The following is a 137,348-nucleotide window of genomic DNA, read 5'->3' as shown; positions in this document are numbered from 1 at the left end:
CGGAATGAGTGTCTTCGTGTTGGGGATTTAATATCGCTTTCCTGCCCTTGATATCTGTTTTACTTCCATCAAACAACAGGGGTAGCAGTAGTGATGAAATCCGATGGAGTTCGGGGTCGGAAATTTGGGAACATGCTGACAAACCGAATTGCGTCTCGGATTTCGAAGTGCTGTTCGGGTATCCGAATAAACATTATTTATGAATAAAATCCGTATGTTTCAAAGTGTTATTACGGATTTTTGAACGCTCTTTCTTAACAGCGAGAAGCATTTTGAACTAATATTTGTTGATTTAGGACTGGTTCAGGCAAATTAGCACGAATGCTGGGTTTAATTGAATTAACATTGGGTAGCCTCAAAATTGTCACGGTCTGTCAGTGGAACAAAATTTGCATCCTGGTAATGCGTGTTTATATGGAAGTCTGCAGTTCTTAAACAAGCAAAAGTGATCCAATTAGTTTAAAACGTATATTAAAATAGTATCAATGTTTACCTACGTATTATATACCATGAGCAATTCTTTAAAAGTTTTGAATCTTCTGTAATTCACGGCCATCGTAAACGACATCAAAACAGTGTAATTCAAAAACCCTGAGGTCTTAACATCATAACTACCTACAGTCTGTCTTAGGAAGACGAATTACTATTGGCGTGTGCCTTTTAAAAGTAAAGGCAGAGAAAAAGCACACGTCACTTTCTGTCTTCGCACACAGATCGAAACGTGTGATAATCAGTGTCTTCAATTTGCTTTGGATAATGTGTAATACACAGAAAAGGGCACAGTCTTCAAAGATATCAAACTGCTGACGGGAGAGTTGCGGTCAAGTCGTCGCAGTAGTACCTTTTTCTCATGGACAAATGCCAAGTCAAAGACAGGAGTGACTCACGAACCGACGCTCACCCTGCCCAGAAATCGATTAATGCAGCAATCCACGACTCTTTGGAGTTATTTTAGGATAAACAAAATAAAAATGTATTGTAAGCAAACCAAGAATGCATTAAATATTTAGAATACAGATTGTATACAGTACATGATAGAATTAACGCAACAAGCAAATTAAGTTCTCTTCATTAATTTATTTTATCCTAATCTACTGCATAATTTTATGCCGCTGGCAGAGAAAGATGAACAAAATACTATTAACTCGTATAGTTTAATGTTTTAGATGAAACCCCTAAAGCGTACAGCAGGAGCAAAGCGTTGACACTTCAGTATAAAAGCCTACTTGCTCTTGCAAGAAGATGTTAATCCTGACCACGTTTTAAGGGGACCCCAGTCTGAGAAGTCAGAGAATTAGAACAAATTCCATTCATCATACTTTTTTGAAAATACAGGATAATTTCCATGAAGATCTTCAGCTGCACACAAATCCTCTTTTTCTCCAATGCTAAGTCCGTGTTTCGGCGCAAGATGTCAGCACTACCGCATCAAATCTGCCGATCTTCAAATGAAGGCAATGTATGTGGTTTCATTAATAATTCATTGATTGCAATTTATTAAGTTGGTTTAATGTATACGTCTTCTAACTGGTAACATCTCACTCTTCCCGTCGCCATTTTAAAGGTAATCTTTCTTCAAAAAACATGTTTTTCTTCCTCTGGTTTCTTTCTTCTCTTCCGGTGTCTGTAATTCTTTGGCTCTCTCGAGCACTGTTGAATGAACTCTGTTTAGTGATTCCTCTGTTAAAACTGAGTGTGTTTCAGCAAGATAAAATCTGAGTATTATTTCACAATATCGAGTGCTTTTGGACCTTCTGTGTGGCACCAAGGGGGACGTTACATCAGATCGAGCTCTGGGGGCGATCTGGGGTCACAGTCTTACAACCACCACAAACTTAGCACACCAGTTTATCCATTTCAAAGTTGTTGTGTTATTTCACAGGATCTATGCGCCACTTTCATATTCAAGATTTCATATTAGCACATCAGCTCTGCACTTGCGGGGTAACTAACAGAGTTTGTAACGAAAGTCCGGGAGGGATGACAACACCCAAGCTCAATCAGCCTCAGCCGTCAGTAATTAGCGATCGCTCCCGACGTCATTTCCTCTCCTGAAACACTATAAATACCTACGTGATCCCCATCTCTCCTTTGCATGGGCCGTACTACGACGTCTGCCAGCCTCATCTACAGAAGGCTCCACGGCCGAAACGTTGTGTTCTCTTTCTTCTTTTTCTCAGTATGGAATAAACCTATTACTTGTTCCTTTGCAGCCTACGCATGCTGACGCAGCTCCCCACCTCATCTACAGGTCTTTGCCTCCATCTCGCCTTCTCATTGGTGCACGAATGGAGTGGAGGAGTCTCCAGTTTCCCTTTCCAGTTTCAGTTGGAAACAATGGGCCCTTATCCATTCAGGTGATGTCTCCATCTATAATCAATTCAGTGATATTGGTGATTTCTCTTTCCCGTTTCCGAAGTTCAAGATCCTAGCCCTGGGTGCTAGTAGCATCCCGGTCCAGTTTCTCATCATTCAGAACTTGTTCCCCTGAATCCCCCTTTCCGTCAGTGCCTCCAACGGGCTTTAAATACTGCTCCAGCTGGAGTCGCGCCTCGCCCCCTCTGTTTTCAGCCCTTCCACCTTTCCTCTAGGTTCGGTGTAAGTGAAGAGCATTTACTGGAGCGGTTTGAGTGAGGCTTAAAAACAAACGGAAAGCTTAAAGCTCCTCCCCAGTATGGTACTATAGCCAACCGCACACTAGAGGTCACTGGTGTGCACCAAACCAAATAACACTTCCTTACACTTTTATATAGCACTTTTCTGGACACTCCACTCAAATTGCTTTACAGGTAATGGGGATCCCCTCGACCACCACCAGTGTGCAGCCCAACTGGGGTGATGCGACAGCAGCCATAGTGCACCAGTACTCTCCCTACACACCAGCTCTCAGTGGGGAGGAGAGCAGAGTGATGAAGCCAGTTCAGAGATGGGGATTATCAGGAGGCCATGACTGGTAAAGGCCAGGGGGAAATTTAGCCAGGACACCGGGGTAACACCCCTACTCTTTTTGAGAAATGACCTGGGATTTTTAATAAACAGAGAGACAGGACCTTGGTTTTACATCTCATCAGAAGGATGGTGTCTTTTAACAGTATAGTGTCCCCGTCAGTATACTAGGGCATTAGGACCCACACAGATTGCAGGGTGAGCAACCCCCAGCAGCAACCTTAGCTCATACCTGCTGAGCTTCTGTGGGCTGCCAGCAGTGAGCCGCAGGCTGTTAATAAAGAGTCCCCTTCAGCTGGTGTCACCTACTGCAGCCTTTGAGGTCAAGAAACTAACAAATCAATCTCTAACTGGATCAGTTCAACCCTCATCAATAGGCGACGAAAACCTGCTTTCTGGGCTGGACTGTTGCCCTGTGAGGTCTCAATAACATGAAAACCAATTTAGTGCCGTTACTGTGAACTTCTGACCACAGCTGGTAAAGTGAAACAGCCTGGATTCCACCATAAGCTTCATTCCAACATCAAGACAAAAGCTCTTTAATGAACTCAAGCGTCCAGGCAAAGCAGTGCACCCGGGGGTCCTGTCCAGGCTAACTGCCTTAAGGCAGCAGGGTTTGGGCCAGAAAGAGACTCTTACCTCTGGACCAGAATTTCCAATCCAATGCCCTAGTATGGTGACCAGGAACACTAATCTGTAGGAGGTGTTGCTCTTTCTGAAAAGTCCTGATTGTGTGGTCATTAAAGATCCAATTGTGTTGGTCATTAGAGGCTAAATTCTACTTTAGGCTTTGCAGAATCCAACCTTTTTAAATTCCCCCCTTAATGCAAGTCAGTGTCTTACTTTTCCACCTGATCTGCTGTGCAGATGGGCTGATACACAATGGCTGCTGTGCATCACACAGGTGAGGTCTGTACTTCAGTACTGAATGCAGTGGGTTTCCTCTTCTGTGAAATGTTTGAGGTCCTTTGGGAGAAAAAAACACTCTACAAAAGCAAGAATAATAATTATGCTTCCAACAATCCTTATTTAATTTCAGTAGCTGTTATTGCTGTCTAATCCCCAGAAGTGAGAGTTATGAGAGGTTTAGACTTTGAAATTATGACTAATGAGTGATTCAATTAATAATTGCATAAATTAAATTTAACACAAATAACCTCCACCAGAGTTTCCGATTAGCACTTGTCAATTTAATGCTGGAAATTGTCAAGGAAATGTCATTGTGAGCTGGGAGAAGTGGGTCATAGTTTTGTCATACTAGGGATTCTCATGAAAACTGAGGCAGCTGCAGTACAGATGCGATGAATATCGATAGCCTGATCTCTCCAGAGCATTGCAAGCAATTTCACCCACTATATTAAACTGACATTCTATTTACTTGCAATTAATTCCAGTGATCATTCCCACTTGTAAGCCCATCCTGAGAACAGGCTGTTTTGTTGTTTTTTCTTTATGAGGTGGAAAATCGTATAGACAAGCTCACATTCTGGTGAGACAGCAGAAGAAAAGGTTTCATTCAAAAAGGTGATATCATTTAAAATCCCATCTGGCGTTGTGATTCACAAATGAACCTGCATTAACTAAACAAAGTATCATGTAACAGAAATTGGGCTTACATGTATAAAACAAGAGAGGCAGTCTAGGTGTTTCCAACTGAATTTTCTTGGATACATTATTGTAAAAGCAGAAATCAAAATGTTTATCACATTCTGGCTTCTTTTTTAGTTTTTTTTTCTAGTTTTCCAATCAAACACTTATCAGCAAATATTCTTTGGGGAAAAACTAGTAACAGTTAAGAGTGAGGGTAGCAAATTGGCAGGAAGTATAGCTCACTCAGCTGAACCCCTGACTCTTATACATCTCCACTCCAGAGCCCTGGGTTTGAGTCTCGTCTGTTATTTTTTGGGGGCGGGGTGGTGGCTCTGTGGCTCAGGATCTGCACCTGTGGCTGGAAGGTTGCCTTCTCGTATCCTGCAGCCGGCAGAGGAATCCTACTCCGTTGGGCCCCTGAGCAAGGCCCTTAACCCCACCTGCTCCAGGGGCGCCGTATAAATGGCTGACCCTGTGCTCTGACCCCCAGCTTCTCTCCCTGTCTGTGTGTCTCATGGAGAGCAAGCTGGGGTCTGCGAAAAGACAATTCCTAATAGAAGAAATTGTATATGCCCAATAAAGTGATCTTATCTTATTCAAATTCTAAATCCTTTATAACAACACAGATTAATAGCGTTAATCTGAGTAATAAAAGCCTGGAAGTAACTGATTCCAGAACTAATTAATAAAATGCTTAGTAACAAACTTCACATTGTTCTCATATATACTGTTAATATTTTATTGACAATCCAGTCTGAGTGGTTTCTTAATATGCCTTAATAAAGTGTTGCAAACATTGAAGCATAATCAAAGAACCTACAGTATTTTGATCAGGTTCATAACATTTGTAAAAGAGAAGCAATGCACATAAGGAGAAGCTGAGATCTTACGTTTGTGCTGTGTTTCCATATCAGTGGTCAATTTCCGCTATAGGCACTGTTTCTTTTTTTCCAGTTGTCAGTGGGATCACATATCTTCAGGCACATTAGCCCAGCTTTCTCCTAGACCACTTGAAGGACAGTTTCAATGAGCAAGAAACTTGCTTTGTTTCTCCTTGACCGACAGAACTATGGAGGCCTCTGGGGCTCTGACCAACATATTTCCACAGCTTATCCCTTCCCTGGTTCACCTTGAAGAACCGACGCCATGTCTTCCATAGATTCAGATGTACTCCTAATGCTCACATTAACGGGCATGCAGTATGGTAATTCCAATCACGATATACCAACCTAAAGAAACCTCCTTCAAAATAAAACCAGCAAGGTTAAAAAAAACAATATTTTACAGATGTTCACTTTAACACTAACCTAATACATTTTAACCCCTAATACATTTGGAGTCATTGGAATGAAGCAACATCTGAGCATTTCAATAAGGGGGCAGCTGTTGATCTTTAACTATAGCATATAAATCAGATGGCAGAGGCCAGATAAGATTAGGGGGTACAGCCAAACAGGTTCTGCTTCAGATATCATTGTTTGATGATTACGTAAGAGAAATTTTGTAAATAGTCTATTGAGCTTTTGAAACAATAGCTGTATTTTTTACAAATGATCTCCAGCTACCTGTTTTCATTATGCTGTTTGGCGTCATTGGTAGGACTGCCATCAAGTACCCAGAATGTTGTGGCAGTTTGGATGGTCCATTTTCTTCTAATTTACGCCCAGAAAAAAATATTGAATTCTTTATTTTCAACATGTATAGTCTTCTTCATAAACCAGATTAACTTCAGTGGCACAGAACAGGGAGCTGCCTGGTGAAATTCAAGTTTCATGCATTAAAAGCTGTATTTGGTTAAAAAAATGATCTAATGGAAAAACTGGCAGAATTTCTCTACACATCACGGGTCTCACACTGTTCCTGGAGAGCGGCAGACTCTTAGAACGTCTCTCCCCACCCCGAGCTCTGGGTGAACGTATTCAGTTTTAATGTGGGATTAATTGGATGTATGAAATACTTCCCCCAGGCCTGCAAGGGCTTCAAGTCATGTTCCTGGGATGAACAGCGTGTTAGAGGTGATCAGCAAAGGGCAAAAGTCTTGAATTATATGAAGCAGGAGGTCGACTCTTCTGCCACAAAGCTCTGTGGTTCTGGGAGCCAGGGAAGCTCTGGAGTGCTGAGACACATCACCAGGACAAACAGCTTTCCGATAGCAGATGGACAGATATGAAATGAATAAACGCATTTGCTCAATGAGGAATTCAATTAGATGTATTCAAATAATTGAGAACCCTAACCTAGAACACCAGAAGGCACTGTGGCCCTCCAAGACCAAAGCTTGTGGCCCCTGTCCTACTGTACAGTGCAGTGATTTTTTCATTTCGCAAGTGTAATGTTGTTTTTGTAAAATAAACAGAATATATGATAATTACCACTAGTTGTTCACAGTTTTCTGATCAGACTAGCAATGTCTGTCTGCAAGCTGTGCTCCTGACTGAAAGACAGAAGCGGTGCTTATTCTGCCTGTCGTGACGGAGAAGTAAAAAAAAAATGCAGAGAAACCAGCAGATTTAACAAGTGAACGCTTTTTTCACAAGGCTAATTAAATGACACATGGAGGGGAAGGTGGAACATGTAAATGGTAATACAAATTCAATTAATTAATAAGGAGCAAGTCTAGTCACTGGCATAGTCACTTCATTTCTAGAATTATGGTTAAAATTTCACACAGCTGCTCTGTATCTCAAAACTGCAAGACTCTACTGCCCTAAGCCCTCCTTCAGATACAGCTGCAGAGCAGGGTTTCCTAGGGGTGGCGCAGTGGGTTCCGTTCCCTGGGTGCTGCTGTATCTGTGTGGGCTTGTATGTTCTCTCTGTGCTCATGCTGATTGACTCCAGGTGCTCTGGTTTGCTCTCACCACCCACAGCCATACTGGGAGGCTGAATGGCTTCTGGGAATGTCAGCCCTGCTGTGTGTGTGCCCCACGGTGGACTGATGTCCCCTCCATTGCAGGGCACACGCTTTGCGCCCATGATTTGCTGGGATAGGCTCTGTCCTGCGACAGAGCTGAGCTGATCTTGGTGTTGCCAGGGCCCTCCGGATACATTCCAAACTAGCACTTGAACTAGTTTAGGTGAATAAAGTCAACTAAGTGTTTCATGCGCCTAAGGAATAAATCCAACTTAGAATAAAAGCCAGAAAAGATCACAGTTTAAGAATCCCAGTTTAAAATGGAAATTAAAATAGTTTTTTTTGTAGTTTAGATTAAATGAAAATAAGATTAAAATGGTCATTTTTTAAATTGTTGCAAAATTAAACAGTTTTCCTATGCATTTTATAAATCCCTGAACTTTGTTGTTGGCTTAACTTGTTTTGGAAATTTATGGAACAGGTCTAACTTACTAGATATACAGCAGCTTACAAAAGCAGCTACCTGTACATGTGTTTCAGTTTATCATGATCAGGCAAAGAACCCTGGTGTCTGGCGTATGTGAATCCCACTGAACAGGACACTATTCCATGCTGTTTTACCCACAGCGATGATACCTTTACCAGAATCTACTGCTGGGACTCAAAATCACAATCTTTATCACCATTTATACAGTATGATGATTAGCTTCACTTATATTGAGAGGATACTCTACAGTCACTCCCTGAATTGTGAATGTGAATTGTGAATGAATCTATCCAACTACATGAAAGATCTCAGATGGTGAAGCTGTTGTCTTGGCACTGCAGGTTTATGTGACTTAGCAGAAAATAAAGATACGATTTACAACACAGGAAAGGTGATTTGCCAGCATTATACCAGCTGAACAGCTGTAGATGTAACTCATACCCTCCTTTTTGAGTGACTTGTTGGCACAATACACATTAATGCTTCTGCGTAAATTCCATTTCATTTTGGCAATGGATCCGGACATGAAATGAGACATTACCCTGACTTTCTCATTAAATTTCGTGAGAGTTTATGTAAGCAAAGTGGCACTGGAGCACACGTCTGGCCCTGGTCAGGTCCGGTCCCTCAGGAACAAACGCAGCGTAGTCTACTTCAGAAGCCAGCATTGAAACCAGCACTCAGCATGCGAAAGGAAGACATTGTTTATTCACCCCACCCCACCCCCATAAGAACATTTGAAGATGAGATTAAAAACAACAAGTTCTGTTTTGATCAAGTGAAAACACTCAATTGCAGAGGAGGATAAAATAATGTCAAAACCGACGAAAGTAAACTTCTTGACAGTTAAATCCCGCAGAAAATGCTGTCTGATATCACTCAGTGTTTTTTTGAAATCTTTCTAGGAAAAAGAGTTTAGAGCACCTTGGGTATAGAGTCCATATTTATAAACAAACTGACATATAATCAAATGCATTCTTAGAGGTCTTCTTCGGAAAGACTAGCTCTGGTCCTGTTATGTCCAGTTATGTTCATTAAGAGTTTTATCTAGAACAAAAATTCAAAAACCAATGCAGCCCTTTCTGCCCACTTTTGCCCACCACACATCTGTTGCATTTTTACAGATCTTAAAAATAATTGAGTATCCATCAAGCATGACTCCTAACTGGTTGATTAACAACATATTCACTGAGAAGTCTAATAACTCGACAAGATAGTGATTATTCTGTATCCACAAAGTAGCCTGAACACAGCTGTTTGATAGGAAATGTATAAATGACAACAACCTTACACAAAGAGAACAGGAGACACTGTTTCCCAGTCTGATAGTACCCTCAATTGCTAGGAGACAGGCATGCAACATCCAGGAAACACACCACAATGGCAGAATCCTCAGGAACATCAACACTACAGAACAGTCAACGGCGCATGCCAACGTCTTTTAACCTCAGCCACTTTTAACAATTATTATTTTCATGTTGGATAAATATGTAAGGAAAAAATACTAATTACGAGATAAGTTACAGCTATGAAATGAAAACCACAAATAACCCTCTGCTTTCAAAACTCAGACCGCTACCTGGGACAGGGGACGTGTCTCTTTCTTTACATTTACAGAAGGTGGTGTGGTGATGCACACCAAGACTTCCTGCTCCCTTCCTGTGAAGGTGCATAGGAGGGGCGAGTGCTACTTACCTTCAGCTTTTCCCCCGCAAACCACTGTATTGTTCCCTAATTCTTGAAGTTTCATGGGTGTTGGAGGCTGTTGTTTTGTCCCCTAGTGTCAGTCTAGTGGGAGAATCTAAGATGGCCGCCGCAACCCTGTCCGAGTGTGAGGCTGACTGAAACGACCAGCTCAGAGGAGAGGAAAAGGCTTCTGACCTTGAAGGGAAATGTTACTAGTACTGTAGGTCATATACCACTGTATATAATTTACCTATTACAGTATATCCTACTTTACCTGTTTGGCTTATTACATTTGGATAAATAAATCCCTTGTTTTATTTTCCAACATTAAAGACCTCCATTGAGACCCACTTCTGATCACGCCTGAGCCCAGTCCCTTAGCTGGGGGGAACAGGAATACCGGACACTGCAGTAATAGCACACACAGAGGATGTTTTGGGGTACATAACCACATTACTTTACAGAAGCGTAAAGAAAGAGACAGGCTGCCCTCTCACAACAAGTACCCCATTACCCCTCCAGTTCCCCTCGTGGAAGGGGGATCAGGAAGGCACTGATCCCACACCCCTGTCAGGACGGTTAAGGGCCGCTCACAGAGCAATAGAGGCCTCCGCTACCTGAACTCCAGCTCATGTGGCCGGATACCTGGGTACAGAGGTGAATCTGGCACTGGGTGCTCTTTCTCAAATGACTGAGAGTGTGAATGCAAACGTTTCCTTTCCCTCGGCCACTCAGTCACAATCAGTGATGTAGCGGAACGGACAGCAGATATTTCAGGACACAGCTGATATACCCAGGGCTTCAACCTCCCCCGTGCAAGCAGGTGGTATTGCATGCTGTCCTCTGCCTTCTGGCTCTGACGTCCCCACAAAGTCGCCCCTTCACCTGACGCGACCCTAGAAAACATCTAAATAAAGAGGAAGCTCTCTGGCACTGAAGAGATGAAGCAGATGAATTCAGTAAAAAGGGGAGCAGCGGGCCGTCAGTTTAAACCATGGGGGCTTGTCGCACGGGGTGAGGTCTCTGCTGGCTTCGTAAAAACGGGTCTCTCGAGCTGGCAGCCGCCCCCCCCCCGGAGCTCGCACCCTGTCGCCGTGGTTACATGACGCTGCAGCGGTTGCGGTGCAGCGCCCCCTGCAGGCGGATGGAGCTGTGGTTGTGCCGGAGGCCGCGGGCCACCGCGCTGCCCAGCAGCTCCTTGAACAGCAGCGTGATGTGCCAGTTGTACTTGGCCGAGCACTCCACGTAGCCACACTTCCAGCTCTTCTTGACCAGGACGGAGACGGCCCGGCGGGGCGTGAAGCGCTGCCTCTGGAGGTCCCTCTTGCTGCCCACCACGAGGATGGGCGCCTCGCTGCTGCTGCCCACCCTGCAACGACACGCAGGCACACGGGTTACACAGCTGCCCCCAGCAGACACGGCTCCCAGGGGTTCAGCTCAAGCTTTACGTCCCTCTGGGGGCAGTCTGTACGGCTGCACAGGCCGACACAGCGAGGAAGACGAACACTGCCAACGCAGAAGATGGCACCATGGCAGTGCAGCAGAGAAGAGAGTCACTTTATGCTGCTGGAGAGAGAAATTGCAGTGGGGGTGAAAGTCTTCCTACGTCTGTTGCTTTTACACCTGGGGATGCAGAGGCATCTTCCAGATGGGTAAATGTAGAAAATAATATCGGGGACCCAAGTTGTTGTGTCTTCTCAGGGCTCCACCGCTACTGGAGATCCCCCCAAAAAACACTCTTTTCAAGGGCAGACAAAGGTCTGACTTCATGTTTTTTAGCCTCCAGGCTCTTACATGAGCTAATGGCAGTTGCTGGATCTTTCCAGCTTTCTGCCTTAGCTGAGAAATGTCTGTACAGACCGATATAAGATGTTATCACTGTGTTCTGCTGATTTGTGCAAGAGCCCGCAGTGTGAAATGTCTCACTCAGCCAAGCAGTCGGTTTCCCTGCGCTCTCCAAATGTCTACATAAACAATCAGAGGTCAACGCTGCACACTGCCAAAGCCCCTCCTCAGGAAAAATTCAATCCCCTGCTGATAATAAAGTGTACGGCAGGTATCTCCATCTTATTCAGCCATGGGTTTACACATCTCAAAGGGCCGCAGTGAAGGGAATGAAAGTATCGCTCAGATGCTGCACCAATAAGCAATGAATTCACATTAACATTTTTTTTACTTGCAACAAAACATCAACTGTGCATGTCTTTCTTAAAGAGATGATTGTAACACTGACCAGTGTCAGCAGGAGAATTTAAACAATTGTTCAGAAAATCCTCTTGAATAGCTGTAGCACGGTGCTGCGTGTATTCTGAGCCACCCTGTGCTTCGGCTGTAATCTCACAACCTCACTTTTCCTTCTCAGATTGCTTCTGCTACTTCTCCTATTGCTACACAGCCCAGACAAGCGGGGAAGGCAACCAGTGTTGCAGAGGGCACTTACATGTGAACCAACCCCCAGCATCATGTTTAACTGCTCCCCTGACGTAAGGTATATTAACAGTGAATGAATTGTAAATCATTAAATGCAAAAATGTAATATAATGCAATAATCTTACAACACTAGGATGGATCATAAATGTTTCTAAGAATAAGTGAAATACAGGTGATGTGATACAAGACCCAGGAATTGCAAAGATCAGCAATGTGATCTAATGGCAAAGGAGGGGCTGGAAGACAGTCCTGTTGTTTCTGGTGCAGTATGTGGGTCTGCATCACAAGAGCAGGGAGGTGACTCCAGGGGGAGCCAGTCAGTGAGCAGCAGCAGTGTGCAGGAGTGTCTGGGAGTTCTGGTTTCCAGCATTAGGAAAGTCACTGCTTTGGTCAGATCCATCCATTTCCTAACTGTTTCATCCAGTACAGGTTCGCTGGTGAGACAGAGCATATCCTGGACAGGACAGGGCACACCCAGACCAGCAGACATGACTACAGAATCCAATTAACCCACCAGTGTGTCTTTGGACTATGGCAGGAAACTGGAGCACCTGGAGGAAACCCATGTGAACACAAGAAGAACATACAGGCTCCACACAGACACCATCTCAGGAACTGAACCTCACTGCTTCAAGGTAGCAATGCTAACCACTGCAAAATGCCCTGCTGTGTGAATGCATGAATAAACCTGTTTAATAGTTAATTATTACTATTTATATTATTATTCACTATTACTAATTATTAAGTTTCGCATTATATTTTTCTTAATAGTTACTTAATGTTGTCAGAGGCTGTTTCAAGAACCATTTTCAGTGCACCTAACCAAATATGCAAATGACAGGCTAAACAATCACAACAGTTTTATCGGCTCAATGAAAATATCAGCTTGTCCTTTAAGAAATACCAAAGGAAACAATCCTTCGAAAGACAGTTTATTGAAAAACTAATTTTGTGTAGCTCCAATAAATGGATTGGTTAGATATTACATTATTGCATTATATATAGTCTCAGAACAGCACACTTTGTTTTTCAGATAATTGTATTTTTCCTAACAAATTTATGTAGCAATTTCTTTTTTGTAGCATGGGAGTCTGATACAGGTCCTATGGTCAATTACTTTTGCAATTACTCCATTAAAACAACTCGCATAGTTCAACATGCCTCTGTGGAAGGTCCTGACAGATGTAAATGACACTGTCTTTGCCTCTCAAATGATTTTAGGAAGAATGAAGCACTTGTGCTGAATAAAGGATTTAATATAATCACTTTAGAATGTATTTCTGAGGTAATACTTTATTAAATCAGCTGCTGATTTATCATCATACCAGTCTGTGGAGAAAGAGAGAACATTAACAATATTGATTTTGTTTCCCATAGTGGTGGAAGTCATTGTGTTAGCAAGAGAGCAGGCAAGGGAGAGACAACTGCTTCAGGAGAGCTCTGGCCTCAGAAAGGGTTCTTAAAATCACTTTTAAAAAAGTACATATTTTGGCATCTGAAATAATGACTGTGGTTGGCACAGCAGCGTGGGGATCCCGAGTTCAATGCCGGAATGGATCATTTCCTGGTGTTTGCATGGGTCTCTGAAGGCTCTGATTTCCTCCCACTTTCCAAAACCATGCTGGTGCGGCTCATCGGTGTCTCTACAGTGTCTCCCGCAGTCGTGTGCATGTGCGCCTCGTGATGGACCGGTCTACGGTCCAGAGTGTTGTCTGTCTCACCTTGCACCCTGTGTGGGTCATCACAGCCCTCGCCACAAATAAGCTGCTTTGTGATGAGTCACGGAGACACTGCTTTAAAAATATACAGTACAGTGCCTGGCAGAAGCATTCGCCTCCTCCCAGTGATGTTCCAGTTTGTTGAATCAAAAAACATCATCACCATTTCAATAGCCACTAATCCAATTCAGGGTCGTGGTGGCCCGGAGCCTAGCCCAGGAAGAACCGGGCGCAAGGTGTGACACACCCTGGATGGGTCGCCAGTCCAACACAGGGCATACAGACACAAGCACACTCACACCAGGGCTAATTTTCCCAGAAGCCCATTAACCTACCAGCATGTCTTTGGCCTGTGGGAAGAAACCAGAGCAGTCAGAGGAAACCCACATGAACACAGGGGGAACATGCAAACTCCACACAGATAGCTCCCCAGGTCCTGAATTGAACACAGGGCCCCAGCGTTGCAAGGTAGCAATGCCAACCACCCACTGGCTGCCCATTGAAAAGGATATATAAACATTTTGTGAACATTATTAAGGAAAACTTGAAAGCTCAAATGGAATATATCAAAAGGGTGAAATAAGTTAATTAAAAAATACGGGAAAAACTACAGAAACTAGAGCAGCTTTAATGACAGAGTACTACATGCAGAGCAGTGTAAGGGTGACCATGTACACTGTTCCAACACTGTGTTCCATTTAGTGAAGTGAAAACAAGAAGGAAAACCTTAGGAGTGAAGTTCAAGAGCCTTCGAGTGTAAATCAGCAGTGGGTTTCAGGCTAACAAATATATCAAACAGGATGTTAATGTGTGCTCTAAGTGTTAGCATGTCTTATAATGTTGTTTGTCACTTTAATTTCCATGCGCTGTACTGCTACAGTATATTTCCACTTACAGAAGTGTACTTGTAGAACCTGCAGTGCATGCAGGGATTGCATTAGTTTCTGTTTCACGCTCTGTTTTGGTCATTGTGCTTTACGTCACAATTGCAATAACTTATTTCCTGTGCACACTCCAATTAATGTTTAATATTACAGCACTGTAAACATTCTGACAGTTTATTGGTCGCGCTGTGTGAACTGGGTAAAGGCATCAGCTGATGCCAACAGTGATCATGACAGTTCTGAGCTATTCTTGATAAAGCATGTAACAGACTACAACCCCATTGTTTTTTTTTACCGAAATCCACAGCTAATAATTTACCTGCACGGGAGTGAAGTCCTGCCAGAACGAGCATCGAGCATCGGGATGAGGCAGGCATTTGTCTGAATAAATAAAAAGCTTCCTGTGTTGCAGGGCTGCGATGGGGGCTGTGGCAACAATAAAACTGAGTACACTGAGTGACGTGTAATTTCACCAGAGACACAGCTGTTCACAGCACAGGGAACGGCTCTCTTCCCCTGATCTCAGAGAACCACAGCAGTCCCGAAGAGCAAAGACAAGCTATTTGCATCATTCAGACAGCCATTCAGCTTCTGTAACTACATAAATTGAAATAAGAAATAGCTGTCTCTTGTCTTACATTGTTCGCATTGTGCAGTTTTTTTCTTTTTATTGATTTAAATCGTAAAATAGCATTTCCTAAATTCCAGAGGTACAAATGTTGTACATCAAGAAATGATCATTCTGTCATAAAAAATCAGCTGCCTATAATTGAGAAAATTAATACTGATTCTACCACAGGACCCCAGAGGGCAAAACAATTATTCTAAGCATATTCCCCACCAAAAAAATAAAACCACAGCACCACCAAAACAGATGTTTCTTTTCTCTTATTACCAAATCCACTAAAGGGATATATTTAATTTTACACATTTACTGTTCATGAAAGGAGAGCCAAGGAGAAAGTAGAAACTCCAAACCAATATTATCTTCTGAAAACTTGTACTACTGTATATAGCAACGTGACTGGAACTTTTAATCTGCTAAGCAATGCTGTGTTGTTGTGCTACTAAATGTCATCTAATATAGTCTCAATAGCCATATAATTTTTAATTATCAACCTCTAAAAACTCCATCCAACTATCTATATATGAATCACAAGTACAATTCAGGGTCTGGGTTGTATATGTTATGCCAAAACCAGAATAGCAAAGCAATGTGCTGTCGTGCGTTTAAAACCTGCAACGGCTCCTGTTTGACCTACACCCGTTTCTTAGAAAGGAGGGTGGATATTTCTACCATGACTACTGATCTTCTCAGAGCTGTCTTTGAAAACATCCCATTGTAAGGATCTCATTAAAATGTTTATGCCCCTTCTTCTTCTAACTGCAAAGCTTCCGAAAAATGATCAATGCAGAGCTCAGTGCACCCATGCAATTAAAAAAGCGCAGGCCATTTCTCCCACTGAGAAGACAGCCTTCATCACATACTCATTCCCATACAATCATTCTCTAAATAACCCAAGTAACCCGCAGTGCTGGTTTCAGGTGCCAGCTCCACGGGGCCTCTTGTCCTGGCTCTGCACGACTGCTCATGAGCGGAGTGCCCCGCCCCAACGTAAGCAGATGCAGACCAGATCAAAAAAAGGGCAGGTATCCCATCTTAATAATATTTACTGGAAGCAGGTAGACCGATTGCTGATGGGAGAGCAGATTTCAGAACACCATTCATCATCATGCTGTACTGTACACCTCTCAAACAGCGGAGCACCAATGTCGTCCCAGCAATAACCATTTTCTCTATTTAAAAAGCACAAGATTTTGTCACCACCCATCCGTTGTCTAGGTTTACATAGCTGTAATATTAGATCCAATCCTGTGTCCATCAGGAGGCACACCAGCATGGCCACAGACGAGAAGGGGTTAATTAAGTGGCTAGCTTGATTCTGTTTCTGTAGAATCTCATAGCCAGTAGTCCTTGGAATGGCAACATCTCCTCCCCCGGCAGATAAGGAATCAAACTGAAAAACACACTTGTACTGTATATAACTTCACTGTCCACGTAAATGGGTGGACATGCGTCATTGGCACCACTGTACAAAACTACAACAAATAACACTCAACATAAAATAGCATACATACACTTTAAAAACAAGCAATAGTCCTAGCCATATAACAGTACACATATACTAGTATATACTAGTATATACTATACTAGCTTTAATATATATATAGTATACAGTCATGCTCTGCCCATATTACACTAATCCCATAGCTTCATATACAGTACGAAAGCGTCAGTTAGCTGCATTTATTATACCAATTGCACAGGGAACAAAAGATTTATTGAACTGCAGACATTTTTCTTGGCCATAGGCATTCTAAACCCATTCTAAACCACCTCCCTGAAAGCAGCAGTTTAAAATGGGAATGAAGAGGGTGGAGGGGATCATCAATGATAAACTGAGCTTTCCTTTGAACTGCAGTGTGATTTGGCACTTTAAGCTGTGTCTGTGGTTGGCCAATTATTTTACTAGCAGTATTAAGAGTTCCGACCCAACTTCCCCTGAGTCTCAACACTCAGGCTACCACACCACACTGAGATAGGAGAAGTAAAGATGCTTTCCACCAGCATCCAGGAAACGATACAAGTCCTTGCATGGGATACTGCAACACAGTATAAGCTATATTATACTAGTGACGCTTATCCAGGCACTCTGGTTGCAGCAAGCGCCTGAAAGAGGGGGAGGGACTTTGTCTCGGGAATGCCAGTCAATGGCAGGAGCCAGACAGCTGCAAGCCATTTTACACTGATCCTGGAAAGATACTTTCATCCTCTGGAAGAGAGCTTCACGCTGTGCAAAAACCACACATGAACATTGAACCTTGAAGCTGATAAGGTTGGAATGACATTCAGATCTTCCTAGAAAGCATCTCTAAGGCCATTTGGATATGTCTGTCCTCTGTACAGTGCACATCCAGTCAGAATCCTTTCAGAATCTCCTCAGACATACAAAGAAGTCTGTAGTCAAAATGTCAGGATCCTAAATTGAAGGCACTGTTCTGAACTGCTAGATCTTCAGTTGCCAGGCACACATCAGCTGCCACACTGACGAATGTGGAATGTTCAGGCTCTCAGAGAGGTGACTTGGGATGGAAAGAGGACCTTGGGTAATCAGGATTTCCTACTGATCCACATCAAGAGCAGTACAAGAATATAAGTCATGGCATAGGATGTCTCTTCCAATACACGTGACACTTGGCAGAGGTCTTCAGCTGATGGTGATTTAAAGAAGCTTAGAAAGATTCTGGCTCTGAGGATTACTGTATACAACTGTATACTCCAACCCGAAGTAACGAACTGTATTTCTCCCATATAATTACGAAGGGGCATACATATATACATAATGCATTATATGTATTATGTATATATGCCTTCGGGATTTTTTAAATTTATTTTTTAACAATCACAATCAGCACAGTCAAAGAAAATTGTTCCTTTCCCTTTTTGTCATAAATATACATATATAAAATGTGATATTATTTGTGATTTTTTTTTTATTTGATCTGTGCATACAACTCCAGTCCTGAGTCCTTCCATTTTTTTCCAGGTCTTTTTTTGACGGAAGGATAAAGAGCTATAGAAATTGGCTGACTTAACCGGTACTCCAAATAGTGCAACACACCAATGAAGAAGTTAGATAATGAAGTCAGATAAAAACTGGGCTACTCTGTGGCCTTCGGGGACCAGAGTTCCCCATTGTCAGAAACAGGGATGAAGTAAATCGTGGTATTTAGCAGGAAATATGGCAAAAGTCAAGTAGCCTGGTAAAAAAACTGCACATTCAAACTCCTGGATAGCTTAGTGTGATGAACATGTATAAGGCTGCACATCCCACTCCACTAAGATGAGGGGCTGTGGTGGGCATTTTGAGCCAACAGTGGCCGGGCTGTGGATGGGAAGAAGGCAGGGGATAGGTGTGCCGGGGTACCTGTGCTCCACAATCTGCTGCCGGATCATTTTCACGTACTCAAAGCTCTCCACGCAGCAGATGTCGTAGACCAGGATGTAGGCATTGGCGTTCCGCACCCCTCTGCACCGCAGGTCCATCCACTCCTGAAGACGTGCGACAACAGAATTGCATTGGGAAAGGTTAGCGTTGAGGCATACTGGTTATTGAGAGTTTTTACTCTTTTAAAGGTAGACGACTCCTGACTTCAAAACCCACAAAAATCCCCATATTTGCTGGTCCAGCCTGTGGTGATTCCAGCCCCCTGGGACCCAGCCAGGGGTCCTGCTGCTGTCTGCAGTGCACGTCACACGCTTGATACTGCGTGACTGAGAGCCAGCAGGACAGTACGTGAGAGTCAGAAATGCCCCCCCCCCCAAAAAAAAAACACCACAGAAAGAAATGTCATCAATCGATTCTATCATTCTGCTTGAGACATAACTTTCTAGCAATGTTCGCTTTTCTTCTGCAAAAATTCACAACTGCAATCTTGAACTTTTGCTTAACCAACTCATCCTGCTGCTACAACCCTCGGGCCACGGGCCTCTTTATCACACTGTAAGTCTGCATCACCAATACAACAGCAACGTACTGTAGTACAGAGGCAGTGGCAAACTTTCTATTTGTATTGATGAGTGGCAAAGAGAGATAAGTTGTACATAACAAGCAATCTATATGTTTAAGGCAGTGGGGCAGGAGGGCAGCATGGTGGTGCGGTGGTTATCAGTGCAGCTTTGCAGTGCTGGAGCCCTGGGATCAATTCCAGTCCTGGGGTTCATGTGTGTTTCCTCCAGCTGCTCCAGTTTTCTTCCACATTCCAAAGACTTACTGTACTGGGAGGGTAATTGGCTTCTGGGAAAACTGACCCTGGTGTGAGTGTGTGTGTCTCTGCCCCGTGACGGGCAAGGGTCCTTCCCAGGGGTACCCCACCTTACATCAGCTGCTTGTCCGGATAGGCTCCTGCGCCCCCATAACCCTCAATAGGATGAAGAGGGTAAAAATGTATGGAAGGATAGGATATAATGGTCATGTCCCAATAGCGACGAACTTATCTATAATGACGTAAATAATATCACTATAAAAAGGGCTGGAGAAACAGTAGTCCAAAAATGCTTAAAAAATTCCAATTGGAATTCAACCTCTCCAGGGGGTTATACATTGATCATCGTGAATATTGTATTTTCCTGACCACCTTCAGAGAGTGATGGCATGGATTACTGATCCAGAGAGAATTAATTCAGCTTCAAAATAATCTAAGCACATACACAAGGCATATAGTGTCCAAGATCACATACATGAAATATATGAGACCTTTTTCTTACAGTTATTGTGCTAGTATAATGTCCTATACTGTAGGAGAGTGATACTCTGCAGAGCAGAACATATTTCCACAACAACTTGAAGCAATCTGAGCAAGACTAAAAACTATCCAGCTTTTATAATAAAGACGATTAACCCAACAAACATTCTTGATCACTGGTTTTCAGAAAAGGGCATGCACCTCACAAAGATCCGCAAGAGCCCCCCCACCCACAAACAGTAGCCATAAAATTTGAAAACCTCTGTTCTAGACTACAAATCATCAGTAAACTGGTAGTAAAATCTGTGCTGCAGTATAAAGTATATTGGCTTGAAGTCAGCAAGACTGCATCCAAATGACAGCTGTTCTCTTTTTTTCCAGGAAGGACCATATGTTCCAGTGCAGATATATTTAAAGAGACCCTGCAGCTTCTGAAGTGCTTTGCAGGTAAAGTACCCTGCAGTGTACAAGCTCTGGCAAATTAACTGGACAGGTGCAGACATATGTTACCCAAGGAACTGAACAAGCGTACAGCCTGTTCAGGAGCATTAAAGGGGTTTCTCTGCAAATCTGTTTCGAGACTATGTTACTACGCTTTATAAAAGTTTTACTGAAGCACTTTTAGACGTAAACGAGTTAACAAATGTGTATTTAATACTTTGCTGTCAACCCACCTAGCTGAGTACACAACCTGCCAAAAGGATCCCCAGAACACAGGCGTCTATCTGGATTTGTATCATGAGAGGTGAGAGCGAGGCGGCTTGGCTGTAATGTTTTCCACGGAGGATCTGAGGCGGAGCAGGAGGGGAGAAAGCGACTCCACAGACAAACGCGATCGAGGTGAGGACTTATCACGGCCGAGTGTGAGAGATTCTCCGTCTCTATGGTGCAAGGACAGATAAAAGACTGATCTGCTACCCCCCACTCTGCCTCTCTCCCCTGTCCCTTGAGAGGAGCCTCAAGGGACTGCTGTGAGAGAGGGGAAGATGAGGGGGTGGAGGGCAGCTGAACACAGGGAAGGGAAGTCCGGTTCATGCAGGGTAGTGGACCGGCTATTCGGAGAATCGGGCGGCTCTGTGTTCCTGTGCTTTCACTCTGGGATCCACCCATCATTTGTGAAGAGCTCTTTCCCCTCTTGGGCCTGATAAGTCTGCTCTCCTAAGAAAAAACCCAGCCAGAAAATGGTCTTGCAGTACCTCCAGAGCCCAGCAGTATGTAAAACAAGGACTCGTTCTTTCTGCACGATCATCGTAAGCCCTAATATGCCAGTAATACTGCTAGCCAATTCCTCCTGCTCCTCCACAGGCACTCCAAACACTCTCACTCTTAAGGCGAAACTGCAGCCACCTGACATCTCTATCTCAGCAGAGAAAAACAAGCGTGCGTTTTTAATAGTGCTCGCATTACGGGAGCCTTCATGAGCGCCTGTTCATCAGGGTGCTATGAACTCAAGTGCGAAGGGGGCTAATTGCAAGGAGGACGCTGATAAAAATAGTGCCCTGCTCTGGCGTTTCACTCAGTGCTGCAGAACTGCAGCCAGCAGCACTAAAACAGAAGTTGATTTCTCTTCCTATTGCTCATCCTAGTGCATTTAGAAGGCAGTGGTCAGGGGTCTGGACTTGCACCTGGAAGGCTGTGGTTTCAGATCATTACAAGGTACATTAATAATAGTTAACAAGGTCACGGGCTGTAGCTTTGATGTGTTTCCTTTTTTAATTTAAGTCAAAAAGATCCTTTAATTTGCAACACTTAGTCTTAAGGCTTAAGATGAAATAATAAAATGTCATAATTTTGGGCTCAGGTTCATAGTTTATTTTCGCACACTGTGGTGTCTGATCACATTCTATAGCATTTAGTGGTATCTAAAATGTGTCTTCAGTGACACAGTGTCTAGGCTAGGGTAGGCTAGGGTGTCTGGGGTATTGGATCAGCTACTGTATGTGTAATGAAAGTTTGTTGAAGGTTCATTTGTTCTCTGATAGTGCACAAACAATATGATTTTCATTCTGCATTCACAAGAAGAAAGGGGATTGATCTGACAGCAGGTCTCAGGGGACGAGTATGTGTGTGACTGTCCAATTTCAACAGCATTACATGGACTCAATTACAGCTGCCAAATCCATAAGGGAATATGAATAGAGAAATAATTGATAAACATAAATACACTTTTTGTAAACAGAAAAGGACATACTGATATGTGGTACTTAATGACAAAATGTACCAGACTAAAGCATGATGGGTTGCTTGCTACATACAGTATGTGGTGTTACAGAGCAGATCTCCAGAACTCATTACAAAGCTGTCCACAGAGATGAAATGTGGTTATTTTGCTAAAAGTGCTTTGACCAGAGCACTGACACGATGCATTTCACCAGAAGAACGAGAAAAAAAAATGGAGCTAGTCTTATGGGATCTAGAGATACAAAATGCTTTTTGTTCGGCTAATCAGGTTGTCTTATAATTCCTTATACATATGGGGTCCCAAACGAAAATTAAGAGATGCATTTGGTTCTGCACACAAGAGAGCCACGTCTTTCCAGAGTCTGGAACAAACTACCCACAGTAAGCTGTTAATGTGACTCTGGGGTCCTTCAGAAAACATCATGGGATCAATTAGCTACTAGCAATTTAACAAGCAATAAAGGCCGAAAAAGCTTACCTTGAAACAACATCTCACTGACAGGGTCCCTGTGGAACAAAGGTGGATTTTAGTCCTGACGGACATCACTCATGGTTTAAAAAGGCTGTATTCTCTGTGAGTCCCTCCGCTTTTTAATTATTATTCTAACAAATCTGAGCACTTCTGAAATTATTTACTTCATAGAAATGGATGTGCCATTCATGTTACAAATTGTTTAGAGATGTTTTTAAAATTCACTATAAAAGAGCTGTTATTTTAAAACGGAGAAACATGGCTCATGTTCTTCTAGAACAGTAAATCTCCCGCCTGTAGTCTCTTGCCAAACATGGGTGTAAATACTGGGATTGTTTTTATTGCCCTGTACAGTAATGTGCCTTGACTGATTTTCAAAAGTGCAGTTGTTTATAAAGCACAGAACGTGACAGGGGAAACTGCTTATGGCTGGGATTTATTGTGGAGGTTAGGAAGACACAAAATCTATTAAAGGAGTAGAATCAGGGAAAATACTTGCTGGTTAGAAAAGATGTCAAATAAAATACATTCTCTTCTTTAAAGGCTTTGCTCCTGGTTTTGTTCTTTTTTTGATTGGCGTAATGTGTCCTGATTCAACACTATTCCACTTGCTGAAATCTTCAAAAAGATTGTTTAAAAAGGTCAGTTGTTACAGGATTTTTCTTTTGGCACTTCTCTTCCTCTGATGATTACCTTTTCCCAAAAGTCTGCTTCAGAGCAGCCCCAGATGGAAAAGCTTTCATCTGCCCTCTTCAGCACTTGAGGACCGTGTTGCCGTGACAACTCAGGCCTCCTGCCTCACCTTCAAGACCTCAAGGAAACTGCTCACGGTTCACAGTGATGCGAAAAAAGGCGGTGGCCAGCGGGGGTGGGGGCTTGCTTGGGATTCTTGAGAGGCAAAGAGGTTGGGAGAAGGAAAAAATAAACATTTTCCTTTTTTTTTTTACGCCTCTCCCAGAAATCTACTGAGTTGCCAAATCAGAAGAATTTAATGGTGAGACGGAAACCAAAAGTATCTTCAAGTTACCTGCATTGCAAAATCAAACATCTGACTACTGCACACTGAGGCGGGGTCTCTGATCTTAATTAAACAGTTCTCAGAGACTGCTCTACAGAGGAGGTCTCTGCCCTCCGCCCACTTGCGTACCTGCCCTGTGAAAACAGACCTCTGGCTACAATGAGTCCAAGCAATGATTCGGAAAATCCCGGCAGCTGTATTCCATGCCAGAGAGTGGGGATTCAGTGTCCAATAAGTCGAACCTTGTTTCTGACTTGAAACCTGAGTTCCCTGAACACCTTAGCACTGCGCTGCCACTCCTCTGACAGTCCAGTTTTCTGACCTACTGTACGCCTGTCAAGACTAGTTGAAAGGATCTGCGATGTGGATGAGCACAGCTACTTCTTCCTTATACCACGGCCCCCAGCCCAGCCCCGGTCCCCCATAAGGGTTCAGTTTCAGCTAGGGCTAGGGCTTCACCGTAACAGAGTCCTAACCACAGCATTACTGCACTGCGGAAACACAAAAGAAGGTCGCTTTCCTTTCATTTTCGAACCACTTACACTAGTCCAGGGTTGCGGCGGACCCAGAGCCTATCCTGGCAAACAGCGGGCACAAGGCAGGGTGCACCCCGGACGGGTCGCCAGTCCATAGCAGGGCAGACGGACACAAGCACAGACACACACCAGGGCCAGCTCTGCCAGAAAGCAATCAACCCACAGCCTTTGGACTGTGAACATGCAGACTCCACACAGACAGCTCCGCAGGGATTAAACCCAGGGCCCCAGAGCTGTGAGGCAGCAGTGCTAAAGACTGCCCCACCACGCCGCCCCTAATTCTTTTATGACATTTCTAATAATTCTCTCAGAGGTTTGCTGGATTTATGTTATGTGCTATGTGATCCTTCAGGCTTAAAAGTGTTCTGTAAATTCAAGCTATTATTATAAGTGAGGAAACACTTCTCACAGAATATGACATCCATTGAGGAAACTCCACATAAAGCTCAAATATTTTTTCCCGTACATTCTCACGAATGCAATGTACATTTTCAAAATGTAATGAAGACAGATTGTCCCCTTAAACCTATATCAACACCAATCTAAAACAACAACAGAAATATCACATCATACATATCATTGAACAGGGACAAAAACACCTTACCAGTGCACTGGTATTTCTGATGTGCTGCAGAAACAGACGAATTTAATAACAGGCTTGTTGGTTTGAGCTATTTTTTATAATATTATTATACTAATCTATATGACAATTACTAAAGCATCCTCCCCAACTTGGTCAATAGATTATGACAGCTTAAAAGAAAAATACCAATAATACAAATAATGACGATGTTTAAAATGGAGAAATGGAGATAATTCATCTGATCCATTATTAGATGATTTATTTAGATTAAACTCTCAGGCGAGAGTCTGCAGCTCTTTCAAGACGCTGAGATGGTGAATTATGGATGCAGCCTGAGGGGCGATCTGAAACGAGGGAGATAAATGAAAGGGTATTGGAATGAACCCACAAGACAGCCCAGCCAGCACCTGCTGTGAGCGCGTTCTGACCCTGACCCAGGCACTCCCTTCAGAACCAGCACCAAGCCTCCACCTCTAGTCTGATGAGGGATTATAGGCAACAACCACTGTCTGCACAACCAGTAACCCAGTCTGAGCTTTGGATCACTGTGCAACAGAGGAACATAAAAAGTTCTTTACCTTGTACAAATAAGAACCACGCCAAAGGCTCTTGCAGCTGCTTGTAGTCCTAGTCGCTGGTGAGGGGACTCAAACAGACAGGCCATGGCATTGGCACAGGGCGCTTCCAAAGCTATTTAGCCTATTCAAGCTACTGTATAGTGAAACATACAGAGCAGAGCAAAGCAATGTAATCTGGTGCACACATCCAAACGGGACCATATCGAACACCTACTGTACCGGCACACTCTAAGAGGGTGACATGTTGGCTCAGTCTGACCACCATTTGTTCCCACAATGGCTCAGATCCATGAAGCAAAGTGATTAGGCAATGCTAACCACTGCACCACCGTGTTGACATACAGTACTGGTCCCATACAGTATATATAATAAATTTCACTGTTCTACAAGGCACCATTTTCATAAAACACTTCTTTGAATAGGCTACCTTAATTTATGTACCTATACATTATACTATCAGGCTTTGGACTCTATTTATCTCTATTTGTGACACAAGATATGGAACAGAGCTTTTCACACACATGTGCTTCCTGTTAAGCACAGATAAAACATGGAATGTTTTGTTGTTGCTGTCGATTTTCCCAGATGAGCTCTTTATCCTCAAAGGGCCCCCCATCAGAATCAACACATCCAACACCCTGTCTCTTAATTTTCCACTTCAATTTTCCGATTGTTTTACAGCACATCTCATAACGACACCCTGAAGGAGGCTGAAACACCATTTAGCTGTCGAAGCCTGAGTGCTTTGATCCGATAACATCTGCAACCTTCCTCTGAGGAATAATAAAGACATGAGACAAGGAATTTTGTCATCAGCACAATGCATCTCACGGAGAGTTTTAACAGTTGACACTAACAGCTTACAAACTCATTTCCTTGAACTTTTTTTCCTGTGTTTTTCTCTGTATGTTATGCAGGCCCTGTTTACATCACTGTAGCTTTGGAATTATTTGCTCTGTTTGCTATAGTAACAGATTGCTACAGAACAAAGTACATTTATTGGTAGACTTGAAAGTCAGTGGCCAAAATCAAAGAGGTCACTACAACTTCCTGATTGCGATTAAGATGTATTGTGACTATTATCATGGAAGCATGGAATTGCTGCATTATTTATTGCCTCGTCTCTGAACTACATACATTTTTAAATTTGTCAAAACTGGCAGGGATAGTTTGGCTCCTGCCTGATTTATCAGTCACTGCCCTGCGAGCCATTAATTTCCGTAGCATTTTGACTTAAGAAGGAAAACAAGATTAATACAAATTCCTCCATTCTGTCTATTGTGATTCATTTCTAACACTTTCTCCTTCAGAGTATTTGAAGACACAGCGTGTTCCTCTTCAGTGAACCTCAGCGTAGCTTGAGATTGTGCTCAAGCGAATGTGTAACATTTATGCATTCACTTGAATACTGGCTAAGACATCAGAAACCTCCGTTCACATTAATGGACGCTTTTGGTGGCTGACACTGCCTAGTAGGGGAGCAGGAGACAGATATTTCCATTAGTTTTCCTGGCCAGAACAATCCCCAGATCTCTATCCTATTGATAACTGGTGGAACCCACAACTGACCTCATCACAGCTTCAACTGAAGGCAAAACTGTCAGGATAGTGGAACGTGCTTGGACTACAGATATTTAAAAAACTTGTGGAATACAATACCTATTTAAGCTGCTCTTACTGGTGATTAACATGTATAGTGGAAGGTTTTGTCTAGTTTGAAGAGCAAGTGTATACAGTTCCGTTAATTACAGTCCCAGAGCAATACCAATTAAAACCAACAGTTGAACCAGCAAAAAAGCAATCAGGTGTAGCCATCATAGAAGCAGGGCACTGAGGGCATTTTGTGCTAGTACGGCAGATACCAAACAGTCTGAAATGTAAAAAAAAGACTCGCAGTCTTGGCCTCCTGATTGGCTCTCCTCAACACAGGTCAAGCTCTCTGGTCATGAGTACCAGTTTGAGTCAGGTCATTGGCTGACTGTGACTGAGAGTCACAGTGGGCGGAGCGGGATGAGTCAGCAGGCGGTGCTGTCAAGGAGGAACAAGCCTCTCCTCCAATCAGCACCGAACCTCCCAGGACCTGTTAAAAGATGATTGGCTCAAAGGTGCGAGGGCGGGTTCAGAAGAGTTTGCCTGCACTTCCTCCTTCTCACCAGTGGGAGGTCCCGGGGTTTGTAGCTGTGAGTCGAGACGTGAAAAACACACATTTGTCTATTCCTCATCAAGTGGGTATAACAAATTACGTGCTACGAGCTGGCAATTCGAAATTTTAAAAAAAGATGAAGCCCTATTTCAACCATAACATACTGCAAAGACTGCAAAACTGAAACAGGTAGGATATGAAAGCTCAGACACCTGTGAGATTTGAGCAGTCTTTGGCCTTTACATAAACATATAGAGATCAGCTTCCCAGTGCAGGCTCTTGTGGTCACACTGACTGCTGATTTTTCATCCAGCTGAGATCTTGACTATTTAATTTAAGTCCAGATTTAAGTAAGTATTTTCTAATTAGTCATTTCCGAATTGTTTTAAACTCGGCAACTGTATGATTTTAAATTTACCAGGTAACGCTCATTGGCACTGGAGAAACTGCAACATGTTACACAAGAACGTAAGTAAGTTTACAAATAAAGAAGATTTCCCATCACGTCTGTCTGGTAACTGGTAGCTAATCGATCCGAGGACCTCATCCAGCCCTTTACTGGGAGAAGCGGGACGTCTGCCAAAGCAGAAAACAACAGAAGAGGTCTCATCAAGACAGATTACTAGTTCAGTAATGGCCCAGTAAAGCAACCAGGAGATCAGCCGAAATGAAACCAGCAGACACTGGGGGCCTGTTAAACTCTGTAAAAAAAACAACTTGCTATGAAAGAATCTGCATTTTGTAAGAACAAAATCCTGGGAGGAGCTTCCTTGCATGTTCCTGTGCAGATCAGATGTCAACAACATTCCCAGTGAAGCTGAGTGCTCATGTTCCTGAGGTCTGAAATGGAAGGAAATGCATTCAGCTAGAGAGTTCTCCTATTGGGTAACTGAGACAGATCTTATGGGCTAACAGTTGGTAGTCTGGAGCTACAGGAATCTTAAACAGTGTCTGTGTTTCCCGTGTTTACTAAACTTTACATGATCATTTCAGCTATACAATATGTTCATTGGATAAGAATTGGGTGAAATATGTTGTTGACTACCTCTTACAGCCCATGAAGCTCTACTGGGGCTCTGAGTGCAGATCTTGAGATAGTTTGGGTTTCCTGCCACTGCTTTTGGGACTGGGAGAATAAGATATTGATCATTAGATACAAAGAAATCAAAAATGAGAAATATAGACCAGCATGTGTCAGGACCTTGTGCCATAATGTGTTCTTGCCAAATTAGGATTTTATTTTTAATAGTCCTTTAGCCCAAGAGTAAAGTAGCATATAACAATCTAAGAAGAAACATTAAGAGACAAATTAAAGAAATGCATGAGCACAGAACCGTGAAAAGACTGGTTCTCCAAGGATGTAATTATACAGACAGTCAAAATAACAACCTGGATTCCTTTATAAGCAGCAACCTTTATTATGTGGTGGTATGATTTTTTAATATTTTAAAAATTATTAAAAAAAATTCTATTTTTAGAAATCAATCTAAAAAGACCATCTAAAAATTAAACTAATTAAATCTTTAAAGCCTTAAATCTATCTGGTTTAAAGCATTGTAATACCAGAAAGTGAAACTTCATCCTGGTTCTGTTAGGTCTACTGATGTAGCTCTGTTACTGATGAGCTTAGATAGTTTGTTTGATACAGTCAGAGAAAATAGAGGGAGCTTCTTGAAAAAGGCATGGGAAATAAAACTTAAAGAGAGGCTGAGGAGCTTCTGCAATCAAAAAATGGCAAATGACTTTTTGACTGCACGGTCTTATACAAATTAGCTTCAAAACAGCCACCCGTATGAGTGTTGCATGACAGAGAGCGAGGTATCATCTCGATGCCACTGTGTGCTGTAAATTTCCATCTTCCTGACCTCCACGCTTCATTAGACATTCCTGATCACACTTCGCTAAAAAATTTCAATTTCATCTTCTTTCTGTCCGTGTCATTGCAGTCCCTGTCTCTTCGGCAGTGCGTGGGAGAGGGGGCTGGGGTCTGATACAATCCTTCAGGACACTTGTGCAAAAGAGAGGGGGGGTTCAATTGGCGGGTGTGCTGCTGAAATACCAGTGTGTTGTCAAGGGCTGGCTTTCCACTATCTGCTGAGCACATGGCCCTCCTTACCCAAGGGAACATTACGAAGAGATTGCGGCTTTCTCCAGCTGTGTAAGCGCGCGTCATCACCGTGTAACCAGCAGTACGGAGAGGCTGCAGTCTAGGACCTCGAAGAGCTTCTCAGCCCTGTGCAAAATTTATGGAGGAGACAGTCCATAAACTGCATATCTAATACAACAAATGCTTGTCCAAGTCATAAAGTTAAAGCCAGAAATCTGTCATTAAGGTGCCTGAAACTACTGTGCCACACTCATATATGCCAGTTCATACGAAGCCCAAAAGAAAGCATTGCTGGTGTTCCTTACAGCTTCATAGCCCGTAGTGAATAGTACAGCATGTGTTGGGATATCTGAGTGAGACAGAATAGAATAGAAGAGGTTTTGACTTTAAGGCAAGAAGACAATTGTCAGGAACGTGGTCCTAAGCACTTGTACACAAATTCTGGATATTGCAACCAGAAGCCTATTTGCATGTTTTACCTTTCATGTCACTGAATGCACTTTGATCAGACCTTGATCCTAAACGTCTAAGGAAGAGAATTCAGGGACAGATATTAACGGTAAAACCTGGGCTACGAAGTAAGGCGGCGAGTCTGCAGGCGGCTCCGGTCTCAGCTCAATGGGACTTAGAGGTGCAGGGAAGGAAAGATGGCCGCCATCAAAGTGAACGGACCGGGAGCGTTTTTAGATCAAGAGAACTGAGCAGATTGAGAAACCGCCCCGGAGAGGCTGGGTTCTGCACAGCCTCGCTGTCCACCACGGGCATCTGAGGCACAGCCTCCCAGAGGCCATCAGCAACAAAACCCAGCCCCTACCTCAAGAACGTGCCGGCCTCAGTCTGAGCCCCAGATCAAAGCCAGCACAGGTCTCCCAGAGGACGATGCTTCGCCATAGCAAGGCAATTCCTTCCTCTGATCCCTTCGCTTCCGCAGCAGCTTCACAAAAAGACATTTCGGACGTCTGCAGGCTTGACAGCTGCTCGTATAAGAGTGCCTGACTGCGAGCATTTAGCAGTGCGTGCCCTACAACGGGCCAGCCATCCATTCTCATTCTCACTCAGGGCTCAGGAGCCACGACAGCTCAGCACAATTAGGAGTGCCTACGTGGACGACATTTCAAAGGGCTTTTGGTCAAAAACAGTTCACTCTTAAAACGGTGCAAGTGACAAATCAGCGGTTTCAACAGCTCAGAATTCAAAGCTCCATGTGGCATTTCTCCATTCATCCAGCTCTTAACCACTTCATCCAGTACAGGGTAGCAGGGCACAAGGCCAACAGCAACGGGCACAAGGCAGGGTACACCCTGGACGGGACGCCAGTCCATCGCAGGCCAGACTGACACAGACACGCTCACACACCAGGGCCAAGTTTCCCTCTTTCCCCAATATGTAATAATTATTCCTACAATAATCCTATTATATACTCCTATTAGAAGACTACTTCCTCATGAAAATAAATCCCCAGATTACAGCAGGCTTTAACAGAAGGATTGCTGAAGGAGTCCTGGTCCCTGGTAAATTAGTCCTTAGTTGGGTGTGAGATGACCAAACTGGAATACCTCAGCATTTCTGAGATGCATTGTCCATTAAATATAAATTAGGTCACTATCTATTGTGAGAATAAAAGCACAGCCTTACTGGTACAATTCTTCTTGCACAATGTTTTTAAGAATAGGCTGTGCAACGCTAGTTCTGATCCACAGTGTTTTTGTCTTATTGGTAACTTACAGTAAACATGTAATTAGTAGAGATCAAGAAAGCATTTTAACTAGTTCAGCAGTTACTAGCTCCTAGTTAGTCACTCAGAGTTTGGCAGGAACCTGTGGTTATTCATGACCGGGGCTGCCAGCCATGTTTCTAGAAGGAAATAAAGCTTGCAGTCATATCTGGAAAATCATTTGGCTACAAATGCACAGTATGTGAACAGTATTCAATGTGAAAGCAGCAACTTTGTTAATGCCTGGAAACACATTTGAAATGGCTGGGACTAAAGCAGTCCTGATAACGAGAACCTGATGCCAATTTTCTTTAGCACTGTAATTGACTGAATAAAGAGAAGTGAAATATCAACTTCAGCCACACAATAAATATTTTCTTTTTGGGGGCACAAGAGTAAATAATTGTAGTCAATGGAAACTTAGATTTGCATGCACCTGCTAAAAAGATATTTGGTATTTATGTTTATATATAAACTAGCAAATAATCCAATGAAAGTGAGTTTTAGTTCTTCTGCACAGAGCATGACAATTTATTGCAACACAGAAAGAAAACGTGATGATGATGAAACGGATTGCCCTTGTTTTCTGCAGTCTCTGAAGTTGCAATTCAAAATACAACCTGTAAAAAGATTCGACTTCAGTCATACTCATCATCACAAATCCATAGCTTAGATAATATTTCTGACACCTCGCATAATTTTAAACAGCCATAATCTGTTCCATCCTGATAATCAAATTCAGTACACGGCACTCTTCCGGGGCTAGAAGTGAAGTTTTACTTGTTCTATCTAAAAAAGGGAAAATATTATCTTTTATGATTCATAAAAAATATTTTTTTTGATTTATGGCATTTTAATAGAGTCTTACAAACACACTGTGGAGAGGAAACACAAATACGTTTACTCTGCCCAAGTCAGTCGCCATAGCAACAGCTCAGAAAGCCCACATCTTAAAGGCACTTTGATGTGTCCCTGTTGTCCCAGATTTACAACTCATCACCAGGGACATTTTAATTTAATTATTGGAATCTAATCACGAGCAAGTTCTTACAATAAAAGCAGGATTAATGCCACTCCGATGTTTTATGCCAGTCTATTTAAAAGTGAACATCTGAGAGTTCTTGCAAGATTAAGATAATAAAATTGAGACTCTTAATAATATATTTAGTTAGCCTTTTTTAACAAATATATACAGAACAGAAACCTGTCTTCTGTGATTTATTGTAAATATACCTTGGAGAATTACTATGCTAAAAGCAACATTTTTTTCCAGGTCAAATAGACCTGGGCTGAAAACTAAAATCTCTTTACCAAAAATAGACACACAAACAAAATTACTTCATTTTTAAATTCCACTCATAATCTACACTTACAGTATTGGAAATAATTAAAGATACAGAAGATACTGGATACATATTGCAAATGGCACTAAACAGATATGTACAAACATAAACACAATTGATTAATACTGAATATGTTGTTCAGAACAACGTCCTGTAACACTCTCCAGCATTTGTCCAAGCTGTTGAACCTTCTCAGCCTGCTCATGAACAAATATGGCTTGAAGGTGTTAGTATTGGAGCTTCGTTAGGCCACACATCATTGTGCGGGTCCCATCAGCCTCTCTCCATCCCAGGAAGGGTTTTTCTGTATTTGCTGAGTGCTTGGGGTCATTTGTCATGTAGAAAGCTGCGTCCCTGCCAGTGGGAACAGATCCAGAGTCTGGGTACCGTCAATAATGCGCAAGTTCCTGACTCCCGTGACTGGTCCACCCCCATGCTCTACTGTAGCAGCTGTACCCTGACTGGGATACTGTTCTCCAGTCCGCCTTCGAACAAACTGCCATTGATTCCTGCCAGATAGCTCAAACCTGGACTTGCCTGTAAAGAGAACTTTTTTCTAGGTTTGATCATCCCACTGTTTTTTATTCGTTGCCCATTTCTGTCATCGTACTGTATTTTACTGCTTTTCCAAAAACAATGGTTTCTGAGCAGCTTCACGCCCACTGAGGCTGTTCTGAGCTAATATGTGTCTTAGTCAACTAGCTAAATTTAAATGGCTCTCAGCTAGATGTTCCCTCCCGTACTTGCAGCAGGGTCATGTACAAGATCTCTGCTGGATCACAGCCAGTCATGTGAAGAATTTGCCTGGAGAGCTTTTATACTGTTTTTCAATCGTTTGGATTTTCTTCTTGTCAAGTTTCACAAATCTTCTTCAGGGTCACTTGCTGACAGCCCAACATACTGTAGCACATCACTCCATCAACACCATCCCTACTGTCAGGCATGTTGGTGGCAGCTCTGGAGTGATAGTTCTGCTGCCTATTAGCAGGGACTACAGGTTCGTCACGACTGAGAGGAACACAGTCGGAGCACAATACTGGAAAATCCCAGAGGAAACCTGCTTCGGATAAAAGAAAAATCATCTTTCCGCGGGACAGTGATCCAAAGCACAAGGCCAGAGCTTCTCTGGAGTGGCTAACGAATGAGCAAATGTTTCCTTTGGTGGCCCAGTCAAAGACTATAGAGAATCAGTGGAAACACATGACCCCCTCACCCCCAGACCTGAGCCTGGGACGTCTGCCAGGACGAACGGGCAATGGTTGCTGCAAGCCCGAATGCAAAGCTGGTAGAGACCCACAGACATCGGCAACCGAGACTGCAGGTGAAAATGCTCCCACCACACATTCAGTTCGCAGGTCTGCACACTTACAGTACGCAATTAACACGTTTCCGCTGTTTTACTGAAATTTACTGTAAATTATCTAACCCCCTGAAGTCTTCATTTCATGTTGTTAATATCGATTTTTTTTCCTCTAGTGACGGTAAATGACGTCGACCCAACTGACCTTCAACCCTATAGTACTCCTAACACCTAGAAATCCGCTCACGGGATCATCCGTCCGTACAGGAGGCTTTAAATTTCACAACTGTAGACATTTCAGAGATCAACTAAAAAATGATAACGAAGTAAAAATAAACAGACCGAATTTTAGAGCAACTGTTTCTACCGTGCAACAGAACTGCAGCGCTTCAATCACATTACAGCCTGTTCACCGAGCTCGCATGCCATCCCTTCAACTGTCGCTTCTGCTCGAGTAGCTGCTGGACTACTATACCACGCGAGTTTAACACTTAACATTTATCATTACCATGATCATCATCATTAGCTATCACTTCTCATTTTAACACCTTTTTAATTTTTATTTTAGGGATCACGCGATATTAATGTGAGGACTGGGCATTTCCGAAGTAAGAAAGTTCCAAAATTCAGGATCACCTGTGCACACGGGAATTCACACTGACGCATTCATTTTCAAAACGTTTGACTGTGGATTGCATGGTCAGGTTTTGCTCTAACGCGTCGTGACTCGCCCTGCCGGGGGAGACCGCGGTGCGCTCGCTCGCTAGGCTGGCGGACTGGAGCGCGTCTCCACACGCAGGTTAACGAGCCGGCCGGAGAAACCGCTCGCAGGCTAACTGGGCAGACTCGACAGTCACTCGAGTCAGTTTAATAAGACATCTCTCAGATCTCGGATTTCGTTACCCTGATAAACTCTGTCGGATATGAGAGCCTCTCTGTAACAAATACGTAACATGTAAACCACCCGCATTCCTTTACCGCTTGCTACAACAGAATTAATCCAACAAACCACCCAACTACTGAGAAGTTAGGGGGAGGGACGTTAAATTAGTTACAGGTTGAATATTTTTTCTTTACCCTAATTTCTTTGCGAATGAATTTGAAAACAACTGCTGTCTGCGATACTGTATAGCGATTTGTAAGGTTGTAAAGGAAAAACAAATACAACCTGAACAAACAATTTAAAAAATGGTAAGTGCACTGGTTTTTCGGGGTCTTTAATGTTGTGTTACCTTCAGGCAAATCGCTTACATGTAAAAATAAAAAAAACATACCCCAAACGTTAATCAAATATACTGATTTATACACATAAAGCATATTAGTTTACTCATGTCCCGCGACTGAAATATACGGATACACACACACACAAACACACAGAAGGCAACAACTTTTTGAAGAAAAAAGTAAAACCCACTCAAGTCAGACTTTCAAAGGACCCTACCTGGCTTGTGCTGGCGGGGAAAGACGACAGAGGCGGGACATCCATAATCTTCAAATCGTACATGTTACCATTCAAAATCACTGAAGGTCTGTACACATACCTTGAGTTGGTTGGAGTGTAAACCTCAGTGAAGTCATTGTACAGAAATTGACGGATAATGGAAGTTTTCCCCACTCCAGGGCCTCCAATGACCGCAATACTTAGCGTCTCAACCATGCCGGGGACAGCGGTACCGTGGACAGCGGCACGCAAAAAACTTCCGTTCAATCCGGGGCGCACTGATCCCAGATCGGATTGATACTGTACCCCCTCTGCCAGCCTTTATGAAAGTAAGCGAAACCCCTTTCCCGTCTATTTTCCAACGGCTCCACTTTTATGTTTTATTCATAACCAGCGAAAACAACAAAAATGACGCCGATTCACTTATGTGCGATCCAGAGCTGGATAATTTTAAATTGTTTCTTTATCAGTCATGATTTCTTATCATGCAAAAAGGTTTATTGCTTTCTCTCTCTCACACACACACATATATATATATATATTCCGCTTAAACGGACATCATTCAAGCATCCAGCTTGGAAAAGCGATCAATTTCGCAGCGTCTGCAAATTCCTTCGCGGATAAGCTCCTGGCGCTCATCTCAAAACAAAACGCTTTCTGATCGCCTGTTTCTGGACGGCACAAAGTGTCTCTCTCCCTGCCTTCAGTCCTGTGACGGATGGAGGTTTTGCCTTCATCGGATTTTGGCGAACCCGTCATCTAGTCCTCGGCACTTTGTGCACAGCTCCGGATACACCAAGGACACTTGACACGGAGCCCCCGCGATCGCCGAAGCCGCCAGCACCAACCAGCACGTGATGCCGATACAATCCTCCGAGCCCCCAAACGATCATTATAATCCCCTCACCCACTACAAGCTGTGTCTTGTCATTTCATCTGACAGACTAAAAGGCTCCGAACACGCTCGGCTCGCAGTTCTCAGCCCTCGGGAGACGGTCAGCGCATCCGCGCCTTGAGATCGCTTGAACTCTGCCGTGCGAGTGTGTGCCGGTGCGTGTGTCTGTGTTGGCAATCTCATCGCCGCGGTCCGCTGGTCTCCTGAGCGATCAGCTCCCCCCTTCGCTCTTTTCTTATTCTCAACAGTTTTTTTCCTTCCCTTGTGAGCTCTAGATGAAGCACAAAAGACGCACAAGATTCAGGAAAGTGACCCCCCCCTAAAAAAGACCAAACTGTTCTGTTCTGACAAAACGCCTCCAAAATATTCGGCCATCGCCTGGAGAAAATACAGTATAAAGGGACACGTGTGTACAGGATTCCTGTCATTTATTTTTAGTCTGTTTTTATCGGGCCGATGATTTGGTTTGTTACATCAAGCTCTCCAGTCTCCTCCACACAGGACTACAAATCCAACAACATAAAGCTTTAGAGGGCGAAGCTTTGTTTTAGATTTCTCCGCGCATGAAAGAACTACGGCGTGTGATATAAAGCGCAGCGCCAGAAACAATGCGCAGAGATGGATTGGGGCCGAGCCACCGAAAAGGACCGCGGCTTCGAGTTAAAGATTAGCTCCTTTAAAAGCTTTATCATTCTCCGACAGACACAAATTTCGTGTTTATATTCGTTCTGGTGAATAAAGCCCTGTGTCATCACCAAGAAGCTTTCTCCCGACCCGAGCTGCAGTGAGTTATGTTGCCCTGGATAACATTAGTCTCATTGTTACACTTTTAATTTGCCCACACGCAAACAGGCTTTAGTTTAAAAATATTAAAAATAACAATAAAAAGGTTGGCAGGAAAAAAAAAGAGATACCCTGACGCTGTCGTGACGGCAGTTCTCATTCTGGCTGGGCTCTCAGTTGCTTAATCAAGCTCCTAACTGAACCAGTAATTTGATCGATTAATGACTTGTTCTCCATTATCTTTGAGCCCTAAAATGTTGCAGTTTTCACATTATTTATTAACTCCGTTTTTAAGGATCTATTTAAATGTTAGTTCCAGAACTGAAGAACTGAAAGCAGGTTTAATTAGTGAACTCCAAATTAATTGATCTAGGCAATCAGTTACCAATCGGCATAATAATAAGAAGTAGGGAGCTGCGTCAGCATGCGTAGGCTGCAAAGGAACAAGTAATAGGTTTATTCCCTGCTGAAAAGAAAAGCAAAGAAACAACGTTTCAGGGGTTCAGCCTTCTTCAAGTGTGTGGTATAGTAATAACATTGTTTTATGCAATTTCCTGCAATTTCCCTCACGGGATCAATAAAGTATCTATCTATCTTATATAGCACCTTTAAAAGTAGCGTCTACAAGTGTTTTACACTGGGTGTAAAAACAATTAAGACAAAAGATGCAGTACAGGGTCATTAGGAAATGGAACAGATACAGACTCTTATGTAAATAAACGCCTTTCTGGAAAGAAAAGAAGGTGACTGTCTGACATCCTTATGGATGGAGCACCAGAGATCTAAGGCGAAGCAGCAGAAGGGCCTGTCGCCCACAGTACAGCAGTCCACAAGCTTGGGGGACAGAGAGATCAGTCAGACAAACAAAGGTTGCAAGGTGGGGAGTAGGAAAATAGTCACAAAAGGCATTGAGGTGCCAAGCCATGTAGCCTTATAGGTGAACATGAGGATTTTGACATTGACTCAAACCCTGATAGGAAGCCAGTGCAAGGAATCCAGGACAGGAGTAATGTGATCACTCAAATGCGACCTGGTGAGGATTCTGGTTCCTCTAATATTCCTGAATTCATTCCAGATTAGTTCAGATTCATTCAGCTCTACACTTGCTCCCACATCTGCGCCCAGTTCTGCTAAGTGAAACATGCTAAATGGTCTCATATTTATAGAATTCAGCTTGAAGGTACTTACCCATAATGATGCTTTTTGCTAGGATGAACGCTACTCATTGTGTAATGAAAGGATTAGCAAATTCCTCACCCCAAAAGATCTGTGTGTGTCCCTTTAACATAAGGTGGAATAATTACAGATTTGCTGAAATATGTGCAGCTGATTTTAAATATTTATATTTTGAACATCTCTCTGAGAATATGTGACATAATAAACAGTAACATGCTATCAGTGTAAAATGAGCTTTGCAGCAGGGCATAATGGAAAACCAACCAACAACCAGATCCCATTCCATATCCATTTCTGCTTCACTTATCCCAGTCCCAGGATCCACACAGACTAATAGACAGAATGATGAGGCACCAGCGACTCCCTTGAATGACAGTGAACAAGCCCACTACACCTGAAGGAGCACCCAGAAATGATACATCTCATTTTACACGTATTTACTGGACCATCTCAAAAGAAGGCATGTCAAGAGGGAATAAGGATTGAAGCTGATTCCATTGAAAGCAAAACAAATAAATTAAACCACCATAAAAACATTGAGATTGATTTGACTCGCCGTATAGTAAATCAAGACTATTATTCTTATACTATTGCATTAGAAATATCTTCATTTCTCATTTAAGTCTTTCGCTTGCCTAGGCAATATGATAATTGCTCCCGTAGCAATAACTGCATTGCTAACCAACCATGATTAACAGAGCGGGCTCGTCTGGGGGATGCAGAGAGATGTGTTTTAAATATAGCAGGCGAGTGGAAACAACTGCAATCTCACATGATTTAAAAATAGGTAATGGAATAGGAGGATTTTTCTGCAGAGCATGTAATAGGTTTGGATTGTCAAATAATCATGAGAGCTGTCTTTGTTACGCAATATTATTGTCTGGGATTATTTGTTACATTTGGCTCATTTTCAGATTACTTTGACATGCAGTTGTGCTTCGAGCATTAGAACATTTTCCCTGTTTGCTACACATTCGATTGTGTAAGAATTGCCCATTTTCGCTCTTGAGTTATGAAATGGTAAGCTAATTAGGATATAGAATGGAACCCAGTCCTAGGCTCAATGCCAGGAAGTGAATTAGCCTGGCTATCTTTCTGTCATGGAACAAGTAATAGGTTTATTCCATGCTGAAAAAAAGAAGAAAGAGAACACAACGTTTCGGCCGTGGAGCCTTCTTCAGGTGAAGAAGACTCCACAGCCGAAACGTTGTGTTCTCTTTCTTCTTTTTTTCAGCATGGAATAAACCTATTACTTGTTCCTTTGCAGCCTACGCATGCTGACGCAGCTACCCACCTGAACTATCTTTCTGTCACTCCGTGAAGTGAGGGATAGTGTGACTTTGAAAGTTGATCTCGATGGGGATTTATGTGCATCGATCCCAGAGACACTATAGTTTGGATATGTATGTCTTTATGGACGGGCATGTCATTTGCTTCTGATTAATGAATGTATTGACCCGATGTGACACTACATCTGACAGTAGAGTCTTTGACAGACATCAAAATGTCTTATAAGAATAATACATCCTAAAGATTTACAGAAAGATCAGTTATGCTAAGTTCAGGTAATATTTGTCACTAGCTGTTCTGTTCAGCTGAGGGGGAAATTAAGAGTAGCACAAGCACGATTTATAGACTGGAAGCTAAACTGAGTAATTAGGGGAATGAAATGAAAATGAAGAGAATCTAGACTGGTTTTGTAATTGACAGCTTTTGTGGCTTTTTTTTTAGCAAACCCACAACTCAAACTGTGTTTTCAGAGATGATGTGATCACATCTAAATGTTAAACCCTGCTATAATTAGAAACACTAATTACAATGCAATAAACTGGGAAGATATGAGCACAGTAGTGACATGTGATAACACATTCTTTTTTATGTACACTTGCTGTAATTATTTGTACTGTACAAACATTAAAAACTGAACTTTGGAGAATGTGGGACATTGTCCATTCATGTAGAAGCATATTGATATGGGCCTACCTACTGTATGTCAGGGTGGCCTGACTCTGGTTTGTTACCATAATGTATATGGTAAAGCAATGGGTTATAGCACACTTTACTGTGCCTCACTAAGTTTCTATGCTAGTAGTCTATTAAAAACTAACAAGTCACTATCATCCAGTGAATTTTCAATTGCAAATATTCTTGGACTCTGGTTTAAGAAAGTTTACAAACGAGAGGATGCTGTTCGGCACGTCTAGCCTGTTTGGTAGTTAGCAGTTACCTGACCCAAGGATCTCATCCGTCCGTTTCTTGAAAGAAGCTGGAGTATTGACTTGCACAATATGACTGGATGGCTTGGCTGGTCCCTTCGTAATCATCGCACTTCAAGACTAAAAAGGACCAAATCTTTCAGCCTATCAGTGTAGGTGCAGTTTGAACATCAGTCTAAAGAAAGGGGACCCTAGGATTCTCAGCTGCAAATTGAAGGGGTGCTGTGATTTCTATTGTCAAAATCAGCTTAAAGTTCTGCGCTGCATAAGAATCTCGGCTTCGGAGCTGGAGACAGAATTGGGCTTCTTATACTCTCTTTGTAAAAGCAGGCTTCAGAGAACACGGTGGCACTAGCAGGGGTCGTGGTGACCCCAGAAACAGTGAAACCAGGATATGGAAGTAAAGGAGATCAGACCGGAGGATGAGAGTCTGCGGCAGGCCATCGTAGTCTTACCTGGGTCACACTGAGCTCTGGCAGGGCCGCTGCAGAGAGGAGCTGCCGGAGAATCTGCAGCACGATGGCAGTGATCTCTGTGGGCTGCCAGTGTTCTGGGCGAGAGCTGTCTGTCCTCTCCTCACGCTGCAGACATGGCACTGGTGCTGCAGGCTGCGGATGCACAGCAGAAGCTGTCGTCCTGTGCCTTCCTGAAGGTGCTGCTGTTAGGGCAATGCAGGCTGATTGCATGAGTATGAGGGCTGCACCATGACCTGAGCTTACCAAGAGTCTGTGAAAACAAACACAGCCACAGTGGTGGCGTCATATTTTCAGTGCCCTGCTGAAATAAGTCTTACTATTGCAAATGTATCACTTGGCATTTTCTCCTCTTCATGCTGGGCTGAATTATTGTTTGGTCAGCTTATTGAGTGATTGACTATGGTAGAAGCAAGAAGCTTTTGCTTGTCGTTATCTACTGTATGTTTAGACCGGGCACTAAGGGCACAGAAAAGTGATTTAGAAGAAACTATTTTTATTAATGTGATGAGTTCTTAGAAGCGGATAAATACAACGTCAAAACCATTTTGTTGTTTCTTTGAACCTTTATAAAAGCATGAAGACAAAAGTAAATATACCCAAGGTATCAAAATGAATATATATCTGGACATGGTGCAGCATTCCTCTTCACAAACCCAGAAAATTTCAGGAAAGCAGGAGACAATAGTTACGTGAATCAATTACTGCACTGGGGGTGTCACTAACCCAGGTCCTGCTGCAGTTAGTTCTGTATCACCCAGAATCACCTGTATTTTTATCCTTTAAGCAGGTTATTTGTTCAATAAAGGGAACTCTGGTTCTTGAGAGCCGGAGACTTCATTCAGCTTAACTGAGTGGAACTAAATTGTTCCAGGAATTTAGAAATTGATAATGTAATGACCACCTATAAAACCTGGACTGGAGACCTCTGTAGCAGGGAAACTCAATTTCCCACGACAGGAAGCAATGTATGCAATATAATGGGCAAATACAGCAATCCTTATAGGTAGTCAACATTTCAACATGAGTATTTCTGCAGGCTGAGATTTTTTTACAAATGCTTGAACATCTTTGAAGGTAAAATGCGCATTGAATCAATTGGCTAAAATGCCTTGTTAGTTCATTGTTGCTTTCCCAGGGGAACGTCGTAGGAACAGATGTCCACATGTCATTTAATAATCACAGGAAAATGTTTCCTTCTAGGGGCCAATAAACAGAATGCAACCTCTCAAGTATTCACTGTAAATAAGAAATAAAATGCATGTTTTATCTCTTTTAATTCTGGCACAGAAGACGTAGCAGAAAGCCACACTTTTGACTCTTTCAGGTTTCTTTTGTGAATACACATACTTAAGACGACTGACCCAGCATGTAACTGAACATTAATTGCTTCCGGAAATTAAATGGATTGGCTTCTTTATGTTTTTGAGATGGTAAAAGATAATTCGATACGTTAATCCATAACTATGTCACAAGAAGTCTTGGCGGAGAAAATGGCTTTTGGACTGCATTAATCAGTAGGTAAAGTGTGATTTAGTATGACAAGATTAATAAGGATCATTGTCATTAATGATTCGCATTTTGTCACCTGGTATTACTGTTCAAGATTTCCGACTTTCATATCGCTCCCCAATTACACAAGACAAGGCCACAAAACAGACATTCATGAAAAACAACACTGCTTTTGCAGATTTCTTTTTGTTAGGATAATAAATGCACGGATTCCTAAAGCTCCTGAATTATCTCCGTCAATTTGGCTTAAGTGAAATTGTAAGCATTTAAATTATGTACAACTCCAAAGGGATCTTTCTCAGACCTAGCTCCACTTGCTTCTTTCAAATCCTAGCAGTCACCAGGAAGATATATAAATGCAATTAAACTTGAATTAGTTAAATAAAAAGGTCCCACTTTTTCTTCCATTTATTATCTGGAGGTGGAAGATGGAACGTAAAATAACAGAAGTAGAACTCATTAAAACATATGCTGTGTATTACAGTATCGAGATATTTTGCCTGCCTCTGAAAACTATGGTGCTACTGCAGAAAGCATTATATATGCAAAGGTTCAAAGTCTTTTTTTATTTGCCAGATCAGCAGTAGAATCTTATCTCATAGATCTGTAACTTTCAGAAAATCAGCTGGTAATAAATGGAAAGGGAGGATTTTGTCTTCTTTTGTTTTTGAAACACAAAACCTGCACAATGCTTATGACGATCTCAAAAAGCACAATCCAGGTAACGATTTCTAGATCATTTCTGAAGAAAAGAAATGACTGAAGAGAGGACAATAAAAATAAGATCAATGCAAAGGGTGGTGACTTAATTAGTGCTTTTAATTTAATCAACTACTCCAAGTCCAGGGCAAATCGTGCATTACAGTTTCTTGGTAGTGTGGCAAGTAATGTATAATCCAGCAAATCGGACTTGTAAGTGAGGTATAGATCAGGCAATCCAATAAGGAACAACACTGTACTTGTACTTATTCTTCATGGGCGCCTTTATAAAAAAGGATGCACTTTATGCGACCGATTTCAGGCTTCTTATAGGATTTTATGAGGTGCTGTTATTTGAAAGAACAACTGAGTTTGTGCAATGCAAAGTAGACAGTTCTCATTGAATCAGCCTTTAACAGATCAGTCTTTCCTTTTTAAATGGAAATACATACATCTTTGCGTAATAGCACATTTGCTAAATTCATTGTCAGTTTTCAGCTTTACTGCAAAATAAAACCTTCTTCTGAACATCTCACCTGCTTTCTCCTTTTCCTTCCAGGCTGAAGGTGTTCAAATGTACATTTGATCCAAGTCACATGAGAAAGCAGTCTGAATACTTAAATACGTCAGGGCAGGCCTCCAGTTTGTCTTATTAAACTAATTAACTCAAAGTGTTTCAGCTTTCATTAACACTCCCTAGTCTGTGGTTGAGTCATCTCTCATTCCAATAAATGGACCAAACTTAAAAGTACAAAGATAACAGTTCTCTCAAGTAGAGCAGCAGCATTGCTGAAAGTCAACAATACTAGCAGACACTAGGGAGCTCACACAGAATGCCTTCTACTTGTTCAGTTTAAGGATGTCACACAAAGCATCAGAACACATCCCAGTAAATATCCCAATTGTGAGGGGACAGAATGCATATTCAGTGCATATTAAATGTTATGCTGAGATGACACTCTGTATATCAGTGAAAATGAATTGCAATAAGTTAAAGCAGCAAAACTAAAAGCCTCACCTCCTACTTGTGATCAGCTGATGTCTCGAGAAGGGTCCTTCTTCCTGCCTGAAGGGCTTGGCTGTCCGGACCTCTAGGTGCCTCCCGAGCACCACACAGCTGGAGCTGAGCAATCACAGGGGATCTCTCATTGCAGAGTTCTCCAGGCAACAAATATGCAGTTCTTTTTGATATTAATATTAATGAAAACAATATCATGATGGTGCTGAAATATGTTCCTTAACAACATTTGCTTATGTGCTTGAGAATCATTTTACCATTAAACTACCCAGGTGGAGTTTAAGAATATTCAAACTTAGACACTCAGAGTAAACAAAGTACACTCACATCACTTCACAGTGAAATTCTACCTACAAGAAGTTTCTCTGATCTACCTGAAAGTCACCCCCTCTCCAGTGATCAAAACTAATCAATCTCAACTGGAATTAGAGGGCCAGCTGAAGCTGGGATTCCAATACAGAGCCAAGTGAATTCAGCACAAAGTGTGATACTCGACAAAAGAGCGACACTCCCATATTTAGGGCTGGAAATAGAGGGAAGGAAGATAGCTCATTTCGCTATCAAGGCAGATTGTTCTTGTACTCAAGAGGCAAAGAGAGTCTTCACTCTTATCACATAACACAGAATATAAAAAATATTAAAAGACTAATCGAAATTGGACTCCAATTTCACACTGCATCCAAGAATAATTAGTGGAGTCATCCTTCAAGGTCAGGCTATGTCTGAATTTATGGCAGTTTAAATATCAGTAGCTATCAAGCTGCAACCGAGGTTTGTTCAGATGCACCAGTTTCATTGCTATTTTGTAAAATAAAATGCTTGCAGGATGCACTATAGCTGCATGCATCAGTGTTTTATTACAGTGCTCAGTCTGAGCCACACCATTAAGTTACAAATAGCATCCTATCTATACTAATTCAGGTAGCACTATATTTCTACATGTGATTTGGACTGGTCTTGAAACATTCAGAGAAAGACTTTCTCATATCTAAATTTAACCCCTATTCAGACAGCATATAACAAAGCTCAAAATGCCTTTTTACCCACACTAAATTATTCATAATCAGATGCTAGATGGACTAAAAGCATGTTTTTTTCAAATCTTGTACAATATTAAGGGGTAAATCCTGAGTGGTTGAGACCGCTTTCTCACCTTCCAGCTCTTTCTTCCTAAATCTGCTTCCTTTCCTCTTGGGTGAAACCTTTAGGTTCTTGGTCATTTTTAATTTAATATAAATAAGTACAAAGACAAAGGTGTTGGGAGACTAGGACACAGAGACAAGGACTATCACCAATCTGGCAACAGGCCAGTGAGACTGAAAACCATGCAAAACGCCCTCTTTCAACAATACCAACAACCCCGACTGCATGACTTTAAATGGCCTATTGTTACAATTAGCCAAACATTACACTGCTAGTCTGCCCCATCTGCATATATTTAACTTGCATCATTACAGCCAATATCTAATTTAATATAATGAAAACATGCATAATAATAAACATTATTCTGGTTATTATTCAAGTGAAATTGAGTTAAAAGCTGCTATAATGAAAACACCCCATATGCGCGTGTGTGTGTGTGCGCACAATATGTATTTAAAGAGACACAAAAGATGTTCTTGTGAATATACTTTATTTATTCACAGTAACCAGCCATCCATAGCAAAGTATAATATATATAGTTTCACTGCAGAAGGAGCCGCACTCAAACGAGAACAAGCACAGCAGGACTCCTATGGGCGGGGTGGGGGGGTTGTTGACAGAGAGGGGTCAAGGCCAGGGCCAAACAGTGGGAGTGGGGTGGAATAAACCCACCCACAGCAAACAGCTGACTTCAGCCCCATCAAGACCTATTAAAACAGCTGCAATGGACAAAGAAATGGCGACACTGTTTTTATTCTTTCTCCAACGCAAAACGCTGGCATCATGAAATTTCAAAATCATTTACAACCAAGGCAAAAAAACAACAACTCTTTTCTAAGCCTGGATTCAGTGAGCACACGTTAGATGAGCTGCACAAAAACTCGAACCCGTGTTAGCGGAGGACAGCCTGCATCACCGGCACTGCTGTGCTCGGAGCTGGTGCTCGATTTACTTCACATAACCCCCATGCCCCCGAACACCTTCCCTAGACGTGACACGCAGCGCTATGCTTGCACACGTTAAAACATTTCTGAAAAACAAAATCACTGATTCATTCTGCCGGAGAAGAGGCTAAAGGCTGCAGAGCTCTCAACAACGTGCACTGTGTATTAGTTCTTCCACCTAAATCTTGGAAGAACTGAGTCCAACACAAGCAAGGTGGCTTGCCCAATTTGTCCCACCTTTTCAATGCAGCACATGGATGAAATTATTGGAAAGGACGCACTCCGTTTTATTCCACGTCATATTCCATTTAAAGGGAGGGGCACCCAACAGCCTTTGGTCTCTGCCCTGCTCATAAAGAGACTACACTTGCACAGACTGTAGAGAAGTGTGACTGGAATGCTTTAATGAGGCAGGCAGGGGGTGGGGTGATGGAAATTTAACAGCCCACCGCACTCGCACAAATATGCACACCTCACACGACAGACACACATGCAGGCAAGCTCGGTTTTAGTTTCATCTTATCCCATCAACCCATAACTCCTACACAAAGTACAAAAAGTGAAGAAAGAAAAATCTAACATTTCAGGGCCAGTAAGACGGCAAAACCTGGCAGCAACCAAAGTTTAGTGTTAACGAGGAAGCCGCAGTATTTCCTTTTAAAGACGATAAAAATATTATTTTGCTTGATGCTGGAATGTAGATGAGACTGCACCCTTATTGGCACAGCCCAGTGGCAGTGTGCCTTGTTTCGAGATGGTAGTGCCTTGCAGTGTGTTGGGGTATAACAATTCAAGTTAACCTGAGACACTGCACATACAGGTACATAGTGTTTAACAGCCTCCGAACAGCTCTCCCCACTGTAAACCTGGAACAATGCCCTGCTCCTTCTCTGAATGAGAGATGAATGAAGCTCTTTTGTATCAAGGACCTGGGACTACCTACCTAGAGAGTTCATTCCCCTTCACACTGAGAGGGAAAAATCAATGGCAAACACAAAAATAAACTTTGCTTATTTACTTATTTGGGATTTTCAATTTGTTTCTTTCAGGTGCCACATCAGTACTGAACTAGTACTGCGATCTTGTACTGAAGTAGGTGTTAGTGTAACAGTCCATTAGACAGAAGTGTCACACACCAATTAAGAGACAAAAGAGCACCTACTGAGAACTAAGAAAGTTCATATGCTTGAGAAAAAAGGGCAAAATCTGAAATCTTATAAATCACGGTGCTTCCCAGCATTAGGAGTTAAAGATATGAAACTGCAGAGCAACAGTTGCCACAAGAGGGGCATGACGATCAACACACTTGCAACTGAAGGGCCTTCAGTCTACATGCTTTCCAGCTGCTCTCATCTGCGAAAAAGGCTCACAGAAGAGCACTCCATCTAAGGGACAAAATGTGGGGGACTGTTTACCCAGACAAAACATCCTTTAAATAGAGAATAAAGCCAACTATTAAGACACATGGGGCTCAGAAACATACACCAGTCAACTCCTTCACCCTTAACAGGCTAAGATATCTTCTAGCAAGGGAACAGGAAAAAGGACACCTCTTTCTGAGGTTAGAAACGCACTTAATTCCCTTTACAGATAAACATGCTCCATATTATCAACATTCAGGCCTCAAAAAGAGTTAAAAGATGGCTACAAAGTAAGACAGGTCACAGGACACCAAGCAGGCCATGTTTACATTGCTTGCTGGGAGCCTCAAACAGCTGAATTTAATTGTGTCTCAGTGTCTGCAGTGACAAAGTTGATTTTTTCAATTTTGCTGTGGACTTTCACAAAAATGGAATATCGTACCTAGCCCTCAGTGTTTCAGAGCAGAGTAAAAGAGTTAAGCAGCTCAGAAACAGAGACGGGTGAATGGTGCAAAATGCAGAGCCACACCTGTCCTGTTTCTTGGGAGTTTCGAGAAATAACTTCAATGCAGCACTCCTTGGGGATCTCACAACAGCACAGACTCTTCAGTCAGGAAACCACAATGGACAGTGCATTTGCACGACCGATGTTTTCTTTTTTTTACTGGAACAGCTCTGAATTCCAACGGGGCAAAAAAAACGAGCTGATGGTTTGTGGGAATAAAAAATATATATGCCATAGTCTTTAGATGGAGAAGACCACTGTGGGCATTTGAGAGTGTTTTTAACAAAACTGTTACAGTTCTTGGAAACAAGTAAATGAGAAAAGGAAGGAGGCAACTAAACGAGAAAAAAATCCTTAGAAACCAAGAGAGGTGGAATTTAGAAATCTGTTACAGCGCAAAGACATCATCTGTATGTGATCGGACTGTACAGCAGAGTAAGGATGTCACCAAATAAAGGGCAAACAGTGGATCTTAGGGCTTCATTGGAGGACTCCAGAAACCCACTCCCCCACCCATCCGCTGCGTCGCACTAAATCAGTTTTTCAGCATCGCTTCGTAGGACTGGAACACGAACTGGGAGACTTCTGGAGCTCTGCACTTGAGGGACAGCTGTGGGAGAGAAAGAGAGTTACTGTTAGAGGGATGAACGGAGTCATGCAATACAGCAAACGCATCACAGACCCTCAGTCCAGCCTGGCTCCATTACCCAGCGTCTTGAGATTTTTGATTTTCTTATTACTCGGAAGGAGATGGAAAGCATCTGCAGTGGAATGGTTTCTACCTAGCAATTTTTTAAATCAAATATTAGAGAGCCTGTCCAAAAACGGAGTCTAAAATCCTGTGTATCTGAAATAAAAAGCCTTTGTATTTCTTAAAGTACAAGAGAAGGCAGTGATCCCTCCCCCCCCCCTCCGATAACCACTTTAATGTCAATACATAAACACTGGCAGCTCTGAATTCATTTCAATTTTAAATTGATGCTTCACTGGCAATAAACAGGATCTGAAATGCAAAAGAATATTCTTCCATAGTTCCCACACTTCAAATCTGAAACATTATTTCAATAAAGCATCGCATCACAACTCCCACATCAAAGGAGATTTTTGTAATCAAGACCTAACCATCAAAGACACAAACGTCCGTTACGTGACTCCACACAAACAGCCCTATTACTAATCTCACTGCTCCACAGACTCCTCTCGCTTCGTCGGTTTCCACAGCCCACTCTGTGCGCTTGCTTGACTGCTCGTTTGATATTTAGCCGACGGTGCCAGCTCGTTGTTCTTGCGCTTGCTAACAATAATGACTTCTGTCATTTGCTCCGTGTTAAAGAGACAATTTTAAGGCTGCTTACTTCAGGTCTAACCAACTCAGCCAATCACTGCTGCTCTCTCCCAGCGCAAGTTCAAACCAGCCCGTGTCACTACTCAACACAGAGCAGGATTCCCCCCAACGTGGCGCACTACTTGCCAACGTCCATCCAAGTGGGGGTGGGATAAGCTGGTGCCAGGTGCCCACACACTTTGCAGTGACATCACTGTAAGGAACGCAATTCCTCCAATTGGCACTAACTCTCCTGTAAGGGTCTTTGGAGCCTGCAGTGCAAGAAAAGACTCGGATGGGAACATAGGTTGTCTGTCCATCCTCATTGACCCCATGCAGTACAGGAGTTATTGCCGAGAGCCAAAACGTGAATCTGATAGAGATGAGCTTAAATCAGGCAAGCTCATAATGACAAATACAAAAAAAAAACCTCAAAGATAAAGAACCAATTGAAAAACACACTGGGTAAGCAAGCAAGATCTCAGCTGGAAAAACTGAATTCAGAAACGGGCTACGCAGTGCAGGGTTCACCCTAGCTCACTGTCCAGAGGCCCTGCTGTTAACACAACAGCGTCTTTTCAAAGCTGAAGAAACAGCACTTATTAGATGCAATTTCCCTCAGAGACAACAGGAGGCATGAATTTTTATACAGGCGTGCCACAAACTTCCACTGTGTGGATGCTCTCTCACTAGGGACGGTCAACAGAATCAATAAGCAAGATGAAGAACTAATTAGCTATTGCAAGACAGACCAAATGGCTGATCATTTGAAACATTTGTGCCTTTAGGTGCTGAGACAAAATAAATGTAACTGAACACAAATGCAAAGGGAACTCGCTTGTTCTCAGCACATCAAAGAAAAAGAGATTCCTGAGTCACTTATATATTCACTTCCCTCCCTAAGCACTTGGAGAAAGTGTCTGCAGTGGAAAAAAAACTTGGCTTTTTCCGAACAAATAAAATATTCAAGAATTCTAACACAACATTCTGAAATGCACTAGTCAGCAGTGACAAGCCGGACTGCAGCAGGAGTACATGTCCCAAATATACCACCTTGATTTAGTAACGCAGGGCTTGTGGTGGGAGACAAATTACAGGCAACACTGCTCCCAATGCATACAAGCCCGCTGAACCCCCCCAACATGTTAAAAACATGCTAAACCTTCTCATGCGGGCCGTACCTGCCTCAGAGCAAGCACTGAGAACTGCAGCTTTCGACACGAGCGAGAGGTCATCCTGTTCCGAGGCTCACTCGGACTCCTCTAATCCAATGGTTAGGAGGGAAACCCCTATGGAGGATTTGGGATGTGGAGGTGGGATGTGAGGGGGATTCTCAGCAGCGTTAGCTGTCCTCTAGGAGACAGAAAACAGTGCAGCTGAACTCCTGAGTGGGGGCTGAGAAGCGAGTGGGAAGCAAGAAAGAGTGTGCACGAGGGGGGGAAGGTAGGAGGACTACGGTTTGCAATGCAGCGGTTGAGTCCCTTCTGATCGGCGACTGCGGAGCAGCGGGGTGATTAAATCACAATGCCTGAGCTGACATTTACAAGCAAAGTTAATCAAGCGCTCCAGGTGGGAGGGAAGCCACGTGATAGGCCGGCCCGTTGCCATGGGGATGGGGATGGGGGGGAGCAGCTGCTGCTGCTGCAAACAGTTTTCGGAAATCAGACCGCAGCCGTGCAGCATCACGGGAGGGTTGGAGCAAAGCCCAACCCACTGTTGCCACAACCCGATTTACAGGATGTCCCACAGCCAGAGCTCCAGCAGGTGCACTTCCACCCAGAACTCGAGGCTAAATCACAATGCCCGAGCTGACATTTACGAGCAAAGCTAATCAAGAGCAAAGAAGTGGTGGTACATGAGAGTCCAGGGTCCAAGGATTCAAAAAGCCCAATGATAAAGTTAGCCCAACGGACGCCTTCAGAACCCACAGTGAAACGTACTAGAGGACACGCACAAAAGTGGGAAGCTGGATCTGGACTCCCACACTCCCCTGCGATGGAAAAACTGCCAGGCATCTTTCCAGACTAGTGAATAGAATCAGCAGCAAGAGACGTCTCACCCCACACACTATCGGCATCTTCAGCTCAACTTCAAACGAAGTCAGGGATTGGGTGGAAAATATTGCCGAGGCTTGTGGAGTACATTCCAAGTTCCATTCAAGCTGTTCGCACTGCTCAGGGACAAGACTTAGCAAGACAAAATCCCTAATATTTTGGCAAGAAGGCATAACATGAAGTGGTCTCGCAAGGCAAACCACATGTGCTCTGCTTGGAAATACAAATTTGTTGTTGCCAAGGATGGAAAAAAAAAATATTTACCCTATAATGGTTAAGGAGCAGCATCCTTCTTTGAGCAAAGTAGTACAAAGTTACAGATCGACAATATTCCATATTCTGTTTTATTGCAACTCCACGGTTTCTTATGTCAAGCTGATCTAGAATTCATCCTTTAAGAAAATCAATACTTGACAAAAAAAAGGGCAATTTAATCTTAACCTTTACAAAAGAGACAAAAACAGAAAACAGAATTCAAATGGTAAAGCGTTCCTTTTCTCAATTTCTGCCAGCTCAGACTCGCCTCCCGAAATGAAGAGCTGCATGGAGTGAGGATGAACTGGTGTCTGTTATTAGAGACTGGTGCTTCGATGCCTGATAAACCGCATAGCTCACTGGTGCCGAGACAGTAAAAAGTTCTTCCACTAAACCTTTTAGCTGTTTAGTCTCAAACCTACCATGGCTCGGTATTGCTACTGGCTTTGTTCAAAATGAAAACCTCCAAATTCTGCCAGGATGCAAACCCACACACTTCAAGGCAGGAGGGAAGAGGAAGAGGAAAGGGTCAAATGCAACAGAGTGGAAAAAACTGTGTGAAGAGGAAGAGGGCAATTCACACCGAGACAGTAAAAAACACAGAAATAACATCAAGACGGCTAACCTCCAAATCCTGCAAGGTTACAGAATGAGCATCAGTGGGGGCATGCAATAAAACAGGAACACAGATCAACAAAACAATATTCATTAATGGGAGTGCCTGCTTGAGGCAGCGGTTTGTCAGCATTGATCGCCACACAAGAGTTGGGAGAAAGGCCTGTGTGCGCTACAGACTCCCTGGGATAGGCTTCATAGTGCAAGCACAGAGATCTAGACCCACACAGTCACACCATGTTTCTTAAATAACGTATCTCATGGCGAAATCAGATCAGCTTTTCCAGTCGTCATACATTCCTCAATAAAGACCACTGGGTCCCTATGGTAAAGATAATTCATATTGTAAGGAAACTGTACAGAAATAAAGTATTTAGTACATTTGGGTTAAAAAGGGCCGGTCCTTTAGAGTACAATCAGGTCATGCAAAGCGAAAAAATCTGTACAGTGTCTGAAAGCAATCTCACTGTGAATCTGTCAGCACAAATGGGAGGTTTGTGCCTTGGTAGCAATAACTGGAAATTTAGGCTGCCCCAAGCTATGTTTCACACATTGGGCAATGTCCTGACTATGATTCCACGATAGCCAGGGCTGCCTAACCTGCAACATGCTAAAGAGACTTAGCAGACTCGGTCAGCCTGCCAGAGGTGTCTGCTAACGCTCCGTCATTCTGTCTGGGCAGTTTTCATAGGTGTGAGTCAAGATACAATAGACCTACAACTGCCGATTTCAAAATATGGTACTTTTCCCAAGTTTCAAATTCTATTTGATTGAAAAAATAAACAAAGCAGTAGGAAGCTGACCAACACAGATAATAAATTAAAATAGGTTTAAGAAAATAAGTAAAAGCTATCTCGAAACTCTGTAATCAGTTCTGTCCTGCTGTTCTGGGACCACTACTATACTAAAGAAAACACAAGGGAAAGCGTGAATATTTATGAATACTGAAAGCGCTGCTCTAGCTACTGTGATTCACTGGACCGATCAGTGTCTCCCCAGATGAAACAGTTGCCGGATTAATAAGTAAAACAAAAGAAAAGGTCTTAGGGGGAAAAAACGTAGCAGTATTTTTTCTAAATAAGTGTGCTTCTAGGTGATGGACAGGAACATCAAGTTAAGGCAAGTGTGCTGGGGAGAACATGTGCTGTTTTTATTACAAAGCAGCCACCTGTACAATCACAGCTCAATGAATCTGTGATTCTCTATGAAACATCTCTCTATAAATCAGAAATCCCATGTCTAAGGCTTGTTATTGCCAGGAACAAAGATATTTTACATTCACAGAGATGTACATGGTAAGATAAGGAACAAGAAAGATTGACAACTTGCACTGCAAAACAGAATTTAATCAAAGATCAATGTCCAGTTTCCAGAAAGAAACAGCAGTTATTAAATCATACAAATAAATTAAGCTTGACATCCACAAGCCTTACAATTCAGCCTTGGAAGAAAATTATTTTGCTTTAAAATCTCCGAAAAGGAAATGCAGTCAAAACAGCATAATTTAAAGACCTTACCTGGTATTCCTCTAGTTAGAACTGCAAAGCAGTTTGTACCATATAAACAACTTCACCTTAAAGCTAACTGCTTTTGGCTTAGATGCAAAACATACAAAAATATCTAAAATTAATCCATCCATTTATTAAATTTTCTTCTTCCAATTCTGGGATCAGGGGCATAGAGGAACCGGAGTCTGTCCAAGCAAGCAACAGGCACAAGGCGGGGTACACCCTGGGCAGGACACCAGTCCATTGCCGGGCAGATAAAAGAAAATCAGTCGAGAAATTCCAGACAACATTATCCCAGGAGGATCACAAAAGCCACCCGGGTTCGACGCACAAGCTGTACAGGGGAGAAGAGACTCACCGTGTAGCTGGAGTTCCCAGGCTGGACGCGCAGCTCAGCCAGTACCCAGATCCCATTGGTGAGCTTCATGGACTGATAGAGCATGTCCTGTCCTTCCACGTTCCTCTTGGCGATGGTGAAGACATTGTTACTCTGCAGCTTGTTAGTTGCTGCTTCTGAAAGGAAGGGAAAAAACAGCCCTTAGTTTTCTTTTTTAAAATTTAAACTCGGAAAACCCCAGTATTCATTTTTTTAGTATCCTACCAATCATCTAACTCAGTGGTTCTCAAACTTTTTGGACCAAGTACCACCCCTAATCCAACCAAAGCATCCAAGTACCACCTACAAGTCATCATCTCATAGGAACCCCAGAAATTCTCAATGACCAACATGAGCGCGCGTGCACACACACTCATACATACATATAATAAATATTATAATAATAAACTTTATTTCATATAGCGCCTTTAAAGGTGGCTTTTCAAAGTGTTTTACAGAAAAAAAACAGTAACAACAACTAATAAAAATTCAGTGAGAGGGGTGAGCCTGTTTAGTCGAGCAAAGCAGATGTGAATTAATTTTTCGAGCCTTGATACAATTCACAACAGAGTCTAACAGATTTTAAATCGTCAGGCATTTTCTTGACGGCAAAGGTCTCGCGGTGGATGTTGCAATGCGTCCATTAATTTCTGGAGCAACCTCTCTAATTCGTGCAACTACACCGCTGTGTCGGCTTGTCATTGCTCTAGCACCGTCTGTACAAACTCAGACGCATTTTATCCAGTCGAGGCCATTCTCTTCGATAAATTCATTCAGAAGCTGAAATATGTGCTCTCCTGTAGTTCCTGTTGGTAGCGGCTTACAGAACAGAAAGTCCTCATGGGACGTACCCTCAAACTCGTATCTAACGTAAACGAGCAAATTGGCCAAATCGACTACAGACTCATCTAATTGCAGTGAAAAACATCTGCTCATCTTAACGCGCTCTATTCTGCTCATCTTAACGCGCTCTATCAGTGTACTTTTGATATAATCCTTCATTTCGATAATTCTATGAGTGACTGTCTTTCAGGGGGAGGGGGGCAGCAGGTCGAGCTGTTTAGCAGCTTTTTCTCCACACATAATACGTGTCAGCTCTTTTGCCAACGGTAAATAAGGTTCTTCAAAAATAGTGTGGCTTACCTGCTTTAGCAATCCGCAAGCTTACATTTTTCCACGTTTCCGTTTTTATTTCCGTATTTAGTTTTGAAGTTTTTATTTCATGCGCATGGGAGCGAAACAGAGACGCTCGGTGTATTTTTCTCAAATTAACTTAGAACAGTTCTTAAATATTTTTCTGTTATCTATCACGCTTTCGTGTGCTCACAAGATTACCAGCGTTCGTAGCACGTATTTCTATGCATTCCTGTGTTTACAACTTGGCATTGTTCCAAAATCACGCACATTCTCCTTCCTCCCTATTTGCTGAAGATACAGTAGCTTTTTTAAAATACAATTGGTCACTTGCATCTGTAGCACGCATTCCTATAGAGTAGTATAGAATTACAGAGTATCTCTTGTGCCAACTGAAGTATTAGCGCGCACTGTATCGCAGTACGTAGGCTGCGTATTCGACACGTTTAAAATACAAAATACAAAATATGAAAACCCGTCCCGATTTTTCAGCGCACACGACACAGTTCCAGGGTAATTTGGCATACCACCTGGCGGCACTCCGCGTACCACTGCCGGTAAGCGTACCACAGTTTGAGAACCACTGATCTAACTCATCAGACATCTCATGGTGTATGGCTGAGGAAATGTGTGCCCTTATTCTAATGTGCTCACATCAGCATTTCAGCTTGGCCTTTATAACATATACCATTATGAAATGTACGCTAGCCTATAGAGTACATACTCATAAAGTACCGTGAGTCAAGAACACGTCCAGGACACTTGAAACCAATTTATCAGCAATCAGCATGAAGATGCTGCATGCCAGGTACCAAAACACTTCCTGTGCATGCAATAGACTACATATCAAAATCTTAAAATTAAATTTAAAAAACTGGGAAGCTGAACTGGAAGAAAAACCCCAAAACTGTTAGCTTTATGGACTGGAGTTGCGTAACATTTAGGTCTGAATTTAAGAGACGCAGAAAAAACACCACGGACTTTTCACATCTCACCGCAACAAAAGAAACAGAACAAACAAAAGAAAACACAGCTTCTGAAATGTTTAAGTTTAATACACCGGATGATGTTTTGCTTCAATAAACACTATTCCCTTGCTCAAAGCTGTATTTGCTTTTCTCACAAGATAGACTGGGAGGACACAGAAACCTAAATGTCAGCATACGTCACAAAAAGGTGTTTGAATGTGACAAAAGCAGGAAGAAATTGTATTTTAATGCAAAAAACAATACATACATTTAGCATTTAAAAATGGCACAGTTGGATCAAGCCATTAAACAGTGAACATGTTCATAAGAAACATAAGGCCCCATTTATTTGGTTCTTTGGCTCAATATACAGAAGATTTAAAACAAATATACTAGTAATTTAAACAGATTTCATTGAAATCCTGCCCCTTCAAAACAGAAGCTATCATTCTAGCTTGGGGCTGCACTCATCTTAAGCATCAGCTGAGAAACAGGCAGCAAACCTGCTGCCTCCAGGAACTGCGGCTGTAAGCAGGTTTAATAAGAGGCAGAGGAAAGCTGATTACTCCTTGTGCACACAGCCGGCGAGCAATACTCTCCAGTACCAGCGGGGAGGCTGACAGATCGGCTTGGGCAGGGGCTGAGCAACCCCACACTCCTCTGCTGTCAGAGGAGCTCAAGGGCCTGGCAGGAGTGGCACACGCGCTGACAGTTTTATCAGCTCCTGGCAGACGCCTGCAAGGAGAGGCGCCTTGTCCTCTGGTCAGGGACAGGAAGGCTTCAATCGACAGAACTGGCGAGCCCTTCAGTTTCTCCTGCCTTTCAATGAAAGGAGGGTGGGCGCGTCCGTGGTGGCCACTGCCGTCACTTCCAGCGCTGTCTGCAGTGGCTGGGCTTCTCGGGGGACGCTGCCTACGACGTTCCCCAGCAATGCTTCTAAACAAGCCAGTGGGGGCTGACCGTAAATAGCACGCTTTCAAGAGGGACTCGATAGGCCTGGGTACTGAACCCGCTCCACTCAATAATTCCTAATGACAGCTTTCACAAAAGGCTTCCAGTTAAATAGGCCATACGTTCCCAAGGACTTTTAATTCTTAATGGAATAATTATATTGGTTCCTTTCATTCACATCCGAGTATTCTCCCCCAAGAGCTTTGCAGAACATTAAATAAATTAAACTAAATTAGCATGGGGAAAAAAAAACCTACTGATCGATGCCAGCCAGGAAAGGGCATTTACAACAAGCACTGAAACTGTATCCAAGCTGAATGAAAATGAAACAAAATTCTAATAGTTTAAAAGTGACTTTTCCTAGGAAGGTGTTTCCAGGGTCCAACAGTAAAAGCTACCCAACTGCGCTCAGTCCTCTGGGGTTTCAGCAGCAGATTAAAATTTGAATGCTGGATATGAATGTTTCATTTTTTTGGCTGGGCTACAGGACAGAGAAGGAATGAACTGACTTTTTTCTCTTTCATTTTTAATTGAGTATTTCACTGTCTTGTCTCCAGGGAGAGAGATCTTGTGCTTACTGCCTAAAAGCTGGGCTGCCCAACAGACCTGCTTAAAAAGAAAGCTCATAGTGTGAGCTCTAATTAGAATGATTCACACAGTGTGTAAGACGACCAAGAATTCAGTTATTCACCTTCCTTCCACAGATCATGCCTTTACTCTTCGACAATCTCTTACCCAGAAGAGATGGGCTCTGCACTTTTACTCTGAAGTACTGGAGTTACTGTGCTCGTGAGATTTCTAACTAATTGACCACACCTCTGTGAGGCTTTGCAGTCTTAGAGTGTGGATGTGCCTTACCAGAGTTAAGATGGCAGTCCTTGACTTGGAATTGTGCTTCATTGTCATTGGGAATGTCTTTCCACGTGGCCAGGAACACCTGCCGATCTGCAGAGAACAGGAAACCAAAGTGAGCTCTTTAGCAGGAGATGAACACACACCAAAGGGTTTTTCTCACCATGTCAAGCTGCACAACAGAACCTTATTACAAATATCATATGCCAGCTAAGGTGATGAATAAAGGTTCAAAGCACAAGCAGAAAAACAGCAGCACCTCCTCTTGGCAATAGGACTTCCTATTTTTCACAGTGGGCTTGACACCAGATCTGTAGCTGCATTGACACGAGGTACTTGAACGGGATCTTGACATTACAGAGAATCTCCCCGTGGGCTCGTCTTCAACAGACAGACACGCTGGTAGCAACGGGACGCTCACCCATCTTGCCATCCTCAGCAAACAGGATGTTGATGGGGTAGAGACAGCTGAAGTAGAAGACGTCAATGTTGTTCTTCACGGCGACCTGTCAGGCACACACGAGAAGAAAGGAGGCCTTACAAACAGGTGGGCCCTGTGAGCTGTGCGTTCAGGGGGCACAGCGAGGCACATCACAGCCACACTGGCTCTAGCACTTGCCTCCTCGGTTATCTTAGGCTTTTGCACCCGGCAAATTGCAAAGACCTGCCGGGGTGCGCACGAGTCACACGGAGTGGGCAAGTGTGACGTGACGCGTTGGGAGAATCCCTGAGAGAACAGATTTATCAGGGCCCCCGTACCCGCCAAATCACAAAATGCCAAAGGCGATCAAAAATGTTCTTCTGCAAGCCCTAGATTGGCTTCTGAAGCAAGGCTGAGTTTTTCTGACAGGTTAGGAAGCTGGTGGGGGGTGCAGTTCAGAGCACAGAATTGGAGTGCAGAAGAACATGAAGTCAAATCTTACTTAGCACTCCATTTTATAAAAGACCAGGCTGATTTAGGCTGATCAAGCAAAACAGATGGATCTACTGCTCTCTGCTAGGGAGAGAATGAAAGTTCCCTTTGTTCACACCACAATAAGACAAGGGCTAAGGGTGAGGGTCTTTCTCTTAAAATTGGTGCTCTGTAACCTGATGCCTATGAAACCTATGAAAGATACGCCTCTCGCCTAAAAATTGTATCTGGCAAATCGGCTTACTGGAGTACAGATTTAGAATCAAAACGGAGGCAACAACAGCGAATCGATAAGATAATGGATGCCGAAACAAGTAAAACATGAAATAAGGCTAAAAGCGATGCAAATTATTCATTCTACCATCTTGGCTGCATTTCAAGGCAGCATTATTTTCTTTGTACACCTAGTTTGTCAGGAGTGACCTTCAATTGTGGTTTGCCGTAGAAATCCGCAGAGCAGACTCCAGAGATGGCTTGATTAGACTGCCGTCACATGCCTTTTATATGCATTTATCTTTTATACTACAGGCACCCAGCCTCTTTTATGCTCGTCCTGATGCTCATTCACAATGTACATTATAATAACCTGTAAATCTTACAATTATTTCAAAACCTTGCGGCATATAAGCCCCAGAGTTTGAACTTGCTTGCAGAAGCCCAGCACCATACATGCTTTGGCTTTGTAGTGGATTAACCATCTGCTTTAAAATCTATTAAGACTACACTAATTAATGCAAGAAAACCACAAAGAAGGGAATTTTATTCACGAATCAGAAAACACTCTTAAAAGGACACTGAGAAATCTTTCATGAGTGTCCTCATGCCTTCTGCTCGGGAAATCTTTTTCTGCACTATACGACAGCCCCGCACCACACGCTATGCAAAACTTACATTTTAACTTAAGAAGAGACCACAGAGACAAAAAAACATTATGTTTTCGTAGAAAGGCAGCAGCACAGAGCTATTCATTTTAAATATTATTGCCGTGAAGGGAGATTAAGACTGCAATTTTCCAGATTTTCCTGGTTGCATGGAAAACCCTGCACTGTTCTAAAGGCAGGAGAGTTCCACGGTTTTCATGGTGCTCAGAGATCTAAAGCCACAGGTAAGAGGAGGATATGGCAAGGAGCTTAAAAAGAGGATGGCATCCCCACCCCTCCAGCGCAGAGCCCCAGCTGCCCGTCACCATCAGAAGCATCTTTCTTTTCTGGGGATCCTGTATATTACCACACACTTCCGTCTTTGATGCTTTAGCCAGAGGGACTTATTACCCATCTTATTGCCACAGAAGCTAATCCATCATCCACAGGCCGACAACACCATATCACATCCTCTGACAGTGCCTTATTGCCTTCGCAGTTCAGTTACAGTGGAGAAAGAAAGGTAATTGCATTATACACTTCCAACTCTGCTCCGCTGTCTCCTTTCATGCATATCAGAACCCAAGGCTCGACTCCAACAGTAACTGCAAAGAGCCCAGTTTCTGTAAACACCACCTCCCCCTCACTCAAATTCCATGTTATCAGGCCGCCAGTTTGTTTTCCCAATCCCATCCTCACTATAATTAACTTGGCAATTGCCATTCAGGCCACTTATCCAACCTGCTGCTTGCACAAACTTCAGTGGGCTGCATGTGCACACAACTGACAAGGACAAAAAAAAACCTGAGAAGGCCATCAGGAAAATCCTGCGCTTTTAGCGCCTCTTTCAAAAGCAGAATGCTTCCTCCAAAGGAGTTAGGAATTGGGAGTTACTGCGCACGTGCCTTCTCCGTTTCAAATGGATTTTTAAAAAATGGACTAATAACCAAAGAGCTAAAAGGATTAAAAGCCATGGAGGATCTATTGTGGCTGTGCTTAACAGACAGCACTGACTTCAAAGTCCTTATTTCTTTGGGATGGCAGAGAGAAAAAAAAGAGCAAATAAAAAAAAGTTTGCTACAGAGCCACAAAATACAAAAGACTATTTGCACTATAAAAAGGCACTCCAAGGATTTCTGATTGATCTTGAAGAGATCAGCTGATGTTAATCTGTAAATCCAACACCCCTGTAACACAAGCTTACCTGCAGGTTGTTCAGAGGGTCCATCTTCATTACCGGCCCCACCGTGCTGAGAGGAAGGGTCACCTCGATGGTCTGGTTGGGGCTCAGAGGGGTGTGCACCTGGAGGGCAGCTGCAGGAGACAGCCCAAAGCTGACAAGGGGAAACACGAAAACATCAAATCATGAATATGGGTTCTGACCACCTAAATCCAAGGTCAAACTTCCTTGCCAAGTGTTATCATGCTGATGACCCTGAAAAAAGAAACCACAGGTTATGGTTTTATCAATATATAATTTACAATGGTTTTATCAACATATAACTCAGAATTGTACAGGCAGAGCTCTGTCTTGCAAAACCAGGATTCGCCCGATTCGTATTATGATGTTGGGAACATATCTCCATAGCAGCTGTTATAATAATCCTGGTTAAAGCTCTAGCCTCTGGAACCCATTAACAGCGCTAATCGAGATGCAATTTAAAACCACACAAACCAGATAAACAATTGCAGCAAAGGCACAAAAAAGCTAGTTTAACTGGCGATATACAGCTGTTACAATGGGCAATGTTTTAATGCAAAGTTAGTAAAGAGTAGACAAAGATCATTCTGCTTCCACAAGCTCATGTTTCCCTCAGTACAGCTCACAATAAATACCAAAACATACTGCTTTATTTCTGACCGTTGATGAAGCTTTCAATTGTAACCGATAAACACCCCTGATGACAGATTTTTGAGGTGTAGTTTTTACACAGATAAAAATGTGGGCAATGCATTTTATATCAGTTTAAAACAGTGGCATATTCTTTAAGAAAGCAGCTTTCAAAATGCAGACACTGAAGAAAAACCGCTGATCAATAATATCCGATTTTGGAACTAAGCAACAGAAAAGTGTGCATTGTTTTAACTGCTCCTTCCCAACATAGTCAAGAGGATTAATCAAACTATCATTTTCAGATGCAATACTCATATTTACTTAACAGCACTGCTTAATTTGTAAAGACAGGCTCTGGGGCTCAAGCAAATATTTGAATTTTAAACTTCTGACTTTGAAAATGCCAAAATTAGCTCTGATTTTAGCTGAATTGCAGTAAGAGAGCTCAGACAGCACCTAATAAGATGTCGAAAGGTTTATATATTGTCCAAAAACAAGTTTCTCACTCAAATGTATGGATTAAAAACAAGATCGGGTAACAGGAAAAGGACAGACATTAATAAAAAGGAGTCTGAGGGCATAACCAGCAACTCAGCAAACACAGAGAAGAGACTACTTCTTTTATTATAAAAAGTGCATAGAAGGAAGATCCTCTGGACCTGGCTGCATATTGACATGATTAATAAGTATATGGGTAATAATACATGGGCATTGATGAACAAATGGCCATCAAAGATTTAATACCATAGATTGTAAAGGAATTTTACTACTTATAGCAGAAAGGGGACTGCACACAAATCACACTTCCAGGAGTAATGCAGTTAATTAAGCATCTAGTTCAATAAGCAGCACACAGCCTCCCCTGTCGTTTTCTCCCTTGTTTCAAAGGGGACCTGGCTCAGCGCTGTTTCCTGATGCAGCACTTCTCATGAGCACCATCAGCACCTTCAGCCAGCATTATTTCAAAGTTCCTTCCAGCTTCCCAGTTTCATCCAACATAAGAAATCTCAATACACAATTCTGCTCGTCCACCTGCTACAAATACAAAGGGTCTTAAAAATCATTCAATAAGAGTGTTGTTGATTTCGGGGACCAGCTGTGGAAAAGGGGGCTACATCATCAATAACCTGGAACAGGAAAGGGCATCCATTCACAAGACAAGGCTACTACTACTAACCCGGCCCTGTGTACTGGACTGTCACAAGACCGCCTGTATCATTAATGTGATCTGGTAAGCTTTCCTGTTTCCATGTTAGCATAGGCATATATAAACATGTCTTTAAGGCCACATCTTGGGAATGTTTCGAATAAAGTCTGCACACTTTCTACAAATCAGAAACCAGGAGATTCCCAAAGCTGATAAAAAACATTAATATCACCAATCCTATTACTGATAATGACAAATGAATACTACTGGGCTTGCCAATCTCCCAGTGACAGGAGGAACATGCAGTTGTCTTGAGGTATGAGACAGACTTTCCTCACTTTGCCTGGCCAGAACAATCCCAAGATCAGATTTCCCAGCAAATATTTTAAAGTCCTGAGAAAAGCATGTAATGTCATACTCAAACAGCTCACAGAGACCTACAAAACACTGGATTAAAAAACCCATCTTGATTTCAATAGGTTCCCCTAAGGATTATCCTTAACTATAAAGCACCAACAAACTAGAAAACCACATTAAAATGTGTGAAGAAGTGATCGCAGATCAAAGAAAACTTTTCCAAAAACTTGCTAACCCTGAAATAAGATACAGCAAACTGAAAGAAGTGCTACAATAATGCCACATCATTTCAGTCCGAGCAAGACTTAAAGGAAACACTCAAGGGCATCTTCCCTAAAGATGCAGTTGAAAATGTGGGCCTTTAAATGTGTTGATGTATTATAGCGCTATTTGCTAGGTCTCTTCAGCCAACTTCTTAGAGGGAAAGTTATTTGCATCAAATGCAATCAGACAGAAGAAGTGTCATCAGCAGAGACAGCCCTATGAGTAGGACAATAACTTATTGGGTTGTGCCTGGAAAAGTATTTTGGCTACTTATTATTTTTTCAAATTAAGCAATGTAAAACTGATCAGCTTGCACGCCACCACTTAATGAAGACAAACTGCTTTGCTGTAATAGCTGGGGATCAATAATGCGTGACAGTTTCTTTCAAACTACAGCAGGGTGAGTTTTCACCCTGCTGCACAGGATTTTCAAATAAGATTATCTCCATGTTCTTGTTCAGAGTACACTTAGTCTTCTGGTGTGACAACAATGGCAGGGCTTGTCAACAGTTACATATAAATAGCTGTGTGCGTATATTATCTGCATCTGCATTATGTAGATAACTAAAAAAAACATCTTATAATTTTGGGGAAACTAAATTCCGTTCAACTACAATATAAATCATTTGGCAAGTTAATGCAGCTTATACTGCGTCCATCAAAAATCCTGTAGTACTTATATGTGAAGTAAGAGACGATGTAAAAAAGGTAAACTTAAGTCAGTTCTGCCTGAAAATTAGACTTCTAAGCAACAGGGGTTTATGGCAGGAAAGGGGGTTAACTGATAAGGATTCCAGATGCGAGCTAGGAACCCCCTGGGGGCATAATCTTAAACTGACCATTTGGCCAGGGTCTCTTAACTGGCCAAATACCATGACCCCCCCCTTACCATAACACCGAATGATGTCCGAAGCAGCAAGGAAGGACTATATAACCTAAAAGTTTGTACCGGCACATCGAACAATACTTCGGTTTTGTTGTTTCTTGCGGGAAACAAGACTTCGGCTTTATTGTTCCTTGCATGCAATAAACTCATCTGTTTAACTTCATCTCGGGATCCAGAACCTTATTCTTTCTGTTACAACATATGTAAACACGCTTTCAAAAGACTTTCGGCTGTGTGTTCCTAGTGATTAATTTGTTTCTACAGCTTTGTTATTTACCCATTTTAATGAGTTACTCATGAAAGGGCTTCCTCAAGACTCAGTGCGATGAACCGACACATATAGCATTCAATAGTTTACACCTCTGGGACCGAAAGCATTGTGCAGCTCTGGATAGTTTGCTTTCCATGCTGTGCCCCGCCGAGCTCAGGTCACCCTGGCTGTCTTACTGAATAAGAAACAGAACAGGCTGACCAAGAGCTCCAACAGAGGAGACGCTGGTTTAAAATGCAGGCTGATGGGGCCACAGGCAACCAGAGAAAACCCTCAGCTTGCCAAGTACTGAGCTTATAAGGTTGCCTTGGCCTCCATGAGCACACATGGCCCAACAGGGCAGAGTTCAGAGACTGCGTTTCCTCTTTCTACTGCTAACAAGAGACTATTGAGCTGGGAACCAGCAACTGAATCGGAGACAGTAAAGAATAAAGCTGCAATAATGATTTTTAAAAAAAGGAACATAAAAACCCCGTGAGACGTGGACCTGAACAAAACCACTCCCCCCCCAGTCTCTACAATACAAACCCAAGGCCTGCCACTCACCTGTTCCTGTTGAACTGGATGGCGAAGTCTGTCATGACCTGCATTGCTTTGTTGGTGAGGGACAGTTCCATCTGAATGGTGCCCATCCGCCGGGCAAACGTGCCAGAGATCTCCAGCCCTTTGGCTTTCATAGCAGGTAGCCACACCTGGAAAAGAATTACAGGGCCACTGTGAGAGGCCATTCATACATACCGCACAGTCAGCAGCTAACACCATGTACGATATAATTTAATTAGTTCCAAACAATCCTTTAAATTTATAGCCACCACATATATCACCCTGCAACTGACAACTGGCAGCCCACAGAAGCTCAGCAGGTGTGAGCCTGGTCAGTACCTGGATGGGAGACCACCTTGGAAACCTAAGGTTGCTGCTGGAAGAGGTGTTAGTGGGACCAGTAGGGGGCGCTCACCCTGCCATCTGTGTGGGTCCTAATGTCCCAGTATAGTGGTGAGGACACTATATTGTAAAAAAGGTGACGTTCCTCAGAAGAAACGCACAACTGAGGTCCTGACGCTCCATCTCACCAGAGTAGGGGTGCTACTCCGCTGTCCTGGCCAAGTTTTCCCCTGGCCAGTATCAATCATGATCTCTGAATAATCCCCATCTCTCAATTGGCTTCATCACTCTGTTCTCCTACTCACTGATTGCTGATGGTGCGAATACTGGCGCACTTAGTCTGCTGTCAAATCATTCCGGTGGGCCCAGAAACGTGCCCAAGAAGATGATGCATTATTGCTCTTGATTACAGTTTAAATATATAGTGTTCATGAAATGGTTATCAAGTATGTTGCTGAAAAAATGGTCTGCACCTTGCGACAGAATTCTAGTGGATTTTTATTATAAAATATAATGAAACATAATAGCATGGTTAACCGGAGTACTTAATTTTGATTGTGTTAAGGATGAAAATCCTCCAGACTCCATCCGATTCACAACAGAATTGCAGTTTCCACTTGAGATTACAAGATGTCAAGACGTCACGATCCTGCTGCATATCAGATGTTAACACAGTCGAGTGACAGAGAGCGGACAGCTCACTTACGGAGGACTGTGCCTTAAAACCAGCCATCAAAGATGGACTCCCACCCTCCTTAGGCTGAAATAATAACATCCCAGAACACGTAAAGCATGAAAACAAAAACTACAAATGAAACACCCAAAGCAGAAAACAGAATCCTTCAACACATGGCAACATTCAGATCACTTCAAGTATTTTACCTGGTAGTTATTGTTTAACTGTCATAGCCAGAAGATAAAAATTAAAACGAACAATATATTGCTTAAAAAAATCTTAACCAATAGCCTTAAGCCCAGAGCTTTAATCTGCACTGCATCTGTTATTCTGTTTGTTGTTAATTGGGGTTTGCTAATCTGTTCAGAGCAAAATGATGCTTCTTTCTTCATGGTGGAAAGCAGGTTTTTAATTCTTTTGGTGAAATCTTTGCTGTATGAAATGTTAGGTCTGTCAGGATCTCCTCTGCTGACAAAATCACATTAAAGACCCACTGCTGGCAGCTCAGGGAGTGGAGTGAACATCTAACGAGGGAAAACTAATGCAGAACCCTTATTCCTGCACATAATCAGCTGCCTACGACTCGGTACAGCTCGAAGATATAATACCGCTACACATCACCCTCTGCAAATCTCAATTCTACTGAAGAACTTCAGTAGGAGCGTCTCAAAATATGAAAAGAAGAAAAATACAAAGGATTAACAGTATCGGCAAAGTGACAACATGACTAACATTCTGCAATATCTGGTCACATTGCCTAAGTCATCTGTATGGAAATTAAAATGACAAGAAACATTAAAAAAAATTCAATTATATGGTGTAACAGCACATCGCTGCAACCCCTACACAATCCATTATCTGGTTTGTGTCAGTTTCAAACAGCTCAGAAGAGATTATATATTCATACGAACTATACTGGACCTCAAAATGAGACGGGAATAATCCAATATATATATTAATCTAACTACCGGTAGTTTGATATCACTGATGTTTGATAAACATTTTCAGTGGTAAATGTGGCACAGAACAGGACACCGTCCCCAAAGGAAAAAGTTCCAGGGGTTGAAGTGCACTCATTACCAGAATCTACATGTTGAAAAGGAGCAATTAAAAAGATGCAGAGAATTTAGCTCATGTAAGAAACAGAATGCAAAACGCAGTACTTGGTCCACGTTTGAAATATGGCATTCCTATTCTCTTCTGGGTCCCACAGCACGAACAAGTACAGAGGTCTTGGAAAAGGGCAAGCCAGGACTGCTCACTTGGGCTTCATCCACGACTGGAGGTCACGAGTTAATGAGGACAGACTGAAAGAACTGATTATTTACCCTGAGCATAAAGCTGAGGACAGCTGAGTGGAGACTTAATCGTGGACTAAAAAAAGGACAGGTATTAATGAAGTTGACTCTGTTGGTTATTTTAATCCTGGTCCATGCAGCAAAATTCAAGGGCATTCTTGAATTTAATGCATGTAATTCTGATGCATGGATACAAGAAACGAGATTTTAAATTAGATCATAAAACTCCGAGCAGACATTTTGCAAATCTAATTTAGGTGCACTAAAAACCACATGGATGCCAAATCAGGATTACCTGGATTGCAGAAAGAAAGCAAAGGAATAAGAGACCTGGCCTTGAACTAAACTGTTCACATTCATGGTCAAATCTAGTTGGACTATCAACTCAATTTAACGTAGATACTCACAGACTTGGGGACGACGTATGCGCCAGCTGGTATTCCCACTCCCCCTCCAAGGTCAAAGAGGTCACCGAGGCCCCCTGCAACAGGCGCATTCAAAGAGGAGGGCATGACAGTAGGTACGTTGAACCCGGTGCCCATCTGTGGAAAAAAGAGCGAACCTGCAGTTATGACAAGTATCCTGCTTGATGTACATTAGACCTATGGAGAGAATGAACTTCCACGGAGAGGGCAGAATGGGGTTACAGAGCCAAGCTGGAAACAGCGAGCAGCCTACACCAGCTGTAGGCAGCCAGAGCTTTGCATGGTTGCTTAACTGACACTTAAGGACCAGCTAGAACGATGGCTTGCACTGGATCGGAAAGAAAGATCAAGACCAGACAATGCATCATGGGACCAAGCACTAACACAGCGGTATACAGCAGCTTGGCCTTCTGCATCACACAGTGCCTGGGGGTGATGTTTATATCATGGGCACACAAGTGCCAATGTTGCTTCACTCAATTCTGATATGGCAGTGTTCTGCAGCATTGTGAACTCCTGTTACCAGCAAGAGAGAGCTATATTCACAGATGTCCCCTGATTCAATGCCGATTCAAGCTGCAGGGCCAAGAAGAATGGAGAAAGATAAAAGAGGCAGAGAAAGGGTTACTACAACAGAGCCCTTTTCTACACAGTAAGAAAAAAAGCACATGGAACATTTTGATCCTTAGGCATCAACTGGCTTGCAGATGACAGGAAACTGCAGCACCCCAGACCAGCGATATTAATATGCTGAAGTTGTAAGCTGTCTGCTTGCAGGTGCAGCTGAGTCACTGAAAGTCTGCACCGCTGCCCTTCTTAATCCATGGCGATCCCTTCCATCGCCGTGCCCTCCGGTGCAGGAGGAACCCCTTCCGACAAATCAAATGGGCTTTTAGAACGATTTTAATCATTTTGTCTCGAAACGAATCGTGATCTGTAACCAGAGTGCGCCATGTCCTGCAGTGACAGAACACGAATGGAAATCACAAACTGGAAAGCTACATCTTGGTCCTTTTAAGTCGGCACACTGTTACAGGCTCTCCACATTTACAGCTCTCTTTGCTCGTAGCCGGGTTCTTCTGAGAAATAACCAACTGCGGTCCCGGCCATCTCTGCTTTAAAATAAACCTGCCGTCCTGTCCGCGTGTTCACACATCCCTGAGCTTGGAAGACTGAAACTGTGCAGCAGGAGCAGCAGCAGTGCGAACTTTCCCCACCCCTTGCTCTGACACCCCTGTTATTCACACGCTTATTCTGTTTGATCTCCGTCTGCAGCTTCCAGCACTTTAACTTATTAACTTTCTTCACGCCGGTCCAAAGAAGATGAAGAGAAGCGCCGAAATTGAACGTGCACCCCAGTTCCAGAAACCAAGAGCACCCTTGCAACTGCTAATATAAAAATATTCTTACAAGTCCCCACTGATTTCACCTCACAGCTGTTCATTACTGCTCACCACATCTTCCAAGAGTGGAGCAAATGTGTTTCATCACGCTAGACTCGATATTGATCAACTAAAGGGCAAGAGACTGAAGGCAAAATTGGATTTTAAACACAGCAATGGAGATTTAGATTTTAAATCCATCAGATAACCGATACTCTTACAGAGACCCATCTTAAATGAGTAAACTCACGAGAACACTGTTAACATGGTCTATCTTTATTACAATGCTAAATTCACCATCTGAGTGAACTGCTTCAAATTCTGGGGGGCTACTCAGCATTGCCCACCCGGCAGCCAGGAAACAAAGTGCTGATCAAACCCAGACCTACTTCTTATGAAACAGAAAAACAGCAGGCTCAAACTTAGATTTAAATAGTAATGAATGCAATCATATCTGTAAAAATAGCCCTAACAAAATGCACCGCAGATCTTTAAACATGGAATTTAAACCATAAGCAGATCTAAACTAGAGGTTCAAATGTTTACTCACCGCTGGACTTCCACCCAGGTCCCCACCAAGCTGTAGGAAACAAAAATAATTTGTTTAGGAAAAGAAAAAATCATTTTTAAAACAATATATTTATGTATAGCTTTTTAAGGTGTTTCTTTTACAAAAGATGACCAGTTAATACAGAAAAGGTAGCTATGTCTTGCAGCGGCCTAAATTGTAAAAGAACAGTAAACAGCAGCAGCTAAGAGAGAAAACCGGGTCGCCAGGCATACATGCTGAGAAGTCATGCCAACGAATGCTCATGCAACAGGAGAAAAAGTCCAGCAAGTCAAAGAAGAGAGCGGCAGCCATTTAGTCTTGCGTTCGGAGAGGATGTGGGATTAATGCAGAACAGCTGGATGTGTCAAATGTGCAGAAGAACAACACTACAAGAGTGGAGCACAGGTCCTGCTCGTTCCTGTTAATCTTCAGCCCCATCTGCACGAAGAGGTGATGTGAAAACCATCGCTTTGAAATTCCTATCACCACTGGTACATTTTAGTCCCATATGAATTGTCTCTTTTCTCCATCCAAGACGAGGAAATTTGGGATTGTTTTACAGGGCATCAGGACCTTTCAGTACTGTCGCCTAATTGAAGTGAACCCTGAACAAATCAATATCTGCCATGCCTGAAAGTGAAGTCGTTATGTACTTGTTTGCCTGAAAGCCACAGGTGAGAAAAGGGTTACACAAGGCACAGAACTTTAATAAGTACACAGAAATGTGTACAGTCTTGCCAATGTGTAGGTTTTCCTTCAGAGAAAAGTGTAATTAAAAAGTTCTCTCAGTCTCAACTAGTGAAGTGCCATAATCCTCACTGGAACTAGGTTTTGCAAGCATTTTAACATTAATGTAAGGTCTTTTGTATTATTAGTTTAAATTTTGTTTCACGTTATGTGAATAAGGAAGACTTTTCTATTAGTGCTGGGGCATATGAACAATGGAGAACATAAGGTTTTGTCAAACAGACGCCTTAATGTCCCCCTGTATTCACGTGAGAAAAAAAGTGCTAGAATATCACACTGAAGACAAATGACAACAAAAGAAGAAGTAGCTGAGTATCCTCGAAATGGTTTTCAACAGGATATGAGATGAGTAACAAATGTAAGAACAGGAAAAGGCAGATTTGATATGCTCTTTTGAGTTAATCTGACCCACATCTGCAGGGAATTTCATATGCAGACTTAGTGCATGAAGGTTTTCAGATAACAGTGATTACAACCTAAGGAATAGAAATGAGGAACAGAGATAAATAATGAATCAGATCGTGAAATCTGAATGGATGTTAATGACAGTGCGCAGAGAAGAAGTATCATGTGCTTTCAACCTATGTGACTGACTCCATTTTAGATCACCCCCTGCCCCCTTCTCAATTACCGCTTCTGCGTCATCCCCCATCTGTAGAGTTGAAGACAGAGACGGAAAGAAAACCGGAGCATGAAAAAGAACAAAAACCAGGAGTTAGAGGCATAACAGGCTAGGAAAGCACACCACACCGTTGCAGTCAGCCAAGCCCCTGCAGGCATCCCAACACGCACATCACAGCAGTTCTGAGACCTCCACAGGCAAAGAGGAAGCAAACTCCCACCAGGATATTCCCGTGCAGGCCGCATGAGGCTTCCTTGTGAAGGACTTGCAGAGGACAGGCAGTACTGGTGAGAAACCTGACTCACTTGATTCAGTGGGACTAAACCTCTGAACTCTTTCAACCCAAGCAGTACGAGCACATCTTTACAAGCCCCCTCCCTCGGTCTAATGACAAACTACCTCAGCAAGAGCTGCTGGGAATTGAGGCCAATAAGTAAAAGCTGTGTGACTCACTTCTATTCCTCTTGGATTAAAAAAATATTTTTAAAAAACATGCTTCTGCTTCTCGTTTAACAATGCACAGCTTTCACACTGTAAATGGCCAAGATAGAGACATTTAAATATAAACTAAAAAAATGGAAATTCTCATCACCATCAGAAAACTTTTAATCTTTCAATAAGACTGCTTCATGCTAGCCACGCGTTGTGAAATAATGCTCTACAGTATAATAGAAGTTACAATAAACTTGTGCTTAACCGTGCTTAAGCAACCAGTTACCAAAAGGTCAGAAATAAAACCTGTGTGCTTGTTCTGAGTATTTGGGCCAAGGCACCACACTGACTTGTCCTAAGGCAGTGGTCTCCACATTTGGTCCAGGACAGCCTCAATTCCTCAAGTTTTACAGACACCTTTAAATCAGTGGTTAAAAGCACTGTTAATTCTGGCTACATGAGCAAAAATGTGGTTCAGTTAAGTAATTGAGCTCAATGGGAATGTTAACCTAAAAGATACCTAGGAACAGTGGGAGATACTTCCCTAGTTCGTATAGCTTACACCACTGCAAAACACAGCAGAAAGAAGTTAAAAAAAATAATTTCAAGACCCCAAAACTTAATTCCAAGTGAACATGAGTGCAGGATGTTACCAGGCTGTCCAGCCCTCCACCCAGTAGGTCCATGGCACCCATCTGCATAGAGGAAGTGGGGGCAGGGGTCCCTCCTGTGGTGGGGGGGCCCAGGTCCAGGTTGAGCAGGTCTCCCAGCAGGTCACCCTGGGAGGGGATGACAGAAGCAGGCTGCTCCACGGGCTGCCCTGCTACCTGGGCTGCTTCTGGGCTCTCGGTGCTCTCGTTCCTGCAAAGGGCAGAGACGGGGGAGGTCAGGGCAGGTCGGGAGAGAAAGTCACTATAACATAATGAAACAGCTGCTGCGCAAGGTTTACTTCCAGGTCAGGTCAAAGTGCACTTCCTGCACATAGCAAGCCAGTATGCACAGGGATTTCTAGTCCTTTATCCCCCCCCCACCCCCACCCCTATACAAGAAAATCACCTTGATAAGATTTGGGACCGATCAGCTATAAACTGCCTGCCTACTTAAAACCCTCAGATTCAACCACTAACCCCTCTTCTCCTTTCTTGACCTGGTTATCACACGAGAGAGAACTACAGGAAGTGGAACTACACTTTCCAAGTGCCAGATCTAGTGCCGAGCTTTGGTACAGCCAACGGCTGGTTCACAACGTCGGTCAAATGAACCGGTGACCTGACCTCTAACTCGGGCCCTGTGTGAAAGTGACAGGTCTTCTGGCCCTTCTCGTCTCTTAACTCCACTTTTTTTCCCCGCCGTGCACTTCGCTAAATGTGCTAAAATCCCCAGGCGGGACACGGCAGAGGGTTTGTTGCCAAACCACCTCGGTCTTAAGCAGCTGATGAGTTTCGAGATGCTGCTGGACTCCGCCCCTGGAGCGGACGCCAGACGCCAGAGCGAAGGGCGAACGAGCAGGCACTCACGAGCCCGTCCGGGGCGGCAGGCGCTTGTGCTGCACCCCGCGGCTGCCCTCCACAAAGGCGCTGGGGGGCTTGTGGTAGACGGAAGCCAGGGTGCCGATGTGGCAGATGAGCTCGTCCAGCAGGGTGGGCTCGATCAGGTCCGTCTCCTCCGAGATCAGGGGCTTCTCGGCCAAGACGACCTCCTTAGCGGCCACGGGGTCTGTGGAGAGAAGGCGCCAGTAGATGTAGCCGCGGTCTCTCAGGTCCGGGTTGTCGGAGTCCTGCCCAGAGTGGGGGAGAGAGGGCATCAGGAACAAGCGGAGCAGTGAGACAGGCTGGAGCTCGGGGAGGAGGTGGGAAGAGGGGGCAGAAACCTCACGGCCGAGAGGGGTTAATACCGTACAGAGTGCCTTGCGAAAGTGCTCAGACCCTCGCACACTTTTCACCTGACGTTGCTTTAAAGCTTTAAATGACACTTTGAATTAAGAGATTCATTTATACGATATACACAACCCACCACATACATTCAGAGCATAAAACACAGTAAATGTGAAAGAAAAATGTAAAAGTTGTGATTGCATAAGCAATCCATAATGATGAATTAATGATCCATAAACGTACTTTAATGAGGAACACATTTTGGTAGATTGGCTTCTGTCTGTGTACAGCGATGGTGGTTCACGGGATTTCAGAACACATCTGTTTCTACAAGGTACTTTAGTCACTGAATGTGAAGAAAACATTCAACCGTAAAGACCATGGAGCTTTCAAAACAAATCAGGGGTCAAGTAGAATAATGTGCAGAATAGTCGCTTTGAGCATGCTGAAGTCAAAACCTGCTTCAGTCTACATAAAGACCTAAAACTGAGATGTAAAATCACCTTTTAGCAGGTTAAATCAAGAGCACAAGCCAAGCCACGTTGGAGTGCTTGAGGACTAACGAAGGGAACATTGCGTGAGTGGCAAAGCCAAAGTCTTGCCTTCAATCCTATTGAGAACTTGGAAGACTTCTGTCTATAAGTGATCTCCAAGCAGTACAAATTTGTAAAGAATAGGCAAAAACTGCACCACGTTGGTGTGCCAAGTTGGCAGAGACCCAAAATGTTTTCCAGCTGTAACTGCTGCAAAGCCAAAGGGGTTTATTATACAGATATTGGGTTCACAGGTCCCAATTCTTATTCAATCAACATGCTTTTTTTTGTGTTTGCCAACATTATACCAGCTTACCATGCCTTGGGAAGTCTTCATGTTCATGTGAGCATACATGTTTTGAATAAAATATTACATTTAAAAAAGTGTATGCATCATTTTGTAATTTCACAAAATGAGACACCATAGTAAGGGCCTGAATTGTTTTGTATTGCACTATTTCTCAGAACTGTGCTTGTACTTGGGAAGAAAGAAATAACTCCAACAGCTTAAAATGCCATATGTAACCATTCTGCTAGATCTTATTGTGTTAATGTTTTGCCTAATACTTGGCAGTAAGATGTTTACAACGGTTTAGCATACAGCTGTCTCCACAGTACACAGCACCTCATAATTATTCTGGTCACATCCAATCAACGATCTACTCCGTCACAGGGCGTGATTCTCCCCAGTCGGTTTAAGGGATGCATGTGCAAACAGACAAAGAAGAAATTGCTTTATGTGTCCTCTGTTATGGCAGCTATACACCGGAGCATTCGTCCCTACTGCACTGACTGACGTATGGTCACTCGCAGCTGAGAGAGCCATACTAGTTCGAAAGAACCTGTACATCAGGATACTTGAAGATGACAAAAGCAAATAAACAGGTTGAGGTAAAAAGGCATGAAGTACTTCAAATGGAAATGAGAGAGTGTTCAGGCTGCAGGTGATAACCTGCAGTAAGGTAAGCTAGGAATAGAAGACGTCCCGATTTCAATCCTGAGCCGGCAGTGCTGGTTTCTAAAGACACTCGCCCTGCCCCCTGAATCCATGACTACAGGGCAATTCGAGGATATCCTACCCCACCTCCCTCCAGCTCGTCAGAACACAAAGCACGTGCGTCTCAAAGTCACCCCTGCAATCGCACAAACTGAATTAAAAGGTCAGCCAGGCAGGCTCCAAAGTAAGATGTCTGAAGCAGTGCAGGAAGCACAAGCCTTCATGAAACATTCATGCCCATCAACACCGAAAGGGTTACTTCGTCTGTGCAATAAATTCCATGACATTGCCTCTCTGTGGGGATATTTCAGGCCGTCTCTAAGAAATTACTGAACTGATGGCTTAAGGATTGTAAAAACTGGTGATTTTTGAGAGTCCAGTTAGAATAAAAGCTGTCAGGGTAGTGGAAGTAGCTGGATTAGCACTGACGCAGTCAGGGCAGTGGAAGACTATTGCATTTGACTTTCTAATATCTCCATATATGTAGAGATAATATCTGTATTTTAAGAAATAAAACAAGTCAGAAGGTTGTCACAATAACACTGGAAACAGATTTTTCTCCCTTTCCGTGTCAATGTATTCATAACTGTAAAAAAAATAATGCTCTATTAAAATTTAAATTGTGACACTCAGTACATTAACCTACTCTAGGAGATGCAATGAGAAAAAAACAATTTTCCAACTAAAATCATTGCTCTCAATCGGTTTCCATGCACTTGTTTTTCTTCCTTCTAAAACATTTACACAACCACACAATAACAAATTACCGATCCCCCCAAAAAATCCAGCTACATGACCTATAACCAGTATAACACTCATCTGTCCTAATTCTCAAAGCTTTAATGATTTTTAAATTGCTTACATCTAATCACTGTCTAATACAGACTACCGCATGATCATCTCACTACCACTAGAGATGAAGATGGCAACCTGCAAGACAGTAACACCCCATCCTGGCCCTTCTGGTTTGTATTCCAGCTGGGGAACAAGGTTATTAAATTCAATCAATTGACATGTTTAGTCTAAATAATCTTCTTTTCCTCTTCTTTAAATCCAGAAGAACTTGCTGGCAAATAATACTACAGACTTACAGCTCTGAAACGACAGTTATCCAGCTAAATAAAGCAACTAAAGTTTCCGCTTTTAAAAGTTGACTCAAAATAAGAAATTGCCTTGTTTACAGCCATTTTGTCCTTCATGGTTTATTCAAATCACACTATGCTCAAGCTCAAGTTCTTTGGCAATGTGCAAAAATTCAGAAAAAGGAGGGGGCAAATACTTTTTTCACAGAACTGTATGCTAAACATTAAAACTACACTTCCCACTAGCATCAGCCTTAAGAAAATGAAAATGTCTGTATTAGATCAATAAGAACATAATGAATGCAATGCAAAGCAGATAAGATTTTCTAATCCTTTTTGGGTCCCTGAATCAAGCCTGCAGCAAATTTCCTACAAATGAAGTTCTCCATTATCCCTGACAGCGACCTATTAAAACATAAAACGCCATTTTCAAACTCAGAAATTTGATGAATAACAAATAAATGCACAGTGGGCCCGCTTCAATCAAAGGGAATCCTGCTAATGTCATTAAGGCACTAACGTCTGCAAATGTGTGCTCTCTGCAGACAAGAACAGTTTACAATTAACACTGAACACCAGCCAGGAGATTTGTTGCTGCCAATTGGCTCATACTCCACAACACACAATACCCAGTCATATGTACACTGCATAGGTTAGACCATTATTAGGAAACCAACGAGATCTTGGTTCACATGAAATGCGATCACACAATTGACTAGTCAAAGAAATTTTGTGAACTGAGTTTGTGCCTGCAGAACGAAGCAGACACAAATGTCACTGTTTGTGTAGAAGTATAACACACAGCCCAAGTCAAACCATGCCTTCCTCAACTTTGGAGTGTAGCAATTGCAAAAAATACTTGCAAAGTACAGGGTCACAATTAGGGTAGTCCAGGACATGTTTGCTAAAAGGTCCAGGTATGTTCACACTTAAAGAAGGCTCAACAGCCAAAACACTGCCTTTTATTTCTAGTTTACTGTGATATTAAGCATTATTAAATAATGCTTATTATATCTTAAATGCGCTTCATGACAAATAAGTCTTTGTGTCCAACAGTTCAGTGTGCCTTCCAACACTGCAGAAAACGCCTGAAACTTGTGGATTTCCTTCACTTAGAATGAGGGCTGGATGTTCTGGCTCATCAGCAGGTGACGAGTGAACGATCTGATCCTAAAATATGAACTAAAAATAAAAGTGTTGACCAGAAGCATGCAATTACTTAACAACCGAGAAGACCCATGTTGAGCCAGGCTGCGATCCCTGTACGTCATACCATTAAAACTCATCTCTGCCCCCATCAATCGCTACAGTTGGAAAAACAGGGGGTGTTCAGTACGTGGGCAGGTGCTAAATTAGGTTTGGCAGTTACTGCTGGCATACCATTCCTGGTCCTGCCTAGAACAAGTGTCCTGGTGGGATAAAGACCTCAGGTGGCAAGTTGTTTTAAGGGACTACCCAGCTCTAGTCCTCAAGGGCTACAGTCACCACAGTTTAAATCAAATTAAAATGCCTACGGTTAAGTACAGAAACACTGAGTGTCGGACGGCAATTTGGAAAAAGGTAAAGAAACTTTCTAATAAAGACACTGGTAAGCAGAATAGCTGCTGGTCTTGTGTTCAGCAAGGAATTTGAGAGTTCAGTAAGGACTCTGAAGGAGCAAGGTTTTTTATTTGCTATTCTGAGAATTTCCTGCACTGTAGATAAAGTCATTGTTTCACCCTATCTCTGGTCTCTGTGTCCATTTCCCAGAATGCTATCTCCTGAGGAAAGGCATTATCTCAAATTCCCCGAGTGTCACAGTAATTAAAGTTAGGAGGCAGAACGGATACCGGATGATGCCGTGACCCCTGAAGGCTGGAGCTGCTTCCTTTAAACCACGGTTAGATATCTGTGTCCTAAAGCAAAACTGGTTGGTGGCATTAAAATTCTAAATGTTACACTTTTAATTTGAAACCCACTTGTTCTACAGAATTTGTGAGCACATCTCGGTGTCAAAATGCTAAAATAATGAACACACTTTAAAAAAAAAACATAAGTGGGAGAATGAAGTGTGAGCTGAACAACCAGCTATCAAATCTCTCCTCATGTTCCAGTTTAGTTTTGTTGCACCATGCTGCCTAAGCAAACCAGTTTGCTGCATTGCTGAATGATTTCTGCACAACTGCTCGTGTTTGTGTCAAGTAGTACTTGTCAAGCAGTGTCACCGCTGTATTTGAGCTCTAGAGCAGTGATGCTAAGTGCACTCCAGTTCGCCTCTCTGAAGTGACACAGAGCGACAACAGCTTCAGACATTTATATTTACAGGGGCAATGCTAATAAAGAATTGCAGATGTTTTTTCTGTTGAAAAATGTTCTAAACAAGGTAGTTCACAACAAGCCTAGACATTCTGGTTTAATATGGAATATCTAGTACAAGTGCCTTAGACCCAATTCCAGATGTGCGCAATACACACTTATATTGATGCTTTTCAAATGATCTAACCTCTCTTCCATCAGGATTCCCAGTTTTTTTGCTTCCATTTAAAAGCACTGTATCCAATAAGGAAAATGCTGCATTAAAACATTGAGACCTAGTTAAACCTCAAGACTTGAGCCTTGTACACCAGCATTTGCGTCAGGCCCTACAGCGATATTGAAAACTGCATCTCACACAACCTTTCAATTCTGTGCCATGGCATCCAGGCATTATTCACAAGCCACGGCTGCTCATTTTCATTTAGCAAGTGTGTGTGTGTGTGTGTGTGTGTGTAAGGAACCTTCAATTCAATTACATCTTCAAGTGGGCTGGAATGTTGGCAAAGTACAATCTTTGGCACATGAAAAGATACTTCCTCTCAGCACATCATCACATTAAATCAATTCCTTTGCAGTGTGTTTCGCACCTAGATCAAACGTGTACGTCTGCGAATGCAGCTCAGATATGTGAGCAAAGAACACGGTTAATGTTCTGAGCTAAACAAATAATCACGGTAGACAGCACAGCAGACAATGACAAACAGTATACTTACACCCTGCCCTATTGTCCTGGGAAGGTCTTCAGGCTGGTTTATCATATTCAGCTGTACAATACACATTTCTCCCAACTCTCGCAGGAAGAAACTCATTAAATAAGCCTCCTCCCAAACAAGCTTCCGCCAACAGCTAATGGACAATTTAAAACATCGGATTCAGAGGGCCGTATACCCTGATATAATTAACGTCATCCCCGATCCTTTCACCTAGCTAACCCAGAAATCTTCACTTCTCATGAAAGCAAAGTCCTGCCTGAGACACACGAAGGGGCACTGAAGAGCGCGTTTAAGAGCACACATCACAACATGTCAAACGCAACACACAAAGCGACGCAAATCCAGCTTTTCAGTCTCAAATGTTATCAGTCATGCTTGAAACAGGATGACAGGTGAGAGGCTGAAATCCGTCAGCTCACTTGCACTAGATTTTGACAAGAAAACATGGAGCTAGAAATTCCTCTTGGCTCGCTAGCAAAACTAAACAAGCATTTGAAATCTGTGACAAGGACACACTACACCTCACCAACAGCAGTGCAGAAATGAATGCATATAGGTCATAACTACCTCTGCAGAAATACTTTTTGCTTCTCCTTGGATTAGTACATCAGTTCTGTTGTATCATAAATTACAAACAAATTGAAAACTCTTGACTTTAGGGTCAATTTATGGTCACAGCTTAAAATGTTGCCATCGCACAAAGTAAAAATATGCATCAGAGCTTTTTAGTACTAATTCTTGGTTATGTGTATGTTCAGTGTAAATGTTTTGAATTGTTTCCCACCATTCTGTTACAGGCCGAGGAAGAGCCCTGCAAGATACAACAGCTGTCAGCTGCATTTGGCCCGTGGGTCCGCAGTAAGGAACAAGGCTACCAAACAATGTGGCCTTTCCACACGTCGTACCTGGGTGGCCAAGCTGAGGACCTGCTGTACCAGCTCCTGGGTCTCGGTAGGCTTCTTCAGGAAGAGCTTCACAATGGCAGTCAGCAGCTGGAGCTGCACCTGGAAATCACAGACATCAGGGACATGGCGTTGCTAACTCGAGAGAAACCCACTATCGAAAATACAGGAGACAGGGACACTCCCTACATAGAAAGTAAGTATAAAAAAACTAAAGTTTCTGTGCTGGGCCAGACCCAACTTACTAGATCAATATAAGAACATTCAAAAACCATGAAAAGTTGGTCTAGTTTTTATAATTATTTAAGCCTAGAACCCCAGATCTATAAACTAACGGTCACCCATACTGAAGAATATTTCCGGATGAAGGGGTCTTACAGGGCCTTAGGTGACTGACTGACATTGTACATAGTGGAAACGTGGTGGCTGTGATTAACATTTTATTTTGATGCATTTAGGATGCCAACTTCCACATTAGAGTTCAAGTGGGTTAAAAACGTTAGTCAGAAGGAACTGAATCACTTAAGTCCGAGGACAGGAAATGACGAAAGAACAAAGCTTTCAAAGTCCTGAACATTCACTGGACAATGCCGACATTTACACTTTGAATTTAACAATAAAACGAGCACTTTAAGGTAAGACAAAATGGGAGCCACTTTTTTTTTTTACAAAGAGATGAGCATCTAGAACAAACTGAGGAATGTCTGGATTTAGATACCTGGATCAGTCAGCCTGTAAAAAGCAAGACAGCAATGGCCTAGAGCTGGCAGCATTCCTTCTCCCTTCTTGAATGCAGCATCACCCATCATGGAAAACTCCAGCAGCAGATTGCCAGGGCTGTTAGGAATGCCTACCTGCGTGCTCTCATCATGGAACCCCTCCAGGAAGCTCTCCAGCAGCTCATCCGCATTGTCGATCCTCTCCGCATACTCTCCTACGATCCAGATCATAGCAGCACGCGCCTCGGGCTCGTCCAGGGAGTCCAGATTCTCGCACAGCGTGGCAATGACGCTCTCGTACCTGGGACCGGCAGGAGGGAGCAGGAGAGGGTTACCAGAGTGGCAGGAAGATTCCTTTCGCATGAGGGACGAGCCTACCCAGTCTAGAATCGGGGAGACTTGGAGGGAGCATGATACCAGTAGTTAAAATCTAGAAAGTGATCCCACTGCTACTTTGAGACAAGAATCCGTGGATGCAAGTGAACATTTGACATTAGATCCACTGTGAAAAAGAACTCAAACCAGGGATGTTATGAAGTAAAAACATGTTTCAACTGAATAGGGAATGCCTGGCTTGAATACTTTTACCACCAGAGTGATAACAAAAGTTACTGAATCCCTTATACTTATTTTGGGACTGAACAACTTGCATATACTCCCCAATATTGAGAACACCACTACCTGCCTCCTGAAGAGTTTCAGAGACTTCGCCTTCCCTGGCCATAACAAACCCCAGATCTCAATCCCTGTGGAAACCCTACGGCAGTGGAATGAGCAGTTCAAACCCACACACACCCCCAGAAGGAGATCCTGTTCTGTCCTATTGGCAGAGGATTGGGTTGCGAATATTTAAAAACGTAGTGGACCACAGGTCACAAGATCAAGCTGTTCTTGCTGCCTGCAGGAGTCCAGCATGTTAGTTCAAGAAAAGTCTGCTCCTTGTGGATTAACAAAACAGATTTCAGTAGAGCGGAAAAAAAGAAAGACCGGAATACTAATACATGTTAATGATGGCAGCTAAGTCAGGCCGTGTTCGCCACATTAGAGTCGTCTGACAGCACTCCTAAGAGGGGTTCACGTAGTGCTGGAATATGAATCTTTAATGAACAAACACATCTAAAGGCATGCAAAAAAACACATTAACATGCCTTTCACAGGATCCTGAGTGCAACACCCAGCTTTAAAGAATGCAACAGTTGATCACAGTTGTGAAACCAAGAAAACCAGTTTCTGCTTATTTCAGTAACACATTCATAAATGAGAAGAGGGCAACCAAATGTACGTGCTGGTTGAGAAGGCAGTGTCCACTTTGCTCCTGATCACTTGCATCATTGCGGCACATGCAGAGAGAGATCGAGCGCCTTCATAACACTTTTAACATGCTCAACTCCCTTTGATTTTGTGAAGAGAAAGGAACAGTCTAAGCACACAAGTTTCTGCAAATTAAAGTTGCAACAGAACAATCATTGCAGAGTGAGATGCAGGTGCATTTGACTTCTTGCTCATTAGATGGCAGAGACCCCAAAAAATCAAACAAATTAAGAATTAAAGAATGAAACAAAATACTGCTAGTTAAGTTTTAAGTTACTAAATTAATAATAAACCAAGAAACCAATGAAAATAAAAACCCTGGGCTCTACACGAGAGGAAAGGCAGCGGGAGAGGAACATACTTGTTGGGATATTTGCGGAAGATGTCCTTAATCACCACGATGGCTTCCTGAACAACGTAGTTGACCTTGGTCTGGATAAGGTCCAGGAGTGTGCTGACACACCTTTCTGCAGATTGCTGAAAAAAAGATTTCAAAACAGCACTTGTGAACTGCACTCCCTGGGATTCAGAAGGTAATACTAAAGGCCTCCAATGCACCAGACTGAGAATAAAGACAGGGATCGACCCGGACTTCACCAGCTTTTGAAGATGAGTTAGATCAAAATTCAGCTTGTTCACATACAACCTGGGAGTGCTGTATGTCTATTGTTTCCAATCTCTCAGCGTTTAATGGTGTTCAAAACACTTCCAGTCATTTTTGCCGAAAATATAAAAAGAAAAGCAAAACCTGCTACTTCTCTTTTTTACACCAGCCGATTCAGAGGCACGCAATCGATATGGAATATCACACCAGTGCACTAGCTGGTATACTGGCATCTGCTAACACACAAGGACACTTAGAACAGAGAGTGCCGATTTCCTGGCTAAAAATCCCACGTGTAAGAACACACAACACTCAGTGTGCTCAGTGCAGATGAACGGCTTAATGAAGAACAGACTAAATCCATGTTGGAAAGAAAGTACTGACGCGCACAGTGTGCCCATTGATAAAGTCAACTAGAGCATTCCTGCAAACTGGCGCATTCATGTTGTTAACCTGTAAAACAACGTGTTTTGCAAACAACAATTTCTTGTATTTGCAAGTGTTTGCAGATGGTCCAGGAAACAGAAAAGTCACACATTTTCTGAATCCAGAGACTAAACGGGCTTAGAAAGCAGTGCCATCTAATGAGGGAGAAGGCAAGTGCACCTGCGTGTCTCACTCTGCGGTGATCGCCAGCCTGTTCTTGATGTAATTAGGAGCTGTGAATTTCAAAAGCTTCTTCTACAAAGCACTTTCTTCTCCACTCCCTCATCAGTCATTCACTGCTCAGATTTATTTTTAGCAGTAAAACCTCCAGAGAGGAAACTGATGCTACATTCTCTACAGAAGAGTAAACAAATAAGAAGGCAATCTTATTTCATCTGTGTAGCTTGCAACCCCTGTTTGCTAATTAAAGTTACATAAACTGAAGGAGGCAAAAACAGCACCATGGACAGACTGGGAAAACAAATCCCCAGAGTAGCCCTGTGAAGCTGATGAAGACACAGCCATCTTTACATCTTCAAACTCAGTACCAAACCCAAGTTTTCAAGCATCTCGTGTCCACCACAAGTAACACAGGTCAAAAATATGTAAAAAGGGGCATGGTTAATACACTGAAACAATGGGATTTTCATCAATGCCTCATGCTCAAGTAAAGTGTATTTGGCATGTTGGAAAAAATGCTGCTGAATTTCTCTGGGAGACGAGCGCAAAACTGTCAAGTGGCTGAACATTTCATAAAAGCAGCTGACAGATCCTGCATTATGGTTACAGGTTTGGGTTATTAAATAAAGGAATGCTGTCAGTCCTAATGCAACAGCAATTTCTTGCCTCTGGGATGACTTTGAAGACCCGCTGGATAAAATACAACCTGCTTTGCGTTTCCTCAGCTTATGGTTTAGCCACAGGTATCTTTAAATGACAGTGAAATGTGCAAAAGCGCAGCCCACAAGAACGCTTGTTAAAGAAATTCTGGAGTGAAAGCCATATCTACGATAAGGGTGCATTTCATCCTTTAAAGCGCACAAAGCCACCTTCCCATCACAAATACTGCAGTAATAGCGTCTCCAATGAGCTGTGTCAATGCCCAGCCAAGTGCCGTTCCCTGTAAATTTACAGGAACAGCATGAAACATGGTGCTGTTGCTTCAGCAGACGAACGCCTGCAGCTTTAATAACCTCCGACTGCTCGGGTGCCAGGGCCACCCTCTCCACGCCCCAGCTTGGGCGCCGAACGCGGGCGACGAAGTGGAGCCCTCACCTCCACCTTAATGGCGCAACGGCCGATGGCTCGCACCGCCTTCCGCACGAAATCCACATCCACCTCCGTGGCGTATTCCTTCAACTCGGCCAAAACCTAGGAGAGATAATAATGATATTAGGGATAATACAGACACAGGCTCCACACACCTTCAGGTTTCCGTGAGTGTCAGGACACAGCCCACACGTTTCACTCCTGACGGACGTTCTAGCAAAGAGCAATGAGCAGGTGACATTTAGTCCATCCGGCCATGTCCTCGGCAACATATGAATTGCAAATTGTCTCTGGATTACTCTTGAAAGAGAAGATTTCTCTATAAAATGGCCATTCTAGACAACTCCAAACTCAGTGCGGAAAGAAAAATCTCCACTTTACAGTCCTAAACGCACTTCCTTTTAATTCCCCACGTCTGCCCTCGGATCCTTGCGTTCCCTGCAGAGGTTGATTTATGCAGTCATTACCTTTCCCCTTTAGGTGCACAATATGTGGTCGAGCCCACAAACGACTCTGGGGACTTTTAAGATCTTTCAACATGTTTCGAGATAAAGAACTGCGGATAAGTTTGTTGGAAGGGAACAAAGCAGGACAACCGCGTGTGAAAGGAAAGGGCTCATAAATGAATGACATGGTTGCAAAGGCTGGGTACAGACCATACTTCTGCTCTCTGGTGGCTTAAAAAGTCAAGAGCTGTTACAAATTCACACAGAATGCTTTAGTAAGAGCACACAAGTTTGAAATGAAATAATGCAACACCAGTAAGCTTATAACGATTTTAAACTAGGATTTTGAAGTATTTGCACGTTGGATCCTTATCTCTATGAGTCACATAAAACCTGCAATGAATGACACTGAAGAAAGTATCAACCTGCCTATTTTAATTGACTGCTGTAACTGACTTGCATTTAACACGTCTAAAATCACAAGGATTTTATAATAGTTGTACGTTGGAAACACAGTTTCATATTAAATGAGGACTGTGAAAAGGACACCCCACTGCAAATCTACTAAAGATCATGAGGACTTGGCTTGAGCTGCTATGCTGTTATTTACAGTGGAAAAGTAATAAAAACCTTGCTCTCCTTTGATTTTGCAGTTCTTCCCTGAAGGCATGGCGTGCAACTGTCACTTTCAGAAATAACTCAGAGCAATCTCCATGACACCAAAAAAAAAGTTTTATCCCCTTCACAGCAATTGGAAAGATCATGCCCAAAGCGTTTCCAATAAAGCACTAAGTCTGGACTTTAACAGATTTCTGTCTGGAGCGCATTGCAGACATGGAACACATACAGAATAAGAAAACCCCTGTACTGCACGTCTTTCTAAATTTTGCCTTAAGGTTTAAATCTAGATTAAAGACAAGCATATAAACACTGCAATAAATGATTGCTGAGGATTGAGCATAAATATCTTGAATGCTTCTGTAAAGACAACATGCAGTAACAATAAGGTTTTACAGATGTCCTAGATGTACTTTGATTATATGATAATAACAAGACTGCGATTCTCCTACCACCTACAGATTCATATCCAAACATTTGGGAATGCTTTTTGATCCTTAAAAAAACATACCTGATCTAAAGTTTGTGTTAAACCTTTTTTAATAATTTATGTGCTATTGTCCTGTTGGAAGCATAAACTGTCAAGGAAAATTTAAAAAGATGTATCTTATGCATTCTGATGTGGAACGCAAAGCTCATTCAGGCTTTCAGATGAACCCTTCCAGAACAATTCCAGCCGAGACGCCCCACAGCAGCACTGCAAATGAGGCGTTAAGATCTCAGCCCAGTAAACCCTGTAAATTGTGTAAAAGCCTTCAGCAAGCCTGATCCACACACACCTGACCCCTTCACTCACACACCGCACTCAATCTAGTTTCTCTGGCTTATTCTTCCCATCATGATGAACTGGCTTGTCACTTACACGGACGCTACAAATATGAGAAAAACAAAAATCTCACTCACCCTGAAATTCAATTTCTGTTCTGCTACAACAAATATACAAGGAAGGAGTAAGCGAATTTCAGTGTTCCTTTATATCACGATTTTCCGATTTTTCACATTTTTAGGTATAAAAAAATACACTTGGGATTTTTTACAGAACAAAGGCTTTGGTTACTGCTGCCGTGATAAAAAGTAAATCAGGAATCACTATTAAACATTATTAAACCCTGATGGTTTCAGAACAACCTATTCATTTCCAGTCTTTTTGTTGCTGATCTGATGCGGTTTATGAAATTTATTTTGGCCAATCACAAAATTTAGCATCTGAACGCGCACTGTAACACTAGGAAGAGCTGCACGTTTGTCACAGAATGAGCTCCACGCTCCAGATGCCACAAGTTGACAGCTGACATTGACCATTATTCCTAAACAGGGGAACACAACCGGGTCAGAGTTCCAGGATGCAGGGACTGGGATGATCAGTAACTGCTGTGGCCTTCTAAACACCTGCAAGTCATGAGGAGCTGCTTGACTTCCAATTAGCACTGAACCTCCTCTGCAGTGTGGAGTGTCACAAAGACAAATAGCTCAGTGGCTCGGCAGGTCAGAGGGCTAGTCTCCTTGTGAGGGTACAGGGGCTGTGCTGTGAGCAGAGATGTCAAGACATTCTCCAATTCCAAAAGGGGCTAGTATGTAATAAACTAGAAGGCTGATGGCCTGTTTGTTCACCTGCACTAGTGCGCAAGTACTAAGCAGCAATCAGATGGACCGATTGGTGTATGTTGTCATTCCATACACCTGCTACACAGAGTGAAGCACATTGCAGATGAGGGCTAAAATGTTTTAAGCATTATGTACACTGACCAAACACCTTGATCAATTAGAAATGCAGATGTGAGAAATGTCAAAATCCTTAGCCACTCAAATATTGGAGCTGTACAGAGATCACTTTTACAATCCAGCACAGCTGAATGCTCCATTATATCACATTCAGCAATAGTCCCGTCTCCCCACATACCTGAGCAATGTTGGCTTGTGAAGCCAAGCGGATCATGATGTCCAGCTTCTCCAGCTTGACATAGATGGGGTCATTGTACTTCACAAAAAACACCTTCATCTCGTGCTTAAGGATCTCTGGCCTGGGAGACAGAAGAAGAGACGGAGTGTGAGCACTTAAAAGTTTCAGTGGCTCAACTCTTCCACCAAAACCAAGACTGTGCTCCTGTTCAATCCCACTATGCAATTCTTTACCGTTTCTGTACAATGAGATTGATGTTGCGCAGGGCCACATATTGAAGCTCGGGCTCCGCAGACAAGAGAGTAACCAGAGGGGGTGCCAGTTTCTTTAGGAGCGTGCCATAATAATCCAGGTCCTTGGGAAGCATTTCCATGAACTTCATCAGCACCTTGACTGCTGAGAGCACAACAGCCGAGTTGGCGTGAGACAGGCGTGGAGTCACGCGTTCACAGATGCTGGGGAAAGAGAAACGGTACAGTCAAGATGGGGTATAAACTGGTCCATTCAATGTCAGCCTCAAAACTTTTTAAAAGACTCACAAAAGGCCCAACCTAACTTGCACACGGCTGCACGTGCTGTATCTGTACCCCTCAAGCAGGCTCTTAAAATAATTTACAAAAATCACCAACTTCCTTCATATTTTAAAGATATTTACGAGCAAATTATAATGCAAATGTCTTTAGCATTAGTAAAATAAACTTGATATTTTGAGAAAACCCTGGGGGCTACAATGTAGTTCCTCACATGCCCCACTGGGGTGAGTCTGGTGTGGGTCTGTGTCTGCCCTGGGATGGACTGATGTCCTGCTTAGGGTGTACCCTACCATGTGCCCGTCACTGACCAAGTTAGGCTCCAGCTCCCCCGCGACCCAGAATTGGAAGAATCGGTTAGAAAATGGATGGATCAGTAGTGTTTACATAGCCAAAGTTCCTACTCTTCAGCAGAGCTCTAGACTAGATTTGTTATTACCCAGACATTGGCTGCTTGCTAGGAAGTGTTAAATGACTGCTGTCAGGCTAATTTAAAACTGAAGCTGAAAACCAGCTGCGTCTACTTGTCAGAATCAGACAGGCGTTGACACAGCTGCAGAAAATGGAATACATCCAATATTGACAATGACAACAGGTACACAAACACTTAGAAAGAGGCCACTTATCTCAAACAATCTCCCTCAGTTTGAAAAAAATAGCTTCCACAGATCCCTTGCTTTGTTTTTTTGTATGATCTCTGCATTTCTGCATCTTTGCATCCTATTATTTCAGGCTTCTCTACAGCAGCTCGTTACAGCTGTGGCTTCATGCTTCAAGGCTGGCACACTATTCAGCTCAAGTGTCTAAATTGTGTTTGCAAATGAAAATCATTTCATCATCATCATCATCATCCCATGCGTTCCAGGTGAGGATTACGCCAGTGTACAAATCCGCCACAGCCCTGGAAAACGAATGCCCTGGTGTGTCAGTGTGCGGCACGAGGACTGGTCCAGCGAGCCGGACTCAGACGGCGCTCCAGGCTGACCTCTGGGACTCGCGGTCGTCGCGCGGCGTGTAGTTGGCCAGGCAGTCCAGGATGAAGATCTGGCCCCACTCCGTGCACTCGTTGAGGGCCGTCAGCAGCTTGTTGATGGACTGGGGGTTGAGGTCCAGCAGGTTGCTGTTGGGGTGAGACTCTGCAATCTCGGACAGTGCAGCCACCGCATTGGCCACCACCTATGGGATAAGCGAGAGCAAGCAGGCCCACAGTCAGCCACTCCTTCACAGAGCGCATCACCGAGGTCCACACCCGCCTGGGTCATCCTGCATCACATCAGAGCACAGCGTGGCACACTGAAGAGCACAGCGGCAATCCAGATTAAGCAAAAATTGTATTAATATAGGATTTATTGAATCTGTGGTGAGAAAACACCTTCAGATGCTGCTTTGAACTACATTTTAGGGCAATTTAAAACTGACATGAAGACCTGAAGAAAGCTGTAACTTCCACCGAAACCGGGCTGCAGGTGCAGCGCATACCAGCAGAGCCCCCTGGGCCTGTGCTCTCACCATGGGGTTGGAGTCCGAGATGAGATCCTTCAGCGTGTCCAGAAAGCCCTGGTCCTCCACCAGCTGGGCGTTGATGTCATGCAGCTTGGCCACACAGACTGCTGCTGTCTTGCGCACATAGGGGTCCTCGTCCTTCAGGCACTTGCGCAGGGGCTCACACAGGTACTCCGTGATCTTATCCACACGGATACAGCCCATAGTGCGCACCGCCAGGGCCCGGATCAGGGGGTTGGGATCCTCACAATCCTAGAGTGGGAACAATGTTGTATTAAACACGTTCATTCCCCTGCTTCTACCGGATGCATGCAGCTAAGCGTAACAACCATCTGAGACGATGCTGCTTCCAGTTGACAGGTCCCTGCCGACCCGGCCTGCAGCAAGTGAGATAAAGACACATGCCACACAGAAGACATCGCAGCTGTTTGTCTATAGACCAAATGTGCAGAGAAAAAACTCTTTCCACAGAACTCAAACAGGACTATTGCTTTGCTTAAATCACTGCAACAAGCACTGTTGTTCACAAGCAATCATAAGTTTCCCTGGTGAATTATATGTGCAGTTAAGCACAAACAGATATGACTGTTCATTACTATAACTAATACTATTGGTATTAAAACATATTAATGTTCCAGCTCCCCTGCCACCTTAAACTGGATGAAGCCGTGAGAAAATGGAGGGATGGAACATGCTAGATTTAGTACTGGTAAAAAGTTAACACTGTCCTCCCCCAGCACTGGACCTACTGGTCCATTAAGTGGAAAAATCCCAGTTCTTACTTATCCTGGCAGGAGAAAACAACGGCAGTGAACACTGATCCTCAAGAACAAGTTCACCTTCTGCCCTGGGCCCACACGCCCACAATTTCTGAAGAACACTGAAAACCTATTGAAAATTAACCTGCTGAACTCTACCTACCCTACTAAATCAAGTCCATCCATTTTTTAACCGCTTTCTTGTGGGGATAACAGGCCCTGCAGGGCAGGCTAAGTTAACACTCCCTCCTCCCCCAGTATTGAACAATAGTTTGGTACACTTGTCATGTTTGTGATTAACCCCATACATAAACATTTTACATTAAAACAAGACATTAAAGCATCCCCTTAGAAGTCTTCATTAAGAATCACGCTAAGGTTAAGATACCAAGTAAATACAGTATGAATTAAGATAACCACTTAAATGGTCCAAATAAGTGCTCCATTTTTTTCTCACTTACAAGCACTTTGATGTGTACAGGCCCTGACGCCCACATCTGGTTTTATACCCGTGTGTGGTGTGATTAAAGGGTGAGAATTAAACGCACAAGAATGAAAGTGCTACACAAATAAGTCACTTGGATGACGGCTATCCCATTACCTTGACAAAGGTATTGACAGCCATGATGGCCATGTCTGGCTGACTCTTGGCGTAATTCATCAGATACAGATAAACCAGCTTCTTCAGCTCCAGGTTGTCCGTCTGCATGCAGTTCACAACATCAGGGAAAAGAGCACTGGGAAAGAAAGAAATATGTACAGTAAAGAAGATTGTTTGGTGGAGAAAAACCAGTAAACATGCACAGAGTGGTGAAACACTGCTGTACGAACCCACCCGTTCTGTTGAAAGTACGCCTTCTCAAGAACAGGAAAAGCACTACGACACCCTTATTAAAAAGTAATTTTCTTTACTGCAGCTTTCCAACACTTCAAGTATAAATTTCCATGTTTAAATATTACCATGAGAATTGACACCAAAAGCAAGACCATAACAATGTTACACCTACACAAAATGCTTAATAACATTCTGTTTAGTAAGAAGAGCTTATTCTTTCATTTGTGCGTTACTTGTGGAACTAAGCGCCTGTTCAGCCAGTTTTCAACAGGATTAAAAGCTGAACTGTTCTGCCCATGGAAGATGACAGCCTTCTGCCCTACGCTCCTCAATTCAGCCCTTTCCACTGTCTCTTCATTTGACTGCACCCTCCTCATATTTCGTCCCTCATACTGTGGTGCTTATTACAACTGAAAGCCACAACAGATTCTCCTCAGGCCGGTTAGCAGCTTTCTCTGGGGACAGCCTGGTGAAGGCCAGCCGCCCTCGCCTGTGCGAACTCTCACTCACCTGACATCTTTGCCCACCGTCATGGAGGCGATCACCTTCTTCACAGCCTCCTTCTTCTTCTCCTTCTTATCGCTGTTGAGCTCCGCCTTGAGCTCGAAGATCTCCCCTGCCGGGGCAGAAATACCGTGAGCAGGCCTGAGTGTGGACATGAACGACCTGCCATCTGCAGGCCCGCTGTCCAGGAAAGCAATCAAGACCATCTGAAATGACTGACTTACACCAGCCAGGAAAAGGCACTCATGACCATTCACCAGCATTTACCAGCTCAAAAACTCTACCTCAACCGTTTAGGTGAAAAACAAAAACTACTGCACGTATCAGAAAGGACATTTCAACTAGAACTTTAAACAGGAGGGCCTGTGCAATTAGCTTCATGAAAGCTGCGACACTCCATATCCACATATGTGCTGTACATTCAATAGGAAAAAAAATCTCAGTGAAAATACCTTAATACAGACAACAATATAACTCAAACACATTCGAAACAAAGGGGCAGTTTGCTTTGTTCAAGCTGACTTGTGAGGAAAGAAAAAAACAATCAATAGGGTTTATATCTGAACAGGTGCACAAATTGTTTTCACCCAGTTGACAGAGTGAGTATAGCAGAAATAAAGCAGACTAGTACAGACATGAATTTGGAGCGACAAGTAAAACAACTTTCTCCTTTGTGTGTTTCAAGGAAAAGAGACAAAAAGATTACAAAAACAGAGCAGAAATACAAGGTGACAGGCATTTACTTTTAGGAGGTCTCATACTTTGCACTGTTTATGCCCCAAGAATAACTGATAGAAGGTAAATGTCTCTTTAAAGTCAGGACACAAGCTTAGAAGAGCTGTTTGTTTCATACATTTGCGATGCTGAAGCAGAAGAACCGTCAGCTATTGACCATCTACAGTATTTCCTTATAAGGGGGTTTTTAAAAAAATACCCTGTGGTGCACTGATTATCTGGGCTATACTTCAGATGTGAATCATTACCGCATCATTATGGACACTTTTAGGCATTGACACAAAAACACACATATTTAAACCACACATTTACATAAAATAAGACCTTAAATGATCACCTGACATCTACATCAACCTTGGATTTTAAGAAGCAAATAAATCTCCACAGGAACAAATACTAAACAATGGAATTTTACTGCTGGCTACTGAAAACACAAAAGCAGACACAAGGTCACAAAAGCAGCAAGACAGGACACAACCAAGTAGCAACAATCTTAATGCTCCCTAATCTTATTAACTAACTTTAAGCTGTACTATTTTTAAGAATCCAGACACTGAGAAATGCTGGAAAAGGAACACATTGTTGGTTTCATAATTTGCTTTATAAGTTGGCCCAATGTGTCCCAAAGCTACCCAGATTGGAAAAGAAAGCTTTTTAGAGTTTTCATAATAAACCAAAGAAAGCACACTTCCATTAAGAAGCAGAGCTTTTGGGTAAAGAAAACCTAGTCGTGACTATATTCCTCCATTTCTAACCATAAGGCTTTCCCCACACTACTAAGAAAAGATAATTAACAATATATACCACAGCCTCATTCAACGAGTGCGCTGTGGACAGAGGTTAGCGAAAGGGAAACAGACTCTCCCATGTTATTATCTAGCTCCCCCAGCTGCAGCAGCTTGTGAAGAAGGCTTGTTGAGAACTGGCGAGAGAAACAGAAGCAGCACATCATTCTTGAGCACTTTTAAGAGCACAGTGATCTATTTATCATGTGACAATGTCACACAATGCTGGTTCTCTTCCCTGTGACAGCTTTGAGAACAGTACTTTTGTAACTAGAGTTCCATTTGTCTGGCAAACAAAATACAAGCAGAACCTGGGAATCGGAAACAACAATACACACAACAGCGTAGTAAAAAATCAGCATCACCATGAAAGACATCATCCCATATAAATTATTGTAGCATGTAATTTGATTATGTCTAATTCATGATTTGTAAGATATACAAAACCAATGACTGGTTCAGTATTCTAACATTAAGAAGAAACTCTACGCTATGCAAAAATACCATTAGAAACCGAACCAGACTGGGCCAGTGCTTTAGATGAAGAAGGAACACAAAGCAGGTCCTCGCAGTCTTTGTGAGGGTTATCATCAGATTTCAAAATTATATGTCAAAACACCCAGAGTGAAAAGGTTTTCACTCTACAAAAGAGTAATACATAACACGACACATTTTTGTGTAATATATTTTGTGCAATAACAGAATAAGAGATTCTGCCCAGTTTAAAAAAAGGGGTTATGTTAGGTTTAAAAGCTGGACGATATTTATTGTTCCCTCCTCACTGCAAAATGGGAGTGGAAAGTGGGTGTATCAATTTCAATCCCTGTGATAAGACCCTCTCTGAGTAACACTGTTACCTTATCATATCAGAACAGCACAGCCAGGACACGTTCTGGGCCTCTGTCCCTTAGTGCACAGTATTTCCACCCCATCTTTGAACCGGCAACCTTCCAGCCACAGGAGCAGATCCTTAGCCACAGAGCCACCGCTTTCAGTAACAGCACAAGAGCTGGGAGAGTCTCTTTAATCAAACCAAATACGAGTTGATTCATGTCATTCTGAGCTCAGCTGGACTGAAAAGCAACCAGGACCGGGGAACCTTGGTTTAGAGAGTCTGTTATCAAATAAAGAAATAACAAGCAATATGCAGTGGATCTTATGCATCAAAACCTGACCCTGTATCACGGAGGATGACCAGACCCACAGGTAACATTGAACAACCGCAGTCACTTAAGTTTTCCCTTTTTCAGATATTTCAGACCTACTATCTGAGAATTAGAGTTCAGCACTGAGTCTATAGTTGCAAAGGCATTCGAGCCGTGTTGGGTAGCATCAAAACATCAAAAATGCTCTATGCCAAACACAGAACAGCAATACATTCAGACGAGAACTCTACAAGAAAAGTAAGATGGAACATAAAAAAAACTCTAATCTTCTCAAATGCCTACTTCAGAAAAGAAGCAACAGCATTAAATGCTGGAATTTGGATGATCCTGATGTAAAAAAGCAACAATGCCAATTTAACATTTAACATAAGGAAAATCAGGGCACATCACAAATATCAAAACTGTTGAAAATACCTGGGAGAATAAAACTACAAAATGAGATTTAATTCCACTAGGCCCTGGGAAAAACATGTTTTTCTCCTCAGCAAACCAAGAGCCCAGAATGAACATGGCAAAATTAATCAGCAATTAAGTTTTATATATTATGAACCAGCCAGAAACAGCTCCTGCCAGCCTTTTAATCCCTTGTTAACCAACACACACGAAACAAAGACGAGGCCCGGCATGCCTGCCAAGCATTAAACACACTGCACACACTCAACAGACTGAGCTGCTTGAGTAACACGGACAAAGCGAATTACAAAGATGTTGCGATGGCCGTACCTTTCTTGGTGGTGGTGAAGTACTTGGAGTCTGTCATCTTGGCCAGGAGGCGTCACTTCTTCTGAAAGAGAAGATTCGGACAGAGTGTGAGAAAGGAGGGCTGGCACAGCACCCAGCTCCAGGAAAGAGATGCTGAATTCTGCCGAAGAGGCTGGAATTCAGGCAGCTGAGCTAAAGGGGAAAAAAGAGGTTAGGTGCCCACCGCCCAAACACCCCTCCCACAAACACACAGGGCTGATGTTAGCACAAAAGGAGAAAAACAAAACAAAAATCCTTAGCAAGCAGAAGTGCTAGCCAAGAGGACAGAACATAACTCCCCTGTGGTATCGGATTGTCGTTGATCATCACATGGGGGCTTTCCTGTTATTTAACCTCATGCTCCATTCATTTCCTCCTCCACATTCTTGTACATTGTCTGCTTTGGCATTAGGCTGGCTGATCTGCTGTTCCATCTTCCAAAATCAATGAGAAACTATACAGCATATTGCGCATTTGGGTTTAACTGTAGGGTGCTTAATAACAAAAGACTGAACTGAATTGTGGCATGGAGGCAGAGCAGCTGGCATCGCTGCCTTGCAGCACTAGAGCCCTGGGTTCAATTACAGACTTGGAGTGCTGTCTGTGTGGAGATTTTATGTCCTCTCCATGTTCATGTGGGTTTCCTCCCACAGTCCAAAGACATGCTGGTAGGGAAAACTGGCCCTCACGTGAGTGCGCGTGTCTGCATTTGTGTCCATATGTGCCCCAGAATGGACTGGCGTCCTGTCCAGGGTGTAGTCTGCCTTAAACCCACTGCTTGCTGGGATAGGCTCCAACCCCCCCCGAACCCTGAACTGGATGACACAGTAGAAAATGGATGGATGAAGTGAATTGGCTTCAGTGGCTTCAGAATTGGCTTCAGTGGCTTCAGTGTGCTGTGCCTTAACCACCCTTCCTTACCAATAAATATTCAGCACCAACGATGATAAACACTTCAGCCCATTTTTATCCGTCCACAAGTACTGTTAATATGGCAGAGAAAGGTACACAGGTATTAGAAGACTGTAAGAAGGCTTTACATGGCTTGGCACCTCAATACCTGTCTGAACTTTTATTGCCCTACTCCCCACCCCGCAACCTCTGCGCTTCAAATTCTGCTCTCCTTACTGTCCCCCAAGCCCGTCTACATTGTATGGGCGACAGGGCCTTCTCCTGCTATGCCCCCAAGCTCTGGAACTCTTTGCCCAAGGATATCAGAGAGTCACCTTCTCTAAACTCCTTCAAATCTAGACTCAAAACCCTCTTCTTCAGAAAAGCCTTTACTTAACTGGTTCCATTCTTCACCCCTCTGCTCTTCTTAATACCACCTTCCACGGTCTCCTCTATTGTTATTGTTGTATTGTTGTAATTATAATTGTGTCCTATCTTGTGAAATCTTCTTATTTATTGTTGTAGTCTTCTTATTTATTGTTATTGTCACCCTGTAAAGCGCTTTGAGAAGACACCTTTAAAGGCGCTATATAAAATAAAGTTTATTATTATTATAAGAAACAAATGGGTTTGGGGAGAGCATATAGTTCAAGTGCGATCTGACGTTTGTTTCTGCAATTGATTACACCAAAAGTGTTGCTTCTTAGATAAAGCAACATTCAAATGTTCAGTTCAACCCCTGCTGGGTTTCTAAATGCATTCTGAGGTTCATCACAAATCCCCTCTGCATCCATTCCATACTGCAACATCACATGACAGGAGGAGGAAAACAGCCCCTTGCTCAGACATTCTACCTGAACTGGGCTAAATCACAGGGACATCAGGTCTCACTTTCTAACACCAGGAAGGGATTTAAAAAAAGAGGTGGTCAAAAGTTCTGGGCCTCTGCGAGCACCCAGGAAATCTAAAAAAAAGTATGTGCCACATATGTGAAGCCTAGACTTATCCCATGTTTTGAGCAGGATTGCTTTTAGTTGAAATAAGGATTGTGAATTAGAATAAGGATTAGAATTTATGGTGTGTGGAACTGATGCATAGGTTTTTGATAACATGGACTTACAGAGTGGTAAGTGGTTTTCATGAACCATGAGGCAGGTTTCATCAACCACAAACTGTTTGCCGCTAAGATTTTTTCTCATCATTTCCTAACCACTTCATCCAGTTCAGGGCCATGTGGGAGCCAGAGCCTATCCCAGCAAGCATCAGGTGCAAGTCAGGGTACACCCTGGATGGGACGCCTGTCCATCGCGGAGCAAAACTGCACGCCCGCACACCAGGGCCAACGTTAGCCAATTCACCTGCCACATTCACACTGTGGGGGGAACCTGGAGCACCTGGGGGAAACCCATGTGAACACGGGGAGAACATGCAAGCTCCACGCAGACAGCAGCCCAGGTCCAGAATCGAGCCCTGCACTGCGAGGCAGCAATGCTGACAACTGCACCCCCCCCAGACTCCAGTTCGTTTCCCTGCCATTGCATACGAAGACTGGAAATAAGTACATTTTAAAAGCTTGCAAAATACTACAAAACACTAAAGATATTGGAAGATTCACTGAATAAGTACTGAGAAATATGCCAAGTCACACTGACATTCAAGTACACGTAACAACAATTATGATGTAGCAGAAAATCAAGAACTCAAAAGTTCTGTTCACACGTACTTATCTTCAGGTAGAACTGGAGAATCTAGAAATAAGAAACCAACTGGACACGAACCCACTACCCTGAGCTAGTCGCAGCTCAGTCTTAGTGCAGATAGTTTTTATTTGAACACAACTGCACTATCAACGTGCCTTGACAGTGTTATTCACTGAACTGCATTACGGTTAGTTGCTCCATTTTCCCAATGGTGTTTAAGTTTAAGCAAACCCCAAGATTCGGAAATGCTGTTTTTTTTCCCCCTCAAATTAAACTAAGATCTTTAGTTGTTAGGTGTGCTGGGGGGCTTCACAAACTTTCATTTATAGATGCCAACAGTGTATAAAAAATACCTTAACATTTTTAACTATTCTCTTGGAAATAGCAAAGGTCAGAGGATAAAGTTCTCGAGCACTGCTGAATCAGGAGCGTGATCACCAAGGGGACATCAGTTCATTAAGCACAGAACAGGTTTAGTTTATGATTAACCATGCATTACTGCTTGAATTTTGTGTATAGTTCAAATAGCTTTAAAACATACAAAAGGGTGTATCAAATACCTAGGTGGTTTTAACAACTGTTAAATGTCTACATCTCCAGTTTCAGCTAATCCACCCTAAAGATTAGCCACCCTGTGCAATCAGGAAAAAAATACCTTCAGCAAAATAGACATTGCTTAACAGCAACGCCTTTAAGCACGTTTAGAAGGGACCAAATGTTTCTCACTCCGACAATACATTGCTTGTGTGGTATGTATAAATAATCCCCGTTTGTGTTCATAAAACATTAATAAGAAAAACTCGGGTATTTTAGTCAAATTACAAGAAGAACATGCATGCAGTGCAACATGATCGTATCTCCTGCTGTAAAGAGGGACACGACTGACTCTTAGCTCACGACAGGTCCCTTCACAATAACGTCATTCTGGGGTGAAACAGGTTTCTGTTCCGTCCAGGCTCAGGAAACACACGCAGGTTTCCATTACAACTGGTTTTCCACCGTGCTCACATTTCAGGTATCAAGCGCACTGTAGCTCACCTCATACAGCAGTTTTTGAAGTAACCAGAAAAGACGTGCCCATTGAAACTTTAAAATAATAAAAAGGCCAACTAAGACAACGATTTGAAAAACACGCTCGTTCACTCCACAACATTCCTACACCAGCCGGACTTGTTAAATTCGTGTAGTAATGCAGCGCAATGAATGAACCTGCACTACACTTGACCTTATAGATTCAAGTAAAATCAAGAAAAAAAATAATGCGACTAAGCTCAACAACCTTGTCTCTTAATACCCGGCCTCTGCTACAACCGTCGCCTGCACTCACTTCATTAAAACCGAAGGAAAAGCCAATAAATAAAAACTTGCAATACTACAAACAGCTGTGTGTACAAATCGGCCTTCCCTCCCACTTTCCCCGGGTAACATAATCATCTGATGCACACTTCCGGCCCGTCTCTTCCGCAATCTTTAAACTCGCATCTCCGGGGGACCAGGCGCTGGATCGCGGCGATGAGGGGACTTTTACAAGGCTCTACCTCTCTCGGTGGCTCCGCAGCGGCCCTAGTGCGGTGTGTGCTTGCGGGTCTCGGATGGATGGCGATGAAGTGCGGGAGGCCCTGTCGCCCAGTGGAGCTCGGCTCTCCAAGATGTCTGACTGCGCTGCGCCGTCACCTGCCCGGCCGGAAGAGACGGCGAACAGCACTTCCGCCTGACACCTGCTGGCTCCTTACGGTCCGGTAATAACCAACGCGGGTTCTTCAACCCTTATTGCGTTTCTGCGTTGAAATTATTATTGAATAATAATAATAATATTGTTCTTCTCATTATATAATAATAAAAACAGTTCACTTAACATTTTAACAACATAAAAAGGGACTCTGCACTCATAAAACAGTAAAGCACATGAACCCATTCGTGCAGGGTAAGTATTGTTACAAGCAGGTGGAAACCAAACGATTAATAGTATCGTTTCGGTCTTCAAATATTTTTCCACATCCTTTAAGGAGGAACATGTGATGTTATTATGATCATCTGAAGCCATAGAAAACCCTGTCTGACTACTTCTGATAACAGAACCAGTACAATGCTGTACACAGTGCAACTCTGGCTTATTTTTAGAGAATGCAAATAATACATAGGGTAGTTTGTTATATAAACACACACGTATTGGCACCCTTCATCTCCAAAATGTTCTTCTCTTTTGCTATTCTCCAAAATAAAGTAAAATACTCTAACCTAAGCAAACATTTTTGTTGTTTGCAACATTATTGTTGTGTGTATCCAAAGTTCAAAAACAATCTGCTTTGATACAAACTTATTTATTTCTTGATGGAATTTACAGTTTATTCTACGGTAGAAGCACACAAGCTTAGCCTAAGAGAATGTTTTTCTCCTCTTTAGACATTCTCATTATGTGTTAAACAGGAGGAAAACATTGATGATGGAGGAGAAAACAAGTTCATTATGTTTTTTACAGAATGTTTTTTTTCCTCTTTAACAAGTTCGGTTACACTGCCAGAAGCCTCAGGCTCAAACTCATGTTAATTGTTCTAAATAACCTGCCCAATTATTTGTTTAAACCAATATTTCACGAAGTAGTAATGGAAAAAAAGCACACACTCGGGTTTTTGGAATTAGCCTATTAGGCTTTTTAATAATTTGCTTTGAATTGAAAAATGAAACAATTAGACAAGTGCTGTTTGTTATGCAGGTAGCCTGGAGGAGTTATGAAAAGTAATGTAGTGTTACCCATAATCCTTGGGTCTGGGTTCAGTTGTGATCTGGGACATACTGTCTGTTTTCTGGGATTCCTCCAGGTGCGCAGATTTCTTCCCACAGTCCACAAATTGTTGTTTATGGTAACTGGCATCTTTACATGTCCTCCCACCTGTGCCATTAGATGGACTGGTATCCTGTCCAAGGTATGTCCCATTTTGTGCCCATTGTTTGCTGGGTTAAGTTCTAGCTCATGAGAACCTTGTACTGAATTAAGTAATTATTGCTTCACACACTGCAGAGAATGTTTAATTTGGAACAACACAATTGGAAAGTGATGAAACCAGTCACAGACATTGAGTAATAGTCAAGTTTTGAAATTGCTCCAAGTTCCAAGTTCACTCTGAATACCAAAAAGCGTTTCTTTAAAAACAGAAACCAATTCAGTCAGTCAGAATGTGTGTTAATGGACACCCATTGAATTGAATGCAATGGAGAAAAAAAAATCCCATTTTAAATAAAAATGTCAGCGTAGTTCCCACAGATTAGACAAAGCTGTCTCCTTTGAGGAAGATAACTAATGCAATGGAGAAAGGTCATGAAGAATTGTTTAGGTCTTTTTGAGCATAAAAGCTCTTGTTCAGAATTCTTCTGTGAAACTTCTCATTCTACATTTAGATCTGCGTTTATGTGTGTATATTACAAATGACAGGGAGCTTTAGATGTTAGTGGTCTGTTTCTATAACAGCTGAAACCTGAGCAAAGGGCACTCCTGTCCATGAGACCATGGGAAACACAGCACACTCTGTAGGACACCTGATCACCTCTTGTTCCCAATGGCTCCATAAGCCAGGAGTGCTTTCTGTTCATTTGGAGGGTAGAACTAACCCTTGGCCAAATAAAGAGGATAAGTTGTGACAACAAATAATGAGTCTTATTAAAACAAAAATAGGCTTTGAACTAAAGTTACATCTAAAATTCCTGATTTACTCTAACTTGTCATTCAAAAAGTGACAAGTAATAAAAAGTTACAAGTAATAAGTGACAAGTCTGCTAAATAAAATGTCTAGTTTAATATTGACAGCCCGAGCTCATGCCTATCACCCACATCTCTGTGACTTGCAATGATCTCATCGATCACTTATGAATAAGGCACATTAGAAATAGCAGTGCAGGAAGATTGCAGTGTTTTGATTCAGTTCTTATTAATAGAGGCATCAGTGAAATGATGGGTTTAATGCAGATGCCACACAAACTGTCCCTGTAGTCTCATTTAGTCCCAGAAAAAAAAAAACTTTCCATGATGCTTACTCACCACATGAAGCACTCAGCAGAGGGGAAAATAAAGAACTGACGTTTCTTTTTGAGAAAGCAATTGGGAAAACAGATAAGTTAATTTGACCACACCTCTCTTCCCCACAAATGTCCTTTAAAACTGTGCTCCCCTTCTCCCCCAGAGTTCCTGCACAGGAAACCTCTCCAGGCTCACTAATGAAGTGGATCTCCATGAAAATGAAAGAGGTCCAGAAAGCATGAAAGGCCTTTTTGCTCCTTAGTAAAAATGCAGGTGATCTCTGCCCTTCTGAGGTTAAGACCACTCTATTGATGTAAAAGTTAGTTGTGCATGTCCACAGTTCCCTCGGGCAGCACTGGGTGAAAGATAAAACCATAGTTCATGAAATGCACAGATAAATCATGAAAGTGAAGCTACAGACTTGATACTGAAAGACCTAGTCATGTTTAAGGCACCACAGCGCCCTCACGTGGCCAGTGTTTATTCTGTTACAGTTTTGGATGAACTGTAACCAACGTCTCACAAATTATTATACAACAACCTGATCTAATTTTTTAAATATTAGGAAATATAATAAAATTGACCAAAAATAGAATACTCAAAACTTTTTTGTTGGAAGCATGAAAATGGTGGTTTTAGAATTATGTTTTATTTTCATTCATTTGTCCTGCATTGTCTACTCCTGAAAACAGCTACCCCTATTGAACTTTGACTTTTTGAATCCTTCTGAAAATAAACCTCACTGTGCAAAAAATCCCAATAAGATAGGGGTTTTTGACTAAGTGGGTATCATTTCCAAATAACTCTGGAAATATTTTAATCTCCCATTTATAAATCAGGGCAGCACAGTGGTGCAGTGGTTAGCATTGCTACCTCACAGCGCTGGGGCCCTGGGTTCAAGACTGGACCTTCGGGTGTTAACTGTGTGGAGTCTGTAAGTCCCCCTTATGATTGTGTGAGTTTCCTCCCACAGTCCAAAGACATACTAGTAGGTTAATTGGCGTCTGGGAAAACTGTCTCTGGTGTGAGTGTTTCTGCGTCTACATGCGCACAGCGGTGGTCTGGTGTCCTGTCCAGCGTGTAGCTTGCCTTGCGCCCACTGCTTGCTGGGATAGACTCTGGCTTCCCTGTGACCCATGCAGAACTGGATAGAGTGGTTATAAGATAGATGGATGCATAACTCAGTAATTATCTCACTAATCAGTTTTGATTGCTCTGCTACAGAACTGTCACCAGTTTTATTACTGGCTTTATGTTTGTTATGGTATGATTTAAAACTGCTTCAAACTGGTATGTTCCTATCAAAAGATTTCAGAAAAGTGCCAACAAGAATGTGAAGAAAATGCATTCAAAACTGATGAGACATGAAACAAAGACCACAAAAATACCTATGATTTTTAATAACTAAGAAACATTTAATACAGTTGCAATGTAACTTTAGGTGCTTTAGACTTGTGTTCAGGTATCCAGCGGCCTAAAACAATTCAGCAAACAACTGAACTTAGAAAAGACTTACAGGTAATTTCCAGGCTTACACATCTACAGAAACTTCACACAATGTCAAGACTCCATTCCTTTAATCCTTCTGGAAGTATGATCAATAACACACTCAGACACAGAAACTGCTGATGCCAGTCATATTGCCATTTTAACTCACAGTGCAAACTCATTCACCTGTCATGACCTGCTTCAAATCCAACACTTGAAAATAAATAGAAGCAACAAATCTTTAACACCGATTTCATTCGTTACAAAATAAAATAAACTAAATCTCACCCACTCTGCTAACATGCAAAACTGCCACAACTGCAGTTTAGTGTCTCCGATCATGAGCCCTGCAGTATGATAGATACAGCTCCATTTGAGAGGCCTGGACTGACTTACGGAATATGCCTTGTATAAAAGTTTTACAGGAGCATTACAAGGGAAAACTGCTATCATTAAAGTGCTTAAGATGATGGATGTTTTAGTACTGGGAAGCTGCAAAGATGCAATTCTTAAAGAGAGCTCAGGAATTTCCTGAAGGTCTTCAGAGACTGGCCCAAGTGTCGCACAGAAATAAAGACGAACCTGCTTTCCTGACGTGTAATGTCACCTTTCTTACACTCTGGTGCTCTCAGACTGCTTACAGTGCAGTTCTGCTTTTAATATTACAGCCATGACGAGTAGCATTGCTTATCATCATTATTGTTAATTTAGTCTGGAGTCATAAAGTTACTCCCACCACCAGAAACAACCAAGCTAGCAAACCTGCAGCCCCTAAGGAAGATTTCATTCTAAAACAATGCATGAAACAGCTGCGGAATAAACACAAGAAAGACATTACCGTTGGTATACGCATAAGGTAAAACTGCATCTCATTGTGTCTGAAGTATTTAATTATTTAATGTGATTATGACTGTAAATACGATCCTTTGAGGTGCTTTCATTAGTTATTCATGTACCTTTGAAAACAAATTGATACCATATTAGTGGTTTGCACTAACATCAAATCTCTGTTTGAAATCAAATTTCAAATTACTGAAATAAAATTCAAATTAAAACCACATAGAACACATACTAAAAGGGTATCGGGCAAAATATCATTAATATCATGTTACATACAGGGCACATACAACTTAAATAGATAATAGGTTAGAGCTGGCAGGTCTGTCATTGTGGGAACTGTGGAGCCAGCAGAGATTAATTCCATGCTGAAAATTAGTTTCTACTTCTTAGTGTGGGATTAACCTCTACTTGGTCAAACAGAGAAGCATTAAAAATCACAATGGCCTTTGACCACATAGTATTTAGCATATTGACACTATATTATAGGGTTCTTATTTAAATATTATTGTGCCCTGAAAATACAACCACATCAGATACCAGCTTTAACCAAGGTAATGAAATAGTCTCTAGCAACCCCCTTTAAACCATTCGCACAGTGCAAGTTCTGAGAAGGAGAAATTGTATTTACAGAAGAGTATGCTATGTTGCATTCATTTCATTGTCTTGACAATATAGCATTACCCTTTCTCACAGAAGACCCATATACTGAAGGTAGACATTGAGCTGGGCTGTGTTCCCTGGGCATCTACCTCTTTTAGTTCTAACACACTTCCGATGAAAACATGATTACACAGACAACAGCATCCCCGGCTCACAACGAAAGCAACTTTAGAACACAGAAGAGCTGAGCTCGGTCTTTTATCCTGGTACTTCCTCAAGGAAAGGTTAGAGGTCAGAGGTGGTAAGATGGCAGGCGTCATGTATTTTTGTCACCATGTTATAGCATGAGCTCTTTGTCCATGTAGCTTCAAAGCTGCAAAATGTCCTCTACTTGCAGTAGTACTGTAAGTCACTGTGTTTTTCACTAGTGGCAAAAAATGCATTTTTAAAGGGTTTGCTTCACCCTGCAAGCTCCAGGGGCCAGTACAGACTCAAGACAAGAGGATTTGTATGTACACTGGAGTAGATGTCCTGGAGAGGTGGGTCAATCAAACGATTAGGCACAAACACTAAAGAGCAGCCACAGCTGACAATGACTGGATCCTATCGATGATTCGCATGACAGTGGTATCACATCAGAGGCCAACCTGTTATTGCATTTTACAATGATTTTATTAACCTTCATTGTACAGAACACTGTTAAAAATACTATAATGGCATCCACTGTTAAGGAACCATAAACTCATCAGATCAGGCGTGAGTTTGAAAATCTGTCACAAATTGTGTCAAAAATGTGGTGAAAAATAAAATTGAAGTTTCTTGGTTCGATTTGTGATGAGGCTGGAGCACACTCTATAAGGCCAAGAGGGAATAAAGGCAACATTGCTAACAGCTGTATTGCATAGCTGAGGCAGCAGAACAGACAAAACATTACAAAGTATATACATCCCTTATACACAACATACATTTACATTTTTTTGCAGATTATAAAGAGCAGCAGTTAACTATTAGAAAAAAGTATAAAACAGTTATTAATATATTAATTGGAAGAACTTCTTAATTTCTAAAATACTACCTAGGCTTCAGGATTAAAGATGCAATATTCCCTTTTCCCAAGATATCTGAATTTCAATAAGCTGAAATTGGAGAAAATATCAACTATATATACACCTCTTAGAAGTATATATAGTTTAACCAGTTTAATGGCATTTAAGACCCATTAAAAAAACAATATCTTGATAGAAGTCAAAAAGCATGGGCCAATGGCTTTCAACAAGATATCACCTGCTCAGCTCCCTCAGAGACACTAAAAAAAGTCATAGCTGAGTAATTCTCTAATTCATGGTCCAGGTAGCAAATGTGTGACACGTATTTTCCAGCATAACTTGGGTGCTGCAGAAAAAGAGGTGAAAAGTCTTGCTGCCTCTCAAAGCATTTTCTAATGTGCTGCCGTTTCTGAGGCTGTGTAGACTGATGAGTTATGTCCCTGTTAGCTGCTACTGCAGAAGCAGCTAGCCTCCAGCATGCTGGTTACACTAGAAAGCGAAGTCTTCTGAGATAAATCCTGTCCGATACAGAGGTCTCCACCAGAACAACATACCCTTTCAATGCATCACAAAGTAGAAGACGCATTTCCTTTTTCATCTTAATGCAGCATTCAGAATATCTACATAGCATATATATTTTTATATATTTTTAAATTAATGCTCAGTAATGTATTGTGGATAGAATTACGATTCCATTTCTGACTGTAATTAAATGCCAGTATTTCTGAAATTCTGCGTATAAAGCCAAGCCTTTATATTTAAAAGGCTATGTTTCCAGGTTGTTTCTGGCTTGTATAATTATAGAACTGTATAATTGTTTTGTCTACATTTCTGGAAAAGGCTATCAATTTAGGAATTTAGGAACAAGAAGCCAAGCAAAGTGCACCAGTCCAATTTTGCCTGCTATTGTAACCAAAATATATCTTAGACTAGAAACGCAGAGTTTCAACAAATCTATAAGACGGTGGTGATGGGAACTACAGGTAAGCGGCCAGCTACTCTGTCTGCACTTCCTACTGCAATCCAGTCCTCAGCAATGGCCTACCGAGCAATCAGCCCCTCTTCAGGCTCTCTCCACTTCCTCTCTGTGGAGTCCATTACCGAAGCAGAGAGATTGCAACTTGATGATCCTGAAAATGCAGCAAATGTATGCCAGATAATTCCAGCCTGTGACTGTGCTGTTAATAAGAACACGAGCTGTTCACCGTGAACGCGCATGAGTTGCAGGTCCCAGGTCTGTAAACTCTGAGCAAGCTGTAGAAGTACAGGCCGTCTCCGCCCCCACACAAAATCAAGATTGTGCAGAACACAACAAATTAAAAGAACTGCACAAACATGCAAATGGAATGGAATCTAGTACTGATAAACACACACGAGGAGAATTTAAAAAAAATAAAATCCCTAGGTAAAAATCAAAATAATAAAATAAGTAAAAAATCTTAAATTCTATATCATTATAAAATAAGGTGGTCATTTTACAGAAATGTGTACTGACCAGGAAATTATGCTTTTACTTTAAAAGTCTCCTTTTATTAAAACTGATGCAGTATATCAGAAGGGAATATTAAATTAATTTTTTTTTCTGACAAGAGCTTGGGGAACCAATCAACATGCCACTCCAACAGATACTGACAACTTCTAAATTTGAAAAACAATGTTTGTCACTTAACTGACAGGTTAACAGGAGAGTCACAAACTCTGAAGATCACAATCTGTGAGTAAACTGTGAAAATGCTGCCGTTTTCATAGTAAAAAGTTTTTTTCATCCACTGAGAAAATAAAGATCTTAAAATCCTGAACTCTATATGAACAAGAGCAAGGTCTTTCTGGCAGTGTTATACACACTGTGGTGTATACGTACCTAAAATATAAGTACAATGTTCACGGAAGTTGGTTTTTTTACAAAATCCAATACTGCCATTTTAGTCAACAGAAGTGGAGTTATTTCCAAGACTGGATAGTCTTTCTAACTATTGATCACAGAACAGAAAGGGAATATTGCATTTTCTTTGCACAGAGAGCTTTTAGCAGACCTACTTTATACAACAAGTTGTACAGAAATGTTGAAAAGTTTTTTCATAACGGCTGTGCTACCCCTTCTACAATACAAGGTGCAAGGGCTCCTAAATCAGCATTGACATATTTGGACATTTAAGCTGGGATAAAGGTAGGACTAGGAGAGAGGTAAGATGATAGCTGAAGGCCTACCAGCTCTGTGTTGGAGGAGGTCCCTCAGCAATGAGGCTCAGACTATGCACTGTGTATTCCACCCACCCTTCATTAGGCTCGGCAAGGTGTTTCAGTATCAAGGTGCAGAGGTCTGCGGATCAGGGTGACGAACGCAGCGTATTATATCATGTGGGCTTCTTATTAGGATGAATAGCATCACATTGCAATATAATACTGATTGATATGCAGAGATGTGCAGGCCTTTTCTGGCTTATTTGTGTGGAAGGTCCATACATCATGAAAGAGAATGTGTGCTACTTTTTATTATTTGAATGGCTATGCTCTCCCTCCTGTCTATCGTCATCCTAAGAGCTACATATTTTGTATCTCATCCCATTTTGCATAATAAAATAGGGCAAATGTATACAGAAAGCGTACTGTGTGCAATGTAGGAGTATAGCACAGCAACATTCATAGGACAGCTCTAGGCTGTAGTGTCATCACATCCCTGATTAAAATGGAAGTGAAGCTAAAGTGTTGATAGTGCTGGAACAGTAGAGGTGGTCTACTGGTCAAGGAGAGCCACGCATCCAGAAGGTTTTACAGGACATTGTCAAGTCTTAGTTTTTAAAGCCTTTAGTACTTGAGGAGCTATGTAGTTTTCAGATCTACCCGATTCCTAAATTTCTGAACTTATTAATGTTTTAGTGGTCAAGTTCAAAATCTGAAGGTGTGGATGCTATAGTGATTTATAAAACCTACTGAACAGTAGTTCTCAGGGACAAAGTAATTCAGTGTCCTGGATTATAAGAAGAACATCCCTGAAGACTCAACCGCCTGGGACTGACAAACCTGATTATTGACGCTCATCACCTAGCTCAATGAGATGTCAGTCTAATTGGTGCTCCTAAAAAGCTCTGCCACAGGTCCAGTAAGGCTGTTGTCACATCCTACCATAAAGTTGCTATGACAGTTATAAGATTTTTATCAGATGTCTTGGAGTGTGCACAGAACTTTGGGCAGAGTTTAAGACATTTCAGTCAAGCTTCTTCCAGATACAGGTCTTGCTTTAAACCACAGCACCCTGCAAAAACATATTAAAGAATATATACACCGGACTACAGTACTTTGGTGTCAAATAAATTAAGCTTTTGAGTGCAAAGAGAAGAAGCTACATGTTTGTGCCTACATTACAGGAAGGTCAGGCCAGAGGAATCTAATTAGGGTTGTAGTAGGTTAATAAAGCCACCCAAAACCAGCATAAATTACTCCTTACTTCAGACAGTAAGTGAATGGGTAGTAATGGCATACAACTGGACACATTCCTTAATTTGACTCTCATTAAGCTCCTCTAAACTCAATAAGCTCATGGAATGTTTTGCTCTGCACAGCCCCTCTGCCTCCTAACCTGTTATGCAAAATGGGTTAAAGTTCTGAAGTTGTTGGTAGTTGTTCGCCCACAGCATTCATCCGCCTAAACCTCAAGTTTCCATGGACTCCAGTGCAGTCGATCCTGGTGCACAAATCCTCTTCGTCTGCATATCCGTCATCATCGGGACATCCTCCCATTGCCTGGTCAGGAAAGGGGAGTGTTGATCACACCTCAGAGTTAACAAATGCAACAGCGAAGAGGAAGGCACACGAACAAAATCCTGATCGCCTTGTCAGCTACATCCAGGCTTCGTCGTCCAGACTGCCCGACTCCACGGACGACCCATCTCGCTGGTCCTCGGAAGGATTGATCAGATCTGTAAGGGCCTGATGGAGAGCCCTCCTAGACCTGTGATCCGCTACCCACCCGGGGTGACCATTCACCCTGGGGCTCGGGGGGGGCTGGGGCACCTGCGCTCCCTGCTTATAGCTGACAGGGGTGGGAATTCGCGAGGGGCTCTTCTCAGGCCGGTTGTCAGTGCGAGGACGGAGTTTTGGCCGGAGCTTGAGTTTGTAGATGGAGGGCACTCTCTCTGGCTTCTTCAAGCCCTTCTTGGGCCGCAGAACCACACACGGGTCCGCCGTCTGAAGAGGGGGGGTGGGCGAGCCCACTGAGCAGGGCTCGTTCTGGATCACGCACTGCGAGCAAGACCCTTCACTGGAGGAGTCCAGGAAAGAGCAGTCCTCCGAAGGGGCGAGGTGGTGCGCATCTGGAGGCAGAAGAGTGATGTCATCGTCGTCTTCAAAATCGGAAGCACCTTCCTGGTTCTGCAAGCTCTCCAGATCTCCATCCAGGTCATCTGAATCCAGGCGAACTCTTGAATTCCCTTTTCTTGAGTTTATCACGCCTTTCGTTCCAGAACCCAAGTCTAATGATCGGTTGCTTTGGGAAACTACTTTGTGACCACTGATCACGTCTCCAGGGTCCAGTCGCCAGACGGCAGCGCTCGGAGGTGCAGTCTTTTTGTCTTTTAGATTGTTCACAGAGGAGAGAAACTCTCTCTCTTCTAGAGAACTGGACAGAACAGGCAGCATCTTTGGGCCCTGAAGCTCCGAGTGGGCTGCCCAGCGATCGACATCCACGTGACTTTGGCCGCAGCCTCCAGCTTGCGGCACGGTGGCCCGTGTAGAGTCGCGCAGATCTGGTAGAACCCCCAGCTTATTCCCAACGTTGAGGGAGGATGTAGAGGAGTTGGATGAGGAGTAAGCAGAGTCGGTGACGTTGGGATCGCCCAGAGGAGGCTGCTGCAAGGCCTGCTGCTGCAAAGGCTGAGCGAGGAGATCACCATAATCATCCCCTCCTTCGGCGAAGCTGCTCATTTGCGTGTTTGCCAAGAACTCAGCCTCGAAGCTCCGATACAGCTCCTTCTCCCGGCTGGGGTCTAAGCAAGGCAAGGCCTGAAAAGTCACTGCCAGGTCCCCATCCTCCGTATCCAGCCATTCACTCGAGCCCCCCCTGCTGAGGTTCCCATATGAGCTCCTGGGATTGCTCCGGTGGGACCGTGGGACCGGAGGGAGCAGTCTGCTCCGGCCGACAGCTGGGGACTTGGGCCCGGTCGTCCGGGGGGCTGGAACCTTCTTGCTTGGGCTACTCTGGCTTCCTTTTCCTAACGAGGAGATATTCTGCTTCCTAGGGAAAGCTCCAACCCCGATTTTTGGAGAGGATGGAGTGCTGCTCTTGGCTCGAGGATCTCCTCCAGCACGGGGCGGTTGAAAGACTCTTCCTCTTGGCTGCGCTAGGTTAGCCTCACTGTCTCTGCCCCGACTGAATGGCTTCCCCTGGCTCTGAGACCTGGAAGTCTGCAGCTTCCTCGGGCTTTCGGGCCCCAGCGAGCGTCCTCTGTCGGGCCTGGCCTTGATGCTGTCCGGTTTGGGGATATCCAGAGGCGGATTGGGCCTGAGGATGACGCTGCGGTCGCGAGACTGGCTACGAGCTCTGGGCTGTGGAGGACGCAGGGCTGGGACATGAGTGGCTCCGGGTCTCTCAATGACATGCTTGCCCTCCCTCCTGCTCACCAGCAGGACCACCTCTTCACCAGGTTTCTTGCCCCCTGGCAGGGAAGGTCGGCCCCCCACACCCTTGGAAGACGCAGTGGAGGAGTCACTGTCCCCAGAGAGTTTCCGAGTCACCACGGGCAATGCCTCCTTGGACCTGCGTTCCACAAAAGAAAGTATCAGTAAGAAAACAGCCAGACAGAATAAACTCAAACTTGACTTCATGCAAAGGAACACAATCTCACACTGAGAAACATACAGAAGGTTGTGGGAGTCTGGAACAAGCGTCCTCCTTGTATTCGGATAGAGGAAAGTTTACACACCAGAGGAGTCAACGCGGCCCATCTACCTCAGTGAGTTTCTAGTAGCTAAGAGAGCCAGCAGCAGGGGATCTTTGCTTAAGAGAAGCCAGCGTGTCTCCTTCATCAACGTGGCTGGGTAGCTTGTTCCAGGCTCCCACAGCCCCCTGAGTAATAGAGGATCTCTTGTTCTCAGTTCTAAATGAATATAAGAATATAACAAAGGTTACAAATGAGGAGGTCATTAGGTTCGGCTGGCCAGTTTGATTGCAGTCTATTTCCAAGGTCATCCCTTCCTCCTCATCTGCAGTGTCTTCATCTGTGGGGTCAGGCCAAGCCTGGTACCTAGAACATTTTTGTGAGGGGCCTGAAGCTTCTCTGACTTCCCAAAGGCTCAAATCTGCATTACCCATCACATCTTTCCAATTCAATCACATCTTCCTGAGGATTCCTGAAGGCACTCAATAACTGTGAACTATATGGTCTGTGCTTCACACTAATTTTTAGAATATTAGTTTTTATAACAGACAGCTGTGCAGTACTAAACACAGTCCGCTTGAAGAGAGAGAGCCATCTTTTAAAAAAGCATCAAACTTTTTAGCTGCAACAGCCAGTTGACAACAGAAACCCAGACTAGTATCTTACACTTTACATCACACTGCTTTCATGTTTGGTACCTTTAAGAAGTAAACCAGATGTCTTCACTAGTATATTCATTCTTGGCACAAAAATGTTTGTGAGCTGAAATTCCGACATTAAATGCCTTTCTACTAAGAACGTTATTTCCTGTGCAACCTGTCTAAATTGGATAAAAGTGAGGGTATCAAGGAGATTTTAGGGGTCCTGATACCCCAAAATGTTGTCCTGTGTTTTTGTTTGTTACAATAGCTAAAAAAGCAATGCAACAGAAGAAATGGGCGATCAGGAACAGCACAAAACTGGAAAAACAGAAAATGCAGGTATAAAGGAATCCTTTTAAGGGTTAAATTTTACATCTGCCCTTTTGAGTTTCAGTCTAAACCCATTACCGTTTCCGCATGCTAAGTGACTTTCTGGTGGCAAGCCAGGTTGAAAGACTGCTGAACTTAATGGCTTCAAACAATGGTAGCTCTGCGGACTCCATAATCACTAAGGAACATACTGTATAATGACAATGTAATTTTAGCTGTGAAGAACAAAACAAAGTACTCTTCATCTAAGTGGGTAAAAATACATTTTTTTTTAGAAGCCGTAGCAAAGTTTAACATCTTGTAGCAGAAGATTATCATACTGGTGTCCAGTACCGCAGCTATACAACGACCTTAATGTCCACAATTGACATTTTGAACCCGCTGAGGAATGACAGATTAAAATGATTTGTCCGAGTGGGTTCTCTGTTAATTTGATGAATTGCTACATTTCTCCCTCCCAGTTTGACTGCCATGAGTCTGGCATGGTGTCGTGAATGTTTTGGCATTTTCCGTTTATAAACACCTTGTCTCTTGCGGTCTACTACATGGGTGTTGTGTCTGTAACAGCCTGACTCCACTCCCCACCCAGAACATCTACAGCCACGTTCAGTGTGCTTGCATTCAGAGAGGCGATGCTGCGGTCATGGACAACGCGGCAAGCTCGCAGGTTCCTGACAAGCCACAGGGGGGCGCTGTTCCGCAGCTAGCTTCAGTGGCTGTGCAACTGAAAGCGTTTTAAGATCAACCCGCTCACCTCTTCAGAACAGCATTTACAAAATGCACTGAATACCAATCAGTAAATAAGTGGGAAAGCAAATACATAATTGTGTGTGTTCTGTTCTTGATTCATATTTGAAGTGAATGACAAAACATTCTTGAAATATATAATTTTTAATCATAATTATCCATCAATCCATCTTGTAACCACTTTATCCAATTCAGGTCATGGGGGAGCTGGAGCCTGGCCCAGCAATGAACAGGCACAAGGCAGGGCACACTCTGGACAGGACACCAGTCCATTGCAGGGCACACACAGACACAGACACACACTCACACCTGGGTTCGTTTTCCCAGAAGACAATTAAGCTACCAGAATGTCTATGGACAATGGAAGGAACCTGGAGCACCCAGAGGAAACCCACACAAACACAGGGAGAACATGTAAACTCCAGGCAGATAACAGGAATCGAACCCAGGGCTCCAGCGCTGCGAGGCAACGATGCTAACCACTGCGTTACAGTGTCGCGCTTAATCTTGATAATAAATAACTAAAATACTATTTTTAATTCATTTATCTGTAGCTCTATAAATGTAAGAGGAAGCATATTATTCTTGTGGATAATCAGCTGAATGTATATGGAAAAATGTTAAATATGTCAGCAAATATGTTGTGTGATTCCCCTGTAAAGAACGATTGGAAGTCATTTTGTGCAGCAGGGGAGACGGGACCAGACTGTCGGTGGGCAAGTGTGTAGAAATGTGCAGGCAGTCCGACTGCCAGGGTGCAGGCAGGGGGATCCAGAGTCCCAGCAATGTCACCCCTGATTAGAGAGCTGAGGGTTTAATCGTCCTGTCTCACTGTGGAGGGCTGGGATTCTCTCCACACCGGGAGATGAGCGTCTGTCACTCCATGCTCAGAAACCCCACAGGTACAGTAGTTCAGTGATTTGAGATAAGTCTCCATTTGCCCTGGTAAATATTAAGGCCAAACACTGTTGCCAAAGGGCAATCATATAAAATCCCTTTTAAAGTGTACTATTATTTTTTAAAACATATTATGTCCTAAGTCCTTCCATTCCACAAGAGCAGGATTTTACAATATTCTACACCTAACCTAATACTCCTTTTTTAACCAGAATATTTTATAAAAGATCTCTTAACCCGTGTGTGAAATACATACTACTCACACCAGTGCCAGCTTTCCCAGAAGCCCATTAACCCACCAGTGTGTGTGTGTGTGTGTGTGTGTGTGTGTGTGTGTGTGTGTGTGTGTGTGTGTGTGTGTGTGTTGGACTGTGGGAGGAATCCGGAGCACCTGGAGGAAACTCATGCAAACACGGGGAGAACATGCAGACTCCACCCAGACAGCACCCCAGGAACTGAACCCAGGGCCCCAGAGCTGCGAGGCAGTGATGCTGACTGCTCACTTTCTGACAGACATCCCCATCGGGACACTGGGTGCTGGGGTGTACCTGAGTGGGGGGGCGTGCCGCGGTTCGGAGCGATCCCGGGGCGGGCGGGGGGTAGCGGGCGTCCGGCTCGTGCTGGCGTCCAGCTCCGTGGGGAGGGAGTGGCGGGGGGTGCGCCCGGTGCCAGGGGGCTCCAGAGTGCGTCTGTCTGGAGTCCTGAGTGGGGTGCCGCTGTCTGTCTTCCAGTGGGGTCCAGTGCTGGGAGACTGGGAAATGTGGCCGATTCCAGTTTTACATGGAGTCAGACTGCTCGATCTGGACTGCTGATAGCGATGAGCTAGTCATGGAAAAACAAGTCACCATCACAGTAATAATTAATACTTAAACTTCAACTGTTTAAATCACCCCTAATCTGGCACTGCGACATGTACCCCTCTGGCAGCTAGATCTGACCTCATATATTACACTCTTGAGATTACAGTGAGAGATGATAACACTGATTGTGGTGTGGATTCACAGGAGCTTTAAATCAACACATTTTCTTTCAGAGAGACGGACTGTGTTTCAGTGCAGACAGACGGTGCTGGCTCGCAGGGCTGAGGAGGAACCAGCGTGGGCCAGTAGGAGGCGCCACACTCACCAAAGGCATTGCAGCGGCACGGGTCATGCTTGTCCAGGTAGTGTTCCAGCGTGTCCCAGCCACCCCCGACTCGCACCATCACATGAGTCCGCAGCACCTGGAACACACCACAGCTGTTGCACACCTGGCGGACCAGCTGACTGCCATGAGTCTTGTGTGGTCCCCAGTGCCCCATCACTTTACTGTACTGGAAAACATACATTCACTAGAAAAACCAAACACCTTACTTAAAAAAGGCATCAGCAGCTATGGATTTTTTTTATTGAATACAGTACATTGTCCATTCTAAATCCCCAACTGCGGGTCGTGCTCTGCTCTCCACTTGAGTCCTGGGGAAATAAGGACTGTGCGTGCTTACCATCAACATCCTCACGTCAAACCCTTTTATATGTGACGTACTGCAAGCTCTAGAGTTTCTTACAGGAGCCCCTCGAGTACGTCGGAGGAGTGATGCATCTGTCGCTGACAACACAGGAAGCTCACGGGCGTCTGGTAAGTCCAAGAGCTCACTCTTGTGCAAGCTGACAACACCCACCTTGACTCAAGCCTGCCCACGCCCAGCAGGCCAGCGCACAGCTACCTGCAAGCCCTCACTCGAGAATCCCTGACAGCTCAGGCTTGAGCCAGCACTGTCAGGACTGTGGGAGATAACACGCACTCCAGGCACAGACCTTCACTGCTTGAGCCATTTGGGACATCAAGGCCTCAGTTTTAATACTATGTGTGTTAAACATACCAACTGAAATGTTAGACATCTTTATTACACTTTAGGAAGCAAGTAGTAGGACGTTTTTTTCTTTTTCAAAGAACCACCTGATTTTAGCCTGATCTTGTCAGGTCTCAGAAGCTAAGCTAAGCAAGGCTGGCCCTGGTCAGTGCTGGTATCTGCTACACCATTCATGAGTGAACGCTCAGGTGACATAGCTCACCCTGCAGTAAACTGTATGACTGAATACTGCAAGCCATTAGGGATGGCTTTTTGTCTTTGTCATTGGTATACCTGAAGAAAACAATCTTTCTCATAAAACAGCAAGAAATGCCGGTGGCTATTACACTTCTTTGTTCTTATTGAACTCCAAACACTAACACAAAGTCTGTGTCCTGTTCAATCCCCTTCAAAGGCTTCTTCCCTCACGGCTGACAGGAAACAGCAGCTCGGCGCTGCTCGGCTGCCTCTCCTGCAGCCTAGGGACCGAGCCGCCAGGGTGACAGGCGGCTCCGCAGATGAAAAGAGGGCTGTTTGCTTTGATTTCAAGGCATTTCAGCTGTTGAAAAGCTTCTGTCTGGCAAGAACAGCGCAGCGGCCGCAGCCCTGGGTAACTGCCGAGCGGCTGTGGCGAGGAGCTGCATAATAACGGCCATCACAGACAAAAGCGGAGGCAGCTTCTAATTTGACCATGATGCTGCATATTAATTAGGCACCAGTACTAGACAGACACATAGAAATGCTATCAATAAGGACTTGCATGTTTTTACCAAAGGTTGGCAAAATTGAACGATGGAGCTCAATGGATAAAATAATATTACGGATTTTGCTTTCCTAGAAAAACATCCGAGACTAGATGACAACAGCCCTCAGGACTTTTGTGGAGCAGCAGAAGTACTGGGTCCATAAAGACATTTCATGTCTTCTCACCTGGGCTATAAGGGGGAATGTTTTTAAAGAAGGGTCTTCTCTTTACTGTGCATGGACAAAACTGTCATCCCAATTTGTCCTGGCTTGAAGTGCCTAACTTGCTGTACGACACAGACAAACCAGGCAGAGTGCTGAAGGATCCTGGCTTATGGAAAAAAAAATGTCAGACAGATCCATGTGGGACTGGGGCAGCAGTGGTCAGGGTTCTGAGCTCATGACTGGACAGTCATGGCTTCAGATCCCCGGTGAGACACTGTGCTTTTATCCCTCAGCAAGGTGATTCACCCAAAGGGCTCCAGTACAATAAACAGCTGGACAATTGGCTTCAAATGTAAATCACTTTGGACAGAAAAGCTTCAGCCAAACAACTTAGTAATTAGACCCACGAAGAAGTGGTTGCATTTTTCATCACACTGTTTTATCACCATGTGATTGCGATATACAGTACTAGCCTAACCACCACAAGAGAAAGACTCAGTTGGTCTTACCCTGATGAAGATCAAAGCACTGGAATCTCCTACTTTGTACTTCCCCTCAGAGACCTTGGTCATTGGAAACTGGGATGGGCAGGAGCAGCGCCCCAAGATTTCCCGCACCTAGGGAAACAAGAGGAAGACACATCAGGTTCCTTGTTCCACAACCCACTGCTCTTAAATTCCCTATATACTCAATAGTCCCAAAATACAAACTCAGCTGGTACTGTATTATTAAAATAATACTTTGGTATTGGATATAGAAAGTAGTTTGGAGAACACAGTAACACAGGATAAATCCCTATAATAATGCATTTTTATTTCATCCAACATAGCGCACACTGGTAACCCATCACTGCTTTGTCAGGTCTGTAGCAGAAAAAAAAATAAAAGGAAACACAAAGTAACCATTTTATTTTCTTCCTTAAATATAATGACACTTTACACTTTATTTAACGTGCTTGAACACACTGTGTTTTGCCAAGTTATGTCCAGTTATGTCCTCCGGTTTTGCTCTATGGCAGGACAAACCCTCTTTCCCAGGTTTATCATAACCTTACTGCAGCACAACACAAACAGCTGATGTGGAGTCCAAGCCATCTTCCTCTGTTACTCAGTGGGTCTCAATAATGCAAGAGCTCTTTTATTTAAGAGGAGAATATAAGAGACCTCCCTTGATCTCTGTGGATCAGTTTTCCAATGAGATCTCATTACGTCTCAGCATCCATTAGATAGCAGAGAACTGCACTGGTATTGCCACTCTTTCTTTCAGCTCAGTTTGAAAATGTCCTGCTGGCACAGAGAGATAGGATTCAGAACCAAATACAAAAGCTGTAAGGAACGGAATAGCTGTTCAACACAAAACCCTTGCAGTTTTTTTTTTTACATTTCAGTTTTTCTGGCATCAAACACACATAATTATGCCCCTGTTTTCACAGCGGTATAGCCTGTGCACAGTATGCTTTATGTCAGGAAGAACATTAAATTGTAAAAAAAAAAACAGCTAAAAAGCAGGAGCTTGTACCTTGAAGGTTGTTAAGCATTTCTCAGTTGCTTTCTTGTGACTTGAGGATACATTGAACAATTTACCCATTACATTACAAAATCAAATTCCATTAAACATAAACCCCAGTCAAACAGGCAATTTCCAATATGTAGAGCCTAGAAGACCTAAAGACGTCAGGACTTCAATTAAGGTTCTTCTCTGCAGGAATTCATCATAACAAACTAATGGGTGATGTCACCTTAATGGGAGGGATGATAATGGAATTGTGTACGCAAGGACACACATCCATTTAAGGTTTTTTATTGCAGTTATGCAATTAAAAACCACTTATTCAACACTGTGGTAATCATATAAAAAAGACAATATATACTCATGTCCCATGAAGAAGCATGATGAAGATAGTAGGTGTTGTCTGTGTAGACTGTTCAGCAGTCTGTGCACTGAAGTTATTTTTAGCAGCTCTTACTAGAAGAGTGTGTGTTCGTATCAGCTACACAGTAAATAAGCTCACAATCACAATCATGGAGCACCTCTGTGTGGTGAGACTACATCTCTAGTCGGAAATCACTCTCTACCGCATCCAGGTCTGATTCTCCTTCTGTTTCATCTTCTGATTGTTTTGGACCTCGTCGCAAGTTTAATCTTTTCTTTTTGCTGCTCCTACTGTTATTTGCCACTTCAGAAATCTCAGCTCACCACTGAAAAGACTCCAGTCCCTGGGGTGGGTGTTCCTATGGGAATGATCTAAAAGAGTACCTCAGGGACCTGTATTAGGACCTCTTTCTAAAACAAAGAGACCCACTGAGCCTGAAGGAAGTACATACACCAGTGTGTGGCTTTCACACATTTTCATCTTCCAAACAACATTTGGAAACAAATAAGGCGAGCAAAATGTTAGGCTATATAACTAAAAGTGCAAAATGTGAACCAAGAGATGTTATAATTGGGCAAGGTCACATTTTGTGGGGAATCTTTATCACTACGTTGCAAAAAAAGATATTGCTGCTCTGGAATCAGTCCAGAGGAGAGCTACCAGATGCATTCCTGGGCTTATAGAAAACATTCTACACTGACAGGTTAAAGCTGTTAAACCTCTTGGTCTTCAACACAGGAGACTACAAGAGAACCCGACTCAAATATGCAATATCCTCAAAGTCACCTCAGCAGACTTTAGAATCAACAGAGAAAAGCACACCAGAGGACACTAGTGGCAAACCACAGAGGTGCAGTATAAAACTGAGAACAGGGAAAACTTTTTTTCCCCCCAATAATGGTTCTGTGAGTCTACAACATGCTACCCTGCCAGGCTGCTGAAGAGGAAATTTTGGCTTCTTGCAGGAAATGACGGGACGGGGCCCTTGGATCGATCAGCTAGTGGCGGCCAATCAAACTATAAAGTCTGAAAGGTTACAAAGGAGAGGAGACCACACTTGTGTGGAACACTTGTGTTCTTAATAATTAGGCTGTTTGAGTGACAGCCCCTCCAGCTGCTAGTGATAAACCTGCCCAGTGCTGATCTACAGTATATTGCTATACAGAGACAAAGCTCAGTCTCCAGGGTGGGACCGACATACGAATGAGCTGCCACAGGAAATCGGACAACAATATGAGGTGGCTAGAAAGTGGTCATCTGTGTTGGAAATCACGCTGGAGGACAGCACACAAGCACACAGGGGTACTGGAATCTTGATTTTGCCCCATTTGGGGGCAGAGATTCTGCCCTGTGCCGCTGGGGCAGGGTCCAGCTTAATTAGCACAACCTGAACCAGAGCCCGCAGCTCAGAGATCCCGTCACGGGCGGAAACGCTCCCCAGTCGGACAGTTTGCATCCCTGTGGGGAGAACGAACAAACAAACAAAAAGAAAAAAAGGACTTGGAGAATTTCAACTCGGCAGCGGGCCTCCTCCATGCCACCTCGAGGTTAGCCTTTTGTAAATACCTCCTACGAAGGAAGCATAAACCATTTTATGAAGTTTCGGCTGAAGGCCTGAAAGGTCCAGCTGAAAAGTAAAGAGAGGCAGTCTCTGGAAAGTTGGCAATAAACAGTTGCCGTGGCAACAAACTGGAGCCTGCCTTTCCCCTTTCAGGCTGCTCTCATTCCCTCTGCCTAATAATAAACTGGAGGGCAGGCGTGGTACCGGCCTTCTGGGAGCTACGTTCCTCGCAGCCTGCCTAAGCCACATCCATTACACTCCCAGCCTAAGCCATTATTTTAGAAGATGGAAAGCAGTAAATGAAGCTGCAATTCCTGCACACGGTTTTCTCTTGAACCAAACACCGTCGCATATATAAAGCCAACAAGCTACAGAAAGTGCTTAAATTCCACTTGAACACCACCTGATAGCAGGATGTGTGTGCTGTGTGCTGAGAACATGAAGTCGGCCAGTGAAAATATGGCCAAGCTAAACGGGAGAGTTAAGTGCCAGTTTAAAATGACCAAAAGAGGCCTGTGACATTAAGAAAATTGACTAAAGAAGTCGAGATGTACAGTAAACACAAGTTACACTGTTGGCTTCTCCTCCTGCTCTTACTCAGGGGAATAGCCAAATAAATGTGTTCTGAAACATAGTGACATTAATTCTTCTGATTGCAGCCATTTGTGTGTATTACCCAGTAGATAAAATTATCAGGGATGATTTAGGAACTGTTTTGCCTTTGTCTTAAACCCATTCAGTTTTCTGAAAAGGAACGATTTCTAAATCCTTTCTAACTGCAAAACAAGTTGGCTTTCTAAGCCCACATAAACATGATTAAGAGGAACGAATAAACTGCGTATTTTAAAAAGTATTTTCTGCAACATTCCTCTTAATTTGCTCTCATTCAGTAATGCCCTTTCATGTAACTGGACTTGACCCAAAACAAAGATTTTTTTGGTTATTTTCGTCGGTTTACAATCTACAGAGGCTGGTCCGTGCATCAAAGGGGGGGGGGGGAACTGGCAGATAAAAATGCTGTAAAGTAAAAATAATCCATTTTTGTCATAAGTGAATGGTTATATCTGAAAACTTCAACAATGTAAGAGTTCACCAGGCTGGGCCACAAGTTCTTTACTCTGTAGAGCTGTATGTACAGTCTTCCTCTAGAGCTTTGTTCAGTCATTGCCATGGTGCAATGTGACAATTAAATTAAATTCCTCAATTCCTAAATACAACACTACAGTACTGCACCCTGGGCAAAGAGTTTAATCCCTTAACCCTGGGATGACCAGTCCTGGTCCTAAGGGCTGTTTTGTCTACAGTTTTTCATTTAATAAAGCCAGCGGGTTCCTGGCTTAACTGGGCCAATTTTACTGCCTCGGCCTGCTCTTCAGGAATGGACTGAAATGGAATGAGACAGAATGGAAACCAGTTCTTCTTCTTTTACCTTCAGTTGTATTTGTACTAATAAACCTCTTGATAATTTATTTCAAGATCTCATGAGCAGAAAACTTCTGCAAAGTGAAGTCATATTTTACCACTGAACTAATTATAGTATTCGATGATGACCATCTACTGTATGTTACAGCGATAATTTCTTTAGTTGCACTGTAGGAGTCATTTGACAAACAGCCAACATTTTAATCATCTGCCCCCACAGCAGTCACATGTAATAAATACGACAAACACAAAACTCAAGCTTCTCTCAAGGAGTGGAACTCAATTAAGCTTCTATGCTCCAAAATTCCCATATATAATCACAAATTTGGGAGCATTGTTATCCTTAATAAACTAATCTCTGCAGCATCAAAAATGATAGCAGCATAGGACTGAATGCCAACTTGATCACCTACATTGTACAAATGCAGATTTATGTTTGATGATGTGCAACTTCAAATAATACATTTGCAGGATTTGTACCTCAGAATTCAGGTGTGAGTGTCCAAGGCTGGTAGCCACCCAGTATATCATGAAATACTCCCAAGGTACAGGGAAGAACCTTGGAATTCTTTGTTTTACATTGATTTCATTAAGTTTAACTACTGTTATTAAAGCTTAGATTGGATAGGAAGACACCATGCTTGCAATTTAATAATACTTATTTCCAATGATTAGAATTTGCAAATATCTACACAGTTTTACATGTGCAGCCAATGCAAAGTGCAGTAGTTGCTCATCCATCCCATTTACCAATCAAATCTGCATGACTGACTGTCAGGCATTATCTACGCACGTCAGGGTGAGAGACGTTTTATACAAGAAATACAGATCAGATCTGTCAGGATTAACTCGTATTTTAAAATTAGATTAAATTTAATCTCAAGATTGTGACATTCTACACAAAGAAGGAAAGACATGCAGTTAAATTATTAGAACTTTGCAAAATGCCAGAGATCCTTACACAGCAGGATGCATCTCAACGAGAGCTGTGTCAGCTGCTGTTGGTTGAGTGGATCCTGTTACAACACTACCTGCTACTGGAGACAATGGTGTTCTCTAATATTCCAGTAGGGCAGCAACATTCAGCCATATTCCTGCCAATATTGTGACAGCTGGCTCTGGCAGATCCTTTTGAGAATTGCTTGACAGGAATCCTGAATTATTAACCTACTGCTAACAGAACCAGTAAGGTGTATGAAATATATAATATATATTATAATCGTGAGCCCAAATTTTCATTCCAGCTTTACTCTTGGTTGCTAAATGAAAGTAATAATTTGCTTCATTTGTTCTTTTCAATTTTGTTTATTTCTTTATTCCAAAAAGCTGAAGTTTTGAAGTTACATACAAATATTTATATGAGTAGAGAAAAGAAATGCCAAATTGAAAATAACATTACTGATATTACTTCAATCTGGCATTCAATTAAATTACTTGGTTCAGTTGGACTCATTTGGGATAAAAACCAAGAGACACTGAGGTTACACACAAATGGATTGGGAAGCTCTGTTCTAAGCAAATATCTTTCTGCTATAATAAACACATTTACTTATCTGGATAAATCCACAATTTGCCATTTTGGAACAGCCAGTCGCTAAGAAAAAACCTTCGTCTTTCTGAAATTTTGGTTTGCAAAGAAGAAGGTTAAGTGAATACATTCCTGAAGTTAGGTGTGTTGTCTCTGCCCTGTAGCATGCATGGTGTCTGTCAGAGTTTGGTTTGATATGGATTCTGGAACAACTAGACAGACCTGCCCTGTTAGACTGGTTTTACTGTAGGTAAAGCAGACAGTTTGACTGATAAATGACACAGGAAGACGAAACTGCATCATCACAGGCCAGTGGCTAAGGTCAGGCATCCGCCCCTGAGCGAGGCTCTGACAAAGGAAAAGGCTTTTATGTTCTGTTCTGCAAAATATGGAAGAAAGTGTTTCAAAACTGACATTCTCCAAAAACCAACAGTGAATCGCAAGAAGACAAGACATCACAATGATGGAAGGAGGCTCTCGGCAGGGTCCCATCGTCGGCAACAGTGTTGTCTCATAACTCTGAAATGTGGGCCGAGCTGCTTCAATAGGAGCGCAAGCGAGATTCTGAAACCTCCTGGCAAATGGAATGCTTTGTGTGGGGGGGGAAACGGGAGACTGTCAGCCAAGTCGTTTAAAAGAAAAACAAATAAAGGGGAGAATTTAAAGACATTCAAGGTGTCTGCCAAGCAAAAAACAACCACAACAGAGCACCAAATTTCAAGTCTCATTATGTGGAGCATTTTTCCTGATTTAACACCACGCAAACAGAAAGCTCATTCCAGCTATTTCCTGATCTCATCTACAAAACACTTCCTTAAGCCTTCGACTGCAGCAGAACGACATCCCCCAAGCAGAGCTCAAAAGCCTGACCTACTGCAGCCGCAGTGAGCTACTTTCCCCTCTCGGCCTCTGAAATCCCCACAGTGGGGTTGAAAAGAGTGAACAGTAATTGTACCCCAGGCGCAAAATCAGATTTCAAATGCAGTGTGAACCATGTGAGTTCTGTCCTGCCTAGAAGCCCACGTTGCCTGTAGCGCAGGATCTTGCGGAGACATGACAGTCATTCCTTCACATGGTTTTAATCACTTTGATCAGTGGACTTCAAAACAAAAACTTAGCAAGTGCCAGTGGAGATCAGCATATGAGATTCCAGCTAGTCTGTGCTGCGTGTTCGGTCTTTATCAGTTACAGCGTTTGTCAGGCAAGGGAACAAGGAAGATGAACAAGGGGAATGTTTCTGACTAAAGGCCTACGGGCAACATCAAGAACAGATATCATTTCATACGGACGAAGAGAGACAGAGACAAAAGGGTCCTTTTTTAAGTGCTGCCCTCAGCACTGTTATCACAGGGTTTAGAGAAGGTTCGCTTTCTCAGCATGTTTTTGGAGACATCTCATTCATCAGGGCAGTCATAAGACCAAAGACATTTATGCAGGTCAGTTATTGCAGGGCTGGGCCTATTCTCAAAACCCCTGCTCTTTGGAAAGTGCATCTTAGTATAGGAAGCTCAAAGGCCGTTTCAGGGTTATGGTAAAACCTGCTGGCAGCAAACCCGTCAGTTCTGTTTCACTGCAGCTTGCAATAGGAAAGGCAGATCATGCGTAAATATCACCAAAAAAAAGACAAAAATAAAGTGCAAAATAAACCCCTACCCCCATCTTGACCAAGTACTGATACATCCATCCATTTTCTACACCACTTTATCAGGGTCGCAGGGGAGCTGGAGCTGAAGAGGTACCAGCAAGCAATGCCAGCAGCCAGGGCAGGACATCAGTCCATCACAATACTGATACAACCCTAATTAAAACAGAACTCCGAGTTCGGGTATCACTAAGCTGCAGTTGTGGCTAAATTCTCAGAGCTCCCACACAATGCCACAAGACTCCCCAGGATTTCATCTGAGATGAGCCCCTGCCTCTTGGAAGCTGAAAAGTGGTGAAAGCTCCTTATTAGCCAGGAGATCTGCTTCACCTTTGAGGTCCAGGTAGTCCCAAGTGGGGAGAAGTACTTCAGAGCAGCACAGAGCACGAGATCTCATCTGGTACGTCTCCCGCAAATGAAGCTCTAAGAACATGTCAAATAATTTATTGCTTAGAGCAAGAAATAGTTCAGTGAAGAATGCAAGGAACTTCATATTGGTGATGATCAGTTAAGAATGAGCCTCTGTCAAGTCTGCGATCAGCTCTTAAAGTTAAAACGTGATTTTTTCATTCACTGTTCTGAATGTAATTGGACTCAGTTAAAGGTATGAGCTAAAATGAATAGCAATGGTTTGATTTTTTAATTCATAATCACTGTCAAGTGGTCATGGCGTATCATGATTCAGAGTGCTGCCAAAAAACAAAATTCTGTGACCAAGTGGACAGTGCACAGGATGTGAGAAGAGTCAGTAAAGCATGGAAAAAAACTGTCCATCACAACACATATGAGTAACATCTGAGTTGCTCCATGGGAGCCCTGCAAACACACTGCTTTAAAAGCGTTATTTAAACCTAACTGCAGTAACCAGGAAGTGCATGGGAAAATTGCTAATAGTGCCAAAATTACTCACTTTCCTGAGAATATGCCTTTCACAGACAACAGACTATTTTCTGAAAAAATCTCAATACATTAAGGAATGCATTATTTACGAGCAGGAAGGCATAAGGAGTTGTCAATGAAATTGTGATTATTGTAAGACTGTAGGTAGGCTTTCCACTTTTGAGATGAACAACAAATTCCCTGAGATCCAATCTCTTAAACGGATGTTTTTTCATTTCTTTTTTTAACCACTTAGCTGATCAGCACATGTGAATGTTGCTAAAAATGCTGCTGCAATTGATTCAAAAGCATTCAATACCATTATGCTGACGTAACAGCAGTATTATTAACAATAATAAATGAGCAAGCTTAAGCCTCCCTGACAGCTGATGAATATTTTCTTAAAATCTGCAATCAACACTTACTTTACTATATAGCCGGACTGTATGGAAGCACCATTAAGAAGCAGCTGTCCTGTCTGTAGTAATTAAAAGAAAGTTTTACTCATTCTGACCTGGGTCAGACCAAATATGTGCTGCACAGTGTTCTGTGGCACTGTTGTCAGAATTAGGTTCTTAAAATAGGCTGACTAACTGTATCGGCATCCCTCTGTAGCCATTGGTGTGCTAGTCTGTAAAGCAAGAGGGCTTTCAGGTCACACTGGTTACAAGTTCACCAAAGGGAACATCTCCAAAAAGCTTAACCACACATGTTCCTTTACAGTTCCTACTTTCCTGTGGCATTGGGTGCTGTTCTGATGTGCTTGTCTTGGACCATACAGTAAGCTGAATCACAATTGTTGTTTTGAAACACATGATTATGATACAGGCAGTCGTACCCTTTTAGAATACTCAAAGAGGTACACAGTGCAGTTAGAAAAGTCTGGCAATTGCCCGGCCCTTTTACTTAGTCAGAGGGAGGATTATGAATCAGTGATAATGCTAGTATATTTGACAAATAGCCTCCCAAACCTTTTAGCACATAATACTGAAAATAGGGTAAAATAAAAACACAACACATTTAAAACTGTAATGCCAACAAAAGAGCCTTGTCCAAAATGGTAAAGGGTGTTATACATGAGATTAAAAATGCTCAGATTAAACAGAAATCAATCCCAAAATACCAGCTCTCTATCAGAATGGCATTTGCTTAAGTATCGGTGTCTGTGCAATGCAACAAAACTGTCAAGAGACTAAACCTGATCCCTGAAATACATATTTCCTCACATTTTCTTCTTAGATGACTTTGATCCCCGGATTCCCTTTTAATATTTAATGTGCTCGATGCTGCAGCACTATAGCTGAAAGATTACAAAAGGATTATGGAAACATACTGTATGGGACATGTTTTTAAAGAAGAGCTCTGTTACAAAATGCTACAAAGTTAGTGGAATTGTATCAGTCTGTCTTATTAGGCTACAGAGCGGACAACAGCATTCAGCTCATCTTGCTCAAGTGGTTGCTGGAATTTTAATAATCCAACAATCACATCAAGCCGCCTGGTATGGCTAGAAAATTGATTGTTATGACTATTTCCCAGATGAGTTTTTTTGTTTTTCAGAAGTCTAGACAAAAATCAAAATCCTCTACACTGGAGACTACTGTCGAGTCGTTCTAACTTTCATCTCAGACAGACGTAATCATACAGAGAAATACATGAATATTAATTTACTCAAGGCAAATCTTCAGCTGCACACTGCAAAAGAACATTCTGTAGGAAAAGGTACAAATGACAGGAGGCCATCTGGGCCACCCGGAGATTTCTTGCAAGAAGGCAGGGTTCTTCAACAACATGACTTGTTCCACACCTTTAGGGCAAATAAGCGCCTCCTGTTCTCGGTTTTAAATGCACTTTTGCATAGTTTCCACTTGTGTCCTCTGCTTTGCATTTTATTGTTCAAATTCTAAAACAGCTTTCTTACTTTGAGATGCAGCTAAAGCGAATTGTAAATGTACACTTGAGGGAAGAAGCTGAAAATCAGTTCTAGTTTGCCTGTAAATGTAAGTAGAAGTAACGCTTTCTGCTATTAGTTCACTTTGTTTCATCAGAGTCCTTGAAACTCAGTATTATTCAGTACTGGGGGTCTTTGACTACCTAACTTACTGATGTTGACATCAACATTTGAGACATAAGGTACATGTATTACTACTGTGATCTCCCAATCCTCACTGTTTGAAAGCATTGAAATACTTCACACTGTGGATTTGATGTTCTTGTCTTTCTGTGCAGGTTCCACTTTTATTCCCCGTGGACTAGCTTTCCAGTCTTACTCTCTACTTGAAATTCTTTGCCAGAAGACCTTCCACATACAGTATATCAAAAGCCATGCCTTGGTGGCAGAATCTGAGTGTAAAACACACAGGATCAAAGGCTCAGTGTGGTGTTCATCAGTTCTAGACGAATTCCATGGCTGAACGGGTTAAAAGCACAGCTCGGCTACCAAGGGGGGAAAAAAAAAAGACAATCTCGCTCTCTGGAATGGCATCTTAGTTAATTGAAAGAGTTTGGGCGTTAACCTAATTAAATGCGTGGAACCACAATTGCTAGTCTTTGAGCACAGTATAAAGAGAGCCCTGTAGAAGGGAGCCTGTCTCTGAAAATAAACGAGTCTTGCAGCAGTAGCGAAGTGCACATAGCCAGCAATTACAGGCCTGTATCTTTCCCCGAGATCAAGGGGGCAGAAGTCTAACAATTATTCACATTATAGAGGGGATTACAGCCGATAACGTCAGATTTAAGGGAAGCACAAGCTGTACATAGAAAATTGGGCTAAAATAGGTTGGGCTGTCAGCACTTGAAGTGTGGTTGAAAGTCCAAGGTTCCCAGTCCCTGGATTACTTGCATCATCTCTGGGTCAACAGCACAGCCACATCAACAGAACTGCGTCACAACGAGAGTGATGACGGGGTGGAAGCTTCGACCTTTGAACCCAGTTGGCTGGAATGCGACGTGTACTTTTGGGACCGATTTCAGCTCAGTACTCTTACCCCAGCCTCACCAGCAACACATGGCTCGCTCTCTCTGCCTCAGATGCCAGCCTTCCTTTATGAACACGCAGACCGCTCTGTATTTTCACAGCTATCAACCTACTGAGATGACAAGAGCAACACAAAGGCAAGAAAGACGTTTTTTCTAGTGAATTTTTCCACCTCCCGTATCCCGTAGCCATCCTCACCTAGGAGGTGTAGAAAAGGCTGTGCAGTTTTGTTGATGACATGAGGAGCTCCTGATGGTAACATCACCTGAATGTTCATCTCACCAGAGCAAACACAAATGCCTAGTTGTTACTGGCCCAGTCAGCATGGTAATTACAAGCTCTTAAATACTCGGGAGTATGTGCTCAGGCTTGCTTTTCCTTTGCAGTAAAGCCCATCCTTTTCCTTGGATGACTACAGTCATGACACAACAGGCGAGGCCCAGCACAAGGGATATTCTGCCTGTCAATCACAGCGTCACCGTGTGCGCCCTGTCTTACAGAGTGGATATCACAGACCGCAGTCATGGGCTCTTTCCCTGCAGCACCTTCTGGCACTGCTGGAAATCATCAGCCGCAGGACGGCTTTAAAAAAAAAGGATGCAATGACATCATCATCTTGGCCCGCCAACGCGATGAAGCCAGAGCTTTTGGAAACGGCTTTCAGTTTCCTGGCTCTCACTTTCGTTTGAGACCAACACTGCAAACGTGTTGAGGCAGGAGAGTCTTCTTACCTGGGACTCGAAAGGGCATTGACCCGAGGAGAGGAGGTTCAATCTGTGAGTCACAGACACTCAGGCTGTGCCAGGAGAGCCTGACTGGCTTTATTACAGTCCCACCCTTCCTCTCCCTGAAACTTGCTAAGACGGCCTCTTACAATCAAAGAACAACAAGTCCCGGAAATCCCTGACAAGCAGAAGACGAATGAGGGTCAGAGTCACGGTCCAACACGCTCCAATTGTCCTGCACAGCAAGAAGACTCCCTTCAACATTACAAACAGCAGCCTTGACACTCGAGGTGACAGCAGTGACCTCAGCTGCAAGAATAAAGCTGCAGTCGCAATGCAATGACAGCATAGACCAGAGCCACTGAGGCATCGTTCCCGCTGTTAGAAACACTATAACCGACAACTTTCCATCTCCTGCTCATGATTACAAACTGTCAGAGATGGTCAAATATATTATTCCGGTTATTTTTCTTCTCAAAAAGGAAAACCCGTGGGAATTGTAAACATTCCTAAATTCACTCTTGGCCAGGATCCTGATTAAGATTCTGTTCTGGTCAGTATAGTTTTTTGTTCCTGAGGATCGCCGGTAGATGAAAAAAGCAGTTCACAAACGTGTTGTGGTCGAACACGAGAATGGAGGTGAAAGTCAAGATGTATAAACGGGGAGAAATATCCGCAAACGGAACAGTGCAGTGAAATTAACCACAGTCTAGCCTGAACCTGCTATATTCACTAACTCGGTCACTCAGACCAGTGGCTCAGAGAGAAAAGCGAATGTTTTACAAAAAAATATCCGACCCTTCCTATATCAATGAGTTTTATTTTCTTCATTGCTTTACATGGTGTATAATAAGCCCATTCCCTTCAAAAACATACTTAAAAATATAAGATGCTTGTGTACAAAATGACCACATATGAGTTGGATCAAAAATCTGGACAAGCACACTGCCCTCTGGGACAAACACGACGTAAAAATGGTGTTGTATGCCCCTTAATATCGATACAGTGGTGCAGTGGTCAGCATTGCTGCCGGACAGTAATCAATTCTGGACCTGAGATGCTGTCCGTGTGGAGTATGTATGTTCCCCCCGTGTTTGCGTGCGCTTCCTCCCACAGTCCAGAGACATACTAGTAGAGTAATTAGCTTCCCTGGAGTAAACGTCTGTCTGTCTGTCCATTTGCCTGCCTGCCTGCCCTGTGATGGACTGGCGTCCTGTCCAGGATGTACCCCGCCATGCACCTATTGCATGCTGGGACAAGCCCTGGCTCCACGCTCCCCGGAAACAGCGGTTAGAAAATGGATGGATGCATGCCCCCGAAAACTTCTGAATAAAAGAAAAAACCCGGCGTGAACCTAGCAGACATGCGCACACAGTACATGATCTTATAGCACATGAATCACAGCAGCAGCAGCAGCAGCAGCAGCAGCAGCAGCAGCAGCAGCATCCCCGCTTGACAGAGGCTTCTGAGGAAACACCCATGTGGAGGAGTCAGACGGAAGCCATGCTGCACGCTCCAGTGGAGACTAAAGCTCGAGACAATAATCAAATTGTGCTCTCCACAGTCAAGCAAGAGGATCGCTCACGCTGTGTGTGAAACTGTGGCCTTCGTTCATCGCTCCGCAGTGAAAACAAGGCTCACTTTGTGCCCACGAGCCCCAGTCCATCGCCAGAGGCCACGCCAGGGACTTCCACTCCGAGAGCCTCACTCTGACGAGACAGACAGCACATCGCGGTCACCCACTCACACCCAGCGGGGCGGGTGTCAACTCCATGGAGCGCAAGACGAGTCAGAACAAATATCCTCTATCTTCTGCCCCAGAGGAAGGCGCAATGTTTTCCGTCTCAAGTCTTTACTGTGCCGAGCAAAAACAACTACATGATCAAACAAAAGCCGTTCTGGAAAAAAATTAAACAGGCTGTTTCGATCGTGGGCTATGGCAACGCATCCAGTGAGCCAGCCTAGCTTAGGCCCAGGTACCCCAGAGCTCCTGTTCCACTCACCGCAAGTGCAGCCTTGGCCTTGCTGCTGGAGGGCACTGGAATAACCAGGAACACGTGGGTACAGACAGGCAGCAGAACAGCTCCTAGAGCTCCAATTTCCATTGCCTATCATCCCGAATGCTTCCCAGAGGGAATTTCCAGCACGTGAATTTCTACTGCCCTGCATTACGACTGGATGCGATCGGGTCAGACCCAAAGGGGAGGGAGGAACATACACAGAACCGGCAAGCCTCAGTTTCAATGCAAATCCCTCAGTGCTCACCAGAGCTGCAACAAGCACCAGACTAAAGGCCTTCGAGTCTAACAGCAGAGAGCCGGCTTCATACATCACAACCTGAAATCTGTCGGATGCTGGCGATACTAGGGGAGAACATAATCAGATGCTACTAAGGGTTTTGCTGTGTAGGCACCAGACTAGGATGTATTTAGCATGGCAGGCATGTAGTTTCCCTAAGAAAAACATGGGATTAAGATGAGCTAAATACAGCAAGAACGAAACCCCTATCGCAGCATAATAATTCCCTTCCGATTATGGATGCAATCTCCGCTTCTGATCAGCATTCATTACCCGGCCCCAACCAGCTATTTCTCAACCACAGCTCCAACAGGACCAGGACAACAATGACTTCTTATGCAAAGTACTGAAGAGAATAGGAACTCAAAGTTACGTACTGTGCTGTAACAGGAAATCGCTTACAGATTGGATAGAGGAGTCCAAATAAAAATGTATTTTTGTGGTTTTCTCCAATAATTCATCCATCCATTTTCTAGCCGCTCTATCCAATATGGGGTCAAGAGGGAGCTGAAGCCTGTCCCTGCAAGCAACGTTCACAAGGCAGGGTACACCCTGGATGCGACGCCAAGTCGCTCACATACAGACACACACACTTACATCAGGGCCAGTTTTCCCAGAAGCCAGTTAACCTAAATGTCTTTGGGCTGTGGAGGAAAACTGGAGCACCCACGCAAAGATGGGAAAACATACAAACTCCACACAGACAGCACCCCAGGTATGGAATTGAACCCAGGGCACAAGCACTGCGAGGCAGCAATGATAACCACTGTGCCGTCCAGTGCCAATCCTGCTTGCAATACCTGAAACCAAAACTTTCCAGGTAATAAACTAGTGTCCCCGATTCCAAGCATGTTCTTTGTGTTCCTAAATCAGTTTCTTACTTGTCAGAGGCCTACAGCTCCATGACTCCTGGCATCTCTTCCTTCACTCTGCTCTGTCTGCCATACTCTTCCCTCCCTTGCCCAAGGCATGGGTGGAAAGTTTGATGTTGACTTTGGAGACCATTTACATACCCAATTCACGAGTTCTGAACTCGTGCGTCTGCTCATGACTACATCTTACCTGCCCAAACATATTTCAGCTTGTACTGTTTACAGGCATACAATTTCAAAATGCAAAATCATTGACACACAATCCACCCATGTGCACCTTCCAGACTTTCTGTAGATGTGCCTCTTTCCCTTTCTTGATAAATCATTTTTGATTCTTCTTTTCCTTATTGAAAAATCTTGTCTGATAGCACAGGCTCCGGCTGGAAGTTAATTTGACGATTGCACACGATTGTTAAATGTTGTAACACACCTCGTTGTAGGATAAAAGGAACGCTATAGGGTAAATACATATGAACCATAATTGATAGATCTCTTTAAATACTAATGTCCTTCAGAGCTCCATACAGATTCAAGAGGCCTGATAATTAGTGAGGAATGTAATGAATTGTGTGAATTGCAAGCTGAAGGGTCCTGTTTGCTGTAACCAAAGAGATGCATCCTAATCGTTCCATTTCCACTTTATCCAATACTGGGAGACAGGGGAGCCGGAGGCGGACCCGGAGCCTGTCCCAGCAAGCAGCAGGCGCAAGGAAGGATACACCCTGGAGGGGACACCAGTCCATCGCAGGGCACACCCAGACACACACATCAGGGCTGATATTCCCAGAATACAATTAACCTACCAACATGTCTCTGGACTGTGGGAGGAAACGACAAACTCCACACTGAAGCTCTCCTTGAATCGAACCAAGGACCCCAGCCAGCGCGAGGCAGCAATGCTGACCACTGCACCACCATACGTAGCAATAAGTAGCAATAACCACCACGGCCAGAGCAGACAAATTCAACGTCACTTATTGATTACAAGAGTAATCAATAATATAACTTGTCTTATTCTGATATAAGGAGGAGGAGGGGAAGGCTTTATTGCAGCGTGGGAAAAACTGACCACACATGACTAAACTAAAACAAATCCCTCATGTTTGCTGACATACAGTTAACTGCAAGCACATGACATGTACAAGAGATAACACTGTGCCAGTCAGGAGATACAGCCCCGTTTTAGGGTGTTATTATAATAAGTAACACCAATACCGCTCTTGATCACAATGCCAAGGCCAGACAGCCCCGAGGTCACTCACCAGCTCGTCCAGATTGCGCATGTCGCACAGGACCCTCCTCTGCGGCCAGCTGGGGTACACGGGAACGCCTGGCCGGGGCTCCCCGGGATTCTCCTCCCTGCTGGGGGGGCTTCGCCAGGTGCCCCCCGCAAGGCTCTCCTGGTCCCGTATCTCCTCCTCGATCTCCTCCTCCAGCTGTATGAGCATGGGAGCCAGCATCCCGAACTTCGCGCCCCTGCGCGCCACCTCCAGCAGGCACAGCACGAAGTTCTTCTCGTTCTTCCTCAGGACCAGGTCGTCCGTCTCGAACATCAGCACGTCCTGTATCCACAGCTCCTGCCGGCACCAGGCGATGAAGTTGGACACGTTGTCCCGGGCCACGAAGGACCCCGGCGCCACGCTGCGGGGCTGGAACACCACGTCTTTGTGGGGCACACGCATCGAGCTGGCAGCCTCCGGGTTCTCCAGCTGGAAGTCCAGCGCGGCCCGGTTGACATTGTTGGCGTGCCTGCAGAGCGCGCCTCCCGTCTCCAGACCCTCCATGAAGGTGTCGGCCGTGATCTCCAAGTCGTACAGCGTGTTGAGCCACTCCGCCAAATCCTCTTTCATGGCATAGAGGTATTCCTCGCTGGACTTAAAAGGTCGAATGCTTTTGGAAGCCGCAGACTGGATGTTGCTTTGATCGGCCATTTTACCCCCAGTGTAACTTAACAACCACCCACAGCTATTAGAATCTAGTTACAAACACTCGCTCTGGAACAGGACAGCAGACACATTCTGTAGCAGCCATGATTAACGACGTGCGCTTTGGATGAAGTTCTCAAAGCAAGTGCTGGTTATTCTCATTCACCGTCAGCAGGGACAAGTAACGCAGCGTGGATACCTTCCCAACGACAGAGTATTCATTCCCCATGTTCTCCTCATTGTCACTCGTAACATGCATCAGCCGCTGTGAGGAAAAAGAGCAGAAAATAAGGACAAGCATTTAGTAGGACGCACAATGCTTTTCCGAGCGACGCTTCTCCATTTAAAATTATACAATAGCACACAGACTCCTTCGGTACTTTCATTTCGGTCTGGCTAAGTTTTCATAAACGACCCCCACCTGTTCAGATGGGCTTAACACCCGTAACAGTCTCCTAACAGCGTCTCTCCCGGAGCAGAAGCTACTGTAACGAACAACATGTTGACCTACTCTGACTAAGGACGGTTCAGTGCCTGTGGCATTATCTTATTACTGGAGGATCAGCGCTTGCAGGAGAGAAAATTAACTCTGCGCAGCTCGAACAAGACCTGATGAAAACGGCTGGCATACAGTTACAGGTATCTGCCTGGTCATAAGTCGATTTCAGAACCATAAAGATGTTAGGGGCTGGTTCTACATTCTTCGATTGGCAGCAGTCCGGAACTTGCTAACCTTAGTTAACACTCGGGAGTCGATGATAAGTGCTACTCGGGTTTTGTGAAACTTCTGCTGTGAATCGTCTGGATAAACACTACAGCATTTTAAACTTAAGAGGAAAACCAAAATGCCTTTCATGTGCCTTTAATTTGATCTCAGAATGTGTTAAAATACCAGTTTGGACGAATGGCAATGGTTTAGTGTGAGCTAAAAGCAAAACGTTAAGAAAGACGTGTTAACACCCCCCATTTTAAAAAAAAAAGTTGTTACAAAAAGGTTTTATTTTCACTGGACATTGTAGACATACAATCATTTTATATACAATAAATTGTATCCGCTTTTCGGTCGCAATCCCGCATAGATTAACAGGGTCTATAACGGATAACAAACAGCCCTGTTCATTGCCATCTTGAAATTCCAAGGATTTGCAAGCAATCGAAATGAAATTCAAGCGACACGCGTGCTGAACTTGTTGCAAAGCGACAGACCTTACACACCTGAACTACACTACGCGAACAGCGCTATGAAGACCGGGCTGCTCCACCTTTCAGTATTAAGGACCTGCAGCTCAGCGAAATGGCACAAAGTAACGTGTTCTTCTACGAAAGCAGAACCCACGAGGAATAAAAAAAAACTTCAAAGACGGTGATGCGACACCTCACCAGGGATCAAAGTTTCCCTGTAGTGTCTTGATTCCCTAAACTGGTATTAAACGGAAACCGCATGTCAGATGTCATCTCAGTGTGCAATGCCCGGGGCATTCCAAAAACGCGTGGTGTGAAACATGTCTGAAGCAGGCTGGAGTGCGCAATATGTTGAAAATACCCCCTCCCTGCGAACGGCCGGTCACAGACAGACACCCCTCCTTTCAGAAGCTGAATTTACTTTTACTATAACTCTCGTCTAGAACTCTAGGCGCTTGGGTGTAAGGCTGAATACAACAGTAATTACATTTTGCTTTCAGAAGTCTGTATCGAAACATCTGGTATTTTACGGAGTTAAAATAATTCAAGATGACACAAAACGCTTACCTGCTCAGGTGAGTTGTGTGGTAGGGCTCTCTTGACCAAGCACCGTTTCTTAGACAGGCCTCCCCGTCAACACATCTACACTGTTACACATAACTAAAATAAAGTCCCCGACATTTATTTAAAAAACAACAACGGTGCTGTTACCATCCAAACTTCGCTTTCTCGCGACCAAAGCGAGGACCGACTTCTGAATAAATTATCGAGGAGCCGAGTTTCTCCGGCGGTCGTGTTAAAATAAAAAACGCGTTTAAAACAAAACGAAAGTCATAGGACGATATATAAAAGGAGGGGATTTAAAAACTTTTAGGGGAAACCCAGATTCTATCCCCTGTGCATTTTTACGTACAAACACTGCCCTTGGAGGAAAAAACGTGAGTATTAATGGTCTCTCTTCGCCGCCCCGGCTGCGGTTTCTCAGCTCCGCCACTCCGGAGTCCAGGTCCCGTCTAACAAGCGCAGCTACCCGGAATTCACTCCTCCCTCCGGGGCCCGGAGCGTCGAACAAGACCCCACCACCACGGCTCGGAAAGTCGCAGAAGACATGCTCTTCATTAGTGTATTAATTGCCAGCATACCCTTCTTCCACGCCTCTTCCTAGTCTGCACCGGCGCTCCCCATCGCCCTGCCTCTGCCTGCGACCGAGCTCTCCACGGCTCTCAGACCTCGCTCGGGCATGCCCAGCCGGGCTGCGCCAATCTCCCGTCCCATCTCCTTTTTTGAGATCCTACTTCCTCACACGGCCACATACACCCATTCTCTGGAGAGCTCGCCCGCCATCCGTTTATTCTCGGTTTAAAAGGCACAGTCCGGTGTTGTCACTATTTCCCCACACAACGGCATTATCAGTGGAGTGCATTGGGAAGGTTAGGGCACAGGGAATATATATATATTTTTTTGCCCTGTTCAAAGTTTTTTTGTTGTTGTTCCCATCACTATGGATACTGTATGCTACCTCGCTGCAGCAAAGTCTGCCATTTAAATCACTTTTTTTTTCTTCTCGCAAATCTGGAATGGTGCCAGATTCTCCAAGTAAAGAGATACGCAGAATTCGTCTTAAAGGGGACTGGCCTTTTTAAATTTCGTTTTAAAGCTAAAACGCGGATCTATTTGCCCCCTTTCGTATGATCTGTTATTGACTAGAGATACGAGTAGGGGGTCGAGAGTTTCTTAAATTCTCTTCAATTCTGAATTGTTTTAGTTAATTGTAGTTTGAATTACAA

The 137,348-nt window shown here is 43.1% G+C and overlaps 3 protein-coding genes across 7 annotated transcripts; all 3 read right to left on the bottom strand.

Moving 5' to 3' along the window:
* Positions 1-8,560: 8,560 nt before the first annotated feature.
* On the bottom strand, positions 8,561-36,379 carry rasl10a (RAS-like, family 10, member A). 2 transcript variants are annotated; one of them, XM_088935742.1, is made up of 3 exons: positions 35,316-36,379; positions 18,582-18,706; positions 8,561-10,929 (listed from the first exon to the last, which is right to left on the bottom strand). In XM_088935742.1, the coding sequence occupies exons 1-3, from the start codon at positions 35,529-35,531 to the stop codon at positions 10,659-10,661; spliced, it is 612 nt and encodes a 203-aa protein (XP_088791868.1). In that variant the 5' UTR covers positions 35,532-36,379; the 3' UTR covers positions 8,561-10,658. The 2 variants fall into 2 exon arrangements, with proteins under 2 accessions (XP_088791868.1, XP_088791869.1); XM_088935743.1 differs by having other exon boundaries at positions 35,416-35,483.
* A 9,322-nt stretch (positions 36,380-45,701) lies between these two features.
* ap1b1 (adaptor related protein complex 1 subunit beta 1) lies at positions 45,702-99,154 on the bottom strand. 4 transcript variants are annotated; one of them, XM_088935545.1, is made up of 23 exons: positions 99,002-99,154; positions 94,855-94,915; positions 91,452-91,557; positions 90,708-90,843; positions 89,355-89,600; positions 88,831-89,021; positions 87,549-87,770; positions 87,316-87,436; positions 84,358-84,453; positions 82,414-82,529; positions 80,877-81,042; positions 80,026-80,124; positions 73,144-73,403; positions 72,280-72,487; positions 71,204-71,224; positions 69,826-69,855; positions 67,876-68,010; positions 65,156-65,301; positions 61,055-61,184; positions 58,499-58,583; positions 58,084-58,170; positions 54,155-54,309; positions 45,702-48,650 (listed from the first exon to the last, which is right to left on the bottom strand). In XM_088935545.1, the coding sequence occupies exons 2-23, from the start codon at positions 94,889-94,891 to the stop codon at positions 48,576-48,578; spliced, it is 2,868 nt and encodes a 955-aa protein (XP_088791671.1). In that variant the 5' UTR covers positions 94,892-94,915; positions 99,002-99,154; the 3' UTR covers positions 45,702-48,575. The 4 variants fall into 4 exon arrangements, with proteins under 4 accessions (XP_088791671.1, XP_088791672.1, XP_088791673.1 ...); XM_088935546.1 differs by having other exon boundaries at positions 94,855-94,912; positions 99,002-99,120; XM_088935547.1 differs by lacking the exon at positions 71,204-71,224.
* Positions 99,155-106,355: 7,201 nt separating this feature from the next.
* Positions 106,356-136,923, bottom strand: gas2l1 (growth arrest-specific 2 like 1). Its single transcript, XM_088936187.1, has 6 exons — positions 136,129-136,923; positions 133,717-134,644; positions 117,187-117,294; positions 115,063-115,159; positions 114,486-114,759; positions 106,356-111,201 (listed from the first exon to the last, which is right to left on the bottom strand). Exons 2-6 carry the CDS (start codon positions 134,383-134,385, stop codon positions 109,287-109,289), a joined length of 3,063 nt encoding a protein of 1,020 aa, XP_088792313.1. The 5' UTR covers positions 134,386-134,644; positions 136,129-136,923; the 3' UTR covers positions 106,356-109,286.
* Positions 136,924-137,348: the final 425 nt, after the last annotated feature.

The sequence above is a fragment of the Atractosteus spatula genome, chromosome 17 (assembly GCF_055471065.1).
Source record: "Atractosteus spatula isolate fAtrSpa1 chromosome 17, fAtrSpa1.hap1, whole genome shotgun sequence".
In the NCBI taxonomy this organism is placed as follows: domain Eukaryota; kingdom Metazoa; phylum Chordata; class Actinopteri; order Semionotiformes; family Lepisosteidae; genus Atractosteus; species Atractosteus spatula.
Note: the sequence above shows the minus strand (reverse complement) of the source record. Positions and strands in the feature narration are given on the sequence as shown.

What these genes read in the sequence shown, in the direction of transcription:
- rasl10a (XM_088935742.1), bottom strand. Translation starts at nt 35,531, where the DNA reads ATGGTTGAGACGCTAAGTATTGCGGTCATTGGAGGCCCTGGAGTGGGG. An exon ending in TCCCCGCCAGCACAAGCCAG is followed by an intron (nt 18,707 to 35,315) that starts GTAGGGTCCTTT and finishes GCACGTCTTCAG; the next exon opens with GAGTGGATGGACCTGCGGTG. An exon ending in CAGCAGATTGTGGAGCACAG is followed by an intron (nt 10,930 to 18,581) that starts GTACCCCGGCAC and finishes GTGTCGTTGCAG; the next exon opens with GGTGGGCAGCAGCAGCGAGG.
- ap1b1 (XM_088935545.1), bottom strand. Translation starts at nt 94,891, where the DNA reads ATGACAGACTCCAAGTACTTCACCACCACCAAGAAAG. An exon ending in CTTCACCACCACCAAGAAAG is followed by an intron (nt 91,558 to 94,854) that starts GTACGGCCATCG and finishes CTGCCCCGGCAG; the next exon opens with GGGAGATCTTCGAGCTCAAG. An exon ending in ACCTGGGTGGAAGTCCAGCG is followed by an intron (nt 68,011 to 69,825) that starts GTGAGTAAACAT and finishes TTTTTTCCACAG; the next exon opens with ATGGGCACCGGGTTCAACGT.
- gas2l1 (XM_088936187.1), bottom strand. Translation starts at nt 134,385, where the DNA reads ATGGCCGATCAAAGCAACATCCAGTCTGCGGCTTCCAAAAGCATTCGA. An exon ending in TGCGCAATCTGGACGAGCTG is followed by an intron (nt 117,295 to 133,716) that starts GTGAGTGACCTC and finishes TTGTTTCCCTAG; the next exon opens with GTGCGGGAAATCTTGGGGCG. An exon ending in CGGCACGCCCCCCCACTCAG is followed by an intron (nt 111,202 to 114,485) that starts GTACACCCCAGC and finishes TGTGGAACGCAG; the next exon opens with GTCCAAGGAGGCATTGCCCG.